Source organism: Poecilia reticulata, chromosome 11, assembly GCF_904066995.2.
Source record: "Poecilia reticulata chromosome 11, P_reticulata-male-v2, whole genome shotgun sequence".
Lineage (NCBI taxonomy): Eukaryota > Metazoa > Chordata > Actinopteri > Cyprinodontiformes > Poeciliidae > Poecilia > Poecilia reticulata.
Window position 1 is genome coordinate 23,896,107 of NC_088840.1, and position 141,691 is coordinate 24,037,797.

Sequence of the window (141,691 nt, forward strand, 5' to 3'; positions counted from 1 at the left end):
GCAACTGTGGTTGATGTTGGTACAGGTGTAGTTGTTGTTGGAGCAGCGGTTGTTATAGTTGGAGCAGTGGTGGTTGTTTTGGCAGCTGTTGTGGTTGGAGCAGCTGTATTTGTGGTTGGAGCAACAGTTGTTGTGGTTGGGACAGCTGTAGTTGTTGATGAGGCAGCTGTTGTTGTTGGAGCCAAAGTCGTTGTTGTTGGGGCAGCTGTTGTGGTTGGAGCATCTGTTGGGGTAGGCACAGCTGTTGTTGTTGTTAGAGCCACAGTGGTTGTGGTTGGAGCAGCTGTTGTTGTGGTTGGAACCGCTGTGGTTGTTGTTGGAGCCACTGTGATTGTTGTCAGAGCAGCTGTGGTTGTTGTTGGTGCAGGTGTAGTTGTTGTTGGAGCCAATGTGGTTGTTGTTGGAGCAGCTGTGGTTGTTGTTGGTGAAGGTGTAGTTGTTGGAGCCGCTATGGTTGTTGTTGGAGCAGCTGTGGTTGTAGTTGGAGCAACTGTGGTTGATGTTGGTACAGGTGTAGTTGTTGTTGGAGCAGCGGTTGTTATAGTTGGAGCAGTGGTGGTTGTTTTGGCAGCTGTTGTGGTTGGAGCAGCTGTATTTGTGGTTGGAGCAACAGTTGTTGTGGTTGGGACAGCTGTAGTTGTTGATGAGGCAGCTGTTGTTGTTGGAGCCAAAGTCGTTGTTGTTGGGGCAGCTGTTGTGGTTGGAGCATCTGTTGTTGGGGTAGGCACAGCTGTTGTTGTTGTTAGAGCCACAGTGGTTGTGGTTGGAGCAGCTGTTGTTGTTGTTGGCAAAGCAGTGGTTGTTGTTGGGGCAGCTGTGGTTGTAGATGGAGCCACTGTGGTTGTTGTTGGGGCAGCTGTAGTTGTGGCTGAGGCAGCTGTTGTTGTTGGAGCCACTGTGGTTGTGTTTGGAGCAGTTGTGGTTGTTGGTGCAGTGCTTGTTGTAGTTGGTACAGGTGTAGTTGTTGTTGGAGCATCTGTTGTGGTTGGAGCATCTGTTGTGGATGGCGCAGCAGTGGCTGTTGTTGGAGCAGCAGTGGTTGTTGTTTGGGCAGCTGTTGTTGTTGGCGCAAATGTTGTGGTTGGAGCTGTTGTTTTTGGCGAAGCAGTGGTGTTAGTTGGAGCAGTTGTTTTTGTTGGAGCAGCGGTTGTTGTGGTTGCAGCATTTGTGGTTGTTGGGGCAGCTGTTGTGGACTGGGAAGCGGAAGTTGTCGTTAGACCAGCTGTGCTTGTTGGAGCTGCAGTGGTTGTGGTTGGAGCCGCTGTTGGCGAATCAATGGTTGTTGTTGAGGCAGCTGTTGTGGTTGGCGCAACAGTGGTTCTTGTTAGAACAGCAGCGGTTTTTGTTTGGGCAGCTGTGGTTGTTGGGGCAGCTGTTGTTGTGGTTGGAGCTGTTGTTTTTGGCAAAGCAGTGGTTGTTGTTGGGCCAGCTGTGGTTGTAGTAGGAACTGCTGTGGTTGTTGTTGGGGCAGCTGTTGTGGTTGGAGCATCTGTTGTGGTTGGAGCATCTGTTGTGGTTGGCGCAGCAGTGGTTGTTGTTGGAGCAGCAGTGGTTGTTGTTTGGGCAGTTGTTGTTGTTGGTAAAGCAGTGGTTGTTGTTGGAGCAGCAGTGGTTGTTGCTGTGGCAGCTGTGGTTGTTGGGGCTGCAGCTGTTGTTGGGGCAGCACTGGTTGTAGTTGGAGAAGTTGTGGTTATTGGAGCAGCGGTTGTTATAGTTGGAGCAGTGGTGGTTGTTGAGGCAGCTGTTGTGGTTGTAGCAGCGGTTGTTGGTGAAGCTGTGGTTGTTGGAGAAGCCGTTGTGGTTGGAGCCGCAGTGGTTGTTGTTGGGACAGCTGCTGTTCTAGTTCGAGCAGTTGTGGTTGTTGGAGCAGCTGTTTTTGTGGTTGGAGCTGTTGCTGTTGGTGAAGCAGTGGTTGTTGTTAGATCATCTGTTGTTGGGGTTGGCACAGCAGTGGTTGTTGTTGGGACATCTGTTGTTGTAGTTGGAGCAGTTGTGGTTGTTGGAGCAGCGGTTGTTGTAGTTGGAGAAGCTGTTGTTGATGAAGCAGTGGTTGTTATTGTGGCAGCTGTTGTTGGAACAGCAGTGGTTGTTGTTTGTGCAGCAGTGGTTGTTGTTGGGGCAGCTGTTGTTGGAGAAGCAGTGGTTGTTGTTGGGGCAGCTGCGGTTGTTTTTGGAGCAGCAGTGGTTGTTGTTGGGGCAGCTGTTGTGGTTGGAGCATCTGTTGTTGAGGTAGGCGCAGCTGTTGTTGTTAGAGCCACAATGGTTGTGGTTGGAACAGCTGTTGTTTTTGTCAAAGCTGTGGTTGTTGTTGGGGCAGCTGTGGTTGTGGTTGGAACAGCAGTGGTTGTAGCAGAAACTGCTGTGGTTGTTGTTGGGGAATCTGTTGTGGTTGGAGCATCTGTTGTGGATGGCGCATCAGTGGTTGTTGTTGGAGCAGCAGTGGTTGTTGTTTGGGCAGCTGTGGTTGTTGGCGCAACTGTTGTTGTGGTTCGCGGAGCTGTAGTTGTTGTTGGGGCAGCTGCTGTGGTTGGTGCAGTTTTTGTGGTTGGTGCAGCTGTACTTGTTGGTGCAGCAGTTGTTGTTGCGACAGGAGTTGTTGTAGGAGCAACAGATGGTGTGGCCGGTGCAGCATTGGTCACTGTGGAAAAATGCACAGTTTGTCCCTTAGTCCTCATGGTTATAGCTATGTCAACAATAAATTTACACAATTCATATTGTGAATGCTATTTTTCAAATTTGTAGCTTCTTGCATTTTTGTGACATATTTTCACTTACCAGCAACCAGAATCAATATCCAAACAATCTTCATTATGAATCCTGTATTATAATTCCTGTGTAAGAAATAACACATTTGTTTACTTTTAATTTTAAAACCTCTCAATTCTCTGTCTTTTTTTAAAAGAGATTTTTCTTACGTATTTCCTTTCCTTCATCTGGTATCACATCATATAACGCTTTAACTTGCTCCCTGAAATCTCTTAAATGTTATCCAATGGTTCATGAGGACACCATTGTCATTACAGTTAAGGATTTAAATATTACAGATTAGTTTTTTCTCTTTTAAGTATGCATTTTCGTATTGTATTCTTTATCCCCTTTTTCTCCAATATGTTTGAAAGTAAAGGAAAGTGTATTTCCATTTTCTTTCCAATGTTTAATAATAAACTGCAACAGAATATCATTTTGATGTTAGATAAGACTTCTTTCAACTCAGCCTAATTCTCATCAATTCACTTGGTGAGAATTAGGCTAATTTCAAAACTAATGTCATCATAATAAATTTTACATTAAAAACAGACCTACTTCTTATGAAGACACACAGTATAAAATAAAATCAATCCAAGACCATTTGAAGTTCAATTACATGCACCCTATCCTTATTTTAAGGTTGTCATATTTAATTTGTTATGCTTGATGAGCATCACCATTTTGTTTTAAAAGACATTAATCTATATATTGCAGTCTCCAGTGCTATATTTTCATAACAGAATTACAGCAAAAACATATGAATGTGACTGAAATTAGTCAGTAAAGCAACACTTACAGGTTTTGTCAAATGAGTTCTCTTCAGTGTTACAAGAGTTGGGATTTTCTTCTGATCCCTTCTGTTCACTGGTTGACTGGTACTGCTTACTAGTGTGGTGGAGAGCTTTATATCCGTCAAGAGCAGTATGACATCAGGTGCACGCAAAGATGGAAATTAGTAATTCTGTGAACAATGCTTTATTGTACGTGTGGCTACCTGTGACATATTTCTGTCTTTAATTTGTGTGTGTGTGCGTGTGTGAAAGGTGCCAGAGGTAAGCTTGTTGAGCAGGATTTCTTTTCCTGTTAAACATATCAACATAGTGTTAAATTTAGGATTGTGGGGCTGCTGATCCAATAAAAATCATTTACATATAATTTTATTTTGCTTGAAAGTAGATATTAAATCTAACTACATTTCCTTAATATTGTTGTCTAAATACTGAATTGAATTAAAGAACATTGAATATTTTTTTATCGTTCTTAATTATAAATTCCATATATAAAATATAACAAATATAGTGTTAGGTATTATTTTTGATATTTTACAATATTGTATTTCTCTACATAATGTTTATGAAATGTATTTTATGTGACTACTCCAAAACACCCAAAGTGATATTTCAGACAAGGAGACTTAGTTTGGCTTAATGTAAATTACAATCCATGAATTTGTTTATTTTTGTTTTCGTCATGTTTCATGGAAGTCTTGCTTTGATTTTTCAGTGTTCAAAACAGTTTTTATTTTTCTGAATTGAAGTGTAATTTATACATTTTTGTGAAAAATTATATTTAAAAGTGGAATGAAGGAGTAATATTTTGGTTGTAGAGAGACCTAATAATAAAGTATAGATCTGCAGCTGGTGCAACATTGCATTTGAAGGTGTAGGAAGATATTGTTGCCAAAACTAAAGTACTTTAATAATTTTATTTATTATTGTTAGATTGATAAATATTAATAAATCAGTTTTATCTCCACCAATTGTACTTTTTGATGCTTGAGAGACTGATGTCTTACAGTGTGATGATGCCTCCATCCATCCATCCATTTTCTGACACCCTTGTCCCTCAGTGGGGTTGGAAGGATTGCTGGTGCCTATCTCCAGCTAACGTTCCGGGCGAGAGGCGGGGTCACCCTGGACAGGTCGCCAGTCTGTTGCAGGGCAACACAGAGACACACAGGACAAACAACCATGCACACACACACTCACACCTAGGGACAATTTGGAGAGGCCAATTAACCTGACAGTCATGTGTTTGGACTGTGGGAGGAAACCGGAGTACCCGGAGAAAACCCACGCATGCACAGGGAGAACATGCAAACTCCATGCAGAAAGACAGGGACCGGGAATCAAACCCAGAACCTTCTTGCTGCAAGGCAACAGCTCTATCAACTGCGCCACTGTGCAGCCACGTGATGATGCCTCATTGACCTAAAATATCTGACGCAAAGCACCAAACTCTGACATCAAGACATATCCTCTGCATGACTAAGTCATGCCTGTCTTTGTAAATTCAGACCTCTGACATGATCTTATTGTTATTAATTTGAACATTCATATGTCATGAAAAAAAGCTGTTTTAACCCCTTAACTGTCACCCTAAGAACACTTACATGTAATCCAATGGGTCCATGAGGACACTGGTGTCATCGTGACAGTTGAGGGGTCTAAGTAACTAATTTCTGTTTACCTCTACCATTACTGTCGTACAGATAACTGAATTAATTGTTTTTTTTTACCCTTAATTTGTGTGATCAACACATCCTTACAAATAATGCAGAAGCTAAGTTTCCAAAAGTATTTTTGGTTCTGTGTTTTTGCTTTAAATGCTGTGTGTTTGTATCTCCAAACCTTTAAGTTGTATTTCTGCATGAAATGTGTCTATTTAGAGCAGGTGAAGTGAGAAAAACATGTTGGCCTTTGTACTCCTGCACATTAAATCTCACATTCTGGCATTAATTGGAACTTTCAAAGTCCTGTAATAAAATTAAATGTTTGCACTGGGTGGAAATAGATTAGTTATGGTTAAGCTCATCTAGACCAATGATCAGAGATAATATTTGCAGTGAAGGTTGTGATATAACTTTTTTTTAATAGATTATAACACATGTACTGCGATGCCCATTTCCTTTTTGTCCATTGTTTGCAGAGGCAAGGGTTAGTCCTTTTCTTACTCTGAACCAGACTTTTTTTTCTAGATTTCTACTGCTAGAGAGTCACACTTGGAAAAAAAAAACAACATATTTTGTGCTCTCTGTTCTAGCACAGTTATTTAACTATGTTTAGATAATTAAAAGCTCATAGTGCTTTTAATTAAATTTAGATAACAGCACTGGAGAACTCCGTAATGTGCTCTTTGAACTATACTTGTTTTTGTATTTTCATCTAATAATACACCAAATAGAATCTAATATTATAATCAAAGTTAAAGGAGGGCATTTGAAATGTTTATTTGATGACTCAGAACGTCCAGTATGTGGACTGTTTTTTTTTTTGTATTGGTGAAAATAAAGGAACTTTATAAAAAAAAGTTCCTTTATTCAAAAAGTGCATAGTCTTCTGACTGCAATTTCTTGGTTAGACGTCATTATGACTACTCAATCTGCAAAATAACCCTTTAAAGTTTGATAATTGTAATTAGAGTTGTTATTTGCATTTAATTTTAAAGTGTATACATAAATTGATAGAGGATTACAATTAGAATCAGTAAAATCATAGTTAATTAATTTCAGTTATGATTATTGTGCATGAAGGGATTTTTTCATGTCTTTATTTCTCATAATCATAAGGGTTACAGCCATAATTAATCTTTTTGGAATATCTACCTACAAATATTTTAAAACACAAGTAACTCAGTAACAGCCACTAAACAGTCAAGTTTCACCAACTATAGGGCTAGCTTATCCAGTTTGGCTGAGTCCTTCTTTCATGCCACCCAATCACACCACAGAATAAAAACTGACTCTGACAACTAAAGACTGGTAAAGCATTCCTAGCATTTTCTGGAAATTTTTAAAGGACTGCAGCCTCATCAGGAAAAAGTCTGCTATGGGCCTCCTGTACAGCTGCATAGTGATGCGTATTGAGTGCAGTGACAGCCCTGCATACATTTATGTATCTTCAACCTGCACTTTTAAAGAGTTTTTAAATCCTCTTGATAAAACACAGTGCTGCAGCAGCAGATACATGGCTACCAAAATTATTAGGAAATGACAAATCCTGACTAAATGGGAAAACTTCACACTGGACCTAAAACAATTTGGATTCTGTGCTTAAATGCACAATTTACTTTTCAATGAGAAGACTTTGGACTACTGAGCAACAGTCCCTTCTCTGCTTAATACATATAAAATATTTCTGGTTACGCTGATTTAGGAGTAACTTTTAACTATGGGATGTGAGTCCATGTCTCAATACATCTGTATGTGCTGGCTGTTTTAAATCATTGAATTCAAATGTAGTCCATACCCTGAAAATTTTCCCCAGTCTTAAATAGGCCTTAAGACTTTGGAGGAGTGGAAAATGTACTGCACCTTTTTCTACAGGTGCAGTCGTAGTTGATATAAAGGAATGTAAATTTTTCCTTTGTGTTTATATGCTTGAACACACAGTACTTTATGAACAATCACAGTAGTCAGTCAATTGTCTCCCTATTGCTGTATTGATCAACAAATATTACTAGGGTTTTCTTTTATTGGGTTATTGTAACCCAATAAACAACTTTCTGTTCAACTGGATGCTGGGTTTTCAATACTTGGAAGTCATATTCATCAAAGTTAACATAAACAAGCAATGAAACTATGTTGTGTGTAATACAAGTATATTTTTTGAAATAACATTATTCATTTATGCTGAGGCCCAACGACTTGTAAAAAGTGTCACTGACAATGGTGTTCATCTTCAAATGTGTCAGAAACTTGTGATTCTTAATCTGCAGTGACAACAAATGGCATGTGTGGAAAATGAATCTTTGTCTAGATTTTTATCTAGACAAAGCCAAAAAAATTGGATACAACTTGTTAAGCTGGTACAAAATGCTCCAGTGCAAGTTCTGTGACATTAAGCTGGAAACAGTCTACTTTAGTGTCAGAAAAAACAAAGTTATGCATATTTTTAACATTATGAATGTATGATGTCATCTTTTACATAAATAAAAGCTTAAAACCAAATAAAAAAACACATGAAATATAATTTGCTTGATGCGTTTTTTATTTCTTTTGCTTTCCGTTTGTCCCACCAAGAATGACTGACAGATTGTATAACTGTACAAAACAGATCACAGCGCAGGTGTGAGTACAGTGTTTACACAAACCTCTGAACCATTAGGGTGTGTCCTCTTTTAAGGTGCTTCTTCCAACATCTATAAAAATGACAGCAAGCTTGTTGTGAGACAAGGTTATTTAAATATTTTCCTTTCATTCAACAAGGAAATACTTTTCAGTTCAATGACTTAGCTTGTATTCATTATGACAGCTATAGACTGTAAGGCATAATTAAAGGTCTTTGAATGCCTCTGTTTTTTGTGACTGAGAGTTAAGAGCCAAAACATGTTGCCCTTAACAATAGTACCCTCTATAGCAGTGTTTTTCAACCACTGTGCCACGGCACACTAGTGTACCGTGAGTGCCGTGGAAATTAGCCAATTTCACCTACCGTATTTTCCAGACTATAAGCCGCTACTTTTTTCCTAAACTTTGAACCATGTGTCTTATAGCCCGTGCCGCTTTTCGGTGGATTTTTCTTCAACCACCAGGGGGCTCTTTAGCAGGAAGTGAATCATTGGAAGTCAAAATTAGAAATCAAAGAAGAAAGTGCTAATTTTAATTTAGAACAAGCACATGCTAGCAGCCATGCTAGCAGCAGGCATGACAGAGAAATGTTTTCAAACTCATATGATGCAGCTTCTAAGTTGAGGAGTATCGATCTGGCAGTACAGGAGGGAAATAGAGCCGCTGCACGTAAACTCGGTGTGAACGAAATCGGATTTGGAGACGGAGAACTGCGTCCTTAATGTGGTGGTTAGGACACATCCCTCTGCTGCCCTCTGCTGGGTCCTTATGGGAAACCGAGAGCCGCCGAGATACCAGCGGCCTGTAGCCCGGTGCGGCTGATGTAAGTTTCCAGACGGGAGGGGGTTTCAAAAAATTTGAAGGTGCGGTTTATATATGCTGCACTCATAGTCCGGAAAATACGGTAATTGGTCTTAGAAGATTTTTTGAAAACGAATTAATTATCTGCAAATAATGCCATCTTTGAGTGTCTTTGCTGTAGCAGTGACTAGCGGCGTAATCATGTAATTTTATTATCACTAGATGGCAGTAGGTACAGAGCATTTTACATTAAAACAAGAGAATTAGTAACGCATGAATGTTACTACAGTCATGGATCACCCACGACAGTGTTGTACTGTTCTGGCGTATTTTTGAAGAGGACATGTTAAGTGCAATTTGAAATAAGAAATGTAAAATATGATAAAAAATATTTTTTTTGTGTTATTTGATTCCTATTCAAGACACTTTGATAAGAATGACTATATATGTAATATAGGCGGCTACAGAGTATCTTTGGTGGTGTGCCTCGTGATTTTTTCAATTAAAACAATGTACCTTTGCTCAAAATAGGTTGAAAACACTGCTCTATAGTCAAATACCTGATACTGCACATGAACCTATTTTTCCTAGACATTACTTGGAAACCCCAAATTCACAAAGATTCTCAGGCTTCTCAGATCACTCCCATCTTAGTCTAAAAATCCCTGCCAAGGAGTCGTAGCTTAAAAGTAATTCAGACAGCTGCTGAGAACAACTCTGATCGAGGAGAAGACAGAAATTCCCTTTTTACTGACAAGTTTTGATTGACCCAGTTAAGACACTATCTTTAAGGGAATGGGATTGAGACTCGAGTCTTTCTGAAATAAATCAATAGATCTAGTTTTGGCTGTCATTGTTTGATACACAAAACAAAATAAGACAGACAAAAGTGTTTAATAATGATGAAAGTAAAATTACAGTAATTACCAGAGCACCAACATGTTTGGTTGCACCTTATTTATATTTTCATCATTATTGTGATGTGTCATGGCTTTTTGCCATGCTGCTATTTTTTACAACTTCAACTAATTTCTTTCAATTCACTGTGACTGCCTGCTTGTAAACTACCTTTTTTTCTGGACAAACCAAATGGAAGTTATTTTTCCGTCCATCCCGCCCAAATTATTAAAACAATATATAATGTTTAAAACATTTAAAACATTAAAACATTTTATTCTATTATATTGTATTTGAGTTTGACTACTCTCCACCTTGATCTACTCTCTCCTCTCCACCTTATTCCTGGGAGGGTTACCCTGCAACCTTTATGGGGAAACCTAAGGGTTTAGAGCTGGTCTCTGAAAGGAAGAGACTAGCTCTATGACTTCATTTAAGTTTTTCTGCGTAAAAACAAATTTTCTTTTTTATCAAATTAGTAAATTAGCAAAGGTGGATTGGCTGTCTTGTGAAGTGTAGAGTTGTCCTAGTTGGGTTTATCATGTGTTTGTAGAGTGGACCTAAAAGCAGCAGACATGTATGTCAAGTTGAGATTCTGTGATTTTTTTAATAAATAGATAAACTTACAGAAAAATCAAAAACATCTTATGGGAACACAACCATGAAATCCATGAGAAGATGACGACAGGGAACAGAAGGGAGGAGCAATAGGAGTAGACAAGAGCATCCGGTGAGGGGTCACTGAGGATGTGGTGCTTATACAGAGGAGATTGAATGCTGAACAAAAAACATAGGGTTATGAGCTAACGAGTTGCAGTTGTGAGGTGAGAGCAGACTGAGGAGAGGCGGAGAGAAGGCGGCAAAGGGGGAGAGGGAGAGTACACTGAGGATAAGGAAATAATTCTAACACTAAAGAAGGACTAGACTAAACAAACAGTTAAAGGATCTTTTTTAAAGAAGGTTTTTTGGCTCACGCGGCTTTTATTTGAGAGTAGTTAAACAGGAAAGGGGGGGGGAAGACATGCACACTCTACTAAGTGTATTTGACTGTAGTTCATTTTATGGACTTATTTACATAAATTTCACCTAATTCTTTTGGTTTAGCGATGACAATGTACTTTTTTGTGTTCAATTAACTTAAAAGTTATAAATCTTTGACTTAAAGGAACTTTTTACTTAATTGTCTTAATTGAATCAATTGAGTTTAATGTCAGTTTTCATATCCTATGTCTGACCAACTCAATTTATTATGTTCATCCAACTCAATATGTTATGATTAACCAAGACAAATCATTAAGTTTATCCATATCAATTCACTAATTTTTTTATAGTTTTTATAACTTAATTTATTAAGTTGACTTAACTTGACTAATTTAAGTCACTCTTACTCAAATAAAATACTTTACTTCAAATAAAGAAGTAAACTAATAAAGGATCTCTTTTTTGGCTCAAGTGGCCTTTATTTTGGAGTAGTTAGACAGGAAAGTGGGGGATAATATCAGCAAAGGTCATCAGGTCAGCAATTGAACCTGTGATAGCAGTGTCGAAGACTAAGGCCTCCTTATGTGAATTGCGCTTCACCGTGCACCACCACAGCACCCTGCTCAGTACAGAATCTCTATGATGATGTATTAGGTGCTGTTGATGTTCAGATCTTCAGGGGAATGGAGCTGTTGCCCATGTTATCCAAATCAGTAATGATGTTGATGTTAAGGCTGAACAAACATTTGCAATCCTCTATTTTGTGTTTTTTGTTTACTGTAGTATTTGTGGGTTGAATAATTGAAAAGTCACAGTGGTGGATTAAATCTGTAAACCCTCACTGAAGGCTCAGGGATCAAATGCACAGCTAGCCACTGGAACAGATTAACCACTGTTTTCACTTAATTCTAAAAACAAACACATCTACAGTAAGTCAGGCTCAGCGTTTTTTTATTGATGAATGTTAAATTATACAATAATTTAAAGAAATATTTAAAGGAAATGGAAAAAACAAGAGCATATATGTTCGACAATCATATATATTCTGCACTCACTGAAAAAAATAAATATTAAATTAAGAATAATGGCATTTAAAAAAAATTAAATCTCATCTTGTAGTGTATATGTAAAATGTTATGTCTTAAGAGAAAAAAAACATAAGGATCGGATTAATTTAAGAATATAATGTGCAACATTTATGTTGTATTTGAAGATCACAATCAAACTAATAAATTACAAAATATTAGTTCACAGAAATAAACATAATGTTTAATCTCATTTAGAAAATATATTCAGGATTAAGTGGCCTATATGAAGACAAGCATAAGTCCAGTTTTAATTCAACATAACTACTGAAAAAAAAGCTATGAGCAAGAAGACACTTGATGTGTTGTGAACTGCATTGGAGGTTGTTGTGGTTGTTGTTGTGGTTGTGGTTGTTGTAGTTCCAGCAGTAGTTGTAGTGGGTGTACTGGCTGCAGTAGCTATGGGTTGTGTAGGGGGAGCAATTGTGTCAGAAACAACTGATGGTGCAGCAGTTGCAGTAGAGGCAGCAATGTTGGTTGGTCCAGAAGCAGCAGTTGTGGAAACCGTGGTGGTTGGTGAATTAGAAGCACTAGTGATTGTTACAGAAGCAGCGGTTGTGGTTGTTGATGGGGCAACTATGGTTGTTGTTGGATCAACTGTGGTGGTTGTTGGAGGCAATGTGGTTTCTGTTGGAGCAGCTGTGGATATTGGTGCCACTGTTGTTACTGGAGCTGCTGTGGTTATTGGGGTGGCTGTGGTTGGAAATGACATGGTTGTTGTTGGTGCGGCTGTAGTAGTTGGTGCAGCCGTTGTTGTTGTCGGAGATTCTGTGGTTGTTGTTTGTGAACCGGTGGTTGTTGTCGGTGCAGATACGGTTGTGGTTGATGTAGCGGTAATCGTAGGAGCTGCTGTGGTTGTTGTGGGAGCACCTGTGGTAGTTGTTGGTGGAGGTGTAGATGTTGGAGCAGCTATGGTTGTAGTTGGAGCCGCTGTGGTTGTTGTTGGAGCTGCTGTAGTTGTTGGTACAGCTGTGGTTGTTGCTAGAGATGCTGTGGTTGTTGTTGGAGCAGCTGTGGTTGTTGTTGGACTTGCTGCGGTTGTTGTTGGAGCAGCTGTGGTTTTTATTTTTGCAGCTGTGGTTGTTGATGCAGGTGTGGTTGTAGTTGAAGCCGATGTGGTTGCAGTTGGAGCAACTGTGGTTGTTGTTGGACCTGCTGTGCTTGTTGTTTGAGCAGATGTTGTTGTTGGAGCAGCTGTAGTTGTTGATGAAGCAGCTGTGGTTGTTGTTGGTGCAGTCATGGTGGTTGTTGGAGCAGATGTTGTTGTTGTTGGAGCAGCTGTAGTTGTTGATGAAGCAGCTGTGGTTGCAGTTGGGGCCACTGTGGTTGTTGTTGGAGCCCCTGTGGTTGTTGGAGCAGCTGTAGTTGTTGATGAAACAGCTGTGGTTGTTGTTGGTGCAGTCATGGTGGTTGTTGGAGCAGATGTTGTTGTTGTAGGGGCAGCTGTAGTTGTTGATGAAGCAGCTGTGGTTGCAGTTGGAACCACTGTGGTTGTTGTTGGACCTGCTGCGGTTGATGTTGGAGCAGCTGTGGTTGTTGTTGGTGCAGGTGTAGTTGTTGGAGCAGCTGTGGTTGTTGTTGGAGCCCCTGTGGATGTTGTTGGAGCAGCTGTGGTTGTTGTTGGAGCCCCTGTGGATGTTGTTGGAGCAGCTGTGGTTGTTGTTGGAGCAGCTGTGGATGTTGTTGTAGACACTGTGATTGTTGTTGTACCTGCTGTGCTTATTGTTTGAGCAGATGTTGTTGGAGAAGCTGTAGATGTTGATGAAGTAGCTGTGCTCATTGTTTTAGCAGCAGATGTGGTTGTTGTTGGTGCAGTCACTGTGGTTGTTGGAGCAGATGTTGTTGGACCTGCTGGACTTGTTGTTTGAGTAGTTGTTGATGAAGCAGCTGTGGGTGTTGTAGCAGCTGCTGTGACTGTTGGTGCAGCTGCTGTGGTTGTTGGAGCAGCTGTAGGTGTTGATGAAGTAGCTGTGGTTGTTGTTGGTGCAGCTGTAGTTGTTGCAGCTGTGGTTGTTGTTGGTGCAGCTGTGGTTGTTGTTGGAGCCCCTGTGGATGTTGTTGGAGCAGTTGTGGTTGTTGTTGGAGCCCCTGTGGATGTTGTTGGAGCCACTGTGGTTGTTGTTGGTGCAGGTGTAGTTGTTGGAGCAGCTGTGGTTGTTGTTGCAGCCCTTGTGGATGTTGTTGGAGCAGCTGTGGTTATTGTTGGTGTGGGTGTAGTTGTTGGAGCCGGTGTGGTTGTTGTTGGAGCAGCTGTGGTTGTTGTTGGTGCTGGTGTAGTTGTTGGAGCCGCTGTGGTTGTTGTTGGAGCCACTGTGCCTGTTGTTTGAGCAGGCGTTGTTGTTGTTGGTGCAGCTGTGGTTGTTGTTGGTGCAGTCGTGGTTGTTGTTGGACCTGCTGCGGTTGTTGTTGGAGCAGCTGTGGTTGTTGTTGGTGCAGGTGTAGTTTTTGGAGCCGCTGTGGTTGTTTTTGGAGCCACTGTTGATGTTGTTGGAGCAGCTGTGGTTGTTATTGTAGACACTGTGGTTGTTGTTTGAGCAGGTGTTGTTGTTGGTGCAGCTGTATTTGGTGATGAAGCAGGTGTGGTTGCAGTTGGACCCATTGTGGTTGTTGTTGGACCTGCTGCGGTTCTTGTTGGAGCAGCTGTGGTTGTTGTTTGAGCAGGTGTTGTTGTTGGTGCAGCTGTAGTTGTTGCAGCTGTGGTTGTTGTTGGTGCAGTCATGGTGGTTGTAGGAGCAGGTGTTGTTGTTGGAGCAGCTGTATTTGACGATGAAGCAGGTGTGGTTGCAGTTGGACCCATTGTGGTTGTTGTTGGACCTGCTGCGGTTGTTGACGGAGTAGCTGTGGTTGTTGTTGGAGCTGCTGTGGTTGTTGTTGGAGCAGCTTGTTGTTGTTGTAGATGTCGTGGTTGTTGTTGGAGCAGCTGTGGTTGTTGTTGGTGCTGGTGCAGCTGTAGTTGTTGCAGCTCTGGTTGTTGTTGGTGCAGTCGTGGTTGTTGTTGGAGCGCCTGAGGTTGTTGTTGGAGCAGCTGAGGTTGTTGTTGGTGCAGGTGCAGTTGTTGGAGCAACTGAGATTGTTGTTGGACCTGCTGTGCTTGTTGTTTGAGCAGATGTTCTTGTTGAAGCATCTGTGGTTGTTGTTGTAGCAGCTGTTGTGGTTGTTGTTGGTGCAGCTGTAGTTGTTGCAGCTTTGGTTGTTGGTGCAGTCACTGTGGTTGTTGGAGCAGATGTTGTTGGAGCAGCTGTAGTTGTTGATGAAGCAGCTGTAGTTGTTGATGAAACAGCTGTGGTTGTTGTTGGAACAGATGTAGTTGTTGTTGAAGCCGATGTGGTTGCAGTTGGAGCAACTGTGGTTGTTTTTGGACCTGCTGTGCTTGCTGTTTGAGCAGCTGTGTTTATTGTTGGTAAAGGTGTAGTTGTTGGAGCAGCAGTGGTTGATGTTGGAGCTTCTGTTGATGTTGTTGGAGCAGCTGTGGTTGTTATTGTAGACACTGTGGTTGTTGTTGGAGCAGCAGTGGTTATTGTTGGTGCGGGTGAAGTTATTAGAGCCGGTGTGGTTATTGTTGGAGCAGCTGTGGTTGTTGTTGGAGCCGCTGTGGTTGTTGTTGGTGCTGGGGCAGCTGTAGTTGTTGCATCTGTGGTTGTTGTTGGTGCAGTCGTGGTTGTTGTTGGAGCCACTACGGTTGTTGTTGGACCTGCTATGCTTGTTATTTGAGCAGATGTTGTTGTTGGAGCAGCTGTATTTGTTGATGAAGCAGCTGTGGTTCCAGTTCGAGCAACTGTGGTTGTTGTTGGAGCAGCTGTAGTTGTTAATGAAGCAGCTGTGGTTGTTGTTGTTGCAGCTGTGGTTGCTGTTGGTGTAGTCACTGTGGTTGTTCTAGCAGCTGTAGTTGTTGATGAAACAGCTGTGCTTGTTGTTGGAGCAGCTGTGGTTGTTGTAGCAGCAACTGTGGTTGTTGTTGATGCAGCTGTATTTGTTGCAGCTGTGGTTGCTGTTGGTGCAGTCATGGTGGTTGTCGGAGCAGATGTTGTTGTTGGAGCAGCTGTAGTTGTTGATGAAGCAGTTGTGGTTGCAGTTGGAGCCACTGTGGTTGTTCTTGGACCTGCTGTGCTTGTTGTTTGAGCAGATGTTGTTGTTGTTGGAGCAGATGTAGTTGTTGATGAAGCAGCTGTGGTTGCTGTTGGTGTAGTCACTGTGGTTGGTCTAGCAGCTGTAGTTGTTGATGAAACAGCTGTGCTTGTTGTTGGAGCAGCTGTGGTTGTTGTAGCAGCAGCTGTGGCTGTTGTTGGTGCAGCTGTAGTTGTTGCAGCTGTGGTTGTTGTTGGTGCAGTCACCGTGGTTGTTGAAGCAGATGTTGCTATTGAAGCAGCTGTAGTTGTTGATGAAGCAGCTGTGGTTGCAGTTGGAGCCGCTGTGGTTGATGTTGGAGCCCTTGTAGTTGTTGCAGTTGTAGCAACTGTGGTTGCAGTTGGAGCAACTGTGGTTTTAGTAGGACCTGCTGTGCTTGTTGTAGCAGCTGTAGTTGTTGATGGAGCAGCTGTGGTTGTTGTTGGACCTGCTGCGGTTGATGTTGGAGCAGCTGTGGTTGTTGTTGGTGTAGCTGTAGTCGTTGGAGCAGCTGTGGTTGTTTTTGGACCTGCTGAGCTTGTTGTTTGAGCAGATGTTGTTGTTGGAGCAGCTCTGGTTGTTGTTGTAGCAGCAGCTGTGGTTGTTGTTGGTGCTGCTGTAGTTGTTGAAGCTGTGGTTGTTGTTGGTGCAGTCACTGTGGTTGTTGGAGCAGCTGTAGTTGTTGATGGACCTGCTGTGGTTGTTGTTGGAGCAGCTGTGGTTGATGTTGGAGCAGCTGTGGTTGTTGTTGGTGTAGCTGTGGTCGTTGGAGCAGCTGTAGTTGTTGTTGGAGCCCCTTTGGATGTAGTTGGAGCAGCTGTGGTTATTGTTGGTGCGGGTGAAGTTGTTGGAGCCAGAGTGGTTGTTGTTGGAGCTGCTGTGGTTGTTGTTGGAGCCGCTGTAGTTGTCGTTGGTGCTGGTGCAGCTGTGGTTGTTGCAGCTGTTGTTGGAGCAACTGTGGTTGTTGTTGTACCTGCTGTGCTTGTTGTTTGAGCAGATGTTGTTGTACCTGCTGTGCTGGTTGTTTGAGCAGGTGTTGTTGTAGCAGCTGTAGTTGTTGATGAAGCAGCTGTGGTTGTTGTTGTTGGAGCAGCAGCTGTGGTTGTTGTTGGTGCAGCTGTAGTTGTTGGAGCAACTGTGGTTGTTGTTGGTGCAGTCACTGTGGTTGTTGGAGCAGATGTTGTTGTTGTTGGAGCAGCTGTAGTTGTTGATGAAGCAGCTGTGGTTGCAGTTGGAGCCACTGTGGTTGATGTTGGAGCCCTTGTGGTTGTTGATGGAGCAGCTGTGGTTGTTGGAGCAGCTGTGGTTGTTGGAGCAGTCATGGTGGTTGTTGGAGTAGATGTTGTTCTTGTTGGAGCAGCTGTGGTTGTTCGGGCAGCTGTAGTTGTTGATGAAGCAACTGGGGCTGCAGTTGGAGCCACTGTGGTTGTTGTTGAAGTCGATGTGGTTGCAGTTGGTGCAGTCATGGTGGTTGGTGGAGTAGATGTTGTTGGAGCAGCTGTAGTTGTTGATGAAGCAGCTGTGGTTGCAGTTGGAGCCACTGTGATTATTGTTGGACCTGCTGTGCTTGTTGTTTGAGCAGATATTGTTGATGGAGCAGCTGTAGTTGTTGATGAAGCAGCTGTGGTTGTTGTTGGAGCAGCTGTGGTTGTCGTTGGTGTAGTTGTTGCAGCTGTGGTTGTTGTTGGACCTGCTGTGCTTGTTGTTTGAGCAGATGTTGTTGGAGCAGCTGTAGTTGTTGATGAAGCAGCTGTGGTTGCAGTTGGAGCAGCTGTGGTTGTTCGAGCAGCGGTAGTTGTTGTTGAAACAGCTGTGGTTGTTGTTGTTGCAGTCATGGTGGTTGTTGGAGCAGCTGTGGTTGTTGTTGGAGCCACTGTGGTTGTTGTTGAAGCCGATGTGGTTACATTTGGAGCAGCTGTGGTTGTTGGAGCAGCGGTAGTTGTTGTTGAAACAGCTGTGGTTGTTGTTGGTGCAGTCATGGTGGTTGTTGGAGCAACTGTGGTTATTGTTGGTGCTGGTACAGCTGTAGTTGTTGCAGCTGTGGTTGTTGTTGTAGACGCTGTGGTTGTTGGAGCAACTGTGGTTGTTGTTGGAACTGCTGTGCTGGTTGTTTGAGTAGATGTTGTTGGAGAAGCTGTAGTTGTTGAAGCAGTTGTGGTCGTTGTTGTAGCAGCAACTGTGGTTGTTGTTGGACCTGCTGTGCTTGTTGTTTGAGCAGATGTTGTTGGAGCAGCTGTCGTTGATGAAGCAGCTGTGGTTGCAGTTGGAACCACTGTGGTTGATGTTGCAGCCCTTGTGGTTGTTGTTGGTACAGCTGTGTTTGTTGTAGCTGCTGTACTTGTTGATGAAACAGCTGTGGTTGTTGGTGCAGTCATGGTGGTTGTTGGAGCAGCTGTAGTTGTTGTTGAAACAGCTGTTGTTGTTGGAACCCTTGTGGTTGTTGATGGAGCAGCTGTGGTTATTGTTGGTGCAGGTGTAGCTGTTGGAGCCGGTGTGGTTGTTGTTGGAGCAGCTGTGGTTGTTGTTGGACCAGATGTTGTTGTTGTTGGAACCCTTGTGGTTGTTGATGGAGCAGCTGTGGTTATTGTTGGTGCAGATGTAGTTGTTGGAGCCGGTGTGGTTGTTGTTGGAGCAGCTGTGGTTGTTGTTGGAGCTGCTGTGGATGTTGTTGGATCCGCTGTGGTTGTTGTTGGTAGAGCTGTGGTTGTTGTTGGTGCAGCTGTCGTTGTTGGCGGAACTGTAGTTGTCGTTGGAACAGCTGTTGTTGTTGCAGTGGATGTGGTTGTTGTTAGTGCAGCTCTGGTTGTTGTTGGAATAGCTGTTGTTGTTGTTGGTGCAGCTGTGGTTGTTGTTGGTGCAGCTGTGGTTGTTGTTGGTGCAGGTGTAGTAGTTGTTGTTGGAGCTGCTGTGGTAGTTGTTGGTGAAGGTGTAGTTGTTGGAGCTGCTGTGGTTGTTGTTCTTGTAACTGTGGTTGTTCTAGAAGCTGTGGTTGTAGTTGTTGCTGCTGTGGTTGTTGTTGGAGAAACTGCGGTTGTTGTTGAAGCAGCTGTGGTTGTTGGAGCATCTGTGGTTGTTGTTGGAGCAGCTGTGGTTGTTGTCGGAGAAGCTGTGGTTGTTGTTGAAGCAGCTGTGGTTGTTGGAGAAGCTGTGGTTGTAGTTGGTGCTGCTGTGGTTGTTGTCGGAGAAACTGTGGTTGTTGTTGAAGCAGCTGTGGTTGTAGTTGGAACAGATGTGGTAGTAGTTGGAGCTGCTGTGGTTGTTGTATCAGCTGCTGTTGTGGTTGGAGCAGCTGTTGTGGTTGGAGAAGCTGTTGTTGTTGTTGGAACACTTGTGGTTGTTGATGGAGCAGCTGTGGTTATTGTTGGTGCAGATGTAGTTGTTGGAGCCGGTGTGGTTGTTGTTGGAGCAGCTGTGGTTGTTGTTAGCTGTGGTTGTTGTTGGAGCTGCTGTGGTTGTTGTTGGATCCGCTGTGGTTGTTGTTGGTAGAGCTGTGGTTGTTGTTGGTGCAGCTGTCGTTGTTGGCGGAACTGTAGTTGTCGTTGGAACAGCTGTTGTTGTTGCAGTGGATGTGGTTGTTGTTAGTGCAGCTCTGATTGTTGTTGGAATAGCTGTTGTTGTTGTTGTTGGTGCAGCTGTGGTTGTTGTTGGTGCAGCTGTGGTAGTTGTTGGTGAAGGTGTAGTTGTTGGAGCTGCTGTGGTTGTTGTTCTTGCAGCTGTGGTTGTTCTAGAAGCTGTGGTTGTAGTTGGTGCTGCTGTGGTTGTTGTCGGAGAAACTGCGGTTGTTGTTGAAGCAGCTGTGGTTGTTGGAGCATCTGTGGTTGTTGTTGGAGCAGCTGTGGTTGTTGTCGGAGAAGCTGTGGTTGTTGTTGAAGCAGCTGTGGTTGTTGGAGAAGCTGTGGTTGTAGTTGGTGCTGCTGTGGTTGTTGTCGGAGAAACTGTGGTTGTTGTTGAAGCAGCTGTGGTTGTAGTTGGAACAGATGTGGTAGTAGTTGGAGCTGCTGTGGTTGTTGTATCAGCTGCTGTTGTGGTTGGAGGAGCTGTTGTGGTTGGAGAAGCTGTTGTAGTTGAAATTTCTGTGGTTGTGGTTGGAGCTGCTGATGTTGTGGTTGGAGAAGCTGTTGTCGGAGGAGGAACTGTGGTTGTAGTTCGATATGAGCATTAGTAAAGCAGTGTTGAATCACTCTAAATTTCAAGAATTTTGGTAATGTACACAAATTTTTTCTGATGTATTTTACTTTGCTTACCATATTCTCCAATGAGGACCGTTGACGTTTGCACCGAGAAATCAGTTATGCTTGGAGCCTCATTGATTAAAACATTTTTAATATCTTGATCATTAGGAACATTTGTTGCTTGAAATTCAAGGTCCAGCGTGTTGATAACTGATCCACTTCTGCAAATATAGAGAGACAAAAACTAATTTACACAAAAGTCTCATTTAGAATACATAAATGTGTTGTTATTGTTTCATTTTAGTACCTGAATGACACAATTGTCAACCTCAAGAATGATGAAAATGCTTGTCTGTAGAGGGCATAAAGCTGCAAAGAAATGGTGTGAAATTAATTATTTCCTTTTTGTTTTACAATGTTATATCTTAGAATTTGAAGTACTAAAACCATGCTGTCATCTGATTTCAAAACATTGAGAAAGTATGTAATTAACACCATCAATTACATTATTTGAGTGGTAAAGGTTAATTGTATTTTCTTATTACAACATTTTGTTTTGGCAAAAAAACTGAGGTCCATATGGCCATGTTCTTTAAAGAATGTTTTAATTCATTGAACAATACTGTATACTTCCTTAGTCTTGATAAAAATAGTTCCCTTGCCTATCTAGATTCTAAAGCAGGATGTTATTGCTACAAGATGATAATACAAGGACTGCTTTTATAACAATGTTAGACAGTATAATGTTATCGGACAATTGGGAGATTAAGAAAGTAAAACTTACACGATTCCACAAACGTTGGGACCGTTCGTTGAAAGCAGTTGAAGAACTGTTTTCAAGACCACTGGTAAAAGTATCATCAGGAGACCTAAAGGTCATCCGGCGGACAACTCTCATTTCAGTTGTGCCAACGGTAGCTGTTGCTGTTGTAGAAATTGTGGTTGTGGTAGGAGCAGCTGTTGGTGTGGTTGGAACAGCTGTTGTGGTTGGAGAAGCTGTGGTTGTGGCTTGAGCAGCTGTGATTGTTGGAACCGCTGTGGTTGTGGTTGGAGCAGCTGTTGTTGTGGTTGGAACCGCTGTGGTTGTTGTTTGAGCCACTGTGGTTATTGTTGGAGCAGCTGGGGTTGTTGTTGGCACAGCTGTTGTTGTTGGCGCAGCTGTGGTTGTTGTTGGAGCCGCTGTGGTTGTTGTTGATACAGGTGTAGTTGTCGTTGGAACAGCTGTGGTTGTTGTTGGTGCTGGTTTAGTTGTTGTTGGAGCTGATGTGGTTGTTGTTGGTGAAGGTGTAGTTGTTGGAGCCACTGTGGTAGTACTCTGAGCAACTGTAGTTGTAGTTGGTGCAGCTGTGGTTGTTGTTGGAGCAGCTGTGGTTGTTGTTGGAGCAGCTGTGGTTGTTCTTGGAGCAGCTGTGGTTGTAGTTGGTGTAGCTGTTGTTGTTGTTGGAGCTGCTGTGGTTGTTATTGATACAGGTGTAGTTGTCGTTGCAACAGCTGTGGTTGTTGGAGCAGCGGCAGTTGTTGAAACAGCTGTGTTTTTTGTTGGTGCAGTCATGGTGGTTGTTGGAGCAGCTGTGGTTGTTGTTGGTGCTGGTACAGCTGTAGTTGTTGCAGCTGTGTTTGTTGTTGTAGACGCTGTGGTTGTTGTTGGAGCAACTGTGGTTGTTGTTGGAACTGCTGTGCTTGTTGTTTGAGCAGTTGTTGGAGAAGCTGTAGTTGTTGATGAAGCAGCTGTGGTTGTTGTTGTAGCAGCAACTGTGGTTGTTGTTGGACCTGCTGTGCTTGTTTGAGCAGATGTTGTTGGAGCAGCTGTCGTTGATGAAGCAGCTGTGGTTGCAGTTGGAACCACTGTGGTTGATGTTGGAGCCCTTGTGGTTGTTGTTGGTACAGCTGTGTTTGTTGTAGCTGCTGTAGTTGTTGATGAAGCAGCTGTGGTGGTTGTTGTTGTAGCAGCAGCTGTGGTTGTTGTTGTAGCAGCAGCTGTGGTTGTTGTTGGTGCAGTCACTGTGGTTGTTGGAGCAGCTGTAGTTGTTGATGAAGCAGCTGTGGTTGCAGTTGGAACCACAGTGGTTGATGTTGGAGCCCTTGTGGTTGTTGTTGGAGCAGATGTTGTTGCTGGAGCAGCTGTAGTTGTTGATGAAGCAGTTGTGGTTGCAGTTGGAGCCACTGTGGTTGTTGTTGGACCTGCTGCGGTTGATGTTGGAGCAGCTGTGGTTATTTTTGGTGCTGGTGAATTTGTTGGAGCCGGAGTGGTTGTTGTTAGAGCAGCTGTGGTTGTTGTTGGACCTGCTGTGCTTGTTGTTTGAGCAGATGCTGCTGTTGTTGGAGCAGCTGTAGTTGTTGTTGGAGGAGCTGTAGTTGCTGATGAAGCAGCTGTGGTTGCAGTTGGAGCCACTGTGGTTGTTGTTGAAGCCGATGTGGTTGCAGTTGGAGCAGCTGTGGTTGTTGGAGCAGCTGTACTTGTTGATGAAACAGCAGTGGTTGTTGTTGGTGCATTCATGGTGGTTGTTGGAGCAGATGTTGTTGGAGCAGCTGTAGTTGTTGATGAAGCAGCTGTGGTTGCAGTTGGAGCAACTGTGGTTGTTGTTGGACCTGCTGTGCTTGTTGTTTGAGCAGATGTTGTTGTTGATGGAGCAGCTGTAGTTGTTGATGAAGCAGCTGTGGTTGTTGTAGCAGCATCTGTGGTTGTTCTTGGTGTAATCATAGTGGTTGTTGGAGTAGATGTTGTTATAGCAGCTGTAGTTGTTGATGAAACAGCAGTGGTTGTTGTTGGTACATTCATGGTTGTTGTTGGAGCAGATGTTGTTGGATCAGCTGTAGTTGTTGTTGGAGCCCCTGTGGATGTTGTTGGAGTCATTGTGGTTGTTGTTGGTACAGGTGTAGTTGTTGGTCGAGCTGTGGTTTTTGTTTGAACCACTGTGGTAGTTGTTGGTGAAGGTGTAGTTGTTGGAGCCGGTGTGGTTGTTGTTGGAGCAGCTGTGGTTGTTGTTGGACCAGATGTTGTTGTTGTTGGAACCCTTGTGTTTGTTGATGGAGCAGCTGTGGTTATTGTTGGTGCAGGTGTAGTTGTTGGAGCCGGTGTGGTTGTTGTTGGAGAAGCTGTGGTTGTTGTTGGACCAGATGTTGTTGTTGTTGGAACCCTTGTGGTTGTTGTTGGAGCAGCTGTGGTTGTTGTTGGAGCTGCTGTGGTTGTTGTTGGATCCGCTGTGGTTGTTGTTGGTAGAGCTGTGGTTGTTGTTGGTGCAGCTGTCGTTGTTGGCGCAAGTGTAGTTGTCGTTGGAACAGCTGTTGTTGTTGCAGTAGATGTGGTTGTTGTTAGTGCAGCTCTGGTTGTTGTTGGAATAGCTGTTGTTGTTGTTGGAGCTGCTGTGGTTGTTGTTGGAGCAGCTGTGGTAGTTGTTGGTGAAGGTGTAGTTGTTGGAGCTGCTGTGGTTGTTGTTCTTGCAGCTGTGGTTGTTCTAGAAGCTGTGGTTGTAGTTGGTGCTGCTGTGGCTGTTGTCGGAGAAACTGTGGTTGTTGTTGGAGCAGCTGTGGTTGTTGTTGGAGCAGCTGTGGTTGTTGGAGCATCTGTGGTTGTTGTCGGAGAAGCTGTGGTTGTTGTTGGAGCAGCTGTGGTTGTTGGAGAAGCTGTGGTTGTAGTTGGTGCTGCTGTGGTTGTTGTCAGAGAAACTGTGATTGTTGTTGAAGCAGCTGTGGTTGTAGTTGGAACAGATGTGGTAGTAGTTGGAGCTGCTTTGGTTGTTGTATCAGCTGCTGTTGTGGTTGGAGCAGCTGTTGTGGTTGGAGAAGCTGTTGTAGTTGAAATTTCTGTGGTTGTGGTTGGAGCTGCTGTTGTGGTTTGAGCTGCTGATGTTGTTTTTGGAGAAGCTGTCGTCGTCGTCGGAGGAACTGTGGTTGTAGTTCGATATGAGCATTAGTAAAGCAGTGCTGAATCACTCTAAATTTCAAGAATTTTGGTAATGTACACAATTCCAATTTTTTATGGATGTATTTTACTTTGCTTACCATATTCTCCAATGAGAACCGTTGAGGTTTGCACCGAGAATTCAGTTATGCTTGGAGCCTCATTGATTAAAACATTTGCAATATCTTGATCATTAGGAACATTTGTTGCTTGAAATTCAAGGTCCAGCGTGTTGATAACTGATCCACTTCTGCAAATATAGAGAAACAAAAACTAATTTACACAAAAGTCTCATTTAGAATACATAAATGTGTTGTTATTGTTTTATTTCAGTACCTGAATGACACAATTGTCAACCTCAAGAATGATGAAAATGCTTGTCTGTAGAGGGAATAAAGCTGCAAAGAAATGGTGTGAAATTAATTATTTCCTTTTTGTTTTACAATGTTATATCTTAGAATTTGAAGTACTAAAGACATGCTGTCATCTGATTTCAAAACATTGAGAAAGTATGTAATTAACACCATCAATTACATTATTTGAGTGGTAAAGGTTAATTGTATTTTCTTATTACAATATTTTGTTTTGGCAAAAAAACTGAGGTCCATATTGCCATGTTCTTTAAAGAATGTTTTAATTCATTGAACAATACTGTATACTTCCTTAGTCTTGATAAAAAAGGTTCCCTTGCCTATCTAGATTCTAAAGCAGGATCTTATTGCTACAAGATGATAATACGAGGACTGCTTTTATAACAATGTTAGACAGTATAATGTTATCTGAGATTAAGAAAGTAAAACTTACACGATTCCACAAACGTTGGGACCGTTCGTTGAAAGCAGTTGAAAAACTGATTTCAAGACCACTGGTAAAGGTATCATCAGGAGACCTAAAGGTCATTCGGCGGACAACTCTCATTTCAGTTGTGCCAACGGTAGTTGTTGCTGTTGTAGAAATTGTGGTTGTTGTAGGAGCAGCTGTTGATGTGGTTGGAGCAGATGTTGTGGTTGGAGCAGCTGTGGTTGTGGCTTGAGCAGCTGTGATTGTTGGAACCGCTGTGGTTGTGGTTGGAGCAGCTGTTGTTGTGGTTGGAACCGCTATGGTTGTTGTTGGAGCCACTGTGGTTGTTGAAGCAGCTGTGATTGTTGTTGGAGCAGCTGTGGTTGTTGTTGGCACAGCTGTTGTTGTTGGCGCAGCTGTGGTTGTTGTTGGAGCCGCTGTGGTTGTTGTTAATACAGGTGTAGTTGTCGTTGGAACAGCTGTGGTTGTTGTTGGTGAAGGTGTAGTTGTTGGAGCCACTGTAGTAGTTGTTGGTACAGATGTTGTTCTTGTTGGTGCAGGTGTAGTTGTTGGAGCCACTATGGTTGTACTTGGAGCAACTGTAGTTGTAGTTTGTGCAGCTGTGGTTGTTGTTGGAGCAGCTGTGGTTGTTGTTGGAGTAGCTGTGGTTGTTGTTGGAGCAGCTGTGGTTGTTGGATCCGCTGTGGTTGTAGTTGGTGCAGCTGTTGTTGCTGGCGCAGCTGTTGTTGTTGTTGGAGCTGCTGTGTTGATACAGGTGTAGTTGTCGTTGGAACAGCTGTGGTTGTTGTTGGTGCAGCTGTGGTTGTTGTTGGAACATCTGTTAATGTTGTTGGAACTGCTGTGGTTCTTGTTGGAGCCAGTGTGGTGGTTGTTGGTACAGGTGTAGTTGATGGTGGTGCAGTTGTGGTTGTTGTTGGTGCAGCTGTGGTTGTTGTTGGTGCAGCTGTGGTTGTTGTTGGTGCAGGTGTAGTTGTTGTTGGAACACCTGTTGTTGTTGTTGGAGTAGCTGTGGTTGTTGGTGCAGCTGTGGTTGTTGTTGGAACAGCTGTTGTTGTTGGAGCAGCTGTGGTTGTTGTTGATGCAGCTGTGGTTTTTGTTGGAGCACCTGTGGTTGTTGATGGAGCAGCTATGGTTGTAGTTGGAGCAACTGTGCTTGTAGTTGGTGCAGCTGTGGTTGTTGTTGGAGCACCTGTGGTTGTTGTTTGAGCAGCTGTGGTTGTTGGAGCCGCTGTGGATGTTGAACCAGCTGTGGTTGTAGTTGGTGCAGCTGTGGTTGTTGTTGGCACAGCTGCTGTTGTTGTTGACAAAGCTGTAGTTGTTGTTGGTTCAGCTGTGGTTGTTGTTGGAACAGCTGTTAATGTTGTTGGAACTGCTGTGGTTGTTGTTGGTGCAGCTGTGGTTGTTGTTGGAGCCGCTGTGGTTGTTGTTGGAGCCGCTGTGGTGGTTGTTGGAGCCGATGTGGTTGTTGTTTGTGCAGGTGTAGTTGTTGTTGGAACACCTGTTGTTGTTGTTGGAGCAGCTGCGGTTGTTGGTGCAGCTGTGGTTGTTGGTGCAGCTGTTGTTGTTGTTGGAGCCCCTGTGGATGTTGTTGGAGTCATTGTGGTTGTTGTTGTTACAGGTGTAGTTGTTGGTCGAGCTGTGGTTTTTGTTTGAACCACTGTGGTAGTTGTTGGTGAAGGTGTAGTTGTTGGAGCAGCTGTGGTTGTTGTTGGACCAGATATTGTTGTTGTTGGAACCCTTGTGTTTGTTGATGGAGCAGCTGTGGTTATTGTTGGTGCAGGTGTGGATGTTGTTGGATCCGCTGTGGTTGTTGTTGGTAGAGCTGTGGTTGTTGTTGGTGCAGCTGTCGTTGTTGGCGGAACTGTAGTTGTCGTTGGAACAGCTGTTGTTGTTGCAGTGGATGTGGTTGTTGTTAGTGCAGCTCTGGTTGTTGTTGGAATAGCTGTTGTTGTTGTTGGTGCAGCTGTGGTTGTTGTTGGTGCAGGTGTAGTAGTTGTTGGAGCTGCTGTGGTTGTTGTTGGAGCAGCTGTGGTAGTTCTAGAAGCTGTGGTTGTAGTTGGTGCTGCTGTGGCTGTTGTCGGAGAAACTGTGGTTGTTGGAGCAGCTGTGGTTGTTGTTGGAGCAGCTGTGGTTGTTGTCGGAGAAGCTGTGGTTGTTGTTGAAGCAGCTGTGGTTGTTGTTGAAGCAGCTGTGGTTGTTGGAGCATCTGTGGTTGTTGTCGGAGAAGCTGTGGTTGTTGTTGAAGCAGCTGTGGTTGTTGGAGAAGCTGTGGTTGTAGTTGGTGCTGCTGTGGTTGTTGTCAGAGAAACTGTGATTGTTGTTGAAGCAGCTGTGGTTGTAGTTGGAACAGATGTGGTTGTTGTTGGAGCCTCTGTGGTTGTTGTTGGAGCCGCTGTGGTGGTTGTTGGAGCCAATGTGGTTGTTGTTTGTGCAGGTGTAGTTGTCGTTGGAACACCTGTTGTTGTTGTTGGAGCAGCTGCGGTTGTTGGTGCAGCTGTGGTTGTTGGTGCAGCTGTTGTTGTTGTTGGAGTCACTGTGGTGGTTGTTGGAGCCAATGTGGTTGTTGTTTGTGCAGGTGTAATTGTGGTTGGAACACCTGTTGTTGTTGTTGTTGGAGCAGCTGCGGTTGTTGGTGCAGCTGTGGTTGTTGTTGGAGCAGCTGACCTTGTTGTTGGAGCAGCTGTGGTTGTTGGAGCCGCTGTGGATGTTGTTGGTGCAGCTGTGGTTGTTGTTGGTGCAGCTGTGGTTGTTGTTGGTGCAGCTGTGGTTGTTGTTGGTGCAGCTGTGGTTGTTGGTGGTGCAGCTGTGGTTGTTGTTGGCGCAGCTGTGGTTGTTGTTGGCGCAGCTGTGGTTGTTGTTGGTGCAGCTGTGGTTGTTGTTGGTGCAGCTGTGGTTGTTGTTGGTGCAGCTGTGGTTGTTGTTGGCGCAGCTGTGGTTGTTGTTGGAGCTGATGTTGTTGTTGGAGCAGCTGTGGTTGTTGTTGGTGCTGGTGTTGTTGGAGCTGCTGTAGTTGTTGGATCAGCTGTGGTTGTTGTTGGAGCAGCTGTGGTTGTTGTTGGTGCAGCTGTGGTTGTTGTTGGAGCTGCTGTAGTTGTTGGATCAGCTGTGGTTGTTGTTGGAGCAGCTTTGATTGTTGTTTGTGCAGGTGTAGTTGTCGTTGGAACAGCTGTTGTTGTTGGAGCAGATGTGGTTGTTGGTGGTGTAGCTGTAGTTGTTGTTGAAGCAGCTGAGGTTGTTGTTGGTGAAGGTGTAGTTGTTGGAGCCGCTGTGGTTGTTGTTGGAGCAGCTGTGATTGTTGTTGCAGCAGCTGTGGTTGTTGTTGGTGCAGCTGTGGTTGTTGTTGGAGCGGCTGTGGTGGTTGTTGGAGCAGATGTGGTTGTTGTTTGTGCAGGTGTAGTTGTCGTTGGAACAGCGGTTGTTGTTGGAGCAGATGTTGTTGTTGGTGCAGCTGTAGTTGTTTTTGGGACAGCTGTTGTTGGAGCTGCTGTGGTGGTTGTTGTTGGTGCAGCTGCGGTTGTTGTTGGAAGAGCTGTTTTTGTTGTTGGAGTTTCCGTGGTTGTTGTTTTAGCAGCTCTGGTTGTTGTTGGAGCAGCTGTGGTTGTTGTTGGAGCTGCTGTGGTGGTTGTTGGTACATGTGTAGTTGTCGGAGCTGATGTTGTTGTTGGAGCAGCTACGGTTGTTGTTGATGCTGGTGTAGTTGTTGGAGCCGCTGTGGTTGTTGTTGGTGCAGCTGTGGTTGTTGTTCGAGTGGCTGTGGTGGTTGTTGGAGCAGATGTGGTTGTTGTTTGTGCAGGTGTAGTTGTCGTTGGAACAGCGGTTGTTGTTGGAGCAGATGTTGTTGTTGGTGCAGCTGTAGTTGTTTTTGGGACAGCTGTTGTTGGAGCTGCTGTGGTGGTTGTTGTTGGTGCAGCTGTGGTTGTTGTTGGTGCAGCTGCGGTAGTTGTTGGAAGAGCTGCTTTTGTTGTTGGAGTTTCCGTGGTTGTTGTTTTAGCAGCTCTGGTTGTTGTTGGAGCAGCTGTGGTTGTTGTTGGAGCTGCTGTGGTGGTTGTTGGTACATGTGTAGTTGTTGGAGCTGATGTTGTTGTTGTTGGAGCTGCTACGGTTGTTGTTGATGCTGGTGTAGTTGTTGAAGCCGCTGTCCTTGTTGTTGGAGCAGCTTTGATTGTTGTTGGTGCAGCTGTGGTTGTTGTTGGTGCAGCTGTGGTTGTTGTTCGAGTGGCTGTGGTGGTTGTTGGAGCAGATGTGGTTGTTGTTTTTGCAGGTGTAGTTGTCGTTGGAACAGCTCGTGTTGTTGGAGCAGATGTGGTTGTTGTTGGTGCAGCTGTAGTTGTTGTTGGAACAGCTGTTGTTGTTGTTGTTGTTGGAGTTTCCGTGGTTGTTGTTTTAGCAGCTGTGGTTGTTGTTGGTGCTGGTGTAGTTGTTGGAGCCGCTGTAGTTGTTGTTGGAGCAGCTGTGGTTGTTGTTGGTGCAGGTGTAGTTGTTGAAGCCATGGTGGTTGTTGTTGGAGAAGATGTTGTTGTTGTTGTAACAGCTGTGGTTGTTGTTGGTGAATGTGTAGTTGTTGGAGCCGCTGTGGTTGTTGTTGGAGCAGCTGTGATTGTTGTTGGAGCAGCTGTGGTTGTTGTTGGAGCAGCTTTGATTGTTGTTGGAGCAGCTGTGGTTGTTGTTGCAGCAGCTGTGGTTGTTGTTGGAGCCGCTGTTGTTGTTGTTGGAGCAGCTGTGATTGTGGTAGGTGCAGGTGTAGTTGTTGTTGGAGACGATGTGGTTGTTGTTGGAGCAGCTGTGGTTGTTTTTGGTCGAGCTGTGGTTGTTGTTGGAACAACTGTTGTTGTTGTTGGAGCTGTTGTGGTTGTTGTTGGAGCCGCTGTGGTTGTTGTTGGTGCAGCTGTGGTTGTTGTTGATACAGGTGTAGTTGTTGTTGGTGCAGCAGTGGTTGTTGTTGGGGCAGCTGTGGTTGTTGTTGGAGCCTCTGTGGTTGTTGTTGGAGCAGCTGTGGTTGTTGTTGGTGCGGCTTTGGTTGTTGTTGGAATAGCTGTTGTTGTTGTTGTTGGAGCTGCTGTGTTTGATGTTGGCACAGCTGTGGTTGTTGTTGGCCCAGCTGTGGTTTTTGTTGGAACAGCTGTTGTTGTTGGAGCAGCTGTGGTTGTTGTTGGAGCAGATGCTGTTGTTGTTGGAGCAGCTGTGGTTGTTGTTGGTGAAGGTGTAGTTGTTGGAGCTGCTGTGGTTGTTGTTGGAGCAGCTGTGCTTGTTGTTGGAGCAGCTGTGGTTGTTGTTGGAGCCGCTGTGGTTGTTGTTGGTGCAGATGTTGTTGTTGGAGCTGCTGTGGTTGTTGGAGCAGCTGTAGTTGTTCTTGCAGCAGATGTTGTTGCTGGAGCCGCTGTGGTTGTTGTTGGAGCAGCTGCGGTTTTTGTTGGAGGTGTTGTGGTTGTTGTTGGCACAGCTGTGGTTGTTGTTGGTGTAGATGTGGTTGTTGTTGTTGGAACAGCTGTTGTTGTTGTTGGTGCAGCTGTGGTTGTTGTTGGAGTTGCTGTGGTTGTTGTTGCAGCAGCTGTAGTTGTTGTTGGAGCAGATGTGGTTGTTGTTGGTAAAGCTGTGGTTGGTGTTGGATCTGCTGTGGTTGTTGTTGCAGCAGCTGTTGTTGTTGGTGCCGCTGTAGTTGTTGTTGGAGCAGATGTAGTTGTTTTCGGAGCAGTTGTTGTTTGAGCAGCTGTTGTTGTTGGTGCAGCTGTGGTCGCTGATTGTGCATTTGACTGTATCCCTAATGCTTTCAAAGGAAACAGTTTTGAAGTTATTTTTTTTTTCTTTCTTTAGGTCTGCATATGCGTGTTCCCATGTGCGAACTTACCAATAACCACAGGCAAAATCAGGCAAATCTTCTTCATCTTTGTTTGATTTTTCCTCTCTATTTGAATAGAAATGTGTCGTTATTCATGAAGTTAAACAATATTTCTTTCCTTTAAATCATATTTAAAGATGTCAGCAGTGTATGTGAATAGCTTTAAATAATATGAATAAGTTAATGTCACTATTCCGAATTTTGCAGATAAGTATTGTTTCATCACTATCTTTTTTGTACCTGACATTTTTAGTCTAGTAATATTTTCTTTATATCTACCTATATATATCCTTCAGTGTTCCCCCTTTTTTTCACTCTTTCCTATGTTTTTAGTTAGTTAGTCATTTTAGACATAAGTCCTTTCTGATATCAGTCTGACACTTTTATTCTTTTTTTTTTACTTTTTGCTGAGTACAATTCAGCAAATATAATTGTGTATATCATACAATTATTATGTATTAAGAATACATATTAATTATGTATTATTATTATTAGAGATAATACTTATGTATTATTAAAAATAATACATATTATTCGTTCATGTTTGTACTAATACAAATCAGTACATACATATTAATACATACTTTGTAAAAATCTTAAACATCTCTCATGCAGGAGCATACATGAAAAAAAGGATTATCCACTCATTGTCTGTAATCACTTATCCCAGCACTGTTTCTCTGGTGGCTTTTCCTCTTCTGTTTTGGTCATTTGATAAGAGACGGGTTACAGCCTGATTAGGTCACTGTGCCAGTACAAGGAAAGAGAAAAAAATCATCCTAACCCAAATTTTCAACAAAAACCACTTAAGAATTTAACTTTTGCCTAATATTTGAATGCTTGGAGAAAAATTGAGTATATGGAAGCACCTCATCCATACAAAGTAAGAACATACAAAGACCGGACCCAACATAATAAACATTATACCACTGTGATAACCATCAAATCACAATTTTTCTAATCTTATTACTAGAGGTAAACAGAACGTTTAAGATTTATGGAGACTAAAAATATGAAGTACTTACAGTCACGCTTGTTGAAATAAAATTCAGTTCAGAAAATGTTTCTGCTTGCTGTCTGTGTTGTGACTGCTCTTAAGTTTCACAAAGAAGCTTTTATACCTGTATAGAGCACGTACTGTGACATCAGGACTGGATAATGATGTCAAATATCTGAGTAATAATGTGAACAATACAGTATTTTAGGTGTGGCCTTTTTGATTTTTTTGTTTTTGTTTTATCACTTGTATTAGCTCAACTGGTTGAACAGCATTTCTTTTGCTATTGGGTATTATGATATGATGTTGGATGTGTTGTTTGTAATTTGTTTTGTTATTCTACATAGCAAGCATTTTGTTAGAACATGGAAGTCAGTTTATAGCATGGCTGCAGTGTTATGTGAAGCTTATGTCACAGTCTGAGCTTTCTGTGTAAGCTTTAGTTTAGACTTACTTTTATTTGTTATTATTATTATTATTGTAACCAACATATGTACTAGGAGAATCTGACATTTTGATATTCTTATCCTGGGAAGTGGGACCATTTTTGTGGATATTAATATTTTTAAAACAGTCACAAAGAAGAGAAAATTTGAAAAAGACATAAGGGTAGTGCTGGGTTTGTTATAGTTTTAGTAGTTTGGGTGGGTAACGTAAGACAATTTCTGTAAGAAAAAGTGTACATACCTCTGTAGGTTTAAGGAATGACTAATAATGTGTGAGGAATTCCATTAGCATCATGTTGTGGGTCACACACCATTACCTTGTTATGTAGGAGCGATGGAAACTGGCAGATGTCCTAAGCCTCTTCTGCCTCTTCTGTTTTGCCTCCTAACTCATCTGTGACATAGCATCACTCCTTTTCTTCTTCTCTCTGGCTGTTGACCCTGTCCAAATCCTTATTCTTCCATTGTCAGAAATGTAACATTGTGTTGTGCTTTGGCTACAGATGATATATATCTGACCACAGGTGGTTCATGAGATGCACCTGAAATCTATTTCAGAAAACTGGATGATTTAATGGAGAAACCCAAGATTTGCCTGGGAGCAATTTATCAATGAAGGAGAGATTTAGAAAAAATTTCAAAATCTTTTCTAAAGTTTAGACATACTTTTTTTTCCCTAAAATTTAAACATGTTGAAGTTGTCAAAGTCAAGTTGTCATAACTTTTCTATCTCCCTCTGTTTTTCTTTCATATGTCACCGTACATTTAAGATTTAGTGCATGTAGTTGGTATGCAGTTTGCATACCAATTGTATGCAAATTGCATAAAAAGTATGCAATTTGCATACATTATCATAAGCATAAATTTATGCTTAAATGCTGTAGCGGTTGAAACAATTCAATCGAGATCCATATAATATATTTTGATCAACATGACAAAAGCGTAGAAAAAAGTAGAGAATTGTACATGATCACAAAAGCATTTGCAATTTGTTGAAGGAAATAAGAAAATGATTTTTCATTCTTTTTCTGAGAAACTGAGAAAAACTGTTAAATCCAAAAAGCATCTGGGATTCTGCGGGCCTGTTTTCCTTTCAAAGGTTCTGGGAATCTTGTTGGAGTACATGGATATGGTCACAGCCCATTTTATATGTGGTGGCATGTGATCACCCGGTCTTCATGATGATCCAAAAACATATGACCAAATAAACAACAACAACGAAAAGAAATGGTTGGCCAGACACAAAGTTAACGTTCTTTCCATGGAGCCCAGTCCAAAAAACAAGACCTAAAAACCTTATTGGGTTTTTTGGAGATTAACTAAGGAGAACCAGGATATTAATCTATGTAAATACACTCTAAATGTATTTACTATGAATTTATTTTTTAGCTTGTTTTGTGCAAAACTAAGGCACTGAATATGCCTAACATCTCTTTTATATTTATCTAGTCTTCCTTTTGTGTCTGCACATAATGTACAAGTCAAATAATTGTTAACAGGAGCTTCCCAAACTTTTGTGTGTGTGTCTCCTTTTGTTGTGTTCATCAGGAGCTTTTTTGGAAACTTTACAATAAGAAAGGAGAAACAAAATAATAATTTCTCTTTATTCAACAAAAACAAAGATTTCAGATTTTAGCCACTTGATTTGATATTAGACTTTCTAACAGTCAGGAATATTTCTGTTAATATCAGTATTCTGAGAGGCTATTGAAATTCAAAGGGCGTGGTATACTTTTTGTTTTCCTACTGCAAACAGGTTTCGCAGCTTTTTAACAGAAACTGAGTGGATGTGGACTCAATGGTTTTGCTTGAATGAACTAAAGCACCTTGCAGCATCATTACAATGATTCTCAAATATATCAGATGCATTTGTTGAATTTTAATGGTATAGTAAACATGTTGGCAACACAAAAAGTTTTCTTTTTAATTGCCATCCCAGGCAGCTCATTGACAAAAAAAAAATCAACAAAAACTTTGCTTTTCAATTTTGAGGTTACATTACATCTAAAAAGCATGTGTCCAGAGACAAGGACATCCAAAAATATGTCAGTATGCTGCATCTGAAAGAAAGAGGCCTGCACAGAGAAAAATCCTTTTTTTTTTTGGGTTGTGTCAACGTATGCCAATTCTTTCTGCAAGCACTCATTGCTTCATCTGTGATTTTTAGCTTCCATTATCTAGTGATGAGAATAAAGGTGAGTTGTATTTATTTTAATGAGGCTGTGCTTACCCTGATGTGCACCCCCTAATTGAGCTGTATTAATCATCTGATAATTCAGTCGCTTTTTTGCCATAGAATGCTGCAGACGGTCCCTCCAAATGCCTAGTCATTTGTCATTATTGAGAAAGCCCTTGTAAAGAAAATAATTCAATCTACCCTGTAAGGCCTGAAATAATGCCATGCTATAAAATGCAAAAAATATATTTGACCATTACAGCTCACATGATAATTTGCACTGAGAATCTGAGCAAAATTCATGACATTACGCCTTTTTTTAATTTAATTTATTCAAATCACAAAACTCCTTTTTTGGCCTTGTAGCCATGAGAAGTGATATTTGATGCTGCACCTGTTTCCCAGACAAATTCTGATCTTTGTGTTCAGCAGCTGCTGATGTGAAGAAAATCTGAGCTTGAAAGCAACATGGTATCTTGCATAACTTTCTGTTTTTTATGAGGTTCCATGATGCACGCTCTGCGGTAACACACCTATACACACCCAGTGTACTGTCCTTCCCTTTCTTGTTGGTGACTATTGTCTTCAATCTTTGATGATTGTTGGTCATATTTGTTGTGACTTGTTTATAGTCATGAGGAAAAGGGTCTTCACAGTCAAAATTACAAACCCGCCTCGGGTGTACTTTGTGGAGTTCCTTTTTTCTGTCAGCCTGAGGCTGCCTCTCTACCCATTAACACCTCTGCACACACACAAAGGTAATCAAATATATTGAAACAGGTTCCTATTTCATTAATGTGACCTGTCTAGTTCGATATCAGACACAACCCTGATTTAACAAAGTCAATTATGCAGCTAAACTAAGACACCACCCCTGACACAGACAGGAAACTGGCTCTTTTATGATATTCTCCAATTGCCAAGACAGGACATGTGTAAATAAAAAGAATTCAATAAATATAGATCACTCTCAAGTGTGTTCTAGTGTAGGATGGTGGTTTTAAATGTTGCAACTAAATCACCCATAGTGAACAGTTAAGTGTTAAAAGTATTATATTGGAAGCTATTATAGTGTTAATATAATATAATATAATATAATTAATGTTGATGTATTACTTATATTAATGGATGAATATAAAAATGTTTAAGGTCCATTCACACACACACATTTTCTTATTTTTACTGGAGTGTTATTGAATTTCCAAGATAATCATAATGCTATACGGAAAGTGTTGTTGTTTTTCTTTGCCTGAAAAATCTTTCAAGGACAAAATGACCCTATATTGTAATAATTATAAAAAAAAATGCCAGTAGAACAAGTAATAACGAATGGGTTTTGATGAAGACAAGTCTCAACAAGTCATTAAGTTGTTTTTTATTGTACAGTCTCAATCTAGCTTGTCCGGTAACTTATTTTCACTAATCTTAAGAAATGAGAATAATATTTATAATTGTAACAATTATTTTAGCTTGAGGACCGAACAAGATGTGCAAACCCATGTTATTAAAGCAAAGGGAGAATACGGGGTAACACGAGCCACAACTCATCCTCATGAAAGATACAAACAGGGTCAACCAAAGGGGAAGATGTGCCAAATCTACCAAAATAATAAAAGACCGCAAAGTTGAATGTTGGTGTGGAAAGTGCTATGTGCCTGTGTGCAGTAGAAATGGGCCACAAATGTGCAAATAGCTCAAAACAAGATTCTAACGTTGATCCTTTTTAACCTACTTTTAGAGAAATGTAGGTTCCTGTTACTCATGCTTCCAAGCATTCATAAAAATAAATGTGATTTACAGGATTTACAGGTGTGATATACTTGTGGTTCAAGTAGATTTCCTATTATTACATTGGCACGTTTTTTTTTGCTATGTCTGTTATATGTCATTATGATGCATATGTCTTAGAAAAATAGAAACTATGATTATTAATTTCCCTTTGAGCCTTCTCTCAGATTGCTGTTTTAATATTGCTTTGTGTTTCAGGTGTGCCTTTACTGTACAGTGACTAAGCAAAAAAAAAAAAAAAAAAATCTTTTCAGCAATTTGACCTAAAACTTAAGTGAGGGATATTAAATCTTTTCATTCAGATCCGGAGTGTTGACTTATGACATGGTGGCTCTTGCAGCTGACTGTTGACTGCTCAATGATTCGTCATAACATTTTCAGGCTTCATGTGTCTAGTTTTGAAGAACACAAATTTGCAGCAGCACTGAAAAGTCAAAAATGAAATATTTTCTTGATTTTGACACCTGTCAAATATTTTCAACCTTTGCCTTTTACATCAGTCTTACTTAAAATGGTGAAAAGCCAATTTTATTTAGTACTTTAGTCAGTTTACATCAGCCTGACAATTTACATCAACAAATGTTTCAATCTATAGAACAGTTTAGGTAAATAAATGTCCTACATTTACAATTATGTAGTTGTTTGTGACCCATAAATTAAGCACTTCAACTAATTACTCATTTGTAACTAATTGGGGCCTGCCTTAGCAATGCCTAGGTAGAGCAGTGGCAAGTCAGTCACTGTCTCCATGCATTGCATGGCAGGCACCTATTGTTCTACACCCAATAGAATATCTTTTTGTTTATTTGTCTTCCATTACTGTTAATGCGGCCTGAACCGCTGCGTGCACCCCCACAAAAGTGGTATCAAAACGTTCAGCTTGATCCCGAGAAGGGAGCTATTACTTTTAGTGACATAAATTGATAAAAATGAGCAAAAATCGAGGCTGAGTGTCTCACAGAATCAGTGATCTTTCTCTCTGAAACACACACACAGGACTGTGGATTTCTGACTCCAAAACTCTTTTTAACTCCCCCTCACAGGCACAAATATCGCCCTATTGGTCTAAAAGTCGGTCATGACATAGATACACATGCCTGCTCCCGTAAAATGTTTTCAAAAATTTGCTAGGGCTTATGGTTTTTTGTCAGGGTCCTTGAGACCGACGCCAGCCCAGGTGCACATAATTCATTACCATAGCAACAGGTCCGAGCCAGAGGCAGTGAGTAGTTTCGCAAACAGTCGCAGAGAGAGGTCTCACAATGCATTGTGGGAAGAATACATATTTCCTGTGACTATTCATATTTTGTTTAGATAAAATTATTTCTCTGAATTTTTGAGTGTGAATTAAAATCCTTAGTATGAAGGCTGACAAATTTCGAGAAATAAACAATTACCTACTGTCTTTTTTTATTTTTATTTTTATTTTGGACCGTGAGTAAAAACCACATGTGCGAAGGTTATAGTAGTCAGTCTTGGACTGACTCACATTAACCTTTTGGTTCAACAATTGTATCGTTGCAGTGAATCAGATCAGCCATAGAAATATGGGGATGGATCTGTAAAGGGCTTTGCAAATGTTTGGTTCAAACCAACAGGCACACTTTGGCATTCCCTGTAAAAAATTCTGCAGGAATTTTCTAGTTACTAATTGTAATCTTCTGGAGTAATTTCATAAACTGGTGCATAAATGAACAGTTGACAAATTTAATGACATAAACATAAATTTGTGACCATGACATGGAGTTGTAGAATGGGTGACTTACCAGTTGTTTATCAGTCTCTCACAGGACGAGATGGCTTTGACTTTTAGGAACTACATATGTAAAAAATAAATAAATACATCCATTAGTGGGCAAAAGAACCTCCGTATTAACCAATCAAAGCTTAGTTTTCCACCCACGTTCCTAAGGACATTTTTGGAAAGCCAGGACACAAACAGCATCAAAAGGAGAAGTGACACACCTGATTACGACTCACCATGGAAGCTTAATGAGTAAGTACTATTCTCCTGCTGTGAAACTGTTTGTCATCATTGTTGAACTAAGGTGAACTTATGGACATTTGTCAATCAATGTTTGCGTGTCTGCGACAGACTGGCGGCCTGTCCAGGGTGACCCCGCCTCTCGCCCGGAACGTTAGCTGGAGGTAGGCACCAGCACCTCCTGACCCCACTGAGGGACAAGGGTGTAAAGAAAATGGATGGATGGATGTTTGCGTGTGTAGAATAATTGTGGGTATTTTTATTATTTTTTTTACCTAGACAACAAAACAAGGGTTAGAACAGATGGAAGAGAGGATGTCACAAGGCAACACAGGAGAAACCCTAACCCTATCCACACGCACTCACGCACACACACTAATCTATGGGCAATTTAAAGAGACCCATTAACCTACCAGTCATACTTTTGGACAGTGGGACGAAGTCACTGTACCTGGAGAAAACTCACATACACTGGAAGAACTCTCAAATTCTGCAGAAAGACCCCAGGCTGCAACTCAAAACCAACATGTTGTTACTGCAAGTCAAATTTGCTACCAACTCTGTCACTGTGGCTAACAAAAAAGTATCCAGGTTTCAAAATTGTGCTCTTGTTTTGTGAACGCAAAATGAATTTTGTACAGATGGTAAAATAAAATAAATAAAACTGAAACAAAATTGTCAGCCTTTTTTCTTTTCTTTTTTTTTTTTTAATTCGAGGATCATATTTTGACAACCCCTGATTAAAAGTGGCAGACATTTTCTAGGCTTTGATTTTGATTATGTTCATAGATTGTACTGTACAGACTGATAAAATTTCCCTTTTAAACTGAGGGAAATATTTCCTGGGGATTTAAGACTGGTGAGGAAAATTTCATGATAACAAATTGATATATCAAGGATTTTTCACTGTCCCTGAAGATTTTCACGCTAAAGAAAGATTACTTTGACATGCAGAAAGAAGCTGGAGGAGCTTCTTGCTTCAAGACAACTGCGTATTGAACTGCAGTGTGACCATTATAAACAAAATAAAAAATGCATGTCCAAGAGATATGGACTATTTTCTTCTTAAGCAGCAGGCTAAACAAATGAATGGAATTTTAAAAGATTTATAAAGTTATATCATTTACAAGAAAAGTACCACTACAACCAAATGCTGTTTTCACACATTGATATGGCAAATGTTTTTTTTTTAAGTGACAGTTGTAATTACTGTGGGACATCTCACATGGACATCACTAACACCCGGTAATCTTTCTAATTCAGCATGAATATTTCTGCCAACAATGGATTCCGTTCCATCTTCAAATCCACTTATGTAACTAACAACCTGCGTTACTTTCGGCTTCTCTCTTTTCCAACTCCCTGCAGGGTTATTTCTTTGCAAGTCACACCTGCATGTTTTCTTAGTAACTGTTACTTTGCATTTTACTCAATTCAAATTTTGCTTCCCTTTTAAATCTCTAAATCCAATCCATGCAGATAATAAAAACAATTTGTCACAATGGAAAATGTTAAGGTGGGTAATATGACATTTACTTAATTATATTTGCTTGATTAAAAATACACACTCTTAGGAGTTATTTCACTGCACTGTACTTTTTACTTGAGTAAAATATATGGCTACTTTACACACCGCGAGTAATTTCACCAAATGAATAAACTTTTTTAAACCAAACATGCACCAGATAAAGTTGTTAATAGTTTTATGCTTTGCCATCTAATTTTGACCACTGGTAGAGAAGACTGCTGCACTCTTTACCTGGCCAGGGAAAAGCTTTTTTTGTGTACAGAACTGATATCCAGTTGGGCATGAATCAGATCTGAATCAGACTAGTTGGTCTGATGTTAACAACAATTATTTTTGCTGTTTACATCACATAATTGAAGCTGCTAAATAGATGATTCACTTTAGAGATTAAATTGTTCAGGACATGGCCCAAGAAGCTGTAAAGTTAAAAGATGTTAATTAAAGCATATCTGAGGTAGTTATTAGTGTATTTCCTTACTTAAAGTTTAACATTTTTGATTTAAACAGACAGCCAGGTTCAAGTGGCTGTCTTGAACAGCCAGGTTCTGTTTTAGGGAAAGTATTTATCACTCAGCTCTAAAATACAGGCTCACAGTTTAAGGCTCAACACTACTCTATTTTGCTGAATTTACCTCACTTTATATTTGTAGGATGAAGCATTGGTATATTTTCATATGCAAAGCAGTTTTAGGAAAATTGCCAACGAATATTAATTCCAAGTTCACTGTACTGCACACAGCCTGAGAGCTACTAGCTGGCTGTGGTTAATGGGGCCCATTGTCAGGAGAGATGAGTCTGTCCTATTTTGGTGCATGGGGTTGGAATAATTTGCATCTAAGTTTGAGGTTGGACTTTCCTATTTCTTTATGTAGTCACAAATTGTACCTGCACCTGCAATTTTTTTATTGGTTGATACCTTGTTTTTATTGCATTATATGTTGTTTGCATGATTGTCTATTTTTGTATATTTATAAAGTAAAGGACTTTGAACTGCCTTGTTCTGCTTTTGTTGGTTAACACATCCTTGTAAAATAGACTAATAATTTCAGTGGATTTCTTTTCTGAAAAAATAAAAGTAAAATGAATAAAAGAAGCAAGGCTGCCATCAGATGTATATAAAATCAAAAGCCTTCTTTGCAACAAACATGCCAACAGAATGTAAGAACTGAGGGAATACTAACCATTGGCTATTAGCAGTAATAGGACACAAGCTGAACTATAGTGCCTGTTTCACCTTTTTAATAATTCTGGGCTGTATTTGATCAAAAAATATTTGATTCGTAGTTTCTCCAAAATATTTCAAAAATTTCACCTTGTCTCTTTCTCCTGAACCTGGTGTTGTGTATCATTTTGTAGGCTGAGGGTAAACTTAGACCCCCCCAAAAATCTGGGTGTATTATCCTGTTTCTCAGGATGTGTCTTTCAGTTGTGGAATGGTTAGCTTTGGTTGATGCAAGGTTACATGGTGAGAAGAGACTGACCTTCAGGAGAACAAATAAAAGATAAAAGACAAATAAAAGACATTCTAAAAAGAATTTTGCGGTCATGAGGTTGCACAGGTCACCTATACAATTAACCCAACAAAAGCGTATTGTTCAGTCAGTCTCCCACCCACATTATTTATTAGAAGAATTTCGGTGACTTCTTGTCACAGTAGGTGTGAATCTCCTGTACCAGTCATAGACTATCAGACTAACATAACACCTTCTAGACCTCCCACCACACTACATTAGAACCATGCAAAAATCACCCTTTTAGCTTGCTTTACCTTGACATTCTACTACAAATATCACTAAAGAAAAATCGACAAATATGAATGAATCTGAAATGTTTCGATAAATAAAAACAACTTTAGGTATTCTAAATGTGGCCTATGAACATGTAGATCATTATAAAGCTAGTTACTGGTTCGATTGTGTTCCTGCATGCTGCGATCAAAATCAAAAATTTCAATGTCAATGAGCTCACTTATGTTTGAAGTTAAGAACTTCGAAGACTGCAGTGTATTGCTACCAAGGAAACTGCCAGTCATTAACTCAACAAATCATTGCCACACCTCATTAGTAAGGAAACCTGTGGATTTTGTATATTTACAGTTGAGTTGAGGAGTTTGAAGCTTCCTATGACACATTAAAGACACAAGGAAACAAAGGATTTTGGTATTACAAAGAGGAAATAAGAGCAGACAAAATTAAACTCACACATGAAGTTTGAACAGTTTTACAAATTATTGCAGCTTACTTAGAGTAACAGGAGGTTAGCAATCAAGGTGCTTTTTTAAATTAACAATTAGTTCATACACTTGATTTTATGAAATAGGGAGAGAGGTTCTCAGTCTTTAACAAAATATCTCTCCCTCAGCAAATTAACATGGTTAATGTATTTTCTCAACTAAGTTTCCATATTTTTAGCTAAGGCAGTGAGTTCAGGCAAATCCAAACCTGAAGTCAAATGTATTGGCACACGCATATAAAATCAAAAACTTTTTTTAGCAAATGAAAATACATGTTCAGGCCAGTTAAACTGGACTGTCTACATTCGTCATTGTTGGGCTTTGGATGAGCTATTCAGAGAAACCTCAGCAGCTGCCTTAGGACGAGTAGTTTCTTTCATTTCTTTTGGACAATCATAATTACATGGTGTGATTGTTTTTTTATGTTTCCTTAAAACAAAACACATCACTTTAAAAAAATGCTGTTGCTCGTCATGGTTTTGCTCTGAAGAATCTGTTTGTAAGTTCATTGTATTGCCACAAATGATATTTGTCAGAAGCTGTATTACATATTAGGTCCTTATTATTATAGTACTTCTTAATATACAGGATACTTTTCAAAATATTGTGAGATTTTCTTTTAGGATTTTGTGCCTTTATTAATTAGATAGGAAATTGACAAAGAGGAAAACATGAAAGGTTTCGAGGCCAGGTTTCAATCCTTGTTTCGTTGGATTTGACTCATTATAAGGAGTATTATTATAGTAATACTAATAATGCTACAATAATAATAATAATAAGAATCAGTGCCAAAGAAATGCAAAAGACTGTGCTGCTGGGGGCCCGCTTGCGTAATTTGACTAGTGCTCAGCTGAACACGTATCTGAGATTAAACCTGAGAGACCTAGTTGGCACTTGGTGAACGAAACAGCAATTAAGTAATGCTGAAATAATAATAATAATAATAATAATAATAATAATAATAATAATAATAATAATAATAATAATAATAATAATAATAACTGCACAATGGCGCAGCTGGTAGAGCTGTTGCTTTGCAGCAAAAAGGTTCTGGGTTAAATTCCCGGCCTGGGATCTTTCTGCATGGAGTTTGCACGTTCTCTCCAGGTACTCCGGCTTCCTCCCACAGTCCAAAAACATGACTGTTAGATTAATTGGCCTCTCCAAATTGTCCCTAGGTATGAGTGTGTGTGCACTTACCAACTAATTGGCGAGTGTTGGTGCCAATTAGTTGGCGCCAACACACCAACACACACAGAGACAGTCCTGTCAGAGATAGACAGGACTGTCTGTCTCTTACACGAGTCAAAAAAAACAAGGTTATCAACCAATAAAAAAAATTGCAGGTGCAGGTACAATTTGTGACTAAAACCTGTAGCAGGTTTTGTTTACAAGTACATAAAGAAATAGGAAAGATGCAAATCATTCCAACACCATGCACCAAAATAGGACAGACTCAGAGACAGTCCTGTCAGAGATAGACAGTCCTGTCTGTCCCTGTGTCTGTTGCCCTGCCCTGTGTGTGTTGCCCTGCGACAGACTGGCGACCTGTCCATGGTGAACCCTGCCTCTCGCCCAGAACATTAGCTGGAGAGGCACCACCAGGGACAAGGGTGTACAGAAAATGGATGGAGAGATGGATAATAATAATAAAATTGCAAACCTCCAAAATCTTCTGATACATAAATATTTCTTTAAGAACGGACCATTCACAGTATAATATTTTGATTTAAATGTACTTTTGCTAATTTTACTACTTCCTTCTTTGTATTGATTTTTTTGTTATATACGTATGCTTTTGTTCTTCACTTGTTTCACCTTGTTGTACAGCACTTTGGTCCAACTTATTACGTAATTGTAATACTGCTTTGACATTGAAATAGACATCAGCGCTAAAACAAGGCAATGACATTTTAGAATAAAAATTATTTGAACCAATAAACACATATTTTTAAGTTGTCATACTTCTGTATATTCGGTTTTAATTTTAAAACTATATTCACTTTTGATATCTGCAGTAGATATGTGGTATTGGCCATAAACAACATGTCTACCGATATAAGTAAGATTTATCTTATTTCTAAGTATAGAATTAAAAATATATTAATGTATATAGAATAAGACACTGGACATTAAGATCATTTACCACAGGACAGAAAACGCAGTTCAATTACTGAAAATAATATACTACGGGACGTCGCGAGGCGCATATAGATGCGCCAGACCTCGACGCGGCCATCCCGAACTTAAGTCCCGTCCTCTTGCCTCATGTCTGTTATTAAACAGACATGTCTATAAAAAAAATAATAAGAAAAATTAAAAAAAATAGCGAGATATAAAGATATGAATCTCAGAGAGGTCATTACAAAACGTACAAATGAAATTGTACAAATAAAATTGTACAAATAAAATCAAGGCTGTGAAACTGCATGTAATTTGAAATGAAATAAAACAAACCAGTAGGAATTTAAACACTTACTGCGTTTGTTTGGACGGGCGGTGGCTATTAAGTCTTATGACTGCTGAAGCTTCGGCCATAATGCTCTTTTGTGTACATAGGATGCAGCAGAACACAAAGCAAACAAATACAACTAAAAGGAAAGTATAAGGATTAATTCAGTTGTTTATTTTGTTAATACAAATCGCAGGAAACTTAGGCCTCAAGTACAAAGGAACCAGCTGAATTATGTCAGTAAGTCCAGTTAAATATGTAAGTTAGGGTCTAAAAACTTACTTAAAAATCAAAGCTTGATTTTTTTGTATTTTACTTATCATTTGGAAATAAGCTTTTCAGCATTTTATTTTGCAATACATGGCTTGTCCGTTGGTGGCAGTCTTGCCCATAAGCGCGGTAGTATGACGTATGAAGAAGAAGAAGAACATGGCGACGGCTAATGCTAACTAGCCGTTGGTGTTGAGAAAAATGTTGCATTTTTGATTCTTCTGTGCTACTTATCCTCCAGACGAGGCTTAGCCGGGACACTCTTTCGACTGTGTAAATACCCGAGTAGACAATATTCATCAGTGTGTGTGTTTAGAGGTATTTAGTGAGAAGTTTGTCTAGAAGTGGTGTGTGTTGGTGTCTGCTCCTGTCAGCTGTCCGTCAGTTAAACGTCAGGTGAGTTTCCGATTTGATCGACCCATTTTGTTCTTTCCTTGTCTGAAAACTGCATGAAGTGATTGATAGCGAGAATTTTGCGTGTAACAGTCAGAAACGGGAAAGAATAAAAGTTGATGTACTTGTTTACTGTTAGAAACGTATGCCGTCTAAGGTTTCGTTGTTGCTGGGGTTTAATGATCTTACTGTCAAATTAGCCTGTTTGAACAGCATCAGCTCTAAATGATGAATTTAAGAACTGTTTGGGCACAGTTTTTAGCGAACTATATTGAGTTCTTTTAAGCTATTGACAGTGTTTAACAGGGGCATTCGAGATTTTAGATGATGCATAAACGGTAGAATAAATGTGCATACCAAATTATAAATTTAAGTTATATTTATTGAAGAAAGGATGAATTAGTACTTTCTTAACAACAATGATGCAGTTATGGTCCACAATTGTGAGTATTAAAAGAATGTTTTTCCGTAAACTAGTCGCTCTCAAGGCATTTTGCGTTAAATCCAGGTCGCTATGAAGATCGATCAGATCCAACTAACTACAACGATAATAAAGGATTAAAATAAAGATTAAAGGTCTTGCTAAATGAAAGAATATAAAAATAGAGAGTAGTTAAAGCTTTTTCACAGTATTACTCATCAAACACTGAATTTCTCTATTTCAATTAACACCACCATCTTCCAATCCAGAGATATATTTTAGGACACTTCTTATTTTTAATCGATGTTTTCCCGACACTTTTCTTTGCATGCCATTAAACATTGTCCCCATAATGAACTCTAACATCTCAAACACTAGAGATGTTTATCACATGTTGGCCTCACATCCTCTTGGAGTCTATCCAACTTGCCAAACGTAATGATTATGCTGAATATCAGATATACTGCCTTGAAATACAATATCCTACCAATGATGTTCTTGTGGTGAAGGATTTCCACCTGGTCTTTTTATAACAATTCCTATAACCACATAAAGATGTACTATGTGGTTCTTTCTGGGGTAAAAAAAAATGTTACTAAGAATATAATGTTTTGTTTTCTCTCTTTTTAATTCAGTAATTGTGAGAAGCAGCAGACATGGCAGCTCCTGTAAATGTCCAGACTCCAAGTAAGACCTGGGAGCTGAGCCTGTATGAGCTACACAGGAGCCCTCAGGTAAGTGGTTGCACAAAACAAAAAGGAAATTCATAAAGCTGTAAGTCTTATTTGACGTGACCATTGTGTCATGTTTAAAAGGGGTGAAATACATAGAGTTTCGAATGGGACATGGATATGTTGGAGCTGGCCTAACAGGGTTAAAACTCCACATTTCAAAGGAGTGTATTACAGAGAGATTACAGAGAGCTATGTTTTGGTGAACAAAGGCTGCCTGTGTTAAAGAAGGCTCCAGGTCCGCCTGTATGACATCAAAGACATCATGGATCAGTGTGTTACGATGACTGACTGAGTTCGTAACGTCTCCTGTAACATTCTCTGTTTAAAGTCACTAATCATTTTTCTTATGTGTGATGAAAAAGCCAAAGTAGAGAAGATTTGTCACCTCTAAAGTCAATTTGAATACATTTAAACACCGATCATAAGTTCAATTGATTACCTGAATACATAAAATTTGCAGACAATATTTTAATTGATTGTCTGTATTTGCTGTGAAGTTTTGTTATTTGTTCTTGTTTTTTTTTTTGTTTTTTTTAGGTTTTTTTTAATTCTCTCAACTCAAACTCAGCAGCTCCGAATATGTAAGATATCTTGCATATTTTTAGTGAATATTGGGTTTATCCAAACTGATTGTCAAGATTCTGCCTAGATCATTTTAACCAAATATAAACAAAACATTATGAAATGTTCCAAATTGGATTACTTCTGATAGCATCTGAATTTGACTATGTAAATAAATGGCTTTTACAGGAAATTGATTGAATTTACTCAAACCAGGTCCACAGAAATCAACTTGTATGAATTGGACTAATTTACCCCATAAGGTTTTCTGAGATTGGATTTTTCCTGGATTGTTACGTTGTAAAGCAACAGAATAAAGCAGAATTTTGTTTGTGTGAACACAGGAGGCCATCGTGGATGGGACTGAAGTTGCAGTGTCTCCTCGCTCGCTGCACAGTGAGCTGATGTGTCCCATCTGCTTGGACATGCTGAAGAACACAATGACCACCAAAGAGTGTCTGCACCGCTTTTGCTCTGACTGTATTGTCACTGCACTGCGATCTGGGTGAGCACAACTGCCATTAGGCGTTAGTGAAGAAATGCAGGGTGGAAACTTTTCAATAACTGCTCAATATGTGGAGGTCCAATATGTAAATACTATCAGCCCATTTGATTTTGAGAATAAACAGGACAACTTTATTATATCTTTGAATGGAAGTGTATATTATATACTCTTGTGCAAAACAAGTATAACTAATGACTTCATTGTATTTACAAAAAAAAACTTATCTTGTTGACACCTCAGGAACAAAGAGTGCCCAACCTGCAGGAAGAAACTGGTCTCCCGACGTTCACTGCGCAGAGACTCAAACTTTGACGCGCTTATTTCAAAGATCTACCCGAGTCGTGACGAGTACGAGGCCCATCAGCGCACCGTCCTGGAGAGGCTCAACAGGCTGCACAACAAGGAGGCGCTGAGCTCCAGCATCGAGGAGGGGCTCCGCCAGCAGGCCCGCTACAGGTCCGAGAGGTGGGGGAGGAAAGGGAGGTCATCAGGAGGGCGCATGGCGAATGATTAATTTTTTCCCCTCCTAGATGAAAATGTTTTTAGTATCACCAGACAGTTTACTCTACAGTAATCATTCCCAGGACATCTTTGCTGACTTGGTGTAAATAGAGTAGTAAACTTACATACTAGTTTGTCTGTTGTCTGCTGCATTTTTAATAACATCCAATAACCTTATTTTTGGCCTTTGAAATAAATATTTGAGTTTTTCAGATTTTATTCTTTCAGATAAATTGTCTTCTTTATATGAAGGATGAAAAAGTCAAATAGTTTTGTCAAATCAGGCCAAGTACATATTCAGCAATTTGTCTTGTTTTCATTAAATCTTCACTATTCAGTCCAATTATAAAGTTTTAAGAGAGAAACTGCCAGTTGAATTTGTAATCTTTGATTGGGTTCATATTGATTATTCAGAATCATCATAGGTTGCTTGTATGTATTTTATTCTGGTATTCATTGTGTAAAATATATTCTTGAAATATATATGTATTTACATATATTTACATAAGGCTGAATATATTTACATATATTCAGTAAATGTATTCAGCCTTGACACCAGCAGAAGGCTGACTTCACATCAGCCTTCTGCTGCCCCCTTGTGTTAATGCATTGAGCCAGGAAGTGGCACAGTTTCAATATCAATCCAAAACGTTCAGAGGTGTTGTGTTGCGATACCAGGGAATCATTATGAGGACAAACATCTTTATCAGTTTTAAACAACACTAACTTTAAAATGTTGTTGATGTTTACCTGCTCCATACAGGAATCATCGTGTGAAGAAGCCTACTCAAGAGAGCGACAACACCACTTTCAGCGGTGGTGAGGACAACGGTGACTCCCGCTCGCACCTGTCCCATGACTCTGCCCCCTCGAACACGCCGCACCCCAGGGGACAAACTCCCCCGGAGGCTGGACCGAGCCGCAAGCGGCAGCGTGCCTCTGACGACGGCTCGGGCCCTGAGGCGGACAGCGGGAGCCCAACTCCTCCTCTGAGGCGCCATAAGGAGGGGCCGGCCTCAGAGATCGAGTTGGTGTTCAGACCACACCCCCAGCTGGTCCATGGCAACGACTACAATCAGACCAGGTAAGATCAGAACATTTCATGTTGCATCCAAAGAGCACAGAGTGTGTTACCATGAATAGGCTTTTCACAATAACAAATTTTGCTGGACGATAAATTGTCCCAGACGTTATTGCGATAAACAATAATATTGTTGTTTTGAGACCATGTTCAAGTTATGTAATGGTTATGGCATAATAATACATAAGCCCATTCTCAAAGATCAATAAACTTTGATCTAAATACAAAAATATTGTCGTTCAAAAAAAAGTGCTAGTTGAGACCAAAGCACCAGACTGAAGAGTTTATCCAGTTTTTAGTAGAAACAGAGAAGAAACAATAAATTGTGGAAACGGAAATGACTGAGGTCATTTCATTTTATCATGCAAATACAGACCTAGCTATGGATACATGCTTGTTAGAGGTGATATCCAGCAATTCTAATTTTAATTGCATATTGATGTTTTCTTTTGCCGCTTTCAGATTAACATTTTGCGATAAACATTTTCTTTCCTACAAAATTCTGAAGAATATCAATTTATGACCAGCTTAATTGTTTGGCAGTTAAACAGTAAGCAATCTTGAAATATGCTGCTGTTAATAGTAATAAATAGTAATAGTAATACAACTAATCTTCCCCTCTTTTGACAGATATGTGAAGACGACAGCCAACGCCACTGTGGACCATCTGTCAAAGTACCTCGCGCTGCGCATCGCTCTCGAGGAACGACGGACTGATGGACCAACGGAGAACAGAGGAAAAGAGGAGGGAGGAGCAGAGGGAGAAGGTGAAACTGGAGCAGCGTCAAGGAGTGGAGAGGGGACAAGTCTGAGCAACATCAGTGAGAAACAATACACCATCTACATAACAACAAGGGGAGGGCAGTTTTCAGTGAGTAACAAACCCAAATCCTCTCTCATCTTCAGGATTAAATGTTTGTTTATGCATAAAGAAAATTTTGCGAGCCAGTCACCTATTTTTTCCCTTCAGACGCTGAACGGTTCTCTGACACTAGAGTTGGTTAACGAGAAATACTGGAAGGTCCGAAAGCCGCTGGAGCTTTATTACGCTCCCACCAAGGAGCAGCAGCAGCCTCAAGCAGCGCAGCAGCATCAGCCGCAGCAGAAATCCCCCCCACCGCAGGATGGATGAGGTCATAACCCCGTTCTGTCAACTGCTACGAAAACACCCGTTTTGTTTGCAATCTAGCATTAATTTTGGTTTACTCTTTCTTTTGTGTACTTTTTATTTGACACATTTGATGGCTGACCTGAATTGGAGGAATTGATCATAAACAGAAAACATGGTGCAATCTGCAGCAGTAAAAGAAAAAAATTTAATAAAATTCACTTTGGTCAGCAAACTTCCTCCTCCAGGAGTCACCATTTTGTCATTCCTTATTTTTTAATAACATTTTTGTTGACCAATGTATTCCTCCAAAAATCTTTGATGTATCATGTACCACTTTGTTTTGGTTATGTTACAATCAGAGGACTCTTTAATTCCAGCTATTTTATGGTTCCTTTACTTGTTCTCAATATGTTGGTGCTTTAGATTTACTGTCATGATGGACATTTGATAAGGTCATCCCAAATAGTTTCAGAAAATGAATTCTGAAGTTTCTTTTTCCTCTCCTGCTTAAGTTCTGTCTTGCAATCCTGATGAAGGGTCATTTATATAATGCTACTTTTAATAGACCACATGACTGAAGCTCCTACCAGCTCTTCATCCAGCTGTCATGCCATTACATGTACTATTGTGGCAGTAATGACTAATTCACAGCTGTAACTTTTCAACATTGAGTGAACAAACGTTTGCAGCAACAGCTCTGAATATTAACGTACATTGGGAGTGGGGAAATTGTACATTTTGAAGCTTTTCTTTCATATAGATACGTAGATTTATCCAACTGTATTTAGAATGCTCAAGTCTTAATTTGTCCTGAATAATATTGCTGTAATATAACTGGAAATGGGCAGAATGACTTATTGCCGTGTTTTACACTCTTATTTTAACAATTTTTCAGCTATTTCTGTATTTTAACTCTTTTCACCCCTTTGATTTGCTTTAGTTAATACCACAGTATGTTTCTACACCTGCTTAAGACAAAAAAAGCCATACATGGACCTTCTTTATGAAGGCTGAACACGAGTTGAACAATTTCAACTCTGCTTATCGTTTCTTTGCACTTTATATTTAATGCAGCCATAGTTTACCTACTTTCAGGATATAATGGATAAATTAAATGCAATATTATTCCTGTTACAAAAGTCACTCTTTCTGAACAATTGAGAATAAACTATTAAAACCAATTTCAGGATCAGTATTTGAATCAAAAACAAAAGACAGGACAGGTAAATTTTGTGAAGTGTGGTGTTTTATTGAAACAAAGGGAAGCAGGGAGTTTACTTCTTCTTGGACACACCAACAGTGCGACCACGACGGCCGGTGGTCTTGGTGTGCTGACCGCGCACGCGGAGACTGTAGATGGAGAAAAGAGATGCAGGAAAAGTTAAAACTAATTCATTTTAGTTTGTCTAAAACTAAAGCAACAAGGACATGTTTTTTTTTGGGGGGGGGGGGCTTGGCAAATATTCTTTAAGAGCACTGTAACAATTTCACAATACATCAAAACAAGAACTAAAGTTGAAATATATGTACAGAAAAATATGCTGTGGAATGAGGATATTCACCAACTAATAGTTTATGCAGTAAATACAATGCACCTTCCAATAGGAATTGCAAAGCTACACAGCTATACATCTTTTACATATGCCACTTATCATATGTAAAAGAGATATGCCTTTTCCATTGTCATATAGACATGCTTGCCTTTCACACAGGGACCAATTTGCATTGGGATATTTACACAATATGCAACAGAAAAACTTCACTTTTAAAGAGAAGGACAATACTTTAGAAGGCTAATCAGATTAACATGATAGCTAAACTAAATTTAATGGCTTTTTAAATAGATTTTATTCAGTAGTACACAGGAAAGAGAGAATGGCCCGAGACCTGGAATCTAACCCTGGACCACCATGTCAAAGACACCATCTCCATATGGTGCATGTGCTCTTTAAAAACTGAGCCACTGAGCGCCAGCCTACTCTACTTCTAAGCCAATTTATTTAGTTAATGTAGTACAAAGTGTTCAGTATAGAAACCAAAATCATTCAAGAGAAATTCAAGTCTCTCCAGGACAGGCTCTCTCTGCACCACTCATCTGTTCACCTTTCTGTATTTTAACAATCTTGAGCTGAACCAATCTGCCAGTCTGTGTAGGGCCTCAACACTTCGAGTTGCAATATTGTTCTGAATCTTAGCTTTATCGCAGTATTACAAATGAATCGACTAAAAATGGCAAGATTGGTGTGAGAACAGAGCAGCTCCTGGTGAACAAGATGTTGATGTTTGTTCTTCTAGATGGACAAACGCTCTTAATTCTTACCCCCAGAAGTGTCTGAGACCACGATGAGCCCTGATCTTCTTCAGTCTCTCCAAATCTTCTCTCAGCTTGTTGTCCAGACCGTTAGCGAGGACCTAGAGATGCACATAAATGTGATCCGTGATTAACTGAGGAAACATTTCAGGCTATAGTGTCTCATTGGGTCCAAATCATTCATAATACTGTTGACCACTTACTTGGCTGTATTTGCCATCCTTGACGTCCTTTTGCCTGTTAAGGAACCAGTCTGGGATTTTGTACTGACGAGGGTTCTGCATGATAGTCACTACCCGCTCAACCTATAAAAAAATAAAATCATATATATATACAAATATTTACATAAATAACATCATTAGTACTAATAGTTGGCAGCAAATAAGAGACATTGAATTCTACCAGAAAAAGATCAGCCTATTTGCCTAGATGTAAATTTATTTTTAATCATGAATCTGCTGTGGAACAAATCGTTATTTTACCAACACATGGCTTCAATGTTTTAAATACAGTCTTTCAATAACCACAAAAAAAAAAAAAAAAAAAAGTTCAGGCAAGTGAACCACCGATATTAAGCTTTTAAAATATTTTTATTATTTTGAGGAATAAATACTAGTAACTGAATAGATCGTTTTAAAAGCTAATTAAGATTTAAGATAGAAACTAATGTTTTAAAATCAGGTTATGAACCACAAGACCCACAGTGTTCATTGTTTTTATTCCTTTATAACCACCGATAAGACGCTACTCATGTTTAGAGGATTATCTCATCCTCTAAAAGGCTGAAATGTTTAAGATATCAACTAGAGGAGTGACGATCGATCGGCCACCAATCATAATCGGCCGATTTCCGTGAAAAAGTGTATGATCGGTGATGGCCGATCACGGTCTCTTGTTGCCGATCACACAAACCGATCACCTGCATCTCATTTCGCAGCCTGCCTGTGCAGCTGGTCTCCTCTCTCCTTCACACTGAGCAAACGCGCAGCAACAAATCCTAAGCCATGTGGAACTATAACGCACTGAGTGAATGGGGAAGTTTGTGTGTTGCGGCGGAAAATTGAAGCAGGTCAAAATGCATCAACACAATGAAGCTAATACGACATAAAAACAATGCTATACTTGACGGAGTTTGGCTACATCAAGGCTCACTGCAGTAAAAAAGACATATGGAGGATTAGATAGCAGGTAAAGCAGTGCACAGCTACAAACACTCACCCAGATTAGCATGACGGTCAGAAAGCTAAACAAATAACCTGCAAAATTATTTAAGTCTTCGAGCTGCGATGCAAGACGCTGGTTCTGCTCTCGCTGTTGAACCGCTGCTACGCGCTACAGGTAGTTATATTTCACAGACGGAGCGCCGCTTCTGCTCCACCTGGTAGCGACTCTCACACCGAACCTCTGCTTAAAGCTGCAGCATCTAACTTAAAAAAATGTATTTTACATACGCATTAAAACTTTCGCTGTCCTAACATGAGACAAATAATCTCTGAAAAAATAATTCTTCTCCTCTGCCTCTTCCCAGTTCTGCATAATTACTCCGCTCAGTCAGAAACAGCCAATAAGAACTAGCAGTAATCAGCTAGCCGTCATGCTATCAGTAAGTTTTCATTCAGTAACTCAGGTGGCTTAAGGTGGGTCTTTTTTGAAATGGAACCTGTATTTGCCTCTGAATGTTAAGTTTTATACTTGAATTTTTTTGGCAATGTTGAGAGGTTTTATTTTGACTCTTTGCATTATTTAGCCTCTTCAGAGCTTCAGATGTTTTCAGTCTGTTAAAGATGGTATTACCGATAGCAGTACAATTTGCACAATGCCCGTTTTGTTTTTTTCTTGGAAAAAGTTATTAAAAACAAGTTTTTGTCTAAATTAAGGTGAATTTATGGTTCCTTTTTCCACATAATGTAACCGGTAGTGCTTATGATTAAAAAAATAATAATTATGTGATCGGTATGGGTGATCGGTATCGGCAGGAAAAAACCTGATCAACTACATCTTGCAAAGAACTCGGTTACTGGGAAGCCGTCAACTAGAAAGGCAAAGAGCAATGGCAACCACATTTCAACCTTATTGGAGCTTCTGTTCATAAAGCAGGTTGTGATTATGCTGTCTAAAGAACCTCCATACGACATCTATGGTGATGCTTGGACTGAGTAGATTTGAGAAAATTCATTCAAATAACCAACTATTAAAATGCGTACACAATAAATGCAAAGCAGGAACAAACACTTGGTCAAGACCAAAACTTCAAAAGCACAAAATGGAAAACAAAAAACATTCACTGTTGACATTGGTAGGGCAATTACATCTTTGAACTACATTCATTTAAGTTTTCAAGACAACAATCATTCTTATTTAATTTAGTAATCTGTCCACACAGAAAAGATTTCTAGCCAGACTTGGAACTAAAAATGTTCAGTTTTTAGCAGCTATGCTTACCTCCTCCTCAGTGAGCTCTCCAGCCCTCTTGTTGAGGTCAATGTCAGCTTTCCTTAGGACGACATGAGCGTAGCGTCTGCCTACACCCTTAATTCAGACAAACAGTAATTTAGCATTACTCTTATGTGAACAATCAAAAGAGAACAAGTGCAGCAAGCTCAGAATTTATGTTCAAATGTAGCACAATGTTTAATAAATAAAGCTGGTCAAATATTTTAAAAAGATTTTTTTTCTTTCTTCAAATATACCTTGATGGCTGTAATGGCGAAGGCGATCTTCCTCCTACCATCAATGTTCGTGTTGAGAACACGAAGAATGTGCTGGAACTTCTCGGGGATGACCAAAGACTGAAATCATAATCATAACAGGAAAAACATCATTAGAAGAAAAGAGATGACCAGAGGCTGAATTCAAGCAACAGAACTTTACCTTAAGACCACAGCATTGCAAAAATACAAGATACAATCTGTTGATAAATGTTTAACTTGTTCAATCAAACGAAATGCAAAAATGCAAATCTTAATGCAATCAACAGGCTTCCATTTGTAGTGCTCTTGTTAATGCTAACAAAGTAGTTAGCTCAGCCATTGAAGCCCCCAACACAACTGTCTATGGGCGATCTAAACATGATTGGACCTCAAACGTAGCAATATAACGCAAGTTATCACTTTTTTAACTGACAAGTGAAACGTGTGTTTTAGCGAAATTAACAATGAAAATTGTAGGCATTAAATCCACTGGCGCTTCTTAGCTTGAGTGACTCCTCACAGCTAACCAGCGTTGATAAGGTAGGATACCATATTTCAAATACAATGTCTCATATTTCAACAATTTCAAGTTATTTCACCCCCACAACATGTATAGTATTTAATGTGGACAAATAAACCACAAATAAAGCAGATATAAGCTCGATGATTAAAGATTTTAAAACCATACTAGATCGGTCGAAAATCAACTCACCATCTTGGAAGCAGGTTCCGTGCAAAGAGGAAGACGCTATTATCTCGCGAGACTTTGGCTGAGTTTTTGACAGGAAATCGGTCCTCCAGTTTTATTGGGTCCGATGAGATTCTACGCATCTTAAAGCCAATTTAAGTAAACAAAAATTATATAAATTTTACAGTTATTTTATATGTATAAAATAATTTCACAAGTCTGAAGCCATATAACTTACAAGGTTTATAAAAATGTTAAATGCTTTTTCATGGCTGATACCTGGAAGCGGAACGTTTGGTTGCATTCGTGTTTTTGTTTTCCTTTCTATCCTCTACGTTAGCATAAATTCGCCGCAATGGCGGAGGGAGTACCTGCTGGTCTTATTGAAGCCGACGTAAACACAACTGGAAACCAAACACAAATCGCCATGGCGTATCTGCAGGACGAGGTAACAGTTCATTTAGTTGACTCGATAGCCTTTTTTCGGAAACAGTTAAATATTTAGAATAGCTTTGGGTAATAATAGTACCTGCCAGCATTTCCCGAACAGGCTTCAAACTGTCCAGTCAAATTGTGGAGCACCTAGTTTGACAAAACCAAAGTATTAAATACTAACTGTAGCTCAGTTGTAGACCGACAATTTAGCTAATTACCAGGTTGATTGCAAACAACGAAAACCTAACTAGAGCAGACAATTGAGGGGTGTTGCAGTCAGAGATTTTCACTGTGATAATCATTTGGTTTTATCTGCTATACATTGAATACCTCGCACTACACAAGTACTTGTTTCACTAAACGAGATGAAACCCTTAAAGAATTTTTCTGAAATCTATTTTCTATTTTTTTCCTAGAAAACTGACGGAGACATCACTAACCTTAACTTGGGAGAACTGGACCTGACCACTGATGAGTTCATCTTGGACGAAGTGGACAGTAAGACTAGTTCATTACTGTATTGCTCCAGTCTTTTTTTTATTCACAAGGGCTGAATATTTGTTAATGTATGTTCATAGTTAAGCACATTTTCATGCTGACATAAGTTCACAGTCCCAAAATGAACTAGTTTTGCTCATTTATCGTTTTCCTTATGAAACAATATTTAGTATATTTAGCGAATTCATAGATCATACATAATTGGTCTGTAAACATATTATCTCATCACTAAACATTTGGTCTTTGCCATCTTAAGTTCTGTTTCATTCTTCTTCCTTGCTAACATAAATTGTATCTGATTTTATCTGAATTCTTTAAGTCTCTCATTGGCATGGTTTCATATTTTAGCTGTTGTAGTACACTTATTTAAAGTTTTTCAGTCAAGTTCGGAGGGGGAGTTCTTGTCTTGGAAAGTCTTTTTGATCTCAGATTTCTACAAGATTTTTCTTAATTATTATTTCTTTCCTCCTGCAGCTCATATTCAGGCAAACTTGGAAGATGATCTTGTGAAAGAAGCTCTTAAAACGGTAAAAGCATCATAACACATTTGTACCAAATATACAACTTACATGTTTAAACTGACCTGGCAATTAATCCTCCTAATTTCTCCACTGTAGAGTAAAACCTGTTTCTGTTACTGTGTGTGTTACTAACTGCTTAATTATTTCTGAATTGTATATTTTGAATAAAGTGCACACTCAAGAAAGAAGGCATTCATTATTGTGTCTCAGTCACTTTCACTTTGCTGTTGCATTACCTGGTTCAGAATGTATTCTTTTCACAAACCAGAAGTACAAGATATTTGGTGTAACTACACTGTTCAATTGTAATTTCAACAGGCCTCTATGCAGTATATTCTTGTACACAAATGTAATTTGTTTTAATCCAAACTGCTAAATGAACATGTTCTCAAATGTCCTGAACCATCTCAGATTGCTCTTCAGCCAGAATGCACCAGGTCTGAAAAACCCTCTACAAATGAAGCAGTTACTTTTTACATGCTCTCTTTTACAATACAACTGTGAGGTGAACATCTTTTTACATGAAGCCAATAATAACCATGTTTTCTAATGGTTTAGTTCTTCTTTGTGACTGTTTTCAGGGCGTTGACCTACGTCAGTACTCTAAGCAGGTGGAGGCGGAGCTGCAGAGGATAGAACAGGCCTCCATCAAAGATTGTATCCTTTACATTTTAGAACTTACTGGCCCTCACGTTGCATCAGTGTCACTCACATTTGAAGCGAGATATAGGTTATGACTAAATCCGAAAGTTTATGTTAAATGGACAATTAATAAACTAACATTTAATTGAATTGTTTACTGAACTCTTGTGAGACTTGGAATTGTTTTACTTTTTCAACAAAGCAAAATTCCATCCTGAGCACATTTATGTTAGACATTAAGGAAAGTCAAAACATTGCTCTTCTGCACAACCAGATCACTGCGTGTGACTCCATACTGGAGGTGAGACCAGACTTAAGTCCAGTTTATCTGTATAGCACTTATTCACAGTACATCTAATAGAAACATGTTCAATTTCTGCGGTTTTCTTATTGTGTAACTATTTTATATAACTAGAAAAAGCTTAGTTAAAACATCTTTCCAGTTCTTGAGTTACAGATTTCTAATAGGTTGCTTTTGCTTTTCTTCCTCAGCGAATGGAGGGTATGCTGAGTGGCTTTCAGAGTGACCTTTCCTCCATCAGCAGTGAGATCCAGACGCTGCAACAGCAGTCAGTCAGTATGAATGTCCGATTGAAGAACAGGCAGGCCGTGCGCAGCCACCTCAGCCAGCTGGTGGACGAGCTGGTGGTGCCTGGAGTCATGATCTCGTAAGTTTAAGACGGAATAATTTCAGTGATGTTGAGCATACAGACAACAATTTTGTAAAGCCTTTATTAATTATTTCATGTTGTTTCATGACAAAATTAGAATAAGAAAAAAAGGGATGTTGTATCAAAACTGAGCGACTAAAAAGCTACTACGAGGGGCTTGATGTTGTCCTCTGTCATCGCAGCACCATCCTGGAAAGTCCAGTGACGGAGCAGGAGTTTCTCGAGCAGCTCCATGAGCTCAACACAAAGATCAACTTTGCCAAAGAGCTGAGCTTCAGAGAAACGCTGGCCTGTTCCGACATCCAGGACATTGTTGATCGCCTCAAACTCAAGGTAAACCCCAGAGTGAGAGGGGAAATTCATTTTATGGTTTGGTTTCATGTGAGCCTCCTTGCATCACAGCAGTAACTTCAGTTATTTTATGTTCATGTTGTTTGATTTTCAGTCATTGCTTTAAATGTACACTTGCTGCATAAGGAAATGTTTCAGGGTGACGTAATCAATGTAAATAACTTTTTAACTCATTTGTTCAAAAGAACTGTTAGAGCCCCGTATGAGTTTAGTTGTATTTGTATAAGTTGAACTCTAGGATTCTTTTACGATGTTTTTCACAGTGAGTAAACTGAACTTTCTGCCCCTCAGGCGGTCTCAAAGATCAGAGAGTTTATTCTTCAGAAGATCTATTCCTTCAGGAAACCAATGACAAACTATCAGATCCCACAGAATACTCTGCTGAAATACAGGTGTGTACTTTTCTACTTTATGGTGCCTTTTGAAAAGGGTCATTACAAATTTACATAAAAATTAAACCATCAAAGCAACTAAAATGTGTAAATTGAACAAAAGACCAAATCCGTTTTCCATTTCTAAAATGAGTGAAAATGACTGATGGTTGTCCTTCTGATTGTCCTGCTGTAGATTTTTCTATCAATTTCTTTTGGCTAATGAAAGAACCGTTGCCAAGGAGATCAGGGACGAGTATGTGGACACTATGAGCAAGATTTACTACAGTTACTTCAAGTCCTACAGTGGCCGGCTCCTGAAAGTGCAGGTCAGTGGATCCATTAAGAAAAATCACAAGCATGTGATATGAGTTCATCTCTGCTTCATCACATTTTTTATTTGGTCCATCCCAGACCGTCAGGATGTGGGAAGGCATTAAGCTCTTGTTCTTTTACTGCTCTTCATTTTATTTAAAGGATTTTATTTTATATTAGAATTTGTTTTCCTGCTCTGTTTCAGTATGAGGAGGTAGCAGACAAAGATGACCTAATGGGAGTGGAAGATACGGCTAAGAAAGATATCCTTCATTTTCTGTCTTCATCCACGGTTATGTTTGCTTGTGAAAAATGAAACATTGAAATTACATTAGAAGAAAATGAAACATACTTTCTTTTAGGTAATTAATACAGAAGTAAAGTATTTTGTTTTTAGTAAGAGTTTAATTTTCATACAGCAAAAATGTTAATTTATTTTATAAAACAAAACATATAAAATCTTGTACCCTGTTCTACAGGCACAAGGAAACTAGAAGTGTAGCCTTCATCCTGCAAGTTCAGCACATTTAAGTCACCTTTTAGAATAAAGTGACTTTTTTTCTTTTTTTTTTTTTACTGAATTTTCATACATTGGCTTGTTATGTCCTCATCTATGAACGACATTTAACTGTTTGTGTTTTATGTTGAGTTTTTTTTTTTTTTTTTGAGTTTCTGAAAACTTTCCTCTGTTTGAATGTTGTCAGCTGAGGTAAAAAGTTTTAAAATGTTAAGCTCAATTGATTTGAAGTGTTCCTATCAGAAGAACTCCAACTGCATGACTGTGCGTTAGACACAGGACAGCATTGATGTACCGATGCCCAGTTTAAACGATCCTTGACTTTGAGCTGCAGGTTTTTTCTCCAAACCGTCTTTAAAGAGCAGGAACACCATTTTCACTTTGGGCCAGAGGGGGGCAATACTGAGTCCAGCAGAGCTGGAGGGTCCCATCCTGGTTCCACATACAGCTCAGAGAGGGGACAGCAGGGTGAGCACACATTTAAAATTACAATCTAAAGTAAAAACAAAAACTGATTTTATTCAAACAAATATAACATTTTTCATTTTTCTTAAAGGATTAATTGACTATAATTATATCCTTATTTTGTAACATAAACTCAGAAAGATAAATACTCTTAAATATTGCCATAAAAGTCAATATTTAAGGAGGGCCAGGAAATGGCGTTTGTAATCTAAATATTAGTATTTTGGCATCATTTCTGCTTAGGGCTAAGAAAGATTGTACTAATCTGCAATCTGTTAATTGTCTTTGTTCCCCAGTATCCGTATGAGACGTTGTTCCGCAGTCAGCACTATGCCCTGCTGGACAACGGCTGCAGAGAATACCTCTTCCTGTGTGACTTCTTCATGGTGACCGGAAACTCGGCCCTTGACCTTTTCAACTGCATCATGGGGAAAACTCTCAGCATGTTCCTGGTATGGATGGACATCTGTTTTATCCCCAGGTGTATAGCTGTATGGGTTTCATCCTAATGTAGAGTGCACATACTTTTGTTTTATATTTTACTCAATGCACTTATTGGTGTTTTTGTTTTTGTATGCAAGCCTAATTTGCCAAAATGGAAAACATATCTTAATAATGTATGAACAGGACGAGAGCTTTTATTATCTGATTTATAAATATGTAATTTTAGCTTTTTAAAAATTTATTTTATTTTTTTATCTTGTGTTTATTTGATGATTTAGTAGTTCTCATTTACAATTCCAACCTGGGCAAGCGGTTATTTTACTTCACTTTGCCTAATACAGTAAACACCTAAAACTTTAGTGATCTTGTTCTCCGTCTGCAGAAGAGTATGTCCACCTACGTGTCAGACTGCTATGACAGCATCGCTATCTTTCTCTGCATCCATATCATCCTCCGATTCAGAGCCATCACAGCCAAGAGGACCATCCCTGCTCTTGACAAGTCAGTTTCACATTGAAATGAAAAGGGCATCATATGGATCTATGTTTTTACTTATTTTCTTACTTTCATTGGAGTCATTCTTACAAGAACAACTGAGGGGATGCACATATGATTGAGTTATTCTTTATGTTTCTAGAATCACCTGAAGAAGTTGTGATTGTTTCTCAGGTACTGGGACGCCGTGTTGGAGCTGCTGTGGCCGAGGTTTGAACTCATTCTGGAGATGAACATCCAGAGCATCAGAAACACGGACCCTCAGAAACTGGGAGTGCTGGACACCAGACCACACTACGTATGTGACAAAGACCACGGCTCCTGGCCTCAATCATAGTGAACCTGTTGCATCGGTTATGGTTCCAGCTTTATAATTATATTTTATGAGATGTGTGATTTGGTATAAAGAAAATTATGCAGGCGCATTGCAGTAAAATTTAATGTAATACAAATCTTGTTTATTTCAGTGATTGTATTCTAAAAGTGAAATCCATATATTCCATAAATTCACATAGTGTTTAGTACCGTTTAGTTTTTATGGCTTGCAGCTAATGGAAATCCGCAAGATTCTGTTTGTATGTAAGTAAGAGCAAGGGGGAAAAAAGGATTTTATGTTATATTATTTCCATATTAATGGAGATTAAATTCTTGGAATGACAAAGGTTCTTTAGCAAGGTTGGAAAGTTGAGAGGAAGGAAAAGTATATCAGAAAATGTTTTGTGGTGTAATTTCAGATCACTCGGCGGTATGCAGAGTTCTCCTCCGCCATCGTGAGCATCAATCAAACATTTCCTAATGAGAGGACCAACGCTCTGCTGGGCCAGCTGCAGGTAACACACACACACACATGCATTCACACAGTATTTATTGGATGATTATCTGTTGCCAAAAAAGTATTTCAGTTTGATGTGGTATACAAGTGGAGAGAGGTGTGAGAAAAAATATTCTGAAGAAATATTGGTCAGTTTGAAATTTCTCAGTTGTGGTTGTTTAGCAGGTTTTTGCAATGAACTCTGTTAAAACAAAAAAAAACTAATTGTCTAATTGCATTTATAACATATATATATGATCTTAATGTTTAATTTTCTTTGCAGGTTGAGGTTGAAAACTTTGTGCTGAAGATGGCGGCAGAGTTTCCCTCCAGGAGAGATCAGCTGATCTTCCTCATCAACAACTACGACATGATGCTCAGCGTCCTGATGGTGAGGATCGCTCCGTATTTAGTGTGCACTGTAAATGATGTTTGCTCTGTAATCTGCTTGGATGATTTGCAGTATCTATTTTTCATCTCTGCGGGGTTTTAATCTAACACAAATCTTTTCTATTGTACTAGAATATTTTTAGTATTTTCTGTTTTCGCTTGTCAATTCTGATTAATTAGGCTGTTGTTTTCTAATCTGTCCAGGAGAGGGCAGCAGATGACAGTAAAGAGGTGGAAAGTTTTCAACAGTTGCTCCTTGCTAGAACGCAGGTAAAATCTGATTATTTTTATTTCACTACACTTTAAATTAATATTTATAATTAAACTTTTGATTATTAACAATTTTGATTTAAAGAGTCCATGAAAATATTTCAACAGGTGGGTAATTAGTTGCACTTTTTTCAATTAACACACTTTTATTTAATAAATTAGTTTTGCATATTTAAGGCATATAGTTTATATTCACTTTAAATGTCATTTATAACAATATAACAATTTTTTGAAACATGCATCATGTGCTGGTAGAAAAGATGTTAGTCTGTTGAAGAAGAGTCACATCATTGGTTTGCATCAAGCAGAGAAAAACTCTAAAAAGATGGCAGTAGCTATTAAAATGGGGTAAAAAAAGGTCAATACATAAAGGTTGAAGGAATGTTGGGGAGCGTTTTTTATCTGTACCCAGTGTTAGTAATCCTTAAAATGAACAGAAATAGCTTTTATATCAACACCAATTTATGTTTTTCCACTAAGTAAATTATTAGTAAAACAATTTTTCAAAAGCAATAAAACAAGAATGTGGAAAAGTAATTGACTTTTTGGTTTAATTTCACTTGCCACTCCCAGACATTTCAAACAAAGACATTGCTTAAATGCAACATGAAGCAGGCAAAAAAAAATCATTTAAGAAAAGGGGGTTTAGCCTTTTCTTTAAAGGCTAAAAAATCCTTTAAGAAATGCTTTTTTTTAGCTTTAAAAACAAGACTAAAAACGCTTTGCATCATCTAGAGGAGGTTTCCACAGATGAAAATGGCAATATGTTTGGGAGCAGGAAGAGGATGAAGAGACCAGCTTGCAATGAGGATGATAAAGACAGCACATCATGTTTTTAGCTAAATATATTCAAGAACAGATAAGGAAGCAAAGTTATACATCCAGAAAGAGCTGCAGAGCTATTTCTAAGGCTATGCTTTGAAGCATAGTTGGAGCCAAACTGGACAAAACGTGTAACCATGGTGAATCTTCCCAATTACTCAATCGGTGCATCACAAACTCCCTCCAGGAAGTCACAAAAGTACATACAACAACTTCAGTTAAGCATACTTGGATTATGTAGCAGAACAATGACCCAAAAGACACAAACAAGTTTTAAAGAAATGCTGGTTGGAGGGGCCTAGTCAAATTCCACACTTAATTACATTTGGGCTGCTGTGGCATGACTCTAAACACACTGTTAAGTCTTGAAAACCTTCCATTGTGATTGAATTCGAACAATAGAAAAGCAGTAGGAATGCTGTTTCTCAGCACTGTGTAACACAATAATGAGCTTTAAGCTTGTTTTATGCATTTAATCTTTCACTTCAAGCAACTGAACTTTTAAATATTCCTCTGTTTTTTCTCCATCCTCGCCTCGCAGGAGTTTATCGAGGAGATTCTGTCTCCTCCCTTTGGGGGGATGATTGCCTTCGTGAAGGAGGCTGAGGCACTGATGGAGAAAGGGCAGCTAGATCGACTGAAGAATGAAGAAGGTGAGAGAAATGTCTCGGATGTAGAAATGACTTCATGCTGCAGATGGAACAGAGCAGAGCTGCGAACCACACCCAGAACACTTTATACTGTTGAGGCTTTATGGCCGCTATTGTTAAGGTTTCATGAGAAAAGGAAACTATGCATTTCTCCTAAAACTAAACCATGCCATTTAAAATTTGAAAGGTTTTAACGGTTATCTTAGTTTTTGGGAACTTTAAATGCCTTACCCAAATTTCAGATCATATCTGGTTGTCAAGCGTTAACATATGTAGGTAATGAAACTATAATATAAGCATGGCTTACTTGGGTTATTGCTTTATTTTGATTGTTCTTAGTTTTGAATACTTTCTCATGAGGGACTATCAAATGTCACTCTGTCCTGGTCTCATGCTCTTCTTCACTCTAAAGATGATTGGGATCCACCTACCTGTTTGTTTCATTTCAGCCTTCAGTTTTGTTTTACTGAGCAATGTGACACTTCCTCCATAGCTTTCCACTGTCCTTGCAGTTTTATTTCTCATCTGTCCAAATGTGTAGAAACAGCAAGTTCAGCTTTCAGCATCCTTTGTGTTTTGTCTTTTCAACCACATCATTTCCCCCCTACAACCACAGTCTCATAAGTTTTTCTGCCGTACATGAAGCCAGACAGGAAACTGGCCAGAATTCAGCATAAAGCAGAGAATGCAAAGAAACCTAACCATGCTGGCCATTTCTTCCTCAGAAGACAAATGGAGAAAAAATAAAATGTTTGCACAGCATAACAGAAGTGTTTGTGTGCAGCTCGGATCACTCAGCTGGTCCGAGGGTTTTCCAGCACGTGGAAACAGTCGGTGGAGTCGATGAGTCAAGACGTCATGAGGTCCTTCACCAACTTTAAAAATGGAACCAGCATTATACAGGTGAGCAACTAACCAAGTATGTTATCCAAACAAGCACCAGTGTCTGATTCCTCTAGTGCTGAATGTTCAACATGATCAGCCGTGTTCACAAAAACATTATTTTTATATTCTAAATGCCAAAAATGTATAACATTTCCAGACGACTGTAGGTGAAAATAATTAGAAATCAGCATAAATAGGATGTTGTTCAACAAGGAGAATGGGTCTGTATCCCAAAGATGAATGTGTTTTGGCATGAAATGTGCATTTAAAACAAAAAAAAGAAAACCAAAACATGCTTGGTAAGTGTCACAATGAAACAGGTCATGTACTGACAGACTGAAATGCCAATCAGAAAAGGAAAAAGTTATTAGAGCAATTTAAAAAAAAATCCAGAAAATGTTTGCTCATGGACAAAGACTTCAGTTTTTGGAGACATGTCCTGTAGTCAAATGAAACTAAGATTAAAACGTTTGGCATGTTGACCATTTCATTTGGAGGAAGTGCAGTTTTGAATCATGGGTGTGGCAATATCACTTTATGTGGGTGTTTTGCTGCAGGAGGGACTGGTGCACTGCCCAAAACTCCATCCTGAGAAAACATCATATAGAATTTATGCAAGTTTGTGTGACAACAAAATAAGTCATTTGAAGTTACCATCACTAAACTCAGATCTCAGTCCTATAGAAAATTTTCCGGCAGGTGATTATGTTGTCAGACAGCGAGAATAAAATGGTGGTTTGTCTTTTGAAATACACCATATAAATTTCAGCGGTACAAGTGCATCACCTGTAAAAAGAAAAATATATAAGTATTTGTAAAATGTTTCTTTTGGATCTTGCATTTCTCTAGACCTCTGGACTGACAGACCATGCTTATTCCAAAATATCCAAAATTAGTTTCAACTTAATAAATGTCAAAGAACAAATATGTGGTATGAGGAAAATATTCTGTTTGTTGTTTCCACTGTCAAGTAGACAAACATAAAAGCGATGTTGAAGCGCCCACCGTCTTCATGTAGGAGGAAAGGAGCGCTGCACAAAGTCATTTTGCAAACTTTTACAAACTCTTGCTCTTTATCCTTTCCTGCAGGGCGCTCTGACTCAACTTATCCAATACTACCACGGCTTTCATAAGGTACTGAACCAGCCGACCTTCCGCAGCCTGGCCGTCCGCTCAGAGCTCATCAACCTCCACCATCTCATGGTCGAGGTGAAGAAGCACAAACCCAACTTTTAACGAGTGGGAGGGTCGCTAAAACGCTGAGCTGCAACCTGGAAATGATGGCCCCTCTGAGCTCACTTCATCATTCCTCTTTCAGACTCACTGAAGTCTGGCAGCCCTCAGTCTTTCTTTTTTTTTTTACACATGTGAAACAAGTTGCAACACAGATTCCAGAGGAGGAGGTTTCATCTCCACATCTGACTGTTCATCATTGAACTTTTGCACATATTCCTCTGAAGAAGCTGCAAAACACACATTTTGTACCTGTGAACCTGGAAAATTAAAAACTTTCATTTAAACATAACCAAAATGTCCCCCGATTGAGTATGCAACTTTGGTGGAGACGTTGCTGAAATTAACGGAAACTACCAATATTTTGATCATTCAGCCATTTGCTAAATCTGTGCATTTAAATTATCTTCCAAATTTAGATTAAAGAGGAATTAATTTGCAATTATGAAACACTGGAAGGACTTTACTGTGTCAGCAAATGGACGTTTGTGTGACTGAAATTAGGGATTCAGTTATTTTGTGGATGTATATGAAGGAAGATGTATGATTTTCTCTAGAAAAAGCCCCCAGTCTTGCTCTCCTAACATGGAAGAAACACTTGCATTTATTTGTGATTTATAACACTGCACTAAGTGGAGAAAAGCCCCTTCTGACCCTTAAGGAAGGTGCTTTTTTTCATGTCAGCAAATCCTATTGTTATAGGATTGAATGTAAAGGTCAAGGAGCATCTCTTATCTTTGTTTAGACCTTTGGATTTTACCCCCTAAAAGCATTAATCTTTGGAAAAACCCAACTGCTTTTATCAATCTGCTCCCATTCCTTACTTTTCAACAACATATTTAATATCTTGATGAATTATAGACAGAAACTGTTCAGATCTCATGTGATTTAACCATGTCATATTTTCTGAAGATCTGACATTCCAACCTTTTTTAATGAACATGATTCTGATTCCTCCTTAAGCCAGTCATCTATTGTGAATTTGTGTAGATTAGGGACCCTGACCAAACCAAAATATCTTAAATTCAAAATAATGTATTATCAAACCACATATTCCTATGACTATGAGCCGATCTTTTTTTTTTTTTTTTTTTGGTCAAAGTGTTAATGAAACATCTGAAAAGCAGGTGAAATTGACTTGATTTAAAAAGATAACAGGTTGGAAGAAACAGCAAAAATATACAAAAAGGCAAATGGAGAAAGACTACCAGTAACCATTTACTAAACCTCATTTGTTCACAAAGAGCAAGGCGATAACTTGGAGGATGTATTGTGTTTCAGTGTGAAGGAAGTCCTGGAAAAAAAGATTATTCAAGTTTCAGCATGTCTTTGTTTCTTTGTCCTTTGTGTCGAATCTTTTCCTGTGAATGTGTGTATTAAGCCATTCCCATGTAATCTAACTGAATGGAGTTAAAAATGAATAAAGAACAAAGAAGTTTTTTTTTTAATTATTCCTTTATTTGACATTTAAATTAAATAATAAATAATGTTTGCAGATATGAGATCACACATGTCAAGTTCTAATTAACTTTATTTGCTTTTAAAAGTTTTCTACAAATGCAAACAGTTTTGAATAAGCTTTGTTTATAATTTTTAGCAGTTATTTTTTATTTATTTATAAAATCACAAATTGGTACAACTCAAAAAAAAAATTCTGAAAATGTTAAAATTTTTGAAGTTTTAGTGAATTATTTCATTGGCCTCTAAAGCTCTGTTAGAGGTTTTAGACAACAGGTGCCAAACTCCGGGGCCGCTGTCCTGCAATGTTTAGAAGTGCCTCTGCTGCTCCACGCCTGAATAGAATAATTAGGTCGTTAGCAAGGCTCTGGAGAATTTATACACACAAGAAGGAGGTAATTAAGCCATTTCATTCCAGTGCTTTGTACCTGTGGCACATCTAAAATCTGCAGGACAGCGGCCCTTGAGGACTGGAGTTTGACACCCCTGTTTTAGATAATGTCAATCTCAATGCGATTGTGATTCTACATATTCATTCAACTGGATTAATGAATTTCCCTAAACAAATTCTCACTGTGAAATATCCATCAAGATGGAGAGATCAGAATTTTGGAAGTGACGTTTTGTTAAAAAGGTACAAGCACTTCTTGTTTCAGGCATTTATGGTATCGAATAAATACAGATTAGTCATCACAGAGGCTGAAGCTAACCGCTTGTTCGAGAGGCACAAGGATCAAAGTGGACTTCTACTGCATTAAAAAAAATCTCCATTCTGAAAAAGGTGTCAGTAGTTTATTGAAACGTTATTTTCTGAACCTTTATACCATCATTGTGCTCACAAGGGAGCCAAATACTTTTTTTACAATGGAGATGGTGGAAGGAGGCAGTGAATCACCAATGATCTTCATAAGTGAAACGTGCTGAGAACGGAAACCATGAGCATTTCACTTCAAACCAGAAAGAAAAGCAATGTACGGAGCCCCTTGAAAGACACTGATGGAAAACATAAAAATAAACTTTCTCATGCGCACCAGATATTGTTTGTTGTGCATGAGAAAGTATTTGGTGGCACAAGATGCTATCTGATGGGCAAGAGACGCTGCCTGGTGTGTACGAGAAAGCATGTGGTGCGTCCAAGATAGTATCTGGTGCGAGAAAGTTTATTTCTTCCTTCAGTGTCCCTTTAGGGGCTCTGTGGCAAAAGGGTGTTAAGTAATGATAAAAAATAAGGGTTCAACTTTTTACACCCCAATATTTTTTGTCAATATGCCAACACCACATAAGCTTTCTGTTCTCAGAATGTTTCACAAAGACGAATATTGATGATGCACTGCCAACCTCTGGTTTCTATGTTACTTAGCTTTTATAAGTAACATAAAAGCTAAGTAGCATAGTTAGCTTTTAACTGCTTATGTCCTAGAAACAAAACCACACTTCAAAACTAACAAACATTTTTTTTATAAACTAGGAAACTAGCTAGGTTTCTCATGTTGATTACTCTGAATTGATTATAAAGAGTTGGTATTTAATAGAATGGAGGAAAAAGACCAAAACACCCATTTAAAGCTACATGTTGGGTAGATTAACTATATAGAGATAAAGAGAACTCTGTTTATTTCTATCTTCCATAGACATAAAAACAATACCTCAAACAGAACTATATCATTTTGCAAGCAGTGGTTCACAAAACGTTGTAACTGGAACCAAACATTTTTAATGGCTCAATGAATACTTTGCAAATGTGCGAAACAGTTGGAATATATAAAAAAGAACATTTCTGCTGCTAGACAGATGAAAACTCCCCTAATACAGATCTTAGGTCTTTGTTTTTACTTATTGAAATTAACTGATGTATCAGTCTGCATCTTTTTAAGTTGATTGGAAGCTTTGACATATTTTATTTATTGTAGTTATGTTTTTTTTTGAGAAGCTGCAAAATAGCCTACTGTAAGTGAGTTTGGATGAATTAAATAGTAAAAGGGATCGTCATACTGCAGCAATATTTTCCACTAACATCAACTAAAAGATGGTTCTTTTGAATGACCTGAAAGTGACCTCCAGCACATAAGCAAATGATCAATTTGAAAAACACATGATGACATTTATAAAATGTTGAGCATCAGAAATGGACCAGACTATTAATCAAAGTATTTCAGGTGTACAGTCATGCATAGGATTGCAAGGCTTGTTGTTGTTACTTCTCCTACTTACAAATCCTCTCTGTCTGCTGGTCATAAAGTGCTAAATTCTGTAGATATTGATTATAGATACACTGCAAAAAATACGTCTCAGTGAAGATGAATAATTTGCAAACACGAGAGCAGAACAGACAAGAGAAGAGCTGAATAGCTGCTTGTAGCTGCAGCATCTGAAAAGACAGAACATATATATATTGTTATTATATATATATGTGATGTGTTTGTATGAGTAACATATATATTGGCACTTATATATGCCAATGATGAGTCATAAAAACTATAAAATAGATTTTACCCCTTTGGTTTGCTACCATGCTTTTTGAAAATAGATATTTTTACTTCTGCTTGATGAAAATTATTGCTGCTTGGAAACAAAACCAAGACTCTCAGTTGGTTGTTCTGAAAGTGCAAAGGTCACAGACAGACTGTTTTGCTTTCTGAAGTCACATATTCTCACCTGTCAGAATATTTTGCTGCTTTTCTTGGATTCTCGATGACGGGGAGTTTTCTGAAAGCAGAAATACTGATTAGTGATGCAGATGATGGTTGATATCAAACTACTCTTTAAGACAGAAAGTATGCAAGACATAATAGGTAAATAATAAGCATAATCAATTTTAAGTTTCATACCAAAATCTAAACACATTGTTCACAGGAAGCTGTGCTCTCACCCCTTATGTACAGCTGGATGGTGCTGACAGAGAGGTCGTCCTCATCCAAAACTTTGTATATTCCTTCATCAGAGTATTGAAGATTCTTTATCGTTAATTGTTCAAGCTGATGATGTTTTTCCATGCGTTTGTTGTTTTCATCCCCTCTCTTCCACAAGTTCACCCACTCTGAACTGTTCCTGTACAACATGAGGAAAATTGAAAACGAGATGAGCTTTATTGCGGAAATTGTTTTCTGGAGGCTGAAAGTTCTGAGAAACCCCAAGCTCTATTGTGTACGAACAAAACCAAACAATAAGCGTCACTCTGCTTTGGTTTTATCTCCAAAATCCTAACGCTATTGCACTGTGTGATTATTCATAATAACTTAGCATGTTTTAATAGCAACAGGTTTGCTTACTAAGCAACCAAAATGTTGTTTAGACACAAATAAAACCACAGTAAGTGTCCTTGAGTTGGTTAGAAAAATTTGAGTGACTTAGTCAATCTGTGATTTGAAGGATCCATGTTATGTGTGAATGTTAAATTATCACCCTGTCTGCCACGGAGCAAGGCAGTTAAACAAATTACAAACTAGGGAGCCACCAAGCAGATTTTCCTACTATGATCTTCAATTAACTTTGAGATCCGACTTACTGACTCCAATGAATAAATTACAAGAATATTTCCCATCAAAACAAATGGTGCTCATCTTTATTTTTTATTTTTAATTCAAAATGAGTGTATTAAAGTATATAGTACTCTTAGTTGATCCCTTTATAAACCAAAACTAGTGGAAGTTCTTACTTTATTTATTCTTCTGATCACTGATCAGAAGAATAAATGATCACTTGAGCCCATCAAAGAGTTTTCTTGCTTTCTTTAAATGATTTTTAACTAACCTGCTCTGGAAGACCACTGCAAATGAGTGGGGGGTGTACAGCTTCAAAACCAGGTCGTCCCCTGGGTAAAGACTCTTGTGGGATTTGTGGTCTGAAAGTGGCAAACACAAAATACGAAGGGAAGACATTAGGATGCACAGCAACTAGATCACGAGAGATCATACGAGAAAGGCAAAAACAGCATGATAAAAAAAAAATCTATTTTAATCAGCTTTGTAGAAATTTATTATTTTAAATGGATGGATACGAGAGAACTGTTTGTCTTAGTAAGCATAGAAGAGAACATCACTTCTTTTCTTGAAGGAAGAAGTGATGTTAGAAATAAAAATGTCCATATTTGTACTTTTATGTCTAAAAGAAGCCTGAATATAATATTATAATATGGAGAAAAACTAAATGTGAGATTGCATTGTTAAATAAAACCAAAGCATCCCATACTAACCTGTCACAGACAGTTTGACACTCTGAATGAAAACTCTGCTCTTTTGGGACCTCACACCATCCACCACTAGGAAGCTCTCGTATCTCCCTGTGTCTCCGATCTGAACATCCTTGATGATCAGGGAACAATCCCCGGAGTTGAGTTTCTCCAGAGGCACCTCCACCCGGCCCTCGTACTCCGCCGCCTGCCACTTGTCTTCTCCAAGTTGCTCGAACACGGTGTACGGCGGAGACATCCACTGGATGTGGCAGCCGGACGCTGCCATTTCTTTCTGGGAGTCCTTCCAGCTGCAGGGGAGGACCACCTGGCTCCCCACCAGGGTCATGACGGGCACTGGGTTGGCAGCAGAGGGCAGAGCTGAAGAATCTGAAGACCGGGAGAAAGAAGGTGTTTCCTTACTTACATTTTATTAGCTGATAAAGACATTCAAAGCAGATAACCCAAATGTGTTGCAATTTTATGTTTGGTTTCCACATTCAAAGATCCAGACTACTCAATCAAGTAATTTTCAAGAATAAATACATGAGTTCAATATAAATACATTGTTTTCCAAAAATAATTGTTTGCCTCTTATGGTTGAATGATAGAGAGAATTGGATTTTTTATTTTATTTGACAAAGTGTAGAATATTTTATCAAAATTGAATAACTTTATTCCAAATATGTTACAGTGAGAAATAAACCACCATATAAAGAGGATAACAGTTGGGAAACAGTGGCGCGGTTGGTAGCACTGAGCAGCAAGAAGGTCCGGATTTCGAATCCCAGCCAGGAGTCTTTATGTAAGGAGTCAGTATGTTCTCCTTGTGTATGCATGGGATCTCTCTGGGTACTCCAGCTTCCTCCCACATGCCAAAGACATGACTGTAAGATTAGTTAATCTCTTGAAAATTGTCAGGAGGTACTGTGTGCATCTATATTGTCCTGTGATAGACTGGCAACCTCTCCAGGATGTGCCCTGATTCTTGCTCACTGAAGTAATTGCACCAACTGAAAACTGGCACCAAAGTTTAAGTAAAATAAACAAAGTAAAAAATAATTGTTCAAAATATTGAAAACAACTGGAATATATTACAAATATTAAAGTTGTAACTCATACTAAAGATGTGGACATAGTTTGATTGTAGTTTGCTCTATGTTGTGTGTTCAAAACACCAATTTCTTTTAACTTATCTTACTGTGTGTAAAACCCAAAATTGGCTTTTTAAATCCTGCCCTGTTTATATAAGCAAGCGCAGAGAAAGCTGAAAAATAAGGTTTCATTAGCTTATATTATTTCTGAAGTCTCTGATCACTGATGTTTTTTGTTGTTGTCAGTTCTTAACCAACATTTCTAGGAATCTGTTGCTGCTGTCATCAAACCCTGACTAGCTTCAGATAATTGGTAACGTTGAAATCTGTTTAAGAAAAAATAAATAAATCTTTTAATTCAGCCGCATGTCCATGGCAGGTACTCACCAACTAAATTTCCAGTAAGGAAACCTTGTAGAAACACCAAAGACCTAAAACCCACACAAACAAGTAAAAAAAAGTAACACAAGAAGATATCAGTTTTCAGTTCATCAAGCATTGTATTGTTTTCAAAATTACAAAGAAACAAAACTAAGTGAAAAAGCACTACGCAGACTGTACTTCAATACAATCTGAGGTCAATTGTTCTCATATGACTAGAACAAATACTATAATAAAAATAATTAGTAGTCTTTTTTTCAACAGGAGATATGAAAAGTTAATTTTAAATAATATTATTTTGTGTTGATTCATGAATTTATTATAATACAGATTAAATATTTATTGTGAAGTGTCCATATCTTCTTATTTTTTTATTGTTATCTATGATTGAAATCTCCATTCACCACTCTAATTACTGGGAGCCAAACCGAAGAAATGAAACCTATAGTAAGTGCACACTCATGAAATAAGCATTTGATATGATAGTTATGTATGTTTTTAGGTTTCACTCCCAACAGTTTCTGTTTCCTGGAAAACGAAACTTAAAGCGCCCTCTCTGGTCACCGGAGGAACTTTAACATGCTGTAGAATGTGGCTGTTTAATGCTTTTCCCTGCACCCTGCAGATAAATGTATGCTTTATTTCATGGAAGGAAATGCATATTTATTAAGACTTTAAGATACAATAAATCAATCAATAAATAAATAAGTTGTTAAGATAGGCAAACATATATATTTTTTAATATAAAATACAATTATATTAAAATATCAAATAAGAAATAAATAAAATACATGTCTTACCAGAGTCGACTTTGGATGATTTTCATTGTGTTTACTTTATGGAAATTTAGCTGATTCTCCACCTCTGCACTCCTCTGATCCTGGTCGAGTGTGAGTGTCTCTCAGCTGATATCCAGTTTAGTAGTAGCGCCGACCTGCTTAAGTTTCGATTTACTGCATTAAGAGAAAGAAATACAGAGCCCCCTAGAGGAAATGGGGAACATTTTTTCTTTTGCGTTCTCTCGCAAACCTGCGTGAAGCTGACACCCCACCCACGTCAAAAAATCCAGCAAATAGTCTGAATGGTTAGTGCTCCGTTTGTGCAGGTTTGTGCCGTTAAAATTTTCGTTTGTGCAGTTTTGGTTTCTGAGATATTAAACATTATTTTTTAGGTCATCTAGAGTTCACCATCCCCCCATATCGCTCCAAAACAAACCAAAGTGGGCTAGTTCGTTAGTGCTCCGTTTGTGCAGGTTTGTGCAGTTAAAATTTTCGTTTGTGCAGTTTTGGTTTCTGAGATATTAAAAGTTATAATTTTGGCCGATGACGTCACCATCCCCCATATCGCTCCAAAACAAACCAAAGTGGGCTAGTTCGTTAGTGCTCCGTTTGTGCAGGTTTGTGCAGTTAAAATTTTCGTTTGTGCAGTTTTGGTTTCTGAGATATTAAAAGTTATAATTTTGGCCGATGACGTCATCATCCCCCCATATGCTCCAAAACAAACCAAAGTGGGCTAGTTCGTTAGTGCTCTGTTTGTGCAGGTTTGTGCCGTTAAAATTTTCGTTTGTGCAGTTTTGGTTTCTGAGATATTAAACATTATTTTTTAGGTCATCTAGAGTTCACCATCCCCCCATATGCTCCAAAACAAACCAAAGTGGGCTAGTTCGTTAGTGCTCCGTTTGTGCAGGTTTGTGCCGTTAAAATTTTCGTTTGTGCAGTTTTTGTCTTTAAGATATTAAAAGTTATAATTTTGGCAGATGACGTCACCATCCCCCCATATGCTCCAAAACAAACCAAAGTGGGCTAGTTCGTTAGTGCTCCGTTTGTGCAGGTTTGTGCAGTTAAAATTTTCGTTTGTGCAGTTTTTGTCTTTAAGATATTAAAAGTTATAATTTTGGCAGATGACGTCACCATCCCCCCATATGCTCCAAAACAAACCAAAGTGGGCTAGTTCGTTAGTGCTCTGTTTGTGCAGGTTTGTGCCGTTAAAATTTTCGTTTGTGCAGCTTTTGTCTTTGAGATATTAAAAGTTATAATTTTGGCCGATGACGTCACCATCCCCCATATCGCTCCAAAACAAACCTAAGTGTGGGCTACTTCTTGTAATTCTTCAGATTCTCAGCTGTTGTACAATGTGTACATTTTGTTTTGAACTTCAATAAAGACTTAGAACAAGAAAAATGTGNCTCATTTCAAGAAATGTTTTAAGATAGCAATGTTTTTTCACGAACGTAGCGCACAATAATTGAATCCTGCTAATAAAGGACATGCAGCCTGACCCTAACGTAATGTGTATAACCTGTTCAACTGTGCTTTGATTTCGGAGGTGGTCTGAAGAATTATATTCACATTGTTGATGTACTGTCTGCTGATTATGCAGCAAACGTGTAAAAAAATTACATGAGCCTATAAAGGCCAATTTGCTAGTTGAGCATTAATTTGATTTTACCTTGTTAAAAAATCAAAATCGGGGTTGAAAAAATTCCAAAAATGACTTATTCAAAACGATTTGAGACCGCTAGAATATTAACGAGAGGTTGAAATTACACTTGCTCTGCAAAACAAGATGGGAGGGGGGGGGGGGGGGGGCAGGAGGCTCACTACAGTGTGGGTGGAGCCAATCCCAGTTGTGTGAGAACTATGTCAAAGTTCGCAAAACATGTCTCCTTGAAGCCCATACACATTTAATTTAAGAAATTGGATGAAATGAAAGTCGTTGCATTGAAACTATATTTACTAAATATTAAGTACATTACTTGGATGAACTTTGAAATAATGACACATTTCCGTTTTACTCGGCAAAATCTTTGCTCAAGCAACTAGCAAATTGGCCTTTATAGGCTCATGTAATTTTTTTACACGTTTGCTGCATAATCAGCAGACAGTACATCAACAATGTGAATATAATTCTTCAGACCACCTCCGAAATCAAAGCACAGTTGAACAGGTTATACACATTACGTTAGGGTCAGGCTGCATGTCCTTTATTAGCAGGATTCAATTATTGTGCGCTACGTTCGTGAAAAAACATTGCTATCTTAAAACATTTCTTGAAATGAGACACATTTTTTCTTGTTCTAAGTCTTTATTGAAGTTCAAAACAAAATGTACACATTGTACAACAGCTGAGAATCTGAAGAATTACAAGAAGTAGCCCACACTTAGGTTTGTTTTGGAGCGATATGGGGGGATGGTGACGTCATCGGCCAAAATTATAACTTTTAATATCTTAAAGACAAAAACTGCACAAACGAAAATTTTAACTGCACAAACCTGCACAAACGGAGCACTAACGAACTAGCCCACTTTGGTTTGTTTTGGAGCATATGGGGGGATGGTGACGTCATCTGCCAAAATTATAACTTTTAATATCTTAAAGACAAAAACTGCACAAACGAAAATTTTAACGGCACAAACCTGCACAAACGGAGCACTAACGAACTAGCCCACTTTGGTTTGTTTTGGAGCATATGGGGGGATGGTGAACTCTAGATGACCTAAAAAATAATGTTTAATATCTCAGAAACCAAAACTGCACAAACGAAAATTTTAACGGCACAAACCTGCACAAACAGAGCACTAACGAACTAGCCCACTTTGGTTTGTTTTGGAGCATATGGGGGGATGATGACGTCATCGGCCAAAATTATAACTTTTAATATCTCAGAAACCAAAACTGCACAAACGAAAATTTTAACTGCACAAACCTGCACAAACGTAGCACTAACGAACTAGCCCACTTTGGTTTGTTTTGGAGCGATATGGGGGGATGGTGACGTCATCGGCCAAAATTATAACTTTTAATATCTCAGAAACCAAAACTGCACAAACGAAAATTTTAACTGCACAAACCTGCACAAACGGAGCACTAACGAACTAGCCCACTTTGGTTTGTTTTGGAGCGATATGGGGGGATGGTGAACTCTAGATGACCTAAAAAATAATGTTTAATATCTCAGAAACCAAAACTGCACAAACGAAAATTTTAACGGCACAAACCTGCACAAACGGAGCACTAACCATTCAGACTATTTGCTGGATTTTTTGACGTGGGTGGGGTGTCAGCTTCACGCAGGTCTCTCGCAATATGTTTACTGCAATATTTGCAGGTGTATTTTGTGTGCAGTCACAAATGTCAATTTAAAATTTAAAGTATATCCCAATTTAAAGAGTGAAAACGTGTTTAATCCTATCTCTTTGGTGCAAAATATGATGGAAAATCGACTTATTCACTGTCTGTATAAAATTGAGATGGAACTGCACGAACGGGGCTCTTTAAACCATTCAGACTAGAGACACAACCAAAACTGCCAGATGAGTTATTACCCCGTGATAATGACTCAGAAATAAATAGTTTGGATGTATTTTTTATTTCTTTCCTTCACACGGAAAGTTGCTGTTTATAGGTTTGTGGCGCATTTCTATCCCAAAGAAAAATCAAACTTCAGATATTTCACAGCATACATGAAAAAACCTTACAAAAACCTTATATAATAGCAGAAAGTGCGATGGGTACCGTAAGAAAGGCTTACAGCATTAAATTATACCGCATGAACAGCAAATTATTGCGAGAAAACGCAAAACCTATTGCGAGGCGATGCAAAAGCTTTGCAAGGGAACGCAGTACTTTTACGATGTAACGCAAAAGAAAAAAATAATCCTCCATGTCCCCTAAGGGACTCCGTACCAAAATACTTAAATTATTATTATTATTATTATTATTATTATTATTATTATTATTATAATATTATTATTAATAATAATAATAATAATAATAATAATAATAATAATAATAAATTAATAACTAAACTAAATTTAGTTTAGTTATTATTAATAATAATATTATTATTATTAATAATAATAATAATAATAATAATAATAATAATAATAATAATAATAATAATAATAATAATAATAATAATATTTTTATAGCACAATTTTGAGTCGCCCTGGTGGGTTATATAAAACTTCTCTTATGCACATTTATAGTCTATATTTGTTTAAAAATGATATGCATTTTATAAACTTCTAAAAATATTATTGTTGCTTAAAGAAATTTGTGTCTCAGCTATCCTTTTTATTTTTGTTTCATTAATATTAATTTGTTTATTGTCAATTCCGTATTTTTAGTAAAAAATCCTAAAAAATAAAAAACTAAGCAGAATTCAACTTTTGACTTAACCAGATCTCTACTCATTAAAAAGGAACGAAATATATAAATGAACCAAAGTCTATAAAAGCCTGCATGTATGTAAAATCAGAGAGAGAGAGAGAGAGAGAGAGAGAGAGAGAGAGAGAGAGAGAGGGTGTTACCGAATGGCAAGTTACGTAAACCAAGCAGTTTAAGGTCTGTGGAGAAATGAAAGTTAACTATGTTTAACAGGACAGTTCTCTTTATGTATTCACATGGAAAAACAATCACTCTTCCGTTTTCTGCAGCAGCAGCAGAAACGTGTTGTTGGTCTCCCCGCGAATTCTGTGGCCAAACAAAGTCCCCGTTTACTTCCTCCGACAGAAACAAAAAACTGCAACCAAACTGAGCTCAGTTCAGTCAGCATTCGCCCTGGAACCAGTTCGTTCTGAGAGTATTTGTGTCCTTTAGGATAATGGCAGGTCTCTTTTGGATTTTCATGTTTCTTTGTAAGTTAATAATTTTTTTTTTATTATTTTCTTGATTTAAATGCAGACATCATTACTCAGAATTTTTTTTTTCTAATGTGTGTCTGAGGTTTTATAGGTCTTGTGGTTTTACAGGTCTGTGCAAATCTCTGCAGGCTCATAGTTTTTTATAGGATGTGCTTCTTTTATGTGCTTTTTTCTTTTGTTTTGTTTCAATCAGGGGATTTTGTGGTAACGGTTGGTTTTACCTGAAGAATTGCACAAAACAAGCCCTTAGAACCTGAAATGTAGAACCGAAAACTCAAGTTTATCTTCTTTCAACTGAATACAGCAGTTTTATCAATCTAAAACTATCGTAATTATATTATTATTATAATTCTTCTTTATATGAAAGCTCCCTTTCACAATCCTTTTTACATTTTTAATGAAATTTAAAATAGGGCATTTGTAGTTTTGGATTGTAGGAGTCAATGGTTTAGGGAGAAGAGATCAAATGCTGCCATGTGAAGTTTTTTGCATCAGCCATGAAATGCAGATTATGATAAATGTATTTTAATAAAGATGCACATATCTGATTTTTCCTGACCAATGCCTTTCGATTTTGACCTTTTCCCAGTTTTTTATTGCAAAGAATAAAAGACAAAGAATATGCTTCAGTTTCATTGGTAAAAGTGCAAGTTTTAAATCCTGCAAAAGATAAAGGAAAACTCCAAATTTATGCATGAAAGTATAGATCATGAGCTTAATCTGATTTGTTGTAATCTCAAAAGGGGAAGCAAAACAGAATGAGTTATTTTTTGTGCAGCTAATAAAAAAACTGCTTTATTTCTGTTCTAAATTTTGAATAAATCTTATAAACTTTTGTAGAATCTCTTTTCAGAATAGTTTTATAAAACCTAAAACAGATTGCTTTAGAGTATAAATGGTCAAACACTCCTAAATTTCTTGATCACATGAGAACGCCATTTAGTTTACCATCAAATTTAATCATTATCAACTCTTCCAACCACTGGTAGTACATGGTAATATGTTTACCTCGTCAGAAAATTGACGAGGTGCTTCTTAAATTTTAGTATCACAGCCACTACTTGACACCACTTCACCCATTCAAAGAGATTCAAAGAGAATGTTTCAATCAGGGTTGATGTGCTGAACAAACATGACAAATAGTAACATTTTTAGTCAGCTTGATTCTGACCTGTCTGTTCTCCTCAGGTGCTGCAGGATGTCAGCAGTCATCTCCCTCCCATCTTCCCCATGACCAACTGGTGGTTGACAGGGGACAGAATGTCTCTCTGACCTGTAACATTACGTCCAGCTACGATATCACCTGGTACCTGTTGCGATCAGACCAGCTGTTGCCACTGCTTAGAGTCTCAGAGACTAACCTCAAAAACAAAAATCACATCATTAATTCTTACTCCAGTCGCATCACATGGACAGGAAACCTGAGTAGCGGGCTGGTCAGAGTGGAGATCCAGGCCGTGGAGGAGCAAGATGCTGGGCTGTATTTCTGTTTTGGGTTTTGTGAAGCTAATGTGTGTGTAAGCAGAGGAATTCCCTTGAAACTTAATGGTAAGAATTGATCTTTTCTATATGCATTTTAACGTATGTGCAGCTCTGTAAAAAATTAAGAAACCACTTAAAATGATCAGTTTCTCTGATTTTATTTTAAAAGTATATGTTTTAGTAAAATTAACATTGTTCTTTTATTCTATGAACTACGAACAACATCTCTCCAAAATTCCAAGCAAAAATTTTGTATTTGTTTGCAGAAAATGTGAAATTATCAAAATAACAAAAAAGATGCTTTGCTTTTAGAGCTCAAATAATGCAAAGAAAACAAGTTTGTATTAATTTAGAAACAACAACACTAATGTTTTAACTAAGGAGGAGTTCAGAAATCTATATTTGGTGGAATAACCAGGAGGTTTTCAATGGAGTTCAGTGCAGCGGGATCTTAATTTTTGTTGTCTGAAGAGCTTAAAGTGAATATTTTGCTCTTTGTGTCTTAAGACAAGATCTCATTCTAGATATTACATGGAAATTTTTCATTTTTATTGTACACGTTCTACAAATGTTGAGTGTTATAAAAACAAAGTTATTTTTTAGTGACATTTGTTAGTATGATTAGATGTATTTAACTTTTTGGTTTACTCTGTAAATGATATGTATCAATAGTAACTCTGGGTTACGTAGTAAGTTGAGTCATCAATGAATGATGAGGAGGTCTTGGCATGCAACTAAACCACAGGACAACCAGGTGACATGGCTTATCAGCTGAAGAGTATCAACCAAATTGACCAAACTAACCTCATCACAACAGGCCCTTTGATCATTTCAGTTCAAATGTTTCCTGTGGACAAAAACAGTTAGAGAAGAACTTGTTTTTCTTTACATTATAACAGACATAACAGCAACAGCAATTAGTTTATTACTGTTCATGTTGGTCTCAGTCTATGGCATTTATGAAAAAAAAAAAAAACACAAACAAACATAAAACTGTTTGATTTTGTTATTTCACAAATAGAACATAAATCATAAAAATAGTTCAAGTCTTTTTAAAAACTCTACCTTTAATTCAGCTATGGGAGTATTTTCTTACAGTGTATATTTACTGACAGCATCGGTGAGCCTCTCTAGGTTGTGGCTAACAGACTAACAGAAGGGGGGATTCTGAAATCTTTCACCTGTGAAATATATCTGAGATTAAGATTCATTAAGATCATGTAAAACCAGTCACTTCTCACAACACCAGCATGAATTTTAGTCTCAAATGCTGCACATTACATGCAGGTGCATTGCAACAGTCCACAGTTTTGTGCAAATTTGCACTGGTTCCCAGAGGATTATCTCAGTACAGGTTTGCTAGAAAATGAAAATGAAGACTGAAACAAGTAGAGACTCCACCCTCAAAGGATTGTGAGTTTCATAGCTTTGCATTACAGCTGTGAATACCTCCACAGAAAAATGTAACATTAAAATATTGTCATCTTTGTGGGTTTTTCTTATTATGTCCAGGAGTTGATGGGGACACCGCAGGAATAAAATCTCGCCAACCTTGTTGGAGTCTGGGGATCTGTGTCCTTCCGGGTTTACTCGGCCTCTGTTCCTTTCTGATGATTGGACTCTACCTGTGCTCAGGTGCGTATCCATTACATCTTCCACCTGCAGACACTTCTTCTACTTCTGTAGCACTGCCTTTATTTTAAAACTGCAGCTCAGCCTCATCAGAATAATGCATGATGATTATCAATTATTTTTGAGTTTATTGTTCAGAGAGATTTTCAAACATTTTTTTTTAGCTCAGATTAGATTTTGAAAAAACTTTTTCTTGTAAAAGGGAATTTTAAACTGTTCAGCATATTGGTTTGTACCTGCTTCATTCATCCTGCTGGCAAGCAGCATACTGTATTCTCCTACTGCCCTCTGCTGCTCACCTACTGGAACTGCAGATGTCCAATATGTAAATTCATTTTGATTAATTTAAAACAAAACTAATGCTTAAAGAAAAAAAAAATCTATTTTTTGATCTTTTAAGGCTGGTGGTCTTGCATTGTGTTTGCTAATGGAATCTGATCGTGTACTTTTGGTGACTTTACTGACCTTAACATACACAGATATATCAGCATCTATGCATTTTGTGAAATCCAATAGTGGAAAGATATGCTTCATCACCCAGCTGTCATTATGAAGTACTGTACATTTGCTAAAGAAAAGTTTGCCACTGTAGAGAGTATTTTAAAGCAAAAGCTCCAAGTTCCGGCACTTTCCTGAAACACAATATAAATAGGAATTGACATAAAATGTTTATAAATATATTGACATTATTTGTATTAACAGAAAGATTATTCAACACTGTGTAATGCACATTTCAATGTGCTTAAGCTGAGCTTTGAGATGCATTGTGTTTTAAAGCAGGTTTTACTGGTTTCAAATGACGCAAGTGTAAAAATAAACAATAAATCAGTGAGAGGTAAACACTGTTCTGCAAACACGTCTTCGCTTTGTAAAAAGGAGGCGCAGTTCCTAAATGTCAAACTTGATGCCAGTGCCAAAAATAATGCAGTGAAATACTTGAGTTAAATAAAGCATCTTAGTTAAAAGATTTGTGCTCTACATTTTAATATTTTTGACATATGCGTTACAGACTTTTAGCTCACATGAGACAGATGATTACAGTAAAAAAAAAAATAATAAAAAAAAATCAGTTCAGTTCAGACAAAAGGTTTTCCAATTGCACATAAAAAAACCCCACACCACATTATGAAGTTTACAGGTACAAAAAATTAATGAAACAATCTTTGCAGATTGACAGGTTTATAATGCTCATTTAATGATTGAGTCATTATAGAGCATTCATTTCTTTTTTGTCAAGTCAGTTCAATTATGTGCAATAGTTAATAAAAATAAAACTAGGCTATAATCTAAAAAGAAAAAAATAAAGTCTTTATTTGCCAGTGTAAATCAACTTGGAGAACTACAGACTTTTCTACAAATTGTTTGCTTTCTCTTTTCATCAAATTTGTATTTTTAGTAGATCCGTTTATTAATTTCTGAATAATTAAACCATGAGACAAGCAAATTTGAGAAAAGGGTGATGAAGATGACGCAGGCTGGGAGGAAGTGTCCACAATGCAGAGCCTGGTGTTCCTGATCGGTTAATGGAAGTCTGTGTGACCACTTGGCTAACGCGACTACAGCAAACAGTAACTGAAGAAACTATCAGAAACATTTCCAAATGGTCCTGATTGAAACTGATTTCCCGCTTTTTGCAAAGGATTTCTATTCCCCCCCAAGGTGAAAGAAGTTTGCACAGTTTTTGCTGCTTATGCTATCCCCGAATCTTCCAAGCATCCAAAAAGTCACACCTGCTTTATCAGGAGTCCATACGGACGAAGGGAATCCTCTACAATGACTTTCACCTGCACGTTGGTTCTGCCTTCCGGGATGTACACCAGCCAGACGTCCTCTCTCTGGCAGCTCTTCCTTTTTTGAGGGTTGATACGGTTCTGAAGAACCACTTTGTACATCTTCCCATCCCCGCTATACTTGAAGGTCTTGCAGTACTTCTCCGCCATCTTGATGTCAGGGGTTGAGTACACGCCCCTGCCTCTGGTGTCGGGGTTTCGCAAAGAGGCGGCTCCAGCATCCAGAAAGCTTGGCTCGTCGTCTGGTGGGCCGTCATGGGTCATGATGATGCCAAGGGAGCCGTCCATGTTGTGGCCATGGTAGGAGACTGGCCAGGCGTTCGGCCCTGTCCCCAGCCAACTGTTCCCACCTTCATACTTCTGTGGGACGCGCAGAGCAGCCCGTTGCCATCCACAGGGGCGAATGTACTTCTCATTTCCACGCACAAATACCTTATCACCATCCTGTAGATCAAGAAACATTTATCAGTTCAAAATGTGTCTTTAATTTTGTAGATGTGAAAGCTCAGGAAAGTACTTTCTGATTTTGAGAAAAATCTGTCATTTTTCTACAGCTGTCTCTATGCCCTTAGTAGGGATGTGAAAATGTCCTAAAACGTCACTTTCTGCATTTTCATACAATTTAGTGTTGATCTCTCACATGAAATCCTGTCAATGTGTACAGATGTTAGTGGTTTTAACATAAAAGTGTGAACACGTCTGCAAACGACTGAAGAGAGATGCAGAAGTAACTAGCTGTTTTTAACATTTTGTGACTTCAACACATCTCTGCAGCATTTGATTGACATGTTGTCACACTTTTCCTACTTTGAAGAGTCCTTGAGAGGCGAACTCTCTTACATCATATTTATGGCCCAGAGAAACAGGAAGTCATTGAATTTTGATTAAAAATATTTGAATTAATGCATTAAATGATAGGTTTATTTGTTCTAGACACATTCACTACAACTTTTGTTTAATCCAGTACGTATATGACCCAGTAAGATGAATTTGCTTACAACATTACTCAATCACATTTTATCTGTACACACTTCCTCATTTCCTCCCTTAGTTAAAAGCCAGTCTACCCCAGAAACAGTTAGCCCAGTAGTTTTGCAAAATGTGACTGTTAGCATTTATTCTTCCAGTTTTAATGACAGTTATGCTGCAGTTTCAGGTCGAGCATAGATCATGTTTTTAGACCTGCTTTATTGCCTAAGGCCTTAGTCATATGACGCGTTTCCAAAGCAAAACAAACAACAAAAAAACACGGATTCATGGTTTCTCCTTACCTTTATGTTGGTGAAATCGTAGTCATACTCCGGATGGAAGAAGTCTTGGGTGTTGATTTTAACAGTTAGTTTAAGGCTTGTCACAGGTTCATGGGTCAAAGCTGGAGGGGCGCTGTACATGTCCTGATTTTCCAAGTCCTGCAAGGATAAAGTTCCCAAGCTCGGGTACTCCAGTTCTTTAAATCCCTCCTGCTTGTAAAACTCTCTAAGGGCTACAATGTTGACAAAATCCTGCGATGTGAGCTGCGAGGCTCCAGTTGTTTCCTCGACGTTACAGCCGGAGAGAGCCGACAAGGCCTCCAGGCAAAGCTTTGTGTCTGGCATTTCGCTCCGATGTTGTAAAAGATCTCAGGAAGGAAGACAGCGTCCCTGTCCTTCAGAGTTAGGTGGAACAGTTGCCTTTTCTTTCTACTTTAAACAGAGTTACTCATTTATCAAGAAGACGTAAGAAACGAAGTCTAGCTTTTCTCTCGGCTGCTTCAGCTGAAAACGGATCCTTAGTTTCACTTTAAGCCTTTTAACAGTTGCTCTTTCACTTTCACTTATAATTTCCTGTAAACCAGAGCATGCTCAGAAATAAATGCACAGTATTTCGAGGATTTGGATTACACCGTTTACCTCAGTCTAACACTATCTATAAGCTTGTTGCAATCTGCTTTATGATGGCGTTTTTGATTATCTGGTGCACTGCCTATTTGGTGTCAGGTTACATTTGAGCCAGTTAACAACCAGCATTCTGCATTTACTGTTTAGATCAGGCACTTGGTGACTTTGAGTTTCTTCACTTTTATGTGAACTTACTTTCGCTCCTTTTCACTTCTGACTCTGCAAATTGAAATACATGTAACCTGTAAATACTGACATCTTTTAAAACCTTTTAAAATATGCAAGTTTAAATACTATAACTCACAGGATTCAAACTCCAGTCCTGGAGGGCTGCTGTCCTGCAACTTTTAGATGTGCCTCTGCTGCACCACACCTGAATACAATAATTAGGTCATTAGCAGGGCTCTGGAGAACTGATCTACACAAGAAGGAGGTAATTAAGCCATTTCATTCCAGTGTTTTGTAGATGCGGCACATCTAAAAACTGCAGGACAGCGGCCCTTTAGGACTGGAGTTTGACACCCCTGCTATAAGTGAATCAAAAATAAATCAGAGCTTCAGATCAATCTCTTTTCATTCTACACCTCACTCCTATTCTGCTCTATGTTCAGGTAAACTGAGTCCTTGCTGCTGTAATCCAGGGAGACGGCATTCTTTGAGGATCACAGAGGTCAGTAGATGTATGCCAAGTTCACACGATGCGTTCACACAGTTAAAAGTTGAGTTATTGACCCACAGCACAAAATGGCAGAAACTAGTTGTGTACATTTTGTGTTAGAAGTGGGATGACTTCCTTAAAATGTGTTGATTTGTATTGATCGATCTAAATGTGGTTGGGTAACATCCATTCATTCTAAATTCAGCTTTATTGTTTTTCAGAAAGTAAATATACATGTTTATTTTTCATGCTTACTGCATCATAGTACCAAGGAATGTGACATTTCTTTCTCTTGTCTGATGTTTGTCTCTGCAGGAAGATTCTTTACATTACTCCAGTCTGAGGCATCCAGACAAGCCGCGCCCGTCTGTCAAGACCAGACCTAGATTAGCAGAAGACCTGGTCACATATTCTACAGTGACCACTCGCAAAAACTTAAATGGATTACAAGCAGAAAATAGATAATTTTGTTTCTGCTCAGCTACTGTTAATATGACATTTGTTGATTCTTGGGAAACTTTATTCGGGTTTAAAAGTGAAATCATTTTCTATTGTTTTTTTTTCAAAAATAAATATTTTTTCCAGTAAATAAAAGTACAGTATAGCAACAAATTCAACAGCTGATATAAAATTTTATAGGATATCTTAAGAGTTTTGAATTGGTGCTATAACACAGCAAGAACAAACAACAAATCTCCAACATACCCAGGAATCACAATCTCATTATTCTCAAGATGCATATGAGGTATAATGTAAGCTATATCACTCATCTTTGTTTTACTGTTAAAAGTTTGTGTAACTGCTGTAAAAATGTTTTTTTCATTTGCTTCCTGCTTTACATTTAAATAACCAGTAAGCTACTGACATCATGAATGTAAATATGAGCAATAATGCTGGCAGAAGCTGAACGCTCAGGATGGAGGGACTTATACAAAATCCTGATGTGAAGAAATTGTCTTGTATGAAAAAGTTACCAGCTCAGCTCAGCATATCATTTTCTTTGTCTTCTTTTCTTTTTTTCTTCTATTTTTTTATACAGTGTACATTTGTATTCCACTGCCAATTATGGGTCAGTTGTTTTCAGTAACTCAAATGTAAATATGTTTCTGATATAAAACTACTGTAACTTTCATAAAGTGCTTTAGAAGTAAAAAGCTGATTTTATGCAAAACTGTTGATTTGTAGCATCTTGTTGACATTCCTCTTTGTTACAAATATTGATTAAATGTTGTTTTCAGTACTTTCTTTACAGTTAGAAAAAAACATAACATGACATATTTAACAGTTTCATTTGCTTTTCATAATGTCTCAAGGAGATAAAAAAAGAAAATAACTTAATATTTCTGTCCTTTATGTTGTAACAACTTTAATCAAATGCTAAAAGTTATAAGTAATTGAGACACAAAGAGTCAAAGACTTCTCAGTGCTGTTTGACAAATAATGGCAGAAATAAACTGGATCAGGAGAAAGTGTGTTTGGCTGCAGGTCTGGTGATGACCGAGGAATAAACAACATTACTGCCGCTCTGATCGGGTGGAGACCAGCTGGGTCTCTGGCTCCAGCTCTGTCGACCCAGAGAGGCGTAGTGGATGGTGTCATCCTGCAGGGACGGACGCTTAAACACCTCATACTCTGCAGCCAAATAAAATGAATCATTTAAGTGCATTTAAATGACAAAGTTACTTCCCTTTAACAGATATGACTGAGTTATTTATGTACCAGTCTGGGTGTTATATGTCATCCACAGCTGCAGCTCCGTCTCTTCTCGTCTTTTTGCTACAACAGAGAAACGTCTGAATTCAGGATATGTAAGAATATGAAAAGAATGCACAATGCTCATAAAATGTTTGTCACCTGTAGTAACTCAATTCACTCTATTAATAGTAAATTCCTAATATAGTGAATTAGCTGATTAAAATCTTTATCCAGATGACTGTTGATGTCTCTCTGTGCCTTTAATAAAAAGTAAACTGAAGGCTTCTGCTCAAGATTTGCATTCCTAGATGTCTGTTAAATCAAACATTGAGCTGATTAGAGGGTAGAGCCAGTGACTCAGCTCCTAAATACCTGATTTATAACTTGTATTTATATATACAAGTTAACTTGTATAACCAAGAGTTATACAAGTAATTATAACTTCTATAATTACTTGTAATTATCTTATTACATTACTATTCATCCTCAAAGCTAAAACTGAATTAAAGTAAAGTGAATATTAATCAGATAAATAACCAAATAACAATTAAATAAATACCTGCATATCTGTGTCTCCTCCTCTTTCTGCACTTCATGCTGGTGAGGAAAATACAGACTAGAGTGATCAGGACGATCATTAACCCCAAACCAATGACAGCGACCAGCAGCAGAGCTAAAAACAAACACAACCAATGAACATTAAAACACAGAATAATACTGAGATCATTTCTTATTGCTCTTAACTGTGTGTGGCTGACCATTCTCTGGTCTCTTCTTTTGTGGGTTCTGTGTTTCAAACACAACTAAAAACAAAAACAAAATATAAAAATCAGGGCATTGCAGAATAGTTTTTGTGTCTTTTAAAAAATAAAGACTAAATTATTATTTTAATAATTATTATTAAGTATTATTTTGAAAGGAGAACCTACCTGACACAGCTGAGACTGTTCTTATTGTGGTAGATGACGGGATGCTGAATGGCACAAGATGCTCTGAAATGTAGTTTTCAAATTTCAAAGTCTACCAATTGACAAGCATTATGAGTAAGCAATTAAATATGTCATTTAAAAATTCTTAATTTATAATTTTTCTTTATGTCTTTGCTGTTCAAATCCTCCTTTTGGTGACCTCAATTTATTTTTGCCTTATTTAAAGCTGATACAACATTGAGAATTACAAATTTAGATTTCTATGGAGCGCATTGTATTTAAAAAATATAAAATATTTATATTTATAATCAGTTACTTAAAAAGAAACAAGAAACTTATCATCAAAACAAAGATAAATAGGTCTGCAAATATAAAATAAAGAATAATAACAGTTAGAATCAGGTTACTTAAAAAGACTATAAAATCTATATTTTAGTTTTTATCATCAATAACTCAGTTTTTTTATTGTTCTTGCTGCAAAATGTTGGACAAAGTGACCAGTTAAACATTGACCGAGCTACCTTCCAGGACGGTGAGTTTTGCCTGCAGAACTCTGTTGCACAGATATTCTCCAGCGTCCCCTGGCTGCAGGTTTGTGATCTGCAGTGCGTTATTTATGTAGCTCAGGCGACTCCCGTCTATTTCCGCTTTCCCTGTACCATTTCTGAAACGGGTGAAGATGGCCTCCTCCTTCTGCCCTTCTTTCTGTCTAAACCACCTGTGTTTAGACTTAGAGGAGCCTCTGCAGGGAAGCAGAAGCGTCCTGCCTGTAGATACAGTGAAATCATGTCCTGGAGGCCAGAAGCAGAATGATGACTGACTTTTAGTTTTTACCACTTTAAGGATTGTAGTGTGCAGTTCAAGAATACATAGCTTCTCATATACAATAGTAAGGATATCCTAGCTGGTATTTAACACTGTTGCTGCATTCTCATCATACCTGTGAGCACCTGCAGCTCAGCCACCAGCCGCTGGTTGCACTCATACTCTCCACTGTCTGAGTCCTCGAGCTTCAGCATGCAGAGACCACCATCACCCAACAGAACATAACGCTGACGGTCGAGGTTTGTCTGGTAGCTGCTCTGCCGTTTCACCAGGACCCTCTGGTTCTGATGAGTCCAGATCACATTGGAGCCGGCAAACCCCCCACATGGCAAGCACACATGATGACCCTCCAATACGGAAACCCGGATCACTTCTGATGGAGAGAGACTGGCCAAAAACCTGAAGCTCTTAGCCTGAAGATCTGCGTTGGAAACCATTATTACATTTATGTTTCATTTTAAAAATAAGTTTGTTGCTCTTATTGCTTTTTAAAATCATTTATTTTACTTTGGCGTTTGCAATTTTTAATAAATTCATAGATCGATGTAGTGACTAAAAAAACCTCAGTTTTGCTTCAAATTGAATTAAAATTAAATGAAAAAACATTTAGGTTTTCTTTGTGATCAGTTAATTACTTTTGAATTTGAACATTATTTTGAGACAAGAAAACTGAAGCTCTCGAGATTCCCTCCAAATTACAAGAAAATAAAATATTTTTTTAGGACACTCACTCAAATGTCAGTTTATAATTTTAGTTGTTTATCTAGATGACACTAATATTAACTATGACAGTCACACCTTACTGGAAGTCAACTTTTAGGCTTGTTTCCTGTCTTGCCTGCACTTCCTGTTTTATCTCATGGAAACATGCTCACTGTCATCCACTCAGACTAAAATAATAACTATACTGGAAAATTGTGACAAAACTTTGAGGCATATGTTGGTGTTCAAAAAATATATGAGTAAAATAAAATAAATGTGAAATATTTTTCAATATTTAAAAAAAGAATACAGAATAATATTTGTAGAATCTCCATTTTTTCTGTACTGTTTCATATAATTATATTGTCATTCTAATAACATTACAATGAGGTAGTTATTCAATATGCTTTAGTAATTTTTAGCACATTATAAAATATTTGGACTAAAATTGCAATTCTTTATGGGAGATTTTATGAATTTAATCAGTTGAAATCACCATGGATAAGTCACACAATACAGCTGACTAACATTTGTTCATCATCAAGTGTTGTGATCCATTACAACACTAAATACAATATAAATGGTATTTAGTAGTAAAAAAAAATCATAGATCTGTCTGTACCTGTGGAGTTTTCAACACCATCGATCACATCAGGGATCAGGAACCAGACATGACAGAAAATCATAAACCTGAGCATCTTCACCAGAAGATAACCGAAAATATGACTGCAGTGTCGAGGTCCTGTAGCCAGTTTGTCTGGAAAAATGAACCTTCTGTCTGTCTCAGTCTTTTTTTCCACATGTTCCTTCTGTCCTCCTTCCTCTTCCTCAAGTTGAGACCTTTTACATTTGAGCATTAGAGGCTGGGAAAATAGGAATCTGAACTCTAATCATGACTTTATGCCTATACTTTAAGATTTAAGTAATTAATTCTGCAAGTATTTTTGGGTTTTCTGTCTGGATATGTGGGCATAAGATGACCAATCACAAACAAAACCACTAAATTATAATAAGGGAGTTTTAAGAGCACCATGGACATAGCAGGTGCAAGAAAGACATGAATTAATAGGCTGACTATATAAATGTATCCAATTAAAACAAGATACCATTTTAAGTATGACTTATGCAATTCATGAATCTAAACACAAGATACCAAGAAAACCACATATAAAAATAACTGCACTTGACCTAAACAGAGGATGAAACAAAGGACAACAAGCATCATAGGCATCAAAACAAGTAATGTCTGACAGGAAATGAACTAGTGACAGTGACAGTTGATTGCATGATGTTGTTAACTTTGCAGCCATCTCTCTGAGACAGGATGTGACAACAGTGGAAAGGAAAACTTCCTTTAGCAGGAAGAAACATCCAGCAGAGCCTGGCTCAGTCTAAAAGGCCATCTGCCTCTGGGGGTTTTGGAAGACAGAGCAATCAATCACCAAAACACTCAGTACCCTGGTTCAAAGTTATGTTAATAAAAGTTAAGAGTTAAGAGTGTCTTCATCTAGGAGAGAAAAGTTCAGATAAGTTCTGAGCCAGTAATAGAATCTATACAAAAAAACATTAGTGGCAAGAATATCCCCTTCAATTGCTTTATTTGAGAGTCTCAAGTGCAAGTGCCCAGTCAAGTGCCTAGAGAGAAGATGAAATGATGAGAAACCACAGCTGCAAATAACTTCACAGATGATTAGCATCATCACACTTCTGAACAGAAGTCAGAATCAAAATTAGCTTCTTCAGCCAAGCTTGTGTGCAAAAACAAGGAATTCACATTCTCATAGTGTAGAGAGAGAGTAAAAATATCTAAACTGTAAAGGAAATATGATAAAGAAGAGAATAGCAGCAAAGCACAGCACAAACACACAAGAGAGTAGTCTTAACATCCAATTGTTGGTTATGGAATAAGTGAAGATGAGAAATGTGTTTAAGGTCTTAAATTGACTGCTTTTCTTTCTTTTTGCAATGATTTAAAGATTTACTATATCTTATCTGATTGTTTTTGTTTTGTCTTCAGAGAGCAGTATTAATACTTAAAAAAATAATGAATGTGTTACATTTATCCCTAAAACCGTTTTAGTGATTACTGCTGCATCCTGGGCGCACAAAGAAGCATTATCACACATCCTCTCTACCACCAGCTGTTAGACTTCATCACTATTCCCAAAAAACCTCAAACTCATTAAATGTTTTCTTCACTGCTGTTGTTTTCACTTTTTCTCATCTCACAGAATTACTGCTGTTATTTATACAGTCCATTTTTCAATTTCTCTGTTCCTGTTTTCAATTTACAAATATACACATTTTATACACATTGAAAGAAAATGATCCTGTTTCTTTTGATTTGATTGTGCTATTTTTAATAACTGAATAGTATTCTTTTTCTTACGCTCCTCTTACTGTACAGTTTCAGTTTTTAGACACTTTTTAACCTCAATTTGAATATGCATGCTTCCATTTTACGCTTGAATTACCCTACAGTAAGACAACAAATGAAATTTCTATTTTCTGAAAATGGTAAGTCAAAAACAACATACTAAAATATGATGCACAAATCTCAAATTACACCACATAGGGTACAAAAATAGGAAAAAAATTGACATCCACCTCAGTGTTTGAAAATTTTCAAAAATGATTTTTAAAATGTATTGGACTTTACTTTGATGGAAACTCAAAAATTTAATCGGTGTCTTACTTTTTCAAACAAACTCTCCCTCTGATGAATCAACAGCCATAGCGATTTTACAGCGCATGATTCACCTTCTGACAAACTGACATTGATTTTTAAACGGCCCTTTCGACACTGAAAAAGCAACTGGTGGTAAAAGTTTTAGTATAACCACCTCTTCCCTGTTCGGTTATGTAACAGCTCCCGCCCGGCACATGCAGAGCATTTCAAAACTGGTCCTAATCCCATAGAAATCAATGTTTTGTAAATGTTTAATTTTTCCTAAAATTAACAATGAATGTTTGGAAAACATCCCTAGCCTGATCCAGACCAGTTTTTCTGTTACAATGCTTGAATCCACGTGAGTCTTCTCATAACTATTTTTGTTTGCACTGGAAATTATCGCGTTGTTTGGCTCTGTGTTATTGTCAATCAAAAATCCGCAATCCTTATTGGACGGAATCATCTTTAAAGGGATGTCCCACAGGCTCCTGTTTAACAATAGGTTCACCAGCTGCCCAATCAAAGTCTTCCGGCTATTTCATTGGTTCTTATCTACGTCGATCAGAGCCTTCTTTACTCTCATTGGGTAAACCAACAAAAGTAGGCGGTAACCTTCAGGAAAATACGTTTCCTAGTCTGTCATATGCAAAACGAAACGAAGGATCGATAACTTGACTGGAGGGCATGAAAAAAATCCAGTTTTCTACTCGATTAAAATAATTCTATTACTTCATGTCGCAAATGGTAGCCAAATCTAGTATTAGCGCGTTAGCTTGAGGATAAAGCTAAGAGTTTTATCTAGTCTATGTTTGTTTAGCTGCTGTTATCACGTCTGACTGCAGACTCCTGCTGTCCAAACACACCGCCTTTGTGGCGATGACTGCGGATTTACTGTCTGATCTGGATAGCCGATTCTTCGCTGATAACCTACTGACGAGCGAAGATTGGGGTAAGGACACTTTTAAATCCGTCTGTAAATAAAGATAAATGGCTAAAATTGTCATTACAAGCTAACTGGGTGCGCTAACTGCTGTAGTGAGGGGAGGCCAACAGGGCGTTACAAGATTTTCATTTCAGTTTTACACGTTTTTAATGTTTATTCCCGAGTCTTACAACTGTAATTTATATTTAAGTCGGTTTTCATTGTGATACGTGTTGCACGCGGTTTTAGCGTTACTCTGAACTTGCTTCCTCAATCATCTAACCCGGACGTAGCTGTTTATCATCCTCACACTGGCTGGGAACGTGATTGCACGTTTTACATAACCTAGTCTAACTTTTTCTCTTTAAAATTGCCGCTTTATTGACTCTTGTTGACATGATTTTCATCTAAACCTATTCTTAGTTTGATAAGAGTTCCCACTATGTCCTACAGTCCATCACTGTGTTTTAATGCTACAATACTTATCAAAACATCACTAAAGATTACAGATGTTTAGTTGCTAATAGTCAGAAAAACACATTTCTAATCAAGTTTGCAGCTGTGACATGTGAAATATGCTCCTGTAGTGGTTTTGGTAAAACAATTTGGAAATAAATTGCATGGGAATAAAGAATTTTTTTTAACTAAGCCACGGTTTTACTGCTGCTGGAAGAATAACATACAACTTATTGTTGTGATGCTAATATTTTTTTTAGCAGGTTAGCCCAAATTTTAATCCAGTTTTGTCTCATCATCAATATGTGTTCAGGACAGTCAGTAATATTTAACATCTCAATCATTCGTTTCAAGTTCAGGTGTGAGCTTAAACGATGTTGAGTGAAATTTAGATATTGTGCCAATACTAAAATCTAATCAACAATTTAAAGAAAAATGTTTGTTAGTCCTTCTTGATATGTGTTAGACTTCAGTTCAATATCATTATTATGGACTGGTTATGTTATTAGAAAATGATGTTTTAAAAACCACTCAATTGTTTCTTTGACTTATTTTTTACAATTTAAAGTGGTTGTAATAAAATGCTAAAGAGAGTTGTAGCTATCAAAATTTTCTCTGGGCTGATGTAGATCAACCCTTCTGCTCCTTTCCCCACTTATGGTTGCAGACTGCTGGTCAGCTGGCTGAATAAAGGCTACTACTCTTTTCCATAGCTTCGAAACGGATAGTTTGACTAATTAACCAGCTGGCATCATCTTGTAGCACTTGCAGTGGTGTTTTATAAAGAGCAGAATGACAAAAAAATGTCAAAATAGTTCAATTTAAAACAGGCATTTCAACACTCACTTTAGATTATGTTTATAATGTTTTATTTATCTCTGTTTTAGCATTAAATAAAAAGAAATGTGTTAATGCTATGCATAGATATAGTGTAAATACTGTGATACTGAGGTATTTTTACTTTAGGTCTTTTTATTATTATTATTTTTATTTTTACTGAGAAAGGGCCTACATTTAACCCTCCTGTGGTGAAATACTGTGCTTTTCCCACCTAGTGTGAATGCAGCAGTCGGCTCCAACACGTCTCAACCAATGTACTGATTGATGTCAGTCATCTTTATTTTTAGTTGGTGGTTTTGACAGTTTCTAATGAACAGTCAGTATATGTATTTGAGACTTTTTGTTGAAGTGTTGTCTGCTCTTGCAGCTTAAAGTTTATACTTGATATGTTTTCTCTGTTTAACTCTGTCTGCCCGCTTCGCCTCAGATCTTTTAGGTAAATTTGACAGTCAAACTGAGCAGTTTTATGGCTCACTGTGGACCGAAGGACAAAGCTATTTCTCGCCCCTTCCAGTCAAGTAGTAAACGTGATTAGATTTAAGTTAAGGGTAGGTGAATCATTACTTACGGCTGACAGAAAGTAGATTGAGTTGAGCTGCTTCAGAAGACACATTTACGATTTCCTGCAATCTCAAATTCTTGCAACACTGAAAAGTTAAAGTTCAGAAACAATCTTTTTCTGCTTTTTAGCGAGATCATATAGATTATGTTGCATTTCTTTGTTCTTTTTTCAGTAGCTCAAAAAGGTGACTTCTTTCATGTAATAAGCAGGAAAAGACTTAAAACCTGAGATACTTTTCTTTCATCAATTACTTGACTTGTTAATGTAAATTCACTTCAGCAAGTATAATCATTTACCTATGGAATTTAAAAATTGATTAAAAATTTTTTTCTTTCAATTTTTCGTTCTCCTTAACAGAATCTGATCTCACAGTAAAAGCTGAAGTGTCCCCTGTTTATTTCAGTTTCAAAGTCCAATGTGTGGCTCATCAGAGAACGCAAAGCATGATGGGAGAAGTACCATTTTCTACCACTTTGCTTGTTTCCTGTAAATGAGGCATAAAATTAGCTTTTTTACAAACAGCTCTTGTGTGCCAGACTAAATGGAAACATGTCTTCATATCTCCTGATGTGATCTCATAAAGATTAGTAGTTGACACATTTATGTGTAATATCTCTGTAGATTGTAGCTTATTTTGCCGCTGAGTTTGATAAAGATATTAAAATCACAAGTACGTTGTTAAACTTTTGCCTGAGATTCAGTTTGGCTGGTGTCAGTGAACATTGTAACTTTCTAAAATATTTGTGTCAAATCACAGATTTCTCCTCCTCCTTGCTGGAGGAATCTAGTTCATCAGCGTTTATCTGATTCTTCTCAGATTCTTTTAGCGAAGGCTTTTTAACATGTGAGAGGGAACGTTGTACATCCATTCAGCCGTCACAGTTTGTATAAACAATTCATTTGTTAATTAAGATGCTGAGCGAGGGAAAAAAAATAATTATTTTATCCATATAGAATTAAAATATCAGCAACAAAATAATAGAAAAAACTTTCTATTAGAAAATTAAAACAATATATAATATGAAGTAAGAAGCATTGAGAATATCACATGGTTAGCGTCACTGTTACAGTAAAAGCTGTAACAAGTCAAGGTTTTGCAGACATTTGACCCATTTGTGCCAACTGGGCAATAGAAAAGCCAGAACTTTAAAAGTACACATTTATTGTAAACAAATATCTAAAAAGCACACACACAAAGTTTCCTTATTTTTGCTAACTTTTTTGTTAGCAAAAAAGTTAATTCAGTACGATTGAAAACAGATGAAATGGTAAAAACTAAAATGACTCACTGAACTGGATTCTGTCTCTAAATTGTTTCATGCAGTTATGAACTGTGAATTAACATTATGTTTCAACTGGCTGTTGCAGACCTATTTATACATGTTCCAGGTTTTGCCAGACGGAAAGTCACAGAGATGCTCCTGGTTCTTTTAACTCGTTTATGTGAGAAGACTGAACATTTAGTTCAAAACCTTTGAGGTTAACAGTAACATTTTTGTTATTTGCTGTCCTCTAATTGTGTTTTGAGGTTTAACTTGTGAAAGAACATTTGCATGCAGTTTCAGTCAAACTGATGCATGACTGAATCTGTTTGTGTCTCAATTTAGTTTCTTTCAAAGCGTTGCCTTCTTGTTGAATTGAATGATTTTTGGTGATGTTTCGGTACTGTTCATAAGAACTGTTTTTCATGTTCAGGGATGCAAATAAAATGGTTGATTTGACTCTCTGGTCTTGGACCAGCTTGTTTTTCACTTCATCATCTGCCCCTGAGTTTTATTCCCTGCTCTTTGCTGATGTTTTGAACATTTTGTCTCCTCCGCAGATGCCTGCCTGTTCAAGTGTGAGAGCATGGAGGAAGGAGAGGACGGGGACTTCAGTCAAGGGTTGAAATACGAACCATCGGTACGGTCATGAAAATATGTCTATGCATTGCAGCTTTTGTTTCACTGCAGCTGAGACTCGGCGTTCATTGCTCAATTTGAGCCCTTCTAATTGATAATTCACTCTGTACTCTCTAAACTTGGATGAATTAACTAACACTCTCGTTAAAACTGATACAAAGAATATTAGTACGAATAATTCCCTTAGGATTAATGAGAATAAATAATCGTAATTATAATTTAGGGGCAAAGATATGAATGTTTCCTGCTCCATATAACGTAGAGATGTTATTTAAAAAAAATTGACAGTAAGTTTGGCAGTTTAGATTGTTAGACCAGTGAAAAAAGCAAGTTTCTCTGCACAATTTGTGTCAAAAAGGATTCAAGGGAAGAGAACAGAACAAATAATGGGTGTGCATGAGTAGAGTAACCATGGTTACAGATTAATGTTTTTAAATGACGTCCAGGTGCATCAGTTTTTACGGGATAATTTAATCAGTGGGAACGTCTCTTTATGCAAAAATAAACATTCAAATAGGTTTTAAGACTTTGTCCGCTCAGTTTTATTTCACCCAATCAATTGGATTAACTCTACTTCCTGAAAAAAGAACTTATTGGATGGATAACATGTGCGAAAAACAGATTTACCGGAAAGTGTTCTCTTATTGTTTAGCTATTCTTAATATTTATTATTCTAACAAGGACATTAGCTTTTACTCCAGTGAAGGCTATATTTTGATTTAGCACCTTTTGTAAGGTGAGCTTATTTTTTGTCTGACAGTATAGAAATGCATTTTCTGCTGACTGTTCAGTTCATGAAAGTTTAGTTATTCACAAAAGTTGCAAAAATGTCAGTTGTTCTACTTGATTGTTTTATATCAAATCATATCAGATCTGTTTTGTTGCTCTTGTATCTTTATTGCATTCGATCAGTTACAGTGTATTGGTAAACATACAAAAGCAGATATGCTGTATAAAAACCATAGGCATATATTAACCTGGGGTGCTCAGGATTTGCCTTTCTGAAAATATGAAAAGGGAATATCAATTATAGTATAATGCTTATTGTTGTAAAAACATTTTAATTGTAAGTAGTTAGTCAAAAATAAACTTTTGTGTTTGTTTAGCAGACAAATTCGACTGGAATTTTATATGAAAAGTGAAGTTTATGTAGAAACATTGTTAAATTGCTGTCACACTATAATTTTTCTGTTGTATTGGCATGTTCCTTATTTTCAGCTATATAAATTTGCCAACTATCAAACTGTTTTTCTTTTAGAAGGAGTAGAGACTAAATGTAACAAAGGAAGGAACAATATCCTTTGGATGTTAATCTTGCATTATCTTTGAAAGATAGCTTTTATGAATTTGCTTGAACATTTTATTGTACAGTAGTAAAGTTTCTAAGCTTGAATATTTGCTTGGGAAATTACTTGTACGTTTGACATTCTGTTGTTTTTACCTGGTTTCACTGGTTTGCTCAGGATGTGTTCAAATGCTTGAAGGTGTTGGATTTGGCATGGATTCTTGTTCCTGGTCAATGCCGAGCTACATCCTGGTTAAACCTGTACAGTTAACATCTTGTGCTTTGTTTTTTTTTGTGTGTGTGTTTTTTTTAATTAACAGAGTGGCTGAAAAGTCAAACAAAGTGCAGACAGTTTGCAGTTTTCTGAGGAACTGGTTTAGTGATGGTTTTGATGGAATCTCTGCAGTTTGTTGACTCAGTCTGCATTGTAAGGGTTACAGCGTCATGTCATTGAGTTCTTTAAACCCGATTATAATGTAAATGTTGTCAGTTCCCAAAATCTAACTTTATGTATCCACAGACTTAGTTATTTAGGCAGAGATTTTCTTTTTAAATGCTTGTAACCATCCAGTGCAGCTGCAGAAAACCTTACAGAATACAGAAGTCATTGGTAACAAACCCCTGTGAGAGTGAAACTCTTGCGTTTATATACAGTTATAATCAGGTTGTCGAAGCAGCAGCAGCTCACACAGATGAATGGTCAGGGCACAGTGCAGGCAGATGGCGAGTGTCGCCTGACTGAGTAACACAAACACACACACTCAGTTACACACACTCAGTTACACACACTCAGACACACACACTAGTTGTTTGGACATGTTTACTGACTTTTTTCCACTTCACTCTCTCTTTCTCCAACCTCTCCACCAACTCCTCACAGTTTGACAATGACCTGGTGCTCACCCTCGATCCTGATAACCGCACGTCGCCATGGCGATACCTTGACGACAACCTTCTCACAGGTACACACCGTCCGGTTGCCTGTGGCTCTCACCTCAGGGCCCTTGGATCACATCGCTTAGCATTTTGGTTTCACGGATCAGTCGTCTCTGCAACACGAGACGCTTCGTCCTCAGCCTGTGGAAACTTTCAGCCATTAGAAGCAGAGTCACTCTGTCTACATCTGCAGGTCTCCTCATCCTGTAGGCTTCAGTGTGAAAATAAAAACGTATCAACTCTAATACTCTAAACCACTTGTTTTTAATCGAAAACATACTAGCTGAACAGTTTAAGCTTGCTTGTGTTGTTTATGTGGTTGCATGGTTCTTTGAAATCCCAAATGAATTCAAATTAAAGGATCCGTCGCATTTTTATCCATTATTTATCCATACAAGATGTAAATTTCTCACTTTCATGTTTTTTTGCAGAGAGCCAACAAAGCTCAATTTTCTGAATCTTGTATCTAGTGCTGAGAATCTTATAAACACAGATGATAAATCCTCTCAGGGATTTAACTATTCACCTGCTACACATCCAGTATAGATACTTTTAAACTTACAACTATAATCCAAGAAGACTGTTTGAATAAAATGTTTGGTTAATGAGGATATTTAATTAAAGTATATAAAATGTATAATCATATTTGGCCTGTTGTATTGTCTTTTTCATTGTGATTGATGCTCACACCTGCAACAGATTTATTTATTTTTTGTAGTGGGGGCAACAGATATCTTACCCACTATCAGCAATGTTTTCCTAACATGGTGCTATTTTATTCTGAAATGAAATAATTTAATTTAATTTAAATTAAATTATTAAAACAAAGAATTAAATATAAGGTGGACATTATCACTGTATTAAAAGTCAGCAAATCAGATAATACAAAACTGTAAAAGATTGACTCAGGAAGCTCAGTTGAGATCATTGATTTTGCAGAAATCACTGCCTTTCATTCCGTGAACCAGCTTTATGTAGCTCCTTGTACCCGAGAGGTGTATGTACAGTCTATCTTTTGAACAAAACCAATTATTTTGATTCAGGCATAGCATTGAGAGAAAGAATCTACTTCAGGTTTTAATTATGTCGACATGTTTTTTAAATGTTATTTATTATTTTTGGCAGAGCTGAAGTAATCCATTGATATTTGCTTAAAAATCTGTTTCGTTTTCCTTTAAGGGCAACATTTTCCTTTAGCAACATTTTGAAAGGTTTTTGCTTTATCTAAACCTTTATCTAAACTAGTATCTAGTTGCATTTACAATGATGTATTTATCCAGTTATAATGTTGTTTAATATCAAAACATCTGTCTCTGTGTGCTTGTTTTGTTTCTGTTTAGGAAACACTTCGGTGATAAAAAATGAGATGACATTGACGGAGCCGCTCCCTGTGGAAATGTGTAAGCTGAGTTTTTTTCTAATCTAATCTTTGCACATTGTGTTTTTACAGTGTTTCCACTAGCTATGTTGTTTCTGTTCAGTGTTCCAGGTCAAGGCTGAGCCTCCCTCTCCTGCTTCCTCGCTGGAGTCGGATTGTTCGACCTTGTCGCCTGACCCACAGGTGGGATTTTTCAGACGATTGAGGAGGCTGTTTTATCACACAAATAGACCAATGAAACTGTTTGTGTCATGATTTGGATGCTTATCTTTTAATATTAAAGGAAACTAATAAATAACTGAAGATATATTTCAAAGTCATAGTGTAAAGAGGTAATCTTTATTTATTTAACCTTTACTTAACCAGGTGAATGATTAAGAATAATTTTTATTTACAGTAATGACCTGACTGTGAGGGAAGAACACAAACATATTGTCCTATCTCCTTTCCAGGTTACAATTAAAGCCGAAAACCCTCCGACTCCTCCGTACATGTATGGAGACGTACTGTCTCCTCCGCTGGGGACGATGGAGGTAACCGTGGCAACGACAGCAGTACCCCCACCCCAGTCCCAGATTCCAATAATGACACAGACTCAGCTGCAGGCACCATTAACATCTGTCCAAGCAGTCATCAATGGAATACAGACACAAACTGCAGGTATGCGGCTTCTTCTGAAGCGTTTACTCCATTATATTCTTCTATATTGACACAATAAGAAGCACGAGACAAGCATTACATTAGCACTCCACACCTTTTGTTCATGCAAATCTGAAAACAGGATATTCCACTCGTGCTTAGTGTTGTCAGTTTTTTTTTTCTCTGCACATATCTGCGTGCTGTCAACGCCAGAGCCTGAATAGAGAGCTCGGTTTACCTTCCACTCATCTGTGGAGGTATTCTGCACACAGACCCTGGGGCAGCCCCCCACACAATGGTGGGAGTACTGTATAGGTGTGGGAACTCCTCTAAAGAAGAAGAAGGGTCTGTGGTGGGTTGTAACCGAATACAGAGTTTTGGATAAATGGAACGTTTCTAGTCTTCATACTAAAAGGCCTTCAGACATTTAAATAGCAACTCAGTCTGCAGTCTTTTAGACTTCACAATGTTGTTTTCTTGATTAAGCACATACAGCTGTAAATATTGCATGTAAATGAACAAAATGCACTCAAAACTTTGGGCATTTAGGACAGGTTGACGTTTCTGGCATTTGGGTAACTCCTCTATTAGCTTTAATGAAAGTATGAAGGATCTCTAAGTTATTGCATAGTTCCATCTGCCCAGTTATTGTTTTGTTTCATAAGGTGTATGTATATCTATGAGCTATGCTACTTTTTAGGAATTTTATACCCAGTAAAAAATATATATTTTCTCGTTGGGACAAGGATCATAGGAATTATTTTGAAAAGAAAACGTTAAAAACAAAATCCAGATTGGTGTTGAGAATCAGAGAAAGTTACCGCCTGGAGCTACTGTCTCCTTAGTAAGCTTTGATATTAGAACCCTTTCAAATGACTGCTTAGTTCCTATCATGCAAATTATTTTTATTTATTCCTGAGGTTAGGCTCTGTGGTAGTGACAAGACCATTTTCTATTTGCATATTAATGTATATTTGGCGTCTAATTATTAAAATAGGCAACTGTGATCATTTTATGTGCATCTAAACAAAAGTTTTTGTGGATTTGAGTTGTTTGCAGATGGTTGTGGTCTCTACCACATAAACAGAGTAGTTTAGAAGTCACTGTGTGACCAGTTCAATCATATGTTCTGATTTATGACATTATCAAGGCCCTGTTTGTGAAAATGTTACATTTGCTAACATGTACGACATGAAGTTGTAAAAAGTTTGTTTTTTAACTGCTTGTTTTCATTTCCAGTTGTAGCACCAACTGTTCTCCATCTTTTCTTGTTTCTTTACACTGGATGTTGAGGGAGAACCGATTTAAAAAGCTTCTTCTGAACTCAATAACATGCTGGAGAGAGTATTTAGTCATTTAATCTAGTGTGTTCGAGGAGGAAAGCATTTCAGAACAGTTGTGCACAGAGAAACTGCTACAGAATATATCTTTTTGTGATGTGAAATAACCTAAAAGTTTGTGTTTTTTACCAGTCCTGCCAAGCACATTAAAAGCCAGCAGCATCCTGAGCACCAAACCTCCCATCCAGCCCCGACCGGTGTGTGTTGCTGCTTCACTCCCCGTCCCCCAAAACCCTGCACCAGCAAAGACCCTCATACTGCAGGGGCTGCCCTCCATGGATCAGAACAGACCTGGTAGGACAGTATTGTCCCGTTAGTCGTATTTATACATTTTCTTATTTATTTTGTTAAAGAATGACGATCTTCATGTATTTTCATGACGATCATGAAGTATTTTTCATGTGAAATCAAATGCAACTACTAGATAAATTCCCATGTTTTTGTCCTTTTATTTTAAATTCCAGGTACAGTAATTAGCTTTGTGTCTGATCGCTAACGTAGCGCCTTTCTCCCTCCAGTCGTCCTCTCTCCGTCCGTCTGTCTCAGTTCGGCTCCGGCTATTGTCAAAATGGAACCCGTGTCCCCCAGCATCCCTCAGCACTGCTCCAGCCCAACTGCCTCCTCAACCAGCAAGCCCATCGTCCCGGCGACCACGGCGTTGCCCAGCAACAACTCCAACGACATTGATGTGAGTAGGTGGATGCGGTGACTCGCGCTGAAACAAAACCCTGCCAGGTTGAAGGCTGGCTACAATGTTTTGCTCTTTTTCTGACAGTAAATGTGATGAAATTATTATCAATACCCACAGTTCATTACTCAGAGGTTTATAAACATCTTTTCATTTTTGCTTGGCACTCGGAGAAAAAAAACTATTCCGTTTTTCAGTTATAAATCCACATAACGGCATACTGACCTCGATCTCTGCTGCTGATTTCAACTCATCCAGCTGATTTCTTTTCTATTTTGAATTCTGAATCATTTCTTCCTACTTCCTTCCCTCTTCAAATTTTTTCTTGCACAGATGAAGGTGCTAAAGCGGCAACAGAGGATGATAAAGAACCGAGAGTCTGCCTGCCAGTCGAGAAAGAAAAAGAAGGAATACCTGCAGAACCTGGAGGCTCAGCTGAGGGAAGCACAGCAGGAGAACGAACGACTCCGCAGGGAGAACCAGGCGCTGAGGGAGAGACTGGCTGTGAAGGAGGTGAGTGGCGGTGAGACAGGGGAACTTTAGGATGGACAGGCTTGAAGAAAGAACAAGTTACAATAATATTAAATGAAAATATGTAATAAAATTTGCTCCATTCAGTTAAAAGCAGAGTTAAAAGAAGTTTGTTTTTAGGTCCAGTGTAAAAGAGATGCACAGCTGAATTTAAGTTGTTGTGCAGGTTCAATATTGAATTAAGTTGCGATAGCTGTTGTTAAAAATGGCCAAATAAACAAAGAGCAAGCAACTGGTTTTGAATGATGAGGTTTATGTCTTTAAAACTACTTATGGGGAGCAGCTTTTTCTTCTACTCTGTTGGTTTTGCACCTGCACACCTGAAGAAGAGGAAGAAGCATGTGGTAAACGGGGAAACTTGAATAACAAGACCTGAAGACTGAGTGACAGGAAAACGCACAAGAAACAGAGAAACCTGCTAATCCAGTTGATAAAAAGATAAAACTATAAATCATGCAAGCTTTTTTTTCGGTATATAGCAAAATGGACACGTTTGCAAAATAAAAAGCTGATTTTACACATTTATGAGGTTCAGCGTGTGTGAAGCAAAATTGTCATTTTTATGTTCTTTGTGTTTCAGAGCAGCGACTCTGCAAGCAACAAGAGAGCAGTGTGTGTCATGGCGGTTCTGCTGTTCATGACCTTCAGCTTTGGCCCCGTCGGGTATCCGCTCACAACTTTCTTCAAAATATTAGGATGATATGATTTATTTTAACATCTCAGTCTGTTATTGTGTCACTCAGTGTCCAATTGTTGTTTTTACAAAGTTAAAGCACAAACTATATTGTATGGAATATATGGAAAAACCACAACGGTTGTATTTGAGATTTAAATGATTTTGGTGTTTATCGCTGCAGCATCACAGACAGGAAGCTGTCGGCCGGTCTGCAGGAAGATCTGGTGTCGTATACGGGTCGCCGGCTGCTGGAGATCGAACAGCAGCAGGAGCGCCAGGCTGATCCTCAGCCTCTCCAGAAAATTGAGGACAAACAGGAGAAACCGGAGTCCGGCGGCGACGAGCGGTGGAAGGGAGGAGAGGCGGAGAGATACGCTCCAGAGTCTTATCAGTTCCGGTGAGGCTAATCAATCGCTGTAAACACATTTTCTTGACACGCAGTGAAAAGACTGGGAATAAACTGAGGCTACAACATCCACTGTGGAATTTTGATTAACTTTATATGAATAAAATCACACTAAGTTTTTTAAAAAAAACAAGCTATTACACTGAACGCGACTGTTTTCACAACCCAATATCACTTTATGCTAACAAACACAGACTGATGTAGAATGTAGTTATTTTTTTAGCAATACATTGACCCTTATTTAAGGGCTACTCAATGTATGAGTGTGTCAATATTGTTGTATTGCTAATATTTCAAAGGACTTTGCAATAAATACTATTAGTTGAAGTATTGTGAAAAAAATGTACTTAAGATAGGATCAAAAATCATTGCAGAATAAATTCTTCAAGTGGTCAATTAATTTTTTTAAACAACCATTAAAAACTCAAATGCTAGATTTGGTTACTTAAGTTATCTTGTTTTTTTTTCTGTCATGCAGCGGATAAATGATGCTGTTTGGTCATTTTCATATTGGTGTCACAGTTCTCATTGTGTTCCTTGTCTGTTGCTCCCTGTTGTAACTCATTACTATCCAGAATGGTAACCTGCATTTTATTAAGACGCCCAACAAAGCTGGTTCTACACCATATCCCTCACTTTTTACATGTGGAACATAGAGTTTCTCTGCAGGAGTTTTACCAACTTTATTTAAAGAATCTTACATTTAGTAAAAACTTGATTATTTATTTTATTGCTCCCAGCAGCTTTCCTAGTGTCTAACCATTGTCCTGTATTTTCTGGTTGTTGGACAGAAACCTGAGTGACATGTTCAGTGACATGAAGGATCTGGTTCTGCCAGACATCGAGCGTTACTTCACTTCCTCAGACTGCCGACAGTTCAACCGCTCTGAGTCTCTCAGGTCAGTCCTGCCCTGGTCGAAATATCTCGTTTTATCACGCCTTCATTTTTTTACAACCTCCTCAGGAGAAATTTGTAAACAAATGTTTAAGCCCCTGCAACTGCACAGGGACAAGTAATACTTGAATTATCTGATGCTGTTTATTTGTTCACTAATTACTCTTTTCTGATTTCATTAGTAAAGGTTAAAAATCAGTCAAAAAAAATCTCTGTTTCACAACCTGCATCTCATTAATGTGTTCATCTTTGTTGTGAAAGATCTCAGTTAGACTTCCTCGGATTGTTTTTGCTCAATCTGAGCAGCTGCTGCACATTTTGTTGATGAGATTTACCCAAATAAACAAATCACTGTCCAGTACAGAAGTCAGTAGAGTGGACACACTAAATATAGTTTTTCAAAAATGAGAAAAAAACCCAAAACAAAACAAAAAAACTTTTTTTTTTGCATAGCGACTTAAACTGAAAGGTCTCTGTGACTCCAGGCTTGCAGACGAGCTGAGAGGTTGGGTTCATCGACATCAAATCGACAGGAAGAAGTCTGGAGGAAAAGCAAAGACGGCCAAAAAAGCAAAGATCACCCAGGTGATATTTTTAAGATTTCATCTACATTATAAAGATAGTTTTGTTAACCAAAATCTCTTTTAGAAACACAATAAACACAGTTTCAGTTGTAAAGGATTTAACCTGAAAAACTCGAGACAAACCTTTTTTGTATCTTTGTTTTGAAACAGAAAGCTCAACTGAGGAAAGCAAACATTTCCAGATATCTGCCGATCCAGGCTCACCGCTCCATAGAAAGGTACAACAAGACTGTTATTAAGAAGGTGACCTAACTATGAGTAAAGAAGACAGTACAGTGTTTTTTCTCATTTGGTACAGGTACAAAAAATGCCAAAAATATCTTATAAAATCCAAGAAATTCAGTTGTTTCCTTCTAAATTTATAAAGTTGAACTTTGAAGTTATCAAATCCTACATCGGAATGACAAGTATTACTGGAGACTGGAAACATCAAATATGTTCACAATAATTACTGAATGATTCCATCTTATTACTGGATTGTGGCTTTGACCATCACATCTTTTTGTATGTTTTTAAAAATGTGCTTGATTTTAACTAAACAGAACATTTTTGCCGTAGTTATTAGATTTTGGTAAACAGAATATTAATATTTTGGTTTGAGTTTTTAAGTTTCTTCTTCTGGTTCCTGTTCTTGTTCCCCTGCAGTCAGCTGAGGGTACTTCCTGGTCCTGAGGTCACCTACAGCGACTTCCTGGACGCCATCGACCGCAGGGAAGACACGTTCTACGTCGTGTCTTTCAGGAGGGTGAGACTATTAAAAACATTTCAGTTCCAGTTTGTGATTTTAGATCTTAAACATCAGATACTAATCAATCAAAATGTGTTGATTCCTGCAGGACCACCTGTTACTTCCTGCCATCAGCCACAACAAAACCAGCCGGCCTAAAATGTCTCTGGTGATGCCGGCCATGTCTGTTAACGGTGAGTCTGTCTGGATGATTTCTAAAACATTTGGAGAACAGTAAATGATGCGTTTGCTGACCTGGTTCCTGGGTTTGACCTTTCTGGTCTCGTCCTCCTCAGAGAGTCTCTACAACTCGTCTCAGGGCTACGAGATGATGATGCAGGTCGACTGCGAGGTTATGGACACTCGCATCGTCCCCATAAAGTCCTCTGCCGTCCCTCCGTCTCTTCGCGACCCCACCCCTCCTCCGCCAGCCTCCCAGCACGGCGCCCACCATCACCATGGCAACAACACCTCCCTCAGAGGGCGGCACCAGCACCATCCATCGTCTTCTTCCCCGTCTCCAAGGCAGCCTCTGCCCTCCCGAACTCAAACACCCGAATACTTGATCAGCCAATCAGAAGGCGTCTGAGGAGACACAGAGACGAGTCTGATGGTTGAAGGTTGGTGACTCAGATGAAGAATCAAAATAAATCTTTTTAAAATCTCTTCACTAAGCAAAAAAGGTTTCAGAGACGTTTAGAATCCAACAAAACTGTGTTAAATTCTGTGAGTTTATCTAGCATTTCATCAGCGACGGGTACTGACAGGACCAAATAAAATACTGTCAAAATACACAGATCTATTGAAAGTGAATCAAACTGATCAGTTTCAGTTTTCTTTAGAGACTACTCGGTTATTTCCCTTCAACAGTCAAATCTTGATCAAATTTGACTCTTTATCGGGCTCTGTTCCGTTTGATGGGGCCACATTTTGAATACGTTGCATATTTAAACCCATCATCTCTGGTTCTGCAGACATACTAAAGTCACTAAGAAAAGAAGTTACTGCGATATAATCTACGTGTTTAGAGGTAATATTCAGGTTTCAGGACATGAAATGTTTTCAGTGTCATGGATTGAGTTTTTTAATGGTTTCAGGGTTTAAAACTTTCGTCTTGGGATTCTAGGCGTAGAGAGACACGATGTACATATTTAGATACATTGTGATCAATAAAACTGCAGAAATCTAGCGTTCCTTTATCTGAAAAAAGTCAAGAAACTTTAAAGGCCTTTACAGTTTGTTGTAAATACAGTGTATTTCATAAATCTGATTATTTGACACAACATTGACAGCTGCTGCATGACGGCGGGCGCTATTTGGTTAAAAGATATGAGAGGTGGGTTTTTTTGTTCTTTTTGTAGACTTTATACATTTTTACAAAGGAGTCTTGTTGATTTGTTTTCTCAGCAAACACACTATATGAATGCCAGCTGCAGTTCAAGTTGAGCAGTGGCGTAGAAATTGAGTTTCAGCAGAATCAATTTGTTTAATAAGTTCAAGAGTTAGGCCAACGCAAGATTTGAGCCTGCAGATTTGTTCAACCTTTAGTTTATGTCCATTTGTTTGCTGTAAAAATATTTATTTGCCGTTTTTCTTTGAAATAAAAAAACTAATATAAAAACAAAAAACTTAAGTTAGGCGATTAAGATGATTTTTTAAAAATATGATGTTAACTCTGTTTGAAATCTTTCACTAAGTTTGAGAGTCAAGCACCCTGCCTCGTGCATCAGCTGTCACTTTTATTCTTGTGTGTTTTTTTTATGTTATTTAATATCTGTAAATATGAGTGTTGATATTTTGTTTGTATTTTGTCACATTTTCAATTTTTTATATTTCTCTTTTCACAACAAAAAGTAAAAAGATGAGAAAACCTGTGAAGTTTTTTTTTTTTTTTGTCTTGGAAATGTAGTATTTTATATTTACATGTTGTGTCCAGTGGACCAGCCAGCCTCTCAATCTGCAAGTGTGGACTTATGTTAGATTCATATTCTTTTTACGATTGTACATAGAAATCATAAAATTGAGTTCTTCTTTTTAATTTTTAAATAAAAGACTATTAGTGCCTGAAAGAAACTCAATAATTTAGCGTTTCTGACCTGTTTGAATTCTGAGCTGCTCTGAGTCGTAATGAGTTTCATTTTACTCCTACTGAGTTGGTTTCATCCTGTTGCATTGTAGCTGAATGCAAAATGTAATATTTCATAATCCGCCCGCTCTGCATGACGGAAGCTGTAGGTGTGTACTTGAGCTAGAGGATATCTCTGTTTGTGCAGCTTTGATGTAAATATTTCTACTAGCGGGATTTAGAAGCTTCAAGAAATGTTTCGACATGCATCTTCCCAGGGACATATTTTTTTTTAAATGGTTTTTTTTTTCTGTTGAGGCAAAATAAAAAGTTAAAAGGTGCATACATTTGAAATGGATTTTCATTTTTGTCTTATATTTCAGAAGATGAAACAATTCAGCCAAAGTTTTATCTTCATTCTGCATTATTATCATAGACAGTCACTTATATTTCTTCCTTCTTTATGTTTCTGAAGCTTTCAGTTTGCTGCTGGGTTCTGTTCGAACACGACCACAGAAAGTTTGGATTTCACTGTTGATCAGACTTTATTAGAAAAATGTACAAATCGGTTTTAGTTTTTTTTATAAATACTGAATAATTTTCTGATTTGTATAAAAGTTTGCCAAGAAGAAGCTAATGTGAAGTAGAAAGGGCCTTTTTTATTTTTAATTGGATGGTGTGTGTTGAAAATGGGGAGGGACAAAAAAGTCGAGAATGGGGGGAGGTTTGTATAAAGGTTTTGGAGCAATGTCAATAAAACAGTGGTCATTCAGTTTCTGTCTTCTGATTACTGTCAACATGTTATCACTTCATGCCTGGTAACTCATCACAGGACTAATGCCTCATTTACTTTTCCCCATTTTAGATCATGTTTTTAAATTATTTAAAAACATTAACGGTAACAATTTTGAGTTGAAGTTGACAGAAAATGGATCATTATGCCATATTTAGACTGAATAATAATGTATTTAAAAATGTTATGATTGAACATTTTTAAATACATTTTAAGGTAATTGAAATTGAAGTTGAAAAGATTTGGGAAACAATTTTGAATTTGGTTCTTTTCCTGTGTTCAGATGTTTAAAAACTAATATTATTATTTACATTTGCAGTGCCAGAATATTATGACAACTATGCATTTTCCATGTAAGAAAAACATGTAAATATAATATTTGGCTCTCTGTACATTTGAAAAAGACTAGTTGGCTTTTTTTCACTCAGATTTTTGCCCGTTTCACCTGAATATTATCATCGGAATATTAAATTTAGGATATTCTTAGAGAATATTTTCAAGCAATTCTTTTAATCTGACAAGCCTCGTCGAAAAGCCTATTCCAATTTACTGAGTTGAAACAATTAGTTTGGAAAACTTAGTTGTAACATTAACTTTTCTAATCATTGAAAGGCACAGCAAATAGTTTCACAGTTAATGTTTCAAATGAAGTGTATATTCTTGCATATATTTAGGAAGATATTTAATAATAATAATATTTATAATAACAGTGATTTTCTATGAATATAACCGAAAGACACAACAAAGAAGAAAAACAAAAACAAACAAAAAAAAAACAATAAAACCTGATGACACCCAAGCGTTTTTTATATTTTAAGTCCATTCGTGAATCCAAGGTGATTAATGGTCCATCAATCAATAATCCAACTGTTTTTAGTCCATGATCCAAGGCATTAGATCCAAAATAAAGTAGTTTGGTTCATTTAAGTCCTACCGCAAAGCTGCGGTGATCCTGTAGCTCGCCATCCTGGGTTGACACAAGGGGTGGAAAAAAAACCTGACCTAAACAAGGTCATAAATAAAAATAAAACAAATTAACTTTCACATTTAAACAGGGTTAAACTGTTATCCAAATTAACCAAACATTCAATAATTACAAAAAAAAGCTATATTCCATCAAGTATTTCTCAGGAATCTTTCAAATGAATTTCAAGTTAAAGATCGCGATCAAGTTTACAGATCAAATTAAAGTGCACTTTCAAATTGTATCTAAGTTTAATTGACAGAGTCAATTAAACTTGACTCTGTCAATTAAACTTGTCAATTAAACTTAATTGACTTTCATATCCTTTCATTAAACAATTGTTTTTCTCTTTTAGTTCGTTGCTCAACTCCCAAGAAATTAAGCAAGCCCAGAGTTCTATAGGCCGTCTACAAAAATCAATGAAAAGTAACTAAAACTATCCTAAAAGGACGAATCTACAAAAATCAAAAGGCCTGTTTAACATTTTAAGGTTATATCATCTATTCGGCCACAAAATTAACAAAAAGAAAATGACCTTTTAATTAATAAGACCATTTTTTTAATCACTAATACACAAATTGAGTGGGCGTGTCACCACTGCATTTCTCACCTCAACGACTCACCGTCGAGCGGTCGACAGAAAACACCCAATTTAATCGTTCGGCCGTGTTAATAAGGCTCGATCCAGTCTTATTCTTCCATATGTTTAGAAGATGAGCAGCTAGCCACAGCGACAGCAGCCACAGCAATTGAGATCTGTCAGTTTGACCCGCCAAAATAAATGACTAGGAGAGGGCAACAAAACACAACTAAACGGACAGAACAACATTAACTGGTCCTGCAATCAGAGAAGCAAAATGTTTTGGGTGGACTGTCACTTTATGCTGCGGTGCTAAGAGTAAACAGGAGATCTCACAGAGGGGCGATTCATAAACACACAGTGAAGAGGCTGAGAGGTTAGAGAATGAGAAAAGGTACAAAAATAAATAAAGAAGGTGAGATTAATTAATTAATTGGCTGATCTGCTTGGTGCATCATCCTTGTCACTGATTCAAATGTAAAAAAAAATCTAATTGTTAGATGTTAAATATTTTCCTTATGAACAAAACAAGCAATTAAGGCAAAATGATCTGTTTAAGGGGATCCTCCTCACTGACGGCTCAAAATAGATCCAGCAGAGGCTTAGAGACAGTTTCTAAATGTGACTGATGTGTTTAACTTCTGGAAAAATATTCTATAAAACACTTGTACTAATTTGTTTGATTTTTACACGTATGTATGAGTTGAAAAACAGGACAAATACAAAACTTAAATTTATGCACATTTATTGACTTACATTCACGGATTTAAATGTCTACCATGCATTTTTTTATTGACAGTAGTCCCACCTTACACATAACTCTGTGTTTCCATAGCAACTAAAACAAACAAAAACCTGTCACAGATTGTTTGACATCATCATGCCACCAATGTTCTCATCTATGATGTCATAAAGGTTCAAAAGATTATTATTATCATTTGGAATACAAGAATTTTCAGTTTGCTCTCCAGCTGCCTTAGGATCCACGTAAAGAGAATTTCACACCATTTCAACTTAAAAATGATGCTATCGATCGGTTGGGGCCTGGGCTACTTAGCCTCTAAAGGAGTGGAGAAACTTCTTGGTCATCATAAAGAAGAAGTTGCCGAAGACCGAGACGAGGATATCAGGTGGAGATATTTTGGGTTTGAGGAGTTAATTCCAGAGGACCAAAGCCACATGGACGTTTCCGCCAACATCACCAGCGCCATTTCAGGTGTCGTGACAAGATTGACAAGTTTCACCCCTGAAGACGCCGTGGCTTTGGAGACCATCTGTGCAATGAATTGGGACACTTGCTCTGAGGACACAGATGAAGAAAAAGATGACATGGACGCTTCCACCAACCGTGTCAGTGCCGCTTCAGGGGTATTGACACCTTTACCTGATTTTACCCCTGAAGACACCGTGGATCTTGCCACGGTGTCCAGATGTGAACTGGACTTAGAAACATGCCCTGAGGATGCAGATGAAGACCAAAGTGACATGGACGCTTCTGCCAGCCTTGTTAGTGGCACTTCAGGTGTCTTGACAAGTTTGGAATCTTTTACTGATGAAGCTCCTGTGGCTTTGGAAAACATCTGTGGACTCCATTTGGAAACTTGTCCAGGGGACGCAGACACTGATGTCTGTACAAGTGTCGATGTTCCCCTTGACGAAATGGACCTGGCCGTTGAAACGAGCTGTGACGGCCAGGAAGATGCGATAAATTTAGAACCAGTCTATGAGGATCCATTGGTAGAAGAGGCGTCTTCTGTTGATGGAAACTCAGAAGACGGAGTTCAGAATTACGCAGACCATTTTGATGGCATGGACGCTGCAGATACGGACGTCGCCTCAAAGGAAATCCCTTCTTCTGACACAGCTGCTGATAATGTTGTGGCACATTTTGAAGAAGTTTCTGAGCATTCTTCAGAAAAACCATCTTCTTCAGAAATTCTCACAGAAGATGACATTCAATTCTTCAAAAATTATTACAGGAGGGTGGTTTCCTCTAGGAGATCATCCATCCGGGGATATTTAAATTTGGAGAATTACGTGCCACCTTTAGAGAGAATTTCTGAGTGTTCAACCTCAGAAGAAATGGATTCTGAAGAAAGCTCAGAACATGTTCAGATTGAGCCACAACATCATGAAAGCAATGATGTTGAAGAAGTGGATGTTTCTTTTGAGGACGTCCCTTCTGAAAGCAGAAATGCCGGAAATTTAAGGTCACGAGTTTCCGAGTGGCTTCGCCAGCAGGGCAGTAGGTTGGCTAATCTGCTACCAAGGAGAAAAGCCAACAAGTAACAGTTCGCATTGGGCACCTTTTGTGGAGCTGTTGGAGGGGTGCTGGAGAGTGTCCCTCCAAGAGACTTCCTCTTTCTGCTGGGGGATTTCAACACTCACATGGGCACTCACAGTGAGACCTGGAGGCTTGTGGTTGAGAGGATCGGCCACCCTGATCTAAACCCGAGTAGTGTACTGTTATGTGACTTCTGTGCTCGTCATGGACTGTCCATAATGTACACCTTGTTCAAGCATACGGGTGTCCATTTGTGCTCATAGCACAAGGACACCATGGCCACATTTCTATGGTAGACTTTGTTGTTTCCCATCTGATCTGTGGCTGTATGTCTTGGACTCTTGGGTGAAGACAGGCAGAGCTGTCCACTGACCACTCCCTGGTTGGTATCCTCCCCAATCATCAGTCAACTTCCAGTCAAACCAGAGAGGCCCAAAAGTGTTGTGAGGATCCTGGCAGAGTCATCTGTGAAACAGAGCTTCAAATTTCACCTCTGGAAGAACTTGAACACATTTTGGAGAGAGTGGATAGAACATCGCCCCATTGTCAATGCGGCTTATCGGAGATGTGGCCACAAGATTTTCTGTGCCTGTTTTGGGGACAACCCTAAAATCAGCTCGTAGGCACCAGAAGGAGGGATGCTCTCAAACCAAAGATAGAGAACTATCAGGTCTTTTTGGACTGACACCCTGGAAGCAGCTGATGGATACTGGCAGTCCAACTAGCATGCAGCTCGGGTGGTCGCTAAGGGAGGAACTCGGGTGTAGAGGAAGTTCCCAGAGCCCATGGAGAATGACTTGGACAGATCGTCAAAAATTGCGGTTTGTAGGTCATGAGGTTGACATAGTGGACCCATGACAAAAACACCAAGTCCAGGCAGCGCAGGTGAACAGCGACCGGAGGCGGCGGACGACGGCGAGAAGACTGCGGCGGACGGAGGAGAGAAGACTGCGGTGGCAGGAGGCGAGAAGACTGCGGCGGACGGAGGCGAGAAGACTGAAGCGGCAGGAGACGAGAAGACTGCGGCGGACGGAGGCGAGAAGACTGCGGCGGACGGAGGCGAGAAGACTGCGGCGGACGGAGGCGAGAAGACTGCGGTGGATGGAGGCGAGAAGACTGCAGTGGATCGAGGCGAGACGACTGCGGGCAGACGGAGAGAAGACTGCGGCGGATGGAGGCGAGAAGACTGCGGCGGATGGAGGCGAGAAGACTGCAGCGGATCGAGGCGAGAAGACTGCGGCAGACGGAGAGAAGACTGCGGCGGATGGAGGCGAGAAGACTGCGGCGGACGGAGGCGAGAAGACTGCGGCGGCAGGAGACGAGAAGACTGCGGCGGACGGAGGCGCGAAGACTGCGGCGGACGGAGAGAAGACTGCGGCGGACGGAGGCAAGAAGACTGCGGCGGACGGAGAGAAGACTGCGGCGGACGGAGGCGAGAAGACTGCGGCGGACGGAGAGAAGACTGCGGCGGGCGAAGAGAAGACTGCGGCGGACGGAGGCGAGAAGACTGCGGCGGACGGAGAGAAGACTGCGGCGGACGGAGGCGCGAAGACTGCGGCGGACGGAGGCGAGAAGACTGCGGCGGACGGAGAGAAGACTGCGGCGGACGGAGAGAAGACTGCGGCGGGCGAAGAGAAGACTGCGGCGGACGGAGGCGCGAAGACTGCGGCGGACGGAGGCGCGAAGACTGCGGCGGACAGAGGCGAGAAGACTGCGGCGGACGGAGAGAGGACTGCGGCGGACGGAGGCGCGAAGACTGCGGCGGACGGAGAGAAGACTGCGGCGGACGGAGGCAAGAAGACTGCGGCGGACGGAGAGAAGACTGCGGCGGACGGAGGAGAGAAGACTGCGGCGGACGGAGAGAAGACTGCGGCGGACGGAGAGAAGACTGCGGCGGACGGAGGCGCGAAGACTGCGGCGGACGGAGAGAAGACTGCGGCGGACGGAGGCGCGAAGACTGCGGCGGACGGAGAGAAGACTGCGGCGGACGGAGAGAAGACTGCGGCGGACGGAGGCGCGAAGACTGCGGCGGACGGAGGCGCGAAGACTGCGGCGGACGGAGCGAAGACTGCGGCGGACGGAGGCGCGAAGACTGCGGCGGACGGAGAGAGGACTGCGGCGGACGGAGAGAAGACTGCGGCGGACGGAGAGAAGACTGCGGCGGACGGAGGAGAGAAGACTGCGGCGGACGGAGGCGAGAAGACTGCGGTGGCAGTCTTCTCGCCTGCGGCGGCATGGCTGGTTCAGGAACCAGCCATGCCACCAGCTGTGCAGCCTGAGATATATATATATATATATATATAATTATTATAAATAATATATTTTATTATTTCTTTTATTTATATATTTATCTTTATATGGAGGACCAAAACTGACATAATAAAAATAATATATATATTTATTTTATTTATATATTTATCTTTTATTATTTCTTTTATTTATATATTTATCTTTTATAATTATGTTGTATATTTTTTTAAATAAAAAATAAAAGCATAAATACATATTTTAATAAGAAATATATTCTTTATATATTTTATTTATATTTTATATGGAGGACCAAAACTGACATAATAAAAATAATATATATATATATTATTTATATATTTATCTTTTATTATTTCTTTTATTTATATATTTATCTTTTATAATTATGTTGTATATTTTTTAATAAAAAATAAAAGCATAAATACATATTTTAATAAGAAATATATTATTCTTTATATATTTTATTTATATTTTATATGGAGGACCAACACTGACATAATAGAAATAATATATATATATTTTTTTATTTATATATTTATCTTTTATTATTTCTTTTATTTATATATTTATCTTTTATAATTATGTTGTATATTTTTTTAATAAAAAATAAAAGCATAAATACATATTTTATTAAGAAATATATTATTCTTTATATATTTTATTTATATTTTATATGGAGGACCAAAACTGACATAATAGAAATAATATATATATATTTTTTTATTTATATATTTATCTTTTATTATTTCTTTTATTTATATATTTATCTTTTATAATTATGTTGTGTATATATATATTTTTTTATAAAAAATAAAAGCATAAATACATATTTTAAGAAGAAATATATTATTCTTTATATATTTTATTTATATATTTATATTTTATATGGAGGACCAAAACTGACATAATAGAAATAAAAGAAATATATATATATATATATATATATATATATATATATATATATATATATATATATATAATGTCAATTTTGGTCCTCCATATAGAATGGCTGGTGATGGAGAATGAGAGGGGATTGAAGCTGTGGAAGAAATAAAAGAATAAATATATAAAGAATAATATATTTCTTATCAAAAAATATATACACACACACACACACAACATAATAAAAGATAAATATATAAATAAAAGAATAAATATATATTTTGATAAGAAATAAAAGCATAAATGTATATTTCGTTTTTTTCTTTTTCTTACACACAAGTTTCCATCAAGATATTTTGCTTCGTCTTTTTTGCTTTTTTGAAGCAAAGAAAGACGAAGCAAAATATAAATTTTTCTTAAAACACAACAAAAAACAAACAAAAGCGCATGTTTAGCGGAAATAAAATATATACATTACTTGACGGAAACTCATGTGTAAAGAAAAGGAAAAACTAAATATATATTCTTTTATTTCTTATTAAAACATATATTTTTGCTCTTATTTCTGATTATGTCAGTTTTGGTCCTCCATACGCCTGACCCAACAGGTTTGGCTGATGCCATCACTGTTTGGGTCTTGCCTTGTGGCTCTATGCCTAATTTTTCCGTACATTTCCCATAAACTCAACTCTTTATCTCTGTGTGTGAGCTTTTACCTCCAAACTCATGTCCTGAATGCTGTGTGTCCAGGATTTCTTCACATCCTTCTCTGATTCTCGCAAACTTCTGGTTTTGTCTTTGAAGTTCACAAACATTATGTCAGGTTACTATGTTCTTCTCCTTAGCTGGGTTTGCTTGTAAATGCCTTGGTAGCCATAGCAACTTGGCTGAACTTCCTCTTTTAGCTTCCTTACAGTGAGTAGGGAAGTTTAAGGCAATCCTTTTGCCTGTTTCCTTCTCCCTGACTCTCTTCGCAGGAAGTCCTTCTCTGCCAAGGCCTCTTTCTATTTAAGGGCATCAAAATAAAAGCACTGCTTGCTGACCTCCTGTCAAAATAAGAGTTGAGCCCTTCACCTTTTCTCTGAGAGGCGAAACAACATCCTGGACACAGTGAAACATACGTATCCATACTTTGAGTCTTCCTGCCTCCCTGTCACTCCTTCACATCTCCCAACTCATATATCTAATCATAATTTGGCGAGATATAAACTAAACAGGATCTGTTCGAAGACCAAAATGTCTTAGTATCGAGATAAGAGGAAGTAGTACATAATTCAACCACCAGAGGGCGGTTAGACGCTGCAGATTGGATGGGAACCCAGTGAGCTGCTGTCAGACATGTGAAGAAGCAACGGAGTGACTGACTCGGGAAACATTAATCACAGGTGATCATGATGACACAAACACATGATTTAAATTTCCCCAGAAGGAAAATGAGCCTCAACGGGGCTGACTTCATGATTCAGAGGCTGAGGTCGTGTTGTAATGTAAAGCTTATAAGATCAAGTTAGATTAACCAAAATATTTTAGTAGGAGGGATCTTTATCACAGTGTTTAAATTCAGTCCAGGCTCTGCAGAACACACAAGAAATAAAAGGCAGCATGCTGCTGAACACATATTCATATTCTGCGTCCTCATGTCACCCAGACGCTGAATTGTTAAACTTAAAGATGGGTTTTGTGGTCATGCTACAGGCCTGACATGAAACTTGCATCTGCTCTTCTGTGTGTGTGTGGATGATTTCATTGATGGTGTTTACTTTACTGTCTGGTTTTTCTCTGCGTAATACTTGACAGCTTTTAAATCTGCAGCTGATGACAGACGGCTCAGAGCCACGACGTTTTAGTGTCTTGTCTGCCTTCCTTCTCCTTAGACAACCCTCAAGTTCATGAAGGGCAAACTCATGAGGCCAACATGTGTCACAGTTGTGTATCTTTGCAGATTAGATAAGTTTATTTCTACCATGCGATAGCAATGATGAATGATAACTGGAATAGCTCAAGTCTGGTGTTAATTTGGCCATAGAGATTGTTTATTTGCTTCTTTTACAAAGCTGTGTTCACTGAGATCTATTTACATAAGGAAATTTATGAAGACGGGCGTACAGTATGTTTTTGGTCTACTTTAGGGACGACACATCTGTTTCCTATGAGGTAACCAGAAAAACTTGCCGTTAAAAATCAAGACTTTCGCTTAGTGGGTGTTCGTAAACTCATAATGCCCCCATAATTACCTGCTTGTTAAAATAATAAACAATAAAGTGCAATTTAAGGAGTTTATGGAGACTTTATAGGCTCTGAACTGGCAGGATTACTGATGGCACAGCAGTGTTCTGTGTGTGATAATTGTTATGATTTAGTAATTTACATAGCCCAATTTAAGTGCGTGAAAAATGTCTTCCGTTTTAATCTCTTGGCCAATGTTTGTTCTCATTCATCAGGAGCAAACAGGCCTGCATAACGTAATGTCCTCATGTCACTGCTGGGGAACAGAAGCTGTAAATTTGACCCAAACTCTGGACTTTCAAAGTCCAATGAGGCTGGAAATGAAAACATTAAACTGCTGCATTTACAGCCGTAAGCTGTAATTATTGGCAACAACTAACGCTATAGATCTACTCACTTTTTAAACAACACTGGCTGTGAGATATGTAAAAAAAAAAGTTTTCTATGACATATAATTTCTGACCAGTAATTTTGTCCTTTAAGTGGGGCTGTGAGATCATTAGTTTGCTGCAGAAAAAGTACATTTTTTGTACTTGGTAATGACAGTTTTACATGTTTACACATGATGTTGTAACCCCTTGAGAATCTTTAGTCTTTTCCTAAATGAAATCATTTTTTAGACATAGACTCTGTGTGTTGGGACACAACAACAGCTGCAATAAAAGCTTTAAAGTCAACAAAGTTATGAAATGGCTCTTCTGTAACCAACAAGTAATTGTCTGCTTGTAAACAGAGATGATTGAGAATTTATGGGAAGACTTGAAAATTGCTGTTAATAATTCGTGTGATCTACATGTGATCAGAGCTGGGGTAATTTTGCAAAGAAGACGGACAGAAATGTTCAGCATCTACAAAATTGTGTCGAAAAGATCCACATTTTCTGACTACAGGACACCACAGGATTACTTAACAAAATAATTCAAGGAGGATCTGTTTCTAGTTGTACCTGGAGAAACAAGTTGACAAACGTCACATTGAAGATGGTTAAACAAAAATCCCAATTAATATGTGTCTTTTAACTTCATCTGTATTTAAAATTTTACAAGTAAAAAATAAATCTGTAGAAATGTGTTTCTGCAAATGTCTTTTGATGATGAAAAAGGCATAAATTAGAAATAAATATACTTGTGGTAAACACCACAGATTTATTTATTTAAGAATCAAATGTTCCATCTATAATTAGAAGTGGTGACTTTGTGGATGATCCAATGTGTGTTAATGCTCAGCTCATTTTTCATTTGGTGGTTTTTACCTAATTTTCACCCAAAACAGCTGTAACCCTCTGCCACAATCCTGTCTTGCAGAAGTGTAAATAATTTCCTCTCACGTACTTAAAATTGAATTCCAGCTTAGAATAATAACCGGAGACAAGAAAATATTTTGTTATCCACCACTAACCAAAACCACCAGGCAGGGGTCAAATTCATCATTAGGGGACTTTTAATTTTACTGCCAGCTTTCAAATCCTGGAACTAGATCCAAAAATCCTGTGGAAAAGCTGTGATTTTATGCGAAAACAGAATCAAACTCTGGCACAAAGATCTGACTATTTAGTGCGTGGAAACCGCCCAGTCCTCGCAGACTCCAGGCTTGTGTCTATCGGTTATTTTCTGAGAAAGAAAATGTTAGTTTTCTTTGCCTGATGTGCAATATCACCGTCCTGGATGGAAAATAAAGACTTTATTTGATGGAAAGAGGAAAAGAGAGGAATGAAACAACAAATGTCTTGCAGTGTATAAATCAATCCTTATTTGTTTTTGAAGCTTTTAATTACAAATATTAGTTTTGCATGATTATTACATCTGTATGGCTCTAAGAATGGCATTTTCACATGACATAAATTTGTCAAAACATGTCTGTTATTTGTTTTATTTGTGTGCATTTTATGGATATACAGCACCTGTAAATAACATGATATGACTTCAAGCTGCAAAGTACATGCAGATTCAGTAAAAGCCAACAAAAACATGGTTTCATGGACAGAACATTAAATAGAACTGGAAATATGGTGCAATATGCACTGAGTTGACAAAACATTATGATTTATGAAATAAAGTAAACAATGGTTTCTTCACTGGATTAGTAGGTTGGATATATTAGGCAGCAAGTGGATCTTGTAAACTCAAAGTTGATGTATTAGAAGCAGGAAAACTGGCAGCAAAAGGCTTTAAGGGAGTTTGACAAAGAACAAATAGTGGTGCCTGCACTACTGGCTGAGAACGTCTCCAAAACTGCAAATTTTGTGGGTCTTTCCAGTCTGCGGTGTTCAGTATCTGCCAAAAGTGGTCCAAGGAAGGAACAGCTGTGAACCTTTGATAGGATAAAAAAGAAGACTTACTGTAGCTCCAATTCCTGCCTATTTTAAGAGAGCTAAGCCCCCTAAAACTCTTATTAGAATTTAATTATTGGATATATTTAGTTCTCATTGTATAATTTATGTGTTAAATTTAAGTAATCATGGAACGGGTCATCTATTTATGTTTCTAAATTCACATATGCATTCGATATGTCAGTGCCCATCATAGATGTTGTTACCAGACACCACAGCAGACTTTCTGAGATCTGTCAGTATCGACACATCGACCGGTCAGGACAGGTCACATTGATAGGCAGGTGATCGTACTGCAACACCTGATCAATGTAAAGAATATCGTTTAACAAAATCAAATCAATTATTGACCAGAGCATTTTTCATAAATGCCTTCAAGTTAAAGGAAAAAAGAGGCTCATCAAAACCTTGGCCTTTAAAAAAAGCAAATAAATCATAATTCCAGCAGAAAGCCATCCGGCAGCAGCAGATGCCTTTAATTTCTCTCAAACACTCGATGATTTGATGGAGCAAATGGAAATGAACATTGAAGTTTTAAAGGATAACAAATCCTTTACAATGTCATCCTTACTTCTTTCTTCTTTTATTCTTCACTTTCATAACCGACATCACTCTGTCTGTCTCATGCGTCATTAACAATCATTGGAGAACGTCTCCTGTATTATGACCATCCGCTATGAAAATCGTTCGACCACAGACACCTCGCTTGTAACCACATCACTCTATTTTTCCACTGCAGTCCCAGACGCTGCCACAACATATTTTATCCCTATCTTTAAACTAAATGACACATGCCAACTTTTTTTTTTCTCTTAATTCTACAGATGAAAGTTTCAACATTCTCCAAACATTGAAATGAGCTAAAACTCTTAAGTTCTTGCAACAATCTGCTCAGTATTAAGAAGATGGAAAATTGGTAAGCATACGGATTTAAGGGAGTTTGGAAATTAGGACCAAAATGTTCAAACTCCCTGCTCTTCTTAGTGATGTTACTCAACTCTGTCACATCACAGAGTTGAGTATAGTTTTTAACCTCTAAAAAATGCTTTGTTACTTTTGACTATAAACTTACAGATAGTAGTGCAAATCCTCGGTCTTGAAACTTGGGTAATAAAAAAAACACCATTACTGTCCAAACCTATAAATATCATGGACCAAAGGGTTTGCTGCTGCACATATCAGGGTAACCCCGGGTTTTTGTTTTTCTCGGGGGAATAGGGAGAACTGTGTCTGATCTTCTTTCAACCTGTTTCTCATGAGTCACGTTCATATGACGTATTAACTGGCTCCTAAAATTTTAATCAATCATTTCAGTAAACATATTTTCTCTGATATGAGCTCATCAGAGCGACAATAAAAGAGGGAACTTCCACCTGGGAATCATTAATAAGGCAGCCGTGTTTCTGGTGGAGGGGGTTTGGAAGCGAGGCGGGTCTTTAAGGGTTGTGCGATGCAGTCGTGTGCCCCAAATAAACGTATTCCCCCTCACAGCCGGACGTTACAGGTTTGCACCAATAGTTTTAACAGCTGTGAGTGAAATATGCATCACTAATGTGATGCAGAAATCTGCTAAACTCAGCCAGTTTTTCCTTAATTGTTAAAAAAAGTTTGATAATTAACCCTGACTTTTTAAAATAATGCTAATTGCATTATGGAAATTAGCAAGTTTATTTTATAAGTTTGTTTTATTTTAAATAAAAGAATAATCACCATAAAGTACATAAGCATGTGCTGCCCAGTTATAAAATCTAAAAGTCCAGAAGTCAAAGAAATAAAACAACAAACATGAGAACTTCAAACTGTTAAACTTTTAGTGATGAAAGATTATATATAACTCCCACTTAAAACTTTACAACATAAATTCTACTAAGTCTACAATTTTAAGTGATTAAAAAAAATGGATGGTAAAGATAAAAGCTTCTGACAGATGCTCTGATTTCACTCTCTCTCAGTGTTTGGGTTGCCAGGTTTGTCATTCTTTCCCAGCTTATGATCTCATTTATTATTCAGTGATGATTGGCTGTCAGCTTGTATCCACTTTTCATTTGAATGTCCAGAAAACACAGCTGCAGGTTTCATGACATAACTGAGAACTTCACGCTTGACATCTGGATTTCTTCTGACACCCAAAAGCTAAATAAATGTGGAGTGCCCTTCAAAATTATTTTAACTTTATTTTCCATCTATTCATCCATTTTCTTTACACGCTTGTCCCTCAGTGGGGTCGGGAGGGTTGCTGGTGCCCATCTCCAACTAACGTTCCAGGCGAGAGGCGGGGTCACCCTGGACAGGTCGCCAGTCTGTCGCAGGGCAACACAGAGACACACAACCATGCACACACCTAGGGGCAATTTGGAGAGGCCAATTAATCTGACAGTCATGTTTTTTTTTGGACTGTGGGAGGAAACCGGAGTACCCAGAGAAAACCCACCCATGCACAGGGAGAACATGCAAACTCCATGCAGAAAGACCGGGGCTAGGAATTGAACCCAGAACCTTCTTGCTGCAAGGCAACAGCTCTACCAACTGCTCCACTGTGCCGCCCTATTTTTATTTATTTATTTTTTTTTTTTTTTACATTTTGTAGTATATTTTAAGATAAGAGATTGTAGGTTTTGATATTTCCCACAATTGTCTGGGAAAATGTTTGTCAAAATGAAACAAAAATCAATAAAATCCTCAAACCATTTTGAGGATTTTTTTTTCATTCTTTACTAAGTGGCTGAACCTGAGTCAGAGTGGCTGGAAAGAGTCAGTAAACAGAATTTTTCAAGTCTTGCCACCGACTATTAATGAATTTAGGATTATATCATGACTGGTCCATTCTCCTACAATTGTCAGAAACTGCAAATTGTCCTTCTAATAGCTTTCCTTTAACAAATTCTTTCTTCTTGCTTCTTTTCCATAAAGGTCTGATTCATGGTGTGCATGACTGATAATTTTCCTGTCTTTGGATTATCCCACTTAAGCAGAGGATCTGTGCAGCTGTCCCAGCGTTACCATGGCTGCTACTCGGGTTAATGCCCTCCTTTAGTAGGTTTGCCATTATTTCAGTCAATTTTTCCATTTTAATATGCAGTTATCCTGAGAATGAACGTGCACAGCCCACTTTAGGTTTTATTAGCAAAACATTTGATTAAAATTTCCTTGTAATTCACAATGACGCACTACTTTGTTTTGTTTTTCTTACGTCTACTTTTGCACCACCGTAAATGTGAGAGATGTCGTACACAGCAAAGACATGAATTAATGTCATATACCGAAAGTCTGTTATACATTCTACCAACAACAAAGGCATTTTCAGACACTTTTCTAGCACTCATGTTTTTGTGGCACAAGGATTTATTAAATAACTGCTTTTGGTCCAATTTTAATTGAAGATTAAATTTCTATATTGCAATAGATGGACACGCTTTGAGTTACGCTTACTTTTTACACATAAACCTGTAACTCTCTATCTCTGACCAAGGCCTGCTGGAGTATAGTTTCATTTTCTCAATTATGAATATTATAGATAAGATTGATTTAGTACATTCTTCCATTTTCTTAAGAATTTTCATAAGAAAATGGAAGAGTTTTCTTATGCTCAGAGACTACTGGCTAGTTATGGTCAATAAAAAGTGCATGAAAACAGGCCAATGTTTACATCATCATTGATCCTCTCACTGGAAGAATCAAAGGAATTTATAACATCATAAATCCATGTTTTGAAATTTTGCAGACAGAACAGAGAACCTGTCACCCCTTTGGTCGACATGCCTGGAAACGGGAAGCAGATTTCCAACAGGGATGCAGCTGGAGAGTTGTTGCTTCGATGCAGAGCTGCTCCAAAACAACAGGAAACACAAAATAGCCCAACACGCAGGTCAGCATCTGGTCCTAAAGACACAAACAATGATCCATCCAATGAGCTTCTCGGGCTGCATTTATAGGTGGAACTGGGACTTCTCCAGAGGACTTTGTGTAGAGATTTAACAGAAAGTCTCTTGTTTTTTACATGCTGCAAGAACGCACAACCCGGTGTTGGGAAATATTAGTCACCGAGGTGTTTTTATTAGATTTTTGTGTGTATATATTCAGAAGACATTCGATAGTTTTATTAAGAGATCCACTGATCTCACTCAGCTCAACACTGCTGCAGTGGACTTAGGCTGATTCTTGGTTTCGCTCTAAGCATTAAGTCACTGATGGCAGACATTTTTCTTCAGATCAATCTTTCTAAAGTCACAGACGTGGAGTGAAAGAAACTCAGTACAACTTTGAAAATTTTTTTGCGATGTTCCAACACACTTTAATCAAATAAATATGTCTTTACCCCTTCACAGAATTAGAAGACATTCTGAGAAGACATTTCACCCATTAGTTTTGGAACGAGAATGCCTCTAAAATTTGTAAGTCAGACCCCAGCTCTAAAGCTGTACCCCAAGGGTGCCCAAATCCAATTCTGTATGGCTACTATCCAGCAACGTTTACATGCATTCTTTTTCCAACACATAAATCAAATGGCTGAATTCCTCATCAGCATCTCTCATCTTGGTATTTTACCTGATTAGTGCGTAGAGGAAGGTCCTCCAAACCCCTGATGTCTTCTGATAAAGGTATTTGCTAGGTACATAAAGGTAAAATTAAACTTACACACTTATATATGCATGAATAAATTATTCTGTATGTAATAAACAATGTTAAAAATTTTAAAATTTCTGAACTTTGGTGAAACAGTGTTTTCCTTTTAAAAGCTCAAGAAATCACAAAGTCTTTTTGCTGGAAGAACTTTGTGCAATTCACAATTCTGAGCTCTTGACTAACTTGTGTTTGTATTTTGATCATTTCCTTGTTGTTTATTAATTTGTATGTAGGTCTTGCGATTTTGATCAATTCCTCTTTATTTAGTTTTGTAGTTTATTCTTGTGGATTTACATTTAATCCTGTTTGATAAGTGTTCATTTCCCCCTTTAATTGCCAGTGTCTGAGTTTTGATTCAGTTCTCCTTTGTAAATTAGTCTCCTTTCATCAGTTCCTCTGCCTGCATTCTGCCTCAGCTGTTCCCCATTGACTGTGATTGGTTGTGACAAACCAATCACAGTCAATGGGGAACTCTGATTGGTCAATGACATATCAAGGATATGAAATATGTCATTTCATATCCCTGCATCTGTATTTAAGATCCTGGATTGTTTTTTTTACTGCAATGGTCCCAAACTCTGCATGTACTGCATGCCTACAGTAGCTGCAGAAGCCTTTTAATCAACCATTCATTTAAGCCAGGTGTGCAGCAGCAGGGAAGCATTTAAAACATGCTGGACAGCAGGCCCTGTGTTCCAGGGGTTGGGACCTTTATTTTCTGTTACTTCCTGATTCCATCTTGCTAATCATTTAAATGATTAACACTTCAATTTTTAGATCTACTTTTTTAGATCTACATCTAGGGCTTTTAAAAGCCCATCTAGGGACAAATTAGCTGTTGCTATTGCACTACGATGCAAACATGGGACTGCTGTTTTATTCAGTTTGTCTATATCGATGTGTGTCTGTACCTAACAAATAAACTTTAATATGTTTTATAAATCTTTTTTTGTATAAATTCTGAGATTTAACCAGTCCAACTATTTCAAACTATTAAATGCAGTCAAGACTAATTTAATAGCACACAAATAGAAGTTTAACTTTGCACTGAACTGAAAGCTTTCAATCAGAATGTAATGAAGAGATCTTCATTACTGGAACTATTTGAACTTAAGCCACTGTATAGCACTTTAACAGCATTTTTTGCACTTTATTAAAATTAGCGCTTTATTTAGCACTGCACTTTATGCATAGATTTGCATATCTAACAATTTGCACACAAGAAGTTTAACTATTGAGTATTTAGTGATAAGCATGTAGCCTTTTTTCCAGGCTCTGCACAGCTGGTCTTCATTCAGAAGTGAGGTTGTTGCCTGTGCAGGGAGGATAATTGTTACTCAGAGCAGGTTTGTAAAACTTGAGCAAATGTTTGTGGATAATAGGTTAAGTGTGAAGGTGCTAAGATGGAGAGACTAGTCTGTCTTTTCTGTGTCCTCTCCAGGGTATTTGGACAAATACTTCCCCAGAGGTCCGGACACCATTTATAAGTTCCGGGGAAGTGGGGGTGGGGATTGTTTGTAGTCTTTTTGTGGTGTTTCATAATGCTACTTATGGTGTAAGGGTAAAATATGTATAAAAAGCAAATGGAAATGTGTTATTTGGTAAAAGCTGTTTTATTTCTATAGGTGGTGATTGATAAATTGAGATCCACTCTGAATTAAAGGTGGTTTGGTTTCAGAGATGGGACTCATTAATGCTGCAGTTGCCCCTGTGGTTTTGTTCTTGATGCTGTTCTGGAAGATTAAATCTTCGCCGTTTCCAACTTACAGCCTCGATCTTATTCTCCACTGTAAGTCCAGCTGCAAAAGGCCGCCTTGTTACACAAAGGCTGGCAAATATTATCAATTGACTAAATCTCCAGTAAGGCAAATATTATCCAAACTGGACCAGGCTGAAACAAATTGAATGATTTTCAACTCACAGTAGGAACTCATAATGTTCTTCAAGCCATGCCACCCTTACTGATCTAAAGCAGCCATTTGTTTTCTACATCTATTTATGCAGCTGTTGAGATCAGCAGGCAGTTCAACAGGGATTTCAATGTATCAGACTGAATCGTATACATGTTGGCAGATTTCAGCTCATGGTTTTATACATCTGCCTCTCGAGGTTTGACCTGCAATAGCCTGAAGCTTTCACTATTTGCAGCAAGTTTTAGCACAGCTTATAAAATCCATATCTCCAGGGTCGGCCCGTCACTATCGGTAGTGATGATGGTGGTGTTATTATGATAGAGTTGCCTTTAAATCCCTGCTGGATCTACATGACATCATCTGTCAGTGGAGTCCTTCCAGTGGCTCTTTTCTTGAAATATTTGGTTACCAGATCCCCCGGCGATAAAACAAACTCGCATTACAGATGTGACTGCAGAAGCTGCTGCTTGTGCAAACAGAAGCACCCTTGTGCTTTTGTCTTTATGAGCCTGCTTCTCGGATGATGGAACGCAACTCAACTTATGGTTACGCTCTTAAGGAAGTCTTGCGTCAGTCCGTGCGCACCTCCTGTTTGGACTGTACATATTAAATTAAAGTTCCACAGCAGTATAGCTGTTTTTATTTGTCTTGTATAATTGATCCATGTAAAAAAAAATAAAATAAAAAATCTCGAGAGCAATGATCACCTTCCTCAGAAAGATACCACTGAGTCAAATCTGTTCTTTTGGATATTTCAGCATTTCCAAATCAAACAGTTTGTCTTTTTTTATTGCTTGCTGTGTTTTTTTCTGTAATATAGTATAAATAAAAACTTTAATTTGCATAAAACTGTTTGGAAAAGGTTAAGCATTTTTAGTTAAATTCCCATAGTTATGACATTGAATATTTTAATGTTTTCTGCATAAATTTAAAATTTCTTTGGCTGTAACTAAAATCGGCTCCGATTGCTTTTACAGGTGGATGTGATGGATTCATGAGGGGCTGCAGATGAACTGGCTACATCTTAAGATTTCAGCAGACCATTACTAAAAGCAGAATTATCATAGTTGGACACATCAAAAGTAAGTGAAAGTGTCAGACTGCTTTTGTTTCCGTGCCAAATTCTAGACAGAAGGACTCTAAAGTGGCAGTGTGAGCATCTAAAACAGAGTAGGGCAAATGAAATGTTAGCACATCACATCAATATCAGTCTTTGCAATCATAAATTTTGCCAAATAAAATAAAAAGTAATGGTTACAGCAAGATTTGAGTCAGGAAAAGCTAGAAGACTTAGCCTTATCACATGCCTTTTAAATCAGAGCCGGCTTTAAAGAGTCTAATAATAGTAACATCCTGTGATCTCAAACCACAACATGAAAACAATTTATTCACCTTGGCATCTGTTATGGTGGAAACTGAAAGTGTCAGATTAATTTGGTTAATTATTTGACTAACATGCAAAGCTTTAAAAACATTCACGTAGCTTCTAATGATGCAGGAAAACACTGAATTTCATCTGCTTGGTCTTAGTATACAGAAACGTTTGAGAAACTTGCTCATCAGTTGTGACAAACATGTCAAGCACATAATAAATCTCGTCCTTTTTCTCACATTTAGATTCTCAAAATAAGTTTTTATACACACCAGTGTTGGCTACATGACAAGAAAGGTTGTTTTCCCATCTGCTGATAAAAGTGCAATGCTTTATCCAGAGTCTGATAAAAGAGCTGCGCAGCTGGGAGAACTATCACCTTTGCAGCAAGAATTCGTAGAGCCTGATTTTTTGGCTCCATGTCTTTGTGCAGGTATTTTGCATGTTCTGTTTTTTTATTGGGTACCCCAGCTTCCTCCCACAGGATAAACACATGACTCTTTGGTTAATTTGTTTCTCTAAATTGTTTTTAGTGTTTTTGTCGATGGTTGTTTATCCTGTGTCTTTGTTCTGTGATAAATTTTTGACCCACCCAGTGACTGCTGGAAATAAGAGCTGATGACCTGAGCTGCTAATGGAAAAGTGCGTTCGTAAAGTTTGCTGAAGGATTCATTCATTGCAGGTAAGATCCTGATACACAGAACCCTCTAAAATTGTGTCTCTTGAATCTACATGGTTTTAGTTGATTTACTTAATCTTTTATTTATGGTTTTCTTGATCATATTCCACGTTTTTAGAATATGATAGAAACCAAAGAAATCCTCAAACCTCATGACAGATTGTTAGCTATCAGTTTGTTTTACAGTCCCCACTGTTGACTTTTAAAATTTCTCTGTCGTCTGCCTGACATCTCCCACTCCTCAGATCTCTATGGCTCTCAGCATAGCTTGAATTCTGCGTTGCCATTTGTGGCTGAATAGTTTGAATTTTATAGAGGAAAACCACTGACTCTCCACTGCTTGTACAATGACTTCTTTCAGTTTCTCGGGGCAGTTTTTTTCTGAGTCACACTCACCAGAAAAACATCATTTTGATGTGTCATTTTTTTTCTCTGAGGCCTGTTTTTGCTTCTGAGTTGATAAGAACACATTTTCAGCTAGAATGCTATTTCACATTTTGAGCTGAACAGAATGGGACCCCGTGCAAGTCTCTCTTTCTGACAACTCCACACAACACAAGCACACACCAACTGCCCCTACAAAGCCCATTTTGCAAAAGAAAAAGACTTTTTTTAAGTAACTCATCAGTGGAAGTCTGCATGGTGACTTTACCCTGCTTCCAAAACAAGCGTTCACATAAGTCAGAGTTTGCATTCTCTGGTTATAGTTGGTTTTATAATAGATCACAATCTTTGCGTGGAAAGTGACGTATGCCAGTTTGCTCTTGGAATGTGGTGGAACATCATTAATGTGTAGCCATCATTCTGAGTATTTTTGCTGATATATAGTCATCTTTTAATGGTTTTTAACTTAGATTTCATCTTTTGCAAACATGTTTTTGTATTTGCATAAGCTGCTAAGGTTTTACTATTGCCATGGCTGTTTTGAGTCATTTATCAACATTTATTGGTGTCTGAACCAAAGCCATGTCAGTCTTCAGGGGTCATAGACCTGCTGTCAGTAGACATGCTCTACAATTTATCTTCGGTACATATCTCTAAACAGATGAATACCTTATTTTGTTCCTGGCTGCAGTACAAGCGGGGGTTGATATCGTCTCGACACTTCTGTCTGCTGACAACAGTCTGTGTTTCTGTGACATTTGCGCAATTTCACAAGCATCTATGTCTCAGCCTACTGGAACTGGATTTTGCAGCCAAAGCAAAGGCTGCCCCCACCACTGGAGTTCATCCAGATCTGCAGCCGAGCATCATATCGCTGGGAAACTGTTAACCTCTAACAGTACAAGTGAAATATCTCCTCAACAGGCGGAAAGGATAAAAGGGACAGATCACTTCTCTTGTAGTTTTGCCGATGTTGTTTTATGCCACTAAGGAAAGATTGCAACACATTCTAAACATAAACTGAACTTGTGGTAACCTTTTAACTCAACCATAAAATACAGATATGCTGATGCATGAAAGTGAGCAGATTTTTTTCTGGAAGAATGTATTTTATTTTTCCTTCTCTCTCAGAGATCGTGTTTTCCACATCTCCCGGTTCCAACTTTCTATCCTCCAGCCTTTTTACGAGACAGGAGGTTAGTGTCCCCAGATGGTGAAGGAATGATTGAGAAGAAGAAAAGTAGGAAAGGGAAAAGAAAAATAAAGGTGGGCAGATAATTTTCTTTGTCTCTTGTAAAATCAACCCCCACATCATTTTTTTGTCCATTTCTGAGAAGTGATACCGTTGCTGCTTCTTGATGTTCTTTCAGGCTCTCTGAAATGAAAATCAAACAAACAGATTTTTAAGGTAGCTCTGTCACAAATGTGTAAATGGAAAACAAAAGACAAGCATAAAAATAAACCTGTGCAAGAATAATTATCTAAGGACCTCTTTGTAATGCAAAATGTGCCACAAAGTGCCGTAAATGAAAACGAACAAAAATAAAAAAGTAAATTTACTTTCCATGAGTAAGTGATGCATTTATATTAACCCTTTCTTTCAGACAAGACTACAATTCCTAAACCAACTTTTTCAGGGGAAAGTTGTTTTTTCTTTTGTTTATTTTTTTTCTGAGGAATATGGAAATTATTGTTAATATTTCATTTCTGCTGCAGGGTTCCTCACAACACCTGTGAAATATTTCCCTAACAGTCTCCAGCTTGAAGAGGTCCAGCAGATGTCCGCTTCCCTGCCTGATGGTTTTGGTTAACACCAGTTCTTCTGGTGAGATACTCGTTCACTCTTACCGTTGCTTTCTCATGTTTTCCTATGTTTTATACAGATCTTCCACTGCATGTCCTTCTGAGAAGCTCAAAAACAGTGGTGTCAGAGGCACATCATAAGCTAAAGTTGTGTTGCTTGAAGTGCCAAATTAGATTCTGGTGTTAGAATTTTAGAAATTTAATTTATTTTGGACGATCTTGTTGACTGTATTATCTTGCTGTTGCATTAACAACAAGAGGCATCTCAGCAAATATTTGAGAAGTTCTCATTCCTCCATTTCTCTGCCTACTGATTTATAGGAGAGCTCCACGTCTGCCCTCTTTGGTTAATATACACTCCCTACTGCTTGACATGGGTTTATGTGGCTCCATCTGCCCGTTTTATGTGTTTTCTTTGGCTTCAAGGTAAGGGGAGCATTCAGGTTGACCGTGCTCCCATTCTTGAGGCCTGGCCGTTATGTGTCAATGGAAACTGTGAGTCAGAAGAAGTAGCCAATGATCAAACTGGCACATGTGCCCATCTTTTACCCGACGTATGTTTGCTTATGCACTGCACTACTTCTGATATGTTTACACATTCTGACCTAGAAGATTTGTAGTAGTTGAGGTCTGTGCTTGCTTTCAACGTTTCTGAAACTAAACATAACTTGTCATTTTTCCACAAAAAACAAAAATGCCCTGGATCTCTTCTGATTTAAGTGGACTTAGTTGTGCTGGAAGAGAATCTGCTTTATTATATTTTCTGACTATAATCTGACTAGAGGTTTTGTGAAGGTTTCATAGTTAAATTTACACGGCAAACAGAAATCAGCCTCCATCTGAGTTTCTACTGTTATCTCTCGCTGATTGATTTGGGAGAAAACCCAAGATCCTGTTTCACCTCATTATCCAAAACAACTTAGTTTAGTTTGTATGTTTAGGTGCAATTGTTAACTGGAGCAGAATGAGGAATTTATCACAGCTGGTATTGGGATTAAATATTTTTTGATCCAAGTGATTTCTACAGAACAGAGATTAAAACAATGTAGTTTAGAACCGGCAAAGGGTTTGAGTCAAAAGTTCCCTTTCTGTGACTAACTTTTTAAGCATTCTAACTCTTGATAAACTCCAGCTTTTGTTTTTTTGTGTAAAACTCAGCTTCGTACACGTGTGACTTGTTTATTTTGGGGGAACTGGAAATACTCCATAATCCAGTAAAGTGATACAAAAGTTCTCAATTTTGGGTTAAACATAGGTTTTATATTTGGGCAACAATGACCCGTTACATTGTGAGGAATTATTTTCTGCACTGCAGAGACTGAGGAAAAGCTGAGATGTTCTGAACATAATGTTCAAACAATTAAAGTTTTGTTCAGAAACTGTAGCTCTGTGGAGAATGTAATGTACATGCTAATGCTTAAGGCTATTTTTGTTTTGAGCTTCTTGAAAACAAAAAATTGCATCAGTGCTTTCAGTTTAAGTCAAAGTTCCAGTTGCAGATTTGCTTCTGGAAACATGAACATATTTATTTTTTGACTCTCTTAGACATTAGTGACTAAACCTTAGTTTTTTAATTTTGCCCATTAACAAAAAAATAAAAAATAAATAAAAAAATTAACTGAATTTAAAATGTATGCATTAGTCTTGAAAGTTAAAGACCAAAGTACTGAGTTTATAAGAAGCTTGTTGGAAAGCTTTCTGTTGTTGAACTTTGGTAATTAATCTGCAGTAACAGGTTGAGGAGGGGTTTGATTAATGCAGCTAAAAAAATATAATATATTAAAGATCTGTTGTTGTATTAACCTTCCACATCACTCATATATTCTGGTTCTAGTCTACTCTGATTCCTAAATTTTTTATGCTGCGCTAATCTGGAGTAAACTTCTAGAAAACTGCAAAACATCCGAAACACAGAGCTCCTTTATTTAAATTTATTAGCAAGTAAGACATAGAGCTTATTTGATGAGTATTTGCTTGATGATTTTGATTATGAGATATGACAAAATGTAATATTTATAGCTTGTTTCATTATTGGTGACTTTATGATGTAAAGCACTTTCAACTGCCTTGGTGCTGAAATGTGTTGTGTGAATAAACTTGACTTAGAAGCTGTACCTAGTTTATCCCAGGTTTGCACAATGTAAGATTCAGGTTTTATTTGAAATTGTTTAAAATTCAGCAGGTGGAAAGATTACATTTGTCAAAACGTTTTATGTTTGTATGCATGTATAACAGATTCTTTCTAAAAGTGAAGTAGATGAGAAGATATGCATCTATGATGCAACAACCGGATTGCAGAGCAGCCCAGGTTAACAAGTCTAAAATCTGCTCTTCTCGTTCTTTCCTGCTGTGGTTTGGGTAGAGACACTCATGATGCCATTTAAACCTGAATCGGACTCGCAGCCTCCATTAAACCTTCATTAAGAAAGACAGATCTGGCAGGTACGACAAATGAGTTATGGTTTATTCTTTGCATTGGTCTTACCTATGTGTTTTTCTTCATGTGCTACATGGTCCTGAAAAGACAGGCGTGCAGCCAGACAGACAAGTCCTGCTGGGCCTGTTGTACACGCTATGAAAATCTGATCCTTACTGATGTAATGCTGAAGTCACTTTGGATTGGAGCGGTGCGGAGAACAGGGAGCGAGCTGGATCCCCTCATCACTAATAGATTCTCATCCCAAAGTCATATTTCACTGCAGCTGGAGAAAGTCAACCTTATGCACAAGCATAAAAAATATTGTGGAAGCAATTGTACGTGTTAATGACTGCTTTAGTTGCAATTCATTTTTTATATATATATTAAATCATTGGAAAAGTAAAAGTAACACCTCCTCTGAAATATTTTTCACATTTACTTTCACTCTCATTGACAAAGGAGGGTTTGTAAGATTGAACGTGACGTTCATCAGTTCATCAGTTCATCAGTCGATGCAGAGATGCCATGTTGTGGGTAAGACGTGAAGCGGTTAGGAACTATTCAAGCATCACAAAGTAAACCCTGAGCTAAAGAGAGGAAATTAGAAGCTGAATTGATTATTAAGTTCCAAATATTCATGTAATTTGAGTTTGAAGCCACTGTGGTCTTTGTATCAAGTCATCCATAGCTGAACTTGTTAAACTATGTATGTATAATTTATGATTTACTTAATGTAAATGTCATATGGATGAAGCACATCTGGTAATTGGTTTCAATTTTAGTGTAAAATATGTCTTTGTGTGCAGTGACAGATTTTTATTCAAATGACTGATGAATTTCTAAGTGCTTTATTGTAGTCATTTAAAATGATATTTTGAACTGCAATTTGTACTTTTTTATGTTTTATGAATTAGTTGGAGATAAATTGTGTGTACTATCAGGATACTGGAGTGTTTTATGCTTGAAGTCATATATAAAATTGTCAGGATCCGTGTTTCCCCAGTTATGTTTTTTGTTTGTTAGTCTTTTGTTTGTCTTCCATCCTGGTTGGAACCGGCATTACGCCTGGTGTCCACCAGAGGGCACCACCTCTCCACCCCTGAGAAGCCGCCTGGGTCAACCCGTACACACACCTGCAGCTTGTTGAGGAGGCGTTGACGGTGGATATAAGCAGCGGCTCCACTTCATCTCACCGCCTGAGTGTTTGCTCGCATTGGTAACACTACGTTCCAGAACTAGGCCCTCTGAGTATTGTTTGAATCTAACCTCTGTTGTTTCCTCGTCAGATTCTCCCGCCGCCTCCTCGTTGCTCTGGTTCGTTCCATCGTTGCTGGCTTCTGAGTGAGTGTGCCTTTCCCTCCGTGGATCATCTCCCTCTGTGTCCTCCCTCGACGCTACCGGTGTTACCGGCCTAGACGCCACCCCTCGTGAGATCCTCCCGTCTGTGTCCTCCCTCGACGCAGCCGGTGTTACCGGTTGTCGCCAACCCCGAGTGTGTGTGCGTATTGCTCCCTGTTGTCGATCCGTCTCCGGTGGATTCCCCTTCGGGACGCCACGGGTCAGGAGACCCGCGCCCGAACCCTTCCGGAGAACAACCTCCGACAGACCTAGCTCCAGGCTGTCACCTCAGGTGAAGTCACCTGACCGTTCCAGGATTACTCACCGTTCCCGGAGAACAACCTCCGACAGACCTAGCTCCAGGCTGTTATCTCAGGTGAAGTCACCTGACCGTTCCAGGATTACTTACCGTTCTCACTCCTCTCCATCTACTTCCTTCCAAGTAAGCCCTCCTCAGTCGTTTTCCTTCAAATCATCACAGCTCTCTGTCTAACCCTGTGCTCCCCTGTTGACAGTCAGACGACCCGGTCCGCAGTTCCAGAACTCTCCTCCTTTCCTTTCAATAAATATCATTGTAATTTACCTGCCTGTCTGGTCGTGTTCTTGCATGTGGGTTCGTAAACTACCTCCCATCATGACAGAACACTCAGGCCAATTCACGACCTCCGCGGACGCTATCAGACGGGCTTTATCAGATCAACATGCACTAATTCAGTCCCACGACGCAGCTCTGAGAGAGCTGGGAAACCACCAAGCCGAAACTAACCGACAATTAACTGAACTTTCCACTTTCCTACAGAATTCAACTCAACAGGTTTCAGATCACCCCTCCACGTCCTCGTCGGTCCCTCCAGCAACTCCAGATCCACCTCCTCACTCCAGGTTTTCAGAGATCCGCCCTGCTACTCCCGAAAGATTTTCTGGTGACGTAGGCAAAGTTCAGGGATTCATCCTGCAATGTACAATTGTATTTAACCATTCACCACAGAGCTTTCCACACGACAGTTCCAAGATTTCATTTCTTTTATCCCTGTTTTCTGGCCGAGCCCTAGCGTGGGCTGAAGCCCGATTTTCCGAGGCAGAAAACTATGGATGTACCTACCCTGAATTCCTGGCAGAATTTAAGCAGGTCTTCTGCCAGGAGACCGAAAGAACGGCCGCCTCTAGAGAACTACATGGGTTCAAACAGGGCAGGCGAAGCGTCTCCGATTTCGCCATAGACTTCAGGATCAAAGCCGCCGCTTCAGGCTGGAACGCCGCCGCCCTCAAGAGTGCTTTCTTCCACGGTTTAAATGAACAAATAAAGGACGAACTAGCCACATTAGATGAACCCCAGTCGCTGACCGACTTCATCAACCTAGCCATCAGACTAGATAATCGTATCCGTGCCAGGGTACGGGAACGAGTCCGACAGGGCTCACCCCCCCGAGTTTCCAGAGCCGGAGATCGCTCAAAACCCCAGCAGTTGCTGCCACCTCCTCCTCCCGCTCATGAGCCAGAACCCATGCAACTGGGAAACACCCGACTCACACCTGAGGAGCGCCAGAGGAGGATGCGCTCTAAGCTCTGCATTTACTGCGGGGAACCTAACCACATTATTGCTAACTGTCCTCTCCGTTTAAACTCACAGGTCCGGCGGTAAGCGCGGGGAAGCTGCCGGAACCAACCTTGACCAGACCCCGCCTCATTATTCCAGTCACCCTTTTCTCTCACCATGACTCTCTGCCCTTATCGGCCCTCATCGATTCTGGGTGTGAGCAAAATCTTATTAGCACTGATATAGTGCGCCAGTTCTCCGTCGAGGTAGAACAGTTACCTGCACCTCTACGAGTGTCATCCTTGGACGGAAAGAACCTACCCCAAGTCACCCACCGGACCAAACCTCTCCGTCTCTTAATATCTGGTAATCACACTGAAGATATAATGTTCTATGTTTTCCCCACATCCAGCTCACCCATTGTCCTGGGTTTCAACTGGTTGTACACTCACAATCCCCACATCGATTGGGTGGAAGGTAGAGTTGGCTCCTGGTCCTCCAGGTGCCACTCCACATGCCTCCGTTCCGCCATTCCAGTACAGGGCTTGAGCCCTACCCCTGCTGACGGGGATCCCCCAGATGTCTCCGACGTACCCAGTGAGTACCATGATTTAATGATGGTGTTTAGTAAAGACAAGGCTCTTTCCTTACCACCCCACAGACCCTACGACTGCGCCATTGACCTCCTGCCCGGGGCTCCTCTACCGAACAGCAGGCTTTACAACATCTCCAGGGCCGAGCGCCAAACCATGGAGGATTACATCAACCAGTCCCTGGCCGCAGGCATCATACGCGCCTCTTCCTCCCCGCTGGGGGCCGGCTTCTTCTTCGTGGGGAAGAAGGACGGTTCCCTAAGACCGTGCATTGATTATAGAGGACTCAACCAGATCACCGTTAAAAACAAGTACCCGCTACCACTTCTCTCCTCAGCTTTCGAGCCCGTCCAGGGAGCTACCATTTTTTCAAAGCTAGACCTCAGAAATGCCTATCATCTGCTCAGGATTAGAGAAGGTGACGAATGGAAAACCGCGTTTAAGACTCCTATGGGCCACTACGAGTACTTGGTCATGCCCTTTGGGTTATCCAACGCGCCATCCTTTTTCCAAGCCCTGGTCAATGATGTCCTTCGAGATTTCATTAACGTTTTCGTTTTCGTCTACCTAGACGACATTCTGATTTATTCGAAATCCCTCGTTGAGCACCAGAAGCATGTCCGCCTGGTGCTACAAAGGCTGCTTGAAAACAAACTCTATGTTAAAGCAGAAAAGTGCGAGTTCCATCTGCCGTCAGTTACCTTCCTAGGTTATGTACTTGAGAGTGGTCAGATCAGGGCAGCGGAGGACAAGGTAAAAGCAGTTCTGGACTGGCCCCAGCCTGAGACCCGGAAACAACTCCAACGTTTCCTAGGCTTCGCTAATTTTTACAGAAGGTTTATACGCAACTACAGCCAGACCGCTTCACCCCTTACAGCTCTCACCTCCACTAAGAGGGCCTTTTCCTGGACTCCACAGGCCGAGGCAGCTTTTGTAGAGCTCAAGTCTCGGTTCGCTAAGGCTCCAGTTCTCGTCCAGCCCGACCCCAGTAAGCAGTTTGTGGTCGAGGTGGACGCATCTGATACCGGGGTTGGGGCAGTCCTCTCCCAATCCACCAGTCAAGACCATAAATTGCACCCCTGTGCTTTCTTCTCCCGCAGGCTTTCTCCAGCTGAGAGGAATTATAATGTGGGGGATCGGGAACTGCTCGCCATCAAGCTGGCATTAGAGGAGTGGCGACACTGGCTTGAGGGAGCAGAACACCCTGTAATCATTTGGACCGACCACAAAAACCTTTCCTACCTCCAGACGGCCAAGAGGTCCAATCCGCACCAGTCGCGCTGGTCTCTATTTTTCTCTCGTTTTAACCTCTCTATCTCCTATCGCCCAGGGTCCAAGAACGCCAAGCCGGATGCCCTGTCCCGGGTCTACTCCTCTGACGACTCGGAGGATGTCCCCGCTCCTATCCTTCCTCCCAGCTGCACCATAGGCGTGGTCACCTGGGAGATAGAGGATATCATCCGCCAGGCCCAAGGTACTGAACCTCCCCCTGAGTCCTGCCCGCCTGGAAAATTGTTTGTTCCTCCCGCAGTCCGCTCTCGGTTTCTTCATTGGATTCATGCCTCCAAGTTTTCGGCCCATCCCGGTATCAGCCGCACTATAGGGCTGATAAACCGCAGATTCTGGTGGGAGTCCATTCACAAGGACGTTAAAGAATATGTGTCTGCCTGCGCCATCTGCGCACGAAACAAGTCATCTAACCAACCCCCCGCAGGTCTTTTACAGCCACTACCAGTACCCAAACGCCCATGGTCCCACATCGCAGTCGACTTCGTCACTGGACTCCCCAGCTCCAAAGGTATGACCACCATCTTCACCATAATTGACCGTTTCTCCAAGGCTTGTCACCTCATACCACTCAGGAAACTACCCACCGCTGCTCAGACCGCTAAGCTCCTGTTCAAACATGTGTTCAAGCTCCATGGGATTCCTCAGGAGATTCTGTCCGACCGTGGACCCCAGTTTGTGTCCCAGGTCTGGCGCCAGTTCTGCTCCGCGTTGGGGGCTAAAGTGGCCCTCAGTTCCGGGTACCATCCCCAGACAAATGGACAAACTGAGCGGATGAACCAGGAGCTAGAAACCACCCTGCGATGCCTCACCTCCTCCAACCCCGATGACTGGGCCCAACTCCTTCACTGGGTAGAGTACGCACACAACAGCCACATTTCCTCCGCCACAGGTCTCTCACCCTTCGAAATAGTTCTGGGTTACCAACCACCACTTCTTCCCTCCGACGAAGATAACACCTCGGTCACCTCCGTCCAACACCACATTCGCAAGACACACAAGATCTGGAAAGACGCCATTGCCGCCCTCAATAATACATCTGCCATCAATAAAAGAAGAGCTGACCGACGACGGACCCCTGCCCCGACGTACTCCGTGGGACAAAAGGTATGGTTGTCCACCCACGACATACCTCTCAAGTCCATGTCCAGGAAACTGTCCCCCAGGTTCATTGGCCCGTTCGAGATCCTGGCGCTGGTGGGACCCTCGGCGGTGCGGCTCCGCCTCCCCCCTTCCCTTCGTGTCCACCCTACCTTCCACGTGTCCCAAATCAAACCTTCCATCTCCAGTGAGCTCTGCCCTCCGGCCGAGCCCCCTCCACCCACCCTAGACGGAGACGGTCAGCCGATCTTCTATGTCCGCCGGCTCCTCGCCTCCCGGCGACGAGGGCGTGGCTACCAGTACCTGGTGGACTGGGAGGGTTACGGTCCGGAGGAACGGTCCTGGGTCCCCGGCTCCTTCATTGTTGACCGCACCCTCATAAGAGAATTTTGGGACTCTCAGCCCTCGTCCTCTGATCGGCCGCCAGG

At 39.0% G+C, this 141,691-nt stretch overlaps 8 protein-coding genes and 1 long non-coding RNA gene across 11 annotated transcripts; 4 read left to right on the forward strand and 5 right to left on the reverse strand.

Annotated features, from left to right (window-relative positions):
* The first annotated feature begins 44,399 nt into the window (after positions 1-44,399).
* LOC103472780 (E3 ubiquitin-protein ligase RING2-A) lies at positions 44,400-50,756 on the forward strand. 2 transcript variants are annotated; one of them, XM_008422614.3, is made up of 7 exons: positions 44,400-44,664; positions 45,718-45,816; positions 46,722-46,882; positions 47,123-47,347; positions 48,147-48,467; positions 49,095-49,335; positions 49,435-50,756. In XM_008422614.3, exons 2-7 carry the CDS (start codon positions 45,739-45,741, stop codon positions 49,594-49,596), a joined length of 1,188 nt encoding a protein of 395 aa, XP_008420836.1. In that variant the 5' UTR covers positions 44,400-44,664; positions 45,718-45,738; the 3' UTR covers positions 49,597-50,756. The 2 variants fall into 2 exon arrangements, with proteins under 2 accessions (XP_008420836.1, XP_017163088.1); XM_017307599.2 differs by having other exon boundaries at positions 44,401-44,664; positions 47,123-47,338.
* Positions 50,757-50,803: 47 nt separating this feature from the next.
* On the reverse strand, positions 50,804-55,432 carry rps18 (ribosomal protein S18). The gene is made up of 6 exons (XM_008422615.2): positions 55,289-55,432; positions 54,577-54,675; positions 54,329-54,415; positions 52,090-52,191; positions 51,896-51,987; positions 50,804-50,925 (listed from the first exon to the last, which is right to left on the reverse strand). The coding sequence occupies exons 1-6, from the start codon at positions 55,289-55,291 to the stop codon at positions 50,850-50,852; spliced, it is 459 nt and encodes a 152-aa protein (XP_008420837.1). The 5' UTR covers positions 55,292-55,432; the 3' UTR covers positions 50,804-50,849.
* Positions 55,433-55,539: 107 nt separating this feature from the next.
* vps52 (VPS52 subunit of GARP complex) lies at positions 55,540-67,498 on the forward strand. The gene is made up of 20 exons (XM_081612327.1): positions 55,540-55,712; positions 56,116-56,197; positions 56,672-56,724; positions 57,300-57,375; positions 57,594-57,661; positions 57,853-58,028; positions 58,214-58,364; positions 58,674-58,774; positions 58,950-59,082; positions 59,274-59,329; positions 59,918-60,053; positions 60,347-60,502; positions 60,877-60,995; positions 61,164-61,287; positions 61,724-61,819; positions 62,084-62,191; positions 62,395-62,460; positions 63,824-63,935; positions 64,717-64,835; positions 65,907-67,498. Exons 1-20 carry the CDS (start codon positions 55,620-55,622, stop codon positions 66,051-66,053), a joined length of 2,172 nt encoding a protein of 723 aa, XP_081468453.1. The 5' UTR covers positions 55,540-55,619; the 3' UTR covers positions 66,054-67,498.
* A 1,701-nt stretch (positions 67,499-69,199) lies between these two features.
* On the reverse strand, positions 69,200-74,100 carry igldcp (Ig-like domain-containing protein). Its single transcript, XM_008422616.2, has 7 exons — positions 73,952-74,100; positions 73,158-73,201; positions 71,701-72,066; positions 71,259-71,349; positions 70,378-70,556; positions 70,164-70,214; positions 69,200-69,876 (listed from the first exon to the last, which is right to left on the reverse strand). The coding sequence occupies exons 1-7, from the start codon at positions 73,975-73,977 to the stop codon at positions 69,797-69,799; spliced, it is 837 nt and encodes a 278-aa protein (XP_008420838.2). The 5' UTR covers positions 73,978-74,100; the 3' UTR covers positions 69,200-69,796.
* Positions 74,101-78,450: 4,350 nt separating this feature from the next.
* LOC103472784 (uncharacterized) lies at positions 78,451-87,422 on the forward strand. Its single transcript, XM_008422619.2, has 5 exons — positions 78,451-78,790; positions 79,985-80,344; positions 81,791-81,913; positions 86,189-86,247; positions 86,551-87,422. Exons 1-5 carry the CDS (start codon positions 78,757-78,759, stop codon positions 86,698-86,700), a joined length of 726 nt encoding a protein of 241 aa, XP_008420841.2. The 5' UTR covers positions 78,451-78,756; the 3' UTR covers positions 86,701-87,422.
* LOC103472783 (uncharacterized) lies at positions 82,674-85,967 on the reverse strand. 2 transcript variants are annotated; one of them, XM_008422617.2, is made up of 3 exons: positions 85,882-85,967; positions 84,972-85,796; positions 82,674-84,144 (listed from the first exon to the last, which is right to left on the reverse strand). In XM_008422617.2, the coding sequence occupies exons 2-3, from the start codon at positions 85,293-85,295 to the stop codon at positions 83,635-83,637; spliced, it is 834 nt and encodes a 277-aa protein (XP_008420839.2). In that variant the 5' UTR covers positions 85,296-85,796; positions 85,882-85,967; the 3' UTR covers positions 82,674-83,634. The 2 variants fall into 2 exon arrangements, with proteins under 2 accessions (XP_008420839.2, XP_081468510.1); XM_081612384.1 differs by lacking the exon at positions 85,882-85,967 and having other exon boundaries at positions 84,972-85,866.
* A 162-nt stretch (positions 87,423-87,584) lies between the features above and the next one.
* On the reverse strand, positions 87,585-93,704 carry LOC103472820 (uncharacterized). Its single transcript, XM_081612383.1, has 8 exons — positions 91,009-93,704; positions 89,800-90,105; positions 89,381-89,650; positions 88,860-88,922; positions 88,689-88,733; positions 88,490-88,603; positions 87,955-88,011; positions 87,585-87,867 (listed from the first exon to the last, which is right to left on the reverse strand). The coding sequence occupies exons 1-8, from the start codon at positions 91,241-91,243 to the stop codon at positions 87,695-87,697; spliced, it is 1,263 nt and encodes a 420-aa protein (XP_081468509.1). The 5' UTR covers positions 91,244-93,704; the 3' UTR covers positions 87,585-87,694.
* Positions 93,705-93,710: 6 nt separating this feature from the next.
* Positions 93,711-110,660, forward strand: atf6b (activating transcription factor 6 beta). Its single transcript, XM_081612382.1, has 17 exons — positions 93,711-94,006; positions 97,660-97,739; positions 99,904-99,985; positions 101,300-101,359; positions 101,441-101,520; positions 101,790-101,997; positions 103,449-103,610; positions 103,835-104,004; positions 104,338-104,517; positions 105,116-105,198; positions 105,393-105,608; positions 106,409-106,516; positions 106,998-107,097; positions 107,247-107,314; positions 107,742-107,841; positions 107,933-108,017; positions 108,120-110,660. The coding sequence occupies exons 1-17, from the start codon at positions 93,934-93,936 to the stop codon at positions 108,410-108,412; spliced, it is 2,148 nt and encodes a 715-aa protein (XP_081468508.1). The 5' UTR covers positions 93,711-93,933; the 3' UTR covers positions 108,413-110,660.
* Positions 110,483-115,141, reverse strand: LOC145553644 (uncharacterized). The gene is made up of 2 exons (XR_014089698.1): positions 112,269-115,141; positions 110,483-111,683 (listed from the first exon to the last, which is right to left on the reverse strand). It is a non-coding gene; the product is annotated as an uncharacterized LOC145553644 (long non-coding RNA).
* Between the last annotated feature and the right edge of the window lie 26,550 nt (positions 115,142-141,691).

Excerpts from the sequence above, each read along its gene's own strand:
- rps18 (XM_008422615.2), bottom strand. Across the intron at positions 54,416-54,576 it reads TCGCCATTACAGCCATCAAG|GGTGTAGGCAGACGCTACGC; the intron begins GTATATTTGAAG and ends GTCTGAATTAAG. Across the intron at positions 52,192-54,328 it reads GAGAGCTCACTGAGGAGGAG|GTTGAGCGGGTAGTGACTAT; the intron begins GTAAGCATAGCT and ends ATTTTTTTATAG.
- igldcp (XM_008422616.2), bottom strand. The coding sequence starts at position 73,977 with ATGAAAATCATCCAAAGTCGACTCTG. Across the intron at positions 72,067-73,157 it reads CCTTACTGGAAATTTAGTTG|ATTCTTCAGCTCTGCCCTCT; the intron begins GTGAGTACCTGC and ends CCCGGTCTTCAG. Across the intron at positions 69,877-70,163 it reads GCAGCAAAATATTCTGACAG|ATGCTGCAGCTACAAGCAGC; the intron begins GTGAGAATATGT and ends CTGTCTTTTCAG.
- LOC103472783 (XM_008422617.2), bottom strand. The coding sequence starts at position 85,295 with ATGCCAGACACAAAGCTTTGCCTGGAGGCCTTGTCGGCTCTCTCCGGC. Across the intron at positions 84,145-84,971 it reads ACGATTTCACCAACATAAAG|GATGGTGATAAGGTATTTGT; the intron begins GTAAGGAGAAAC and ends CTTGATCTACAG.
- atf6b (XM_081612382.1), top strand. The coding sequence starts at position 93,934 with ATGACTGCGGATTTACTGTCTGATCTGGATAGCCGATTCTTCGCTGAT. Across the intron at positions 97,740-99,903 it reads GGTTGAAATACGAACCATCG|TTTGACAATGACCTGGTGCT; the intron begins GTACGGTCATGA and ends AACTCCTCACAG. Across the intron at positions 108,018-108,119 it reads GCCGGCCATGTCTGTTAACG|AGAGTCTCTACAACTCGTCT; the intron begins GTGAGTCTGTCT and ends CGTCCTCCTCAG.
- LOC103472784 (XM_008422619.2), top strand. The coding sequence starts at position 78,757 with ATGGCAGGTCTCTTTTGGATTTTCATGTTTCTTT. Across the intron at positions 81,914-86,188 it reads TGGACTCTACCTGTGCTCAG|GTAAACTGAGTCCTTGCTGC; the intron begins GTGCGTATCCAT and ends CTCTATGTTCAG. Across the intron at positions 86,248-86,550 it reads ATTCTTTGAGGATCACAGAG|GAAGATTCTTTACATTACTC; the intron begins GTCAGTAGATGT and ends TTGTCTCTGCAG.
- LOC103472820 (XM_081612383.1), bottom strand. The coding sequence starts at position 91,243 with ATGCTCAAATGTAAAAGGTCTCAACTTGAGGAAGAGGAAGGAGGACAG. Across the intron at positions 89,651-89,799 it reads TGAGCTGCAGGTGCTCACAG|GACATGATTTCACTGTATCT; the intron begins GTATGATGAGAA and ends TCTGGCCTCCAG. Across the intron at positions 88,734-88,859 it reads AACAGTCTCAGCTGTGTCAG|TTGTGTTTGAAACACAGAAC; the intron begins GTAGGTTCTCCT and ends TTTTGTTTTTAG.
- LOC103472780 (XM_008422614.3), top strand. The coding sequence starts at position 45,739 with ATGGCAGCTCCTGTAAATGTCCAGACTCCAAGTAAGACCTGGGAGCTG. Across the intron at positions 45,817-46,721 it reads AGCTACACAGGAGCCCTCAG|GAGGCCATCGTGGATGGGAC; the intron begins GTAAGTGGTTGC and ends GTGTGAACACAG. Across the intron at positions 46,883-47,122 it reads GTCACTGCACTGCGATCTGG|GAACAAAGAGTGCCCAACCT; the intron begins GTGAGCACAACT and ends TTGACACCTCAG.
- vps52 (XM_081612327.1), top strand. The coding sequence starts at position 55,620 with ATGGCGGAGGGAGTACCTGCTGGTCTTATTGAAGCCGACGTAAACACA. Across the intron at positions 58,029-58,213 it reads GTGCCTGGAGTCATGATCTC|CACCATCCTGGAAAGTCCAG; the intron begins GTAAGTTTAAGA and ends CTGTCATCGCAG. Across the intron at positions 59,083-59,273 it reads GCCGGCTCCTGAAAGTGCAG|TATGAGGAGGTAGCAGACAA; the intron begins GTCAGTGGATCC and ends GCTCTGTTTCAG.